At 42.5% G+C, this 144,179-nt stretch overlaps 1 protein-coding gene across 1 annotated transcript; it reads left to right on the forward strand.

Moving 5' to 3' along the window:
* Positions 1 to 8,248: 8,248 nt before the first annotated feature.
* On the forward strand, positions 8,249 to 119,096 carry LOC124593698. Its single transcript, XM_047132001.1, has 4 exons — positions 8,249 to 8,402; positions 104,600 to 105,038; positions 111,274 to 111,525; positions 116,720 to 119,096. Exons 2-4 carry the CDS (start codon positions 104,600 to 104,602, stop codon positions 116,743 to 116,745), a joined length of 717 nt encoding a protein of 238 aa, XP_046987957.1. The 5' UTR covers positions 8,249 to 8,402; the 3' UTR covers positions 116,746 to 119,096.
* The last annotated feature ends 25,083 nt before the right edge of the window (positions 119,097 to 144,179 follow it).

Consider the following 144,179-nt stretch of genomic DNA (forward strand, 5'->3'; position numbering starts at 1 on the left):
TCTATTTCTTTCTGCCTCCACATGGAGCTTTCAAAGATCTGGGGAATTACCTTCTTTTAATATTTAACTCTGGAATAAATTTTAGTAATGTATTCTGCTACAGAGCAATGTTTTCTACAGCTCCCTCTAGTACCATGGAAGCTATTGTCTAACGTCTCAACACAAGTCCTGTCGTTATGTCTCTTCTCCTTGTTAGTGTTTTCCATATGTCTCTATCTTCGCCGATCCTGCAGAGAACAGTCCACATCGTTCCGTAGCGCCATGTCTCAAAAATGTCGATTCTGTTCTTTTCTGGTTTTTATCATAGTTCACGATCCGCTACCATATGATGCTGTGCTCCAAACGTACATTCCCAGCATTTTCTTCCTCAAATTAAGGCCTATATCTGACAGTAGTATACCAGGAATGACCTCTTCACTGTGCTAGTCGGCTTTTGCACCCTCCTTGCTTCGGCCGTTGTGCGCTACTTTGCATCCAGGGCAGCAGAATTCCTTAACTTCGTCTATTTCTTCGTCACCACATTTGTTGTTATACTTATCACTAATCTCATTTCTGGTACTCCTCATTTCTTCCGTTCACTCTTAATCCATATTCTCTACTATTCAGACTTCATTCAGCTCAACAGGTCCTGCAGCTCTTCTTCACTATCACTGAGCACAGCAATGTTATCGGCCAATCTTATCATTGACATCATTTCCCCCTGACTTTTAGTCCTGCTCTTGAAACTTTAATTTCTGTCGTTTCTCCTCCAACATACAGATTGAACAGTTGTGCGAAAGATTACATCCTTGTCTTACGTCCTTTTAATCCAAGCTCTTCGTTCCTGATCTTTCAGTCCTATTGTTTCCTCTCGGTTCTTGTGCATATCGTATATTTCCCGTCTTTCCATGTGGCTTACTCCTCTTTTTCTCATAATTTCGAACATCTGGTATCGTTTTACAATGTCGAAAGTTTGTTTCGGGTCGATATAGCCTATAGAAGTGTCCCAATTTTTCTTCAGTTTTGCTTTCATTACACAGCTCTACAAAATAAATTTTTTTTTTCGTTGCCGGGGAAGTTTGAACGAAAATGGGATATTGTTATGATACTCATTCCGAGTATATTTGTACTTTTTCCAAATTGGCTCTGGTTTTTGAGATACAGGTTATTTGTGGAAATGAGAGTTTCATGTGGATAATATCGACTGCAGGGTTCATATATGGTGTAATGCATTTGCTACCTGTTTTTTAATTAGTGATATTGTACTATCTTTATTAAACAATTGTGCTCAGGGAGTGCATCTGTGTGGTTGAGGATTACATCATGCAAACATCACACTGTCAGCAGTGTTCAGTCCTGTTGTGCGGTGCGTGTGTTGAAGATATTGAGGGTTGTGCAGATTTGAATTCGGCGGTACTCGACATTCATTTGTTGGCCGAGGTAATCCCCGCAACAGCCGATAGGTAGCGTGCAGTGTAAACAAGAAAAATGGCGATGGTCGAAAGTCACACACATGTGCAGTGCAGCTTCAAGGAGATAGAACCTTTTCATCGTGACGTAGCAAATAAGAGGTGAGTATTCATTTCACACAAAACAATTAATGATGTTTGTTGGATGTGATTGACATGCAAATACAAGAAAGTTCTGCATAATATGTAGTATTTGTGCAATTTTGTTTTAGGAAAACATGAGTTCTTCACGCCGTCTTTGCGTGAACCATCCAGATGAGTTCTGCTACATTTGTGGTGAATACGTTCTTCAAAAGAACAGGAAGAATATCACTCCTTTTGTGAAGGAAGCGTATCTGGCATATTTCGGAGTTAAACTTGGAGATCAAGACAAGGCGTGGGCACCCCATAAAGTTTGTAAATGCTGTGTGGAGTGCTTACGGCAGTGGGCAAAACGCAAAAGGAAAAGCTTAAACTTCGGAGTGCCTATGGTATGGCGAGAGCAGAAGAACCATAAAGATGATTGCTATTTTTGCATTGTTAATGTGAAAGGTTTTAATAGGTTCAAAAAACGAAAGTGGGAATATCCCGATTTGGAGTCAGCAAGAAGACCGGTGGTGCACAGCAACGATGTTCCTGTACCAACCTTCACAACATTACCCACGCTAACATCATCAGATGACGATGTGCACGGCGAGGAATGTACAAGTAGTGGTTCGGAATACGAAGGACGTGAGACACAACCCCAGCAGTTCGACCAGAAGGAGCTCAGTGACTTGATACGAGAACTCAATCTTTCAAAGCAAGCATCAGAACTCTTAGCATCCAGGCTTAAGGAAAAGAACTGTCTTCATCCAAGTGTTAAAATAACAGCTTACCGGACGAGAGAAGAAAACCTTCTTCCATACTTCAACCAAGAAGAGGTTATAGTGTATTGCAGCAATATACCTGGACTTTTACTTGAATTGGGGCTGCCGGAATATAGACCAGAGGACTGGCGTCTCTTCATAGACAGTTCCACTAGAAGTTTAAAATGTGTTCTCCTACACAATGGCAATCGTTACTCATCTATTCCAATTGCCCACTCAACAAAACTTTGTGAAGCATATGCTAACATCAAGATGGTTCTGCAGAAAATTCAGTATATGCAGCACCAGTGGTTGATTTGTGTTGATTTGAAAATGGTGAACTTCTTGCTTGGACAACAAAGTGGATACACAAAGCACCCATGTTTTATCTGCATGTGGGATAGTAGGGCAAAGCACGAACATTGGAAGCAGAAAACATGGCCTCCAAGGGAACATATGGCTGTTGGTGAAGCAAACATCATTAATGAACCTCTGGTTAGTAGGGACAAGATCGTTCTTCCACCATTACATATTAAGTTAGGACTAATGAAGCAATTCACCAAAGCTTTAGACAGAAATGGTAATTCACATACATCTGCAATACGTTCCCTGGACTCAGTAGTGAAAAACTTAAGGCAGGAATATTTGATGGTCCTCAAATTCGCAGGCTCATCAACGATACCAATTTTACAAGTGTCATGACTGTCACTGAAGCATCGGCCTGGAACAGTTTTGTCGCTGTTGTAAAATGTTTTTTGGGCAATCATAAAGCTCCCAATTACGAGGAACTGGTCAAAAACATGCTCACTAACTTTCAAAACTTAGGAGCTAACATGAGCATAAAATTGCACTTCCTTCACAGCCACTTGGATCGATTTCCTCGTAATCTAGGTGATTTCAGTGAGGAACAAGGAGAGCGGTTCCATCAAGATATGAAAGGAATAGAGGAAAGATATAAAGGAAGATGGGACAGGCATATGATGGCAGATTATTGCTGGAATCTGCAACGTGACTGTTCTGAAGAGACCTATAAAAGGAAAGCGTGCAGGAAGCGGTTCGTCATGGACGGAAAATGATATACTTATAGAGAAACTTTTCAATTATGTTTTATACGTGGACAAATGCCTATCAGGTTTTCATAGAAGCTATTTATAAAGATTATTTTCTTTTTTCATTGTAGTTTGTAGCGCTCGAGTTCAGTATTAGCAATTTTTTCTAATTTTTTGATAAATCATGCATTATCTCAAAAACTAGAGCCAAACTGCATAAATGGTCGCTATATTCGTCCTCAGTACCACTAACCCATCCTAAAGCCACTCAGATATCCTTGGCAAGAAAATGAGTGTTGACCAGTGTTATCAATTGCAACGTCAGAACCACCTTTCTGATACACTTACCTTTCTGAAAGCCAAACCGATTATCACCTGAATGAAAATTTCACTCTGCAGTGGAGTGTGCGCTGATATGAAACTCCCTGGCAGATTAAAACTCTGTGCCGGACCGAGACTTGAACTCGAGACCTTTGACTTTCGCAGGCAAGTCCTCTACCGGCTGAGCTACTCAAGCACGACTCACGACCTCTCCTCACAGCTTTAATTCCACCAGTACCTCGTCTCCTACCTTCCAAACTTCACAGAAGCTCTCCTGCGAACCTTTCAGAACTAGCACTCCTGGAAGAAAGGATATTGCGGAGACATGGCTTTGTCACGACCTAGGGGATATTTCCAGAATGAAATTTTCACCCTGCAGCGGATGGTAGGAGACGAGGTACCGGCGGAATTAAGCTGTGAGAACGGATCCTGACTCGTCCTCAGTCGGTAGAGCACTTGCCCGCGAAAGGCAAAGGTCCCGAGTTCGGGTCTCAGTCTCAAGTCCTCTCCTGCGTAGAAGCCTGCCACGTACTTTTCCCACCTATCTGCTGTCCTTTCTGCGCTTAACAGTGGAATTCTTATTGCTCTCTTAAAATTAACGCCCTTGCTCTTAATTTCACCGAAGGTGGGTCAGGCCTTACTATATGCTGAATCAGTCCCTCCGACCACCACTTCTTGTTTTTTTTTCATATTTTTCCTGGAGCCCTTTCGCGATGGCTTCCCTGGACTTCCTGTTTATTTCATTCCTAAGTGAATTCTTGCATGCGCCTTGCACTTAGTCTGCTACTGTGGAAAGGCGTCTATGCGCTACACTAACACGAATTATGTAACAGTTCTTCACCTGAAGATGATAGTGTGAACGATCGAAACACATAGTGCTAAAATAAGTGACTGATGCAGAAAACTTTTATTATTGCTACTGTTAATTCCATCTTAAGGAGAGCTTTAAAACACAATCAATTTTCATGGCATTTTTTCTGTCTTCTTTTTTCTTCCTAAAAACCTCTCATATATTCACTGCGTTTCTTCTTCCTCTCTTCTGACCAGTTCTTTCCTGTTTTCTTCTCTTTAGGCGTTTACTGAAATTTCTGTTTTCTGATTTTTGCTCTGTATTTTTCCCCGTGTTCTGAGGAGATGTTAGATTTCTTGAGGTGTTCTCCCATAGCTTCCTTTACGCAGTTACTGTATTAGTTGTTACTGTGTTAAAAATCTTGGTCAGTCTGCTTTTATTCATCCTATGCATCTGTCGGAAGAATTTTGTCTTTGTTTTCCTGATGCTGTTTGTAATCGTTTCTGTCCGTACCGTTCTTTTGGCGGTCTCTTTGTCGAGAGCCCTCTTTCTGAACCGGCGCGTAGATCTTTCTCAGTAATTTCCTCTGTTGTTTTTCATTCTCCTTGATTTTTTTCCTTCTTTTGATTACTGTTGTTTCTGAGGCACACAAGGCCTTTTGTAAGACTACTCTGTTACAGTGTCTTAATTTGGCATTGATGGAAATACTTTTTTTTTTGTAATGGTTTAACGTAAGTCTGTATGCTTTCTGTAGTTTTGTGAACCTTTCTTCAATGCATGTCGAGTTCAGTCCCGTTTTCTGTGTAATCTCTCCCAGGTATTCGAAACTTTCTACTTGTGTTATCTCTCCATATTATGTTACCAGTGGCTTTCTCTCTGTGGATTTTTTGTCCATGTAATGTGTTTTTTCATATGAGATTTGTAGTGCTGATTTGGCTGCGATTTCATGTAGCGTCTCTAGAGCTTCTTTGGTTTCTTTTCTGTTATTTGTTATGACGGCTATACCACGAGCGAAGGCCAGACACTTTATGTTGACGGTTCTATCCTTCTGTCTGCCCATCTTTACCCACATTGACTCCTTTGTCCCTTGTCCTAATTATTTTCTCCAAAACCAAGTTAAATAGACTTAGTGACATGCCGTCTCCCTGCCTCATTCTTGTCTTGATTTCGAATGGTTCCGAGATCTTTCCCATGAACTTGACACTGAATGTTGCATTTGTTGATGTTTTCTGGATTAGCTTTCTGTTCTTGATCTCCGCCTTGATTTCTTCCAGTGTGTGAAGGAGTGTTTCTCTGTCTATGGAGTCGTGGGCCTTCTTGGAGTCAACGAATGTTATCGTGGGTTCCCGTACTTCATTATTATCAATAGTGTTCTGAGGCACCAGATCTGTCCACTGCACGATCTTCCCTTTCTGTACCCTTCATGGTGTTCTCCTACCTGTGAATCTGTTTGAGGCTCTAGCCGATTTAACAGCGCATTTTGTACGTCACAGACCGTAGTGAAATATGCTTCCGCACACGTGGCGTATCGTTTGCTCCTCCTCCTCTCCGTCACGCCTCATCAATAGCCGTCTTCTCTTGGGCTCTTTGCAAGGTCTTTAAAAACAAAGCTAAATCTAATGTACTGGCAGAAGTAAAGCTGTGAGGACGGGGCGTGAGCCGTGCTTGGGTAGCTGAGATGGTAGAGCACTTGCCCGCGAAAGGCAAAGGTCCCGAGTTAGAATCTCGGTCCGGCACACATTTAATCTGCCAGGAAGTTTCATGTCAGCGCACACTCCGCTGCAGGGTGAAATCTCATTATGGAGTAGTGAAATTCCTCTGTAGTTATGAGGGTCGGTTTTGTCGCCTTTCTTGTGGTTGGGATGTATTAGGGCTGACATAGATTCTTCTGATACCTGTTCTGTTACCCAGATGTTTTCGATCGTCCTATGTACACTACTGGCCATTAAAATTGCTACACCACGAAGATGACGTGCTACAGACGCGAAATTTAACCGACAGGAAGAAAATGCTGCGATATGCAAATGATTAGCTTTTCAGAGCATTCACACAAGGCTGGCGCCGGTGGCGACACCTACAGCATGCTGACATGAGGAAAGTTTCCAACCAATTTCTCATACACGAACAGCAGTCGACCGGCGTTGCCTCGTGAAACGTTGTGATGCCTCGTGCAAAGGTCGGATCGTAGCCTATCGCGACTGCGGTTTATGGTATCGCGACATTGCTGCTCGCGTTTGTCGAGATCCAATGACTGGTAGCAGAATATGGAATCGGTGGGTTCAGGAGGGTAATACGGAACGCCGTACTTGATCCCAACGGTCTCGTATCACTAGGAGACGAGATGACAGGCATCTTATCTGCATGGCTGTAACGGATGGTGCAGCCACGTCTCAATCCCTGAGTCAACAGATGGGGACGTTTGCAAGACAACAACCATATGCACGAACAGTTCGACGACGTTTGCAGCAGCACGGACTATCAGCTCGGAGACCATGGCTGCGGTTACCCTTGACGCTGCGTCACAGATAGGAGGGCCTGCGATGGTGTACTCAACGACGAACCTGGGTGCACGAATGGCAAAACGTCATTTTTTCGGATGGCTCTGAGCACTATGGGACTCAACTTCTGAGGTCATTAGTCCCCTAGAACTTAGAACTAGTTAAACCTAACTAACCTAAGGACGGCACACACATCCATGCCCGAGGCAGGATTCGAACCTGCGACCGTAACGGTCTCGCGATTCCAGACTGCAGCGCCTAGAACCGCAAGGCCACTTCGGCCGGCATTTTTTCGGATGAATCCAGGTTCTGTTTACAGTATCATGATGATGGTATCCGTGTTTGGCGACATCGCAGGGAACGCACATTGGAAGCGTGAATTCGTTATCGCCATACTGGCGTATCACCCGGCGTGATGGTGTGGGGGTGCGATTGGTTACACATCTCGGTCACCTCTTGTTCGCACTGGCGGCACTTTGAACAGTGGACGTTACATTTCAGATGTGTTACGACCCGTGGGTCTACCCTTCATTCGATACCTGCGAAACCCTACATTTCAGCAGGATAATGCACGACCACATGTTGCAGGTCCTGCACGGCCTTTCTGGATATAGAAAATGTTCGACTGCTGCCCTGCCCAGCACATTCTCCAGATCTCTCACCAACTGAAAACGTCTGGTCAATGGTGGCCGAGCAACTGGCTCGTCACAATACGCCAGTCACTACTCTTGATGAACTGTGGTATCGTGTTGAAGCTGCATGGGCAGCTGTACCTCTACACGCCATCCAAGCTCTGTTTGACTCAATGCCCAGGCGTATCAAGGCCGTTATTACGGCCAGAGGTGGTTGTTCTGGGTACTGATTTCTCAGGATCTATGCACCTAAATTGCGTGAAAATGTAATCACATGTCAGTTCTAGTATAATATATTTGTCCAATGAATACCCGTTTATCATCTGCATTCCTTCTTGGTGTAGCAATTTTAATGGCCAGTAGTGTATTTTGCGTGTAATGTTTTCGTTATCCAGATCACTTTTATTTACGTTAGCCCATATTGCTTCTCTTCCTTTTTACCTTGTGTTTCAACTAAATTGTAGCGTCTGCTGCGCAGAACGCCCGAAGTGCAAGTGGAGCGTGAAGGAGACGTGCTCGCTGACTCGGGGTCCGCATTAGGAGTGAGGCGTGCTTCGCGCGCGACTCACGACGAGCGGGCGGCCGCATGTCCGTGCAGGCCGCGGCGCGCGCCCGCCAGCAGAGCCGAGTGCCAGGAAGCGGCCAGTGCGCCGAGAGCCAGGCTGCAGCGTGCAGCGCGCCGCGTGTCTGCCGTGCGCTCTGCTCCGGACGCCGTACACCTGCTACCAGAGATGTCGACCCGGCGCCACACCGGCTGGCCACGCCCGCCCACTTCCGGGTCCGAGCGCTGCGCTGGCGCCAACGGGATGTTGCCGCAGCCACTCGGTCCGCACTCAGGTACTCGTGCATTCCAACTACTAGGCAGTTGTCTGCACCGCTTCGTGTCCGTACTAGAGGTATACTCCGTTTCCGTGTAGGATGGGTAATAAAAAAGGAATGGTATATGGCGAGAAATCACAGTGGGTGCTCCGCAGGGTTCGATAATGGGTACATGACTGTTCTTCGTCCCGTCAGCGTTTCTTAATCCTTTCGATAAGTGGCTTTTTAAGATCCTATATTATCGTGAAACCCTCAATTTGCTTCTGTACTTTATTCTATACTAGCTTTCTACCCACGGCTTCGCCTGCATGTTCGTGTGTTACACATACACTGAGGTGACAAAAGTCATGGGTTACTTCCTAATATCGTGTCGGACTTCCTTTTGCCCGGCGTAGTGCAGCAGCACGACCTCGCATGGACTCAACAAGCCGTTGGAAGTGTCCTGCAGAAATACTGAGCCGTACTGCCTCTTTTTTCATTTTATTTATTTTGGATCATCAGTTTTACTGGTTTGATGCGGCCTGCCACAAATTCCTCTCCTGAACCGACCTCTCCACCTCAGAGAAGCATTTGCAACCTTGTCATCAGTTATTTGTTGCATGTACTCCAGTCTCTGTCTTCCTCTAAAGTTTTTCCCTCTAGAATCCCCTCTAGTACGTGGAAGTTATTCCTTGGTGTCTTAACAGGTGCCGTATCATCCTGTCCCCGCATCTTTTCGGTGTTTTCCACACATTCCTTTCCTCTCCGCTTCTGCGCAGAACCTCCTCATTCCTTACCTAATAACTCAACCTGATTTTCAACATTTTTCTGCAGCAACACAAAAAAATGGCTCAAATGGCTCTGAGCACTATGCGACTTAACTTCTGAGGTCATCAGACCCCTAGAACTTAGATCTGCTTAAACCTAACTAACCTAAGGACATCACACACACTCATGCCCGAGGCAGGATTCGAACCTGCGACCGTAGCAGTCGCGCGGTTCCGGACTGGAGCGCCTAGAACCGCTCGGCCACCGCGCCCGGCTGTAACAACACATCTCAAATGCTTGAACTCTCTTCTTTTGCGGTTTGCCCATAGTCCATGTTTCACTCCACACAATGCTGAGTTACAAAAGTACATTCTCAAAAATTTCTTCCTCAAATTATGTCTGATACTTGTAGACCTCTCTATAGCCGTCCATAATTGCGGAAGTGTTGCCAGTCCAGGATTTTGAGCACGATCTGACCTCACGATTACGTTCCATAAATGTTCGATGTGATTGATGTGACCGCGTGAGTGGCACCGCGGTTTGAGGCGCCATGTCACGGACTGCGCGGTCCCTCCCGCCAGAGGTTCGAGTACTCCCTCTGGCATGTGTGTGTGTGTGTTTTGTTCTTAGCATAAGTTAGTTTAAGTAGTGTGTAAGTCTAGGGACCGATGACCTCAGCAGTGAGGTCCCTTAGGAATTCACACTCATTTGAACATTTTGATTCATGTCGGGTGGCCAAATAATTAGCTCGAATTATGCAGAATGTTCTTCAGACCAATCGCTACCAATTATGGCCCGGCAACATGGTGCATTGTCATCCATAAAATTCCAGCGTTGTTTGGAGACATGAAGTCCGTGAATGGCTGCAAACGGTCTCCAAGTAGCCGAACATAACGATTTCCAGTCAATGATCAGTTCAATTGGACCAGAAGGCCCAGACCATTTCATGCATACAAAGCCCACACCATTATGGAGCCACCAAGAATTTGCACAGTGCATTGTTGACAACTTGGGTCCATGGCTTCTTGGGGTCTGCGCCATACTCGAAGCACACCATCACCTCTTACCAACTGAAATCGTGGCTCATCTGATCAGACCACTGTTTTGCGGTTGTCTAGGGTCCAACCGATGTGACCACGAGCCCAGGAGAGGCGCTGCAGGTGACGTCGTGGGGTTAGCAAAGGCACTCGCTTTGTCGTCTACTGCCAAACCCCATTAACGCCAAATTTCACCGCACCGTCCTGACAGATACGTCCGTCGTACGTCCCAGATTGATTTCTGCGGCTGTTCCACGCAATGTTGCTTGTCTACTAGTACTGAAAAATCTACACAAACTCCGCTTCTCCCCGTCGTTAGTTGAAGGCCGTCAGCCACTGCATTGTAATGCCTGGAATTTGGTACTCTTCGGCACACTCTTGACACTGTGGATCTCGGAATATTGAACTCCCTAAGATTTCCGAAAGAATGTCCCATGCGTCCAGTTCCAACTACCATTCCGCATTCAACGTCTGTTAAGTCCCGTCATGCGGCCATAGTCACGACGGTAACCTGTTCACGTGAACCACCTGAGTACAAATGACCGCTCCACCAATGGACTGCCCTCTCGTACCTTATGTACTTAATACAGCCGTCATCTGTATATGTGCATAGCGCTATCCCAAGACTTTTGTCGCCTCAGTTTGTACACAGGATGTCCCAGGAAGAATGTTCAGTACTCATGAAAATGACAAGCACGATCATTCCAAACAAAAACGTCTAGCACGCATGCGCTCTAAAATGCATACTTTAAGAGCCATGAGCATTTCTTCATCTTCGCTGTTGTGAAACAAATCTCTTCTGATATAAGCACTTTGTTTTCCGTATTTTGAGAGGTGGTAGTGAGAACCAAAAAGAGAAAAAATGTCCATTAACATCGGCCTTAAAAGTGAATTCCTTAAGAGCAACGAGCACTTATTCATCTTCAGTACTGTGAAACTTGTCTCTTCTACACAAATGCTCATAGCTGTTAAGGCACGCATTTTAGAACCCATGTTTACTGCTCAATCAATCTTTTCTTGTTTTCTGTATAAGAGACTTGTTTCACATAAAGGAAGATGAAGAAGTGCTCATAGTTCTTGCGGTATGCTGTGCATGCGGCTGCTTTGTGAGATGGGCGATGGCGGCATTTGAATGGTCCACTACCGTACAGTCACACCCTGTGCACTCTGACCGAGCGGTTCTTGGCGCTTCAGTCCGGAACTGCGCGACTGCTACGACCGCCGGTTCGAATCCTGCCTCGGGCATGGATGTGTGTGATGTCCTTAGGTTAGTTAGGTTTAAGTAGCTCTAAGTTCTAGGGGACTGATGACCTCAGAAGTTAAGTCCCATAGTGCTCAGAGCCATTTGAACCATTTGAACCTCACTTAGTCAAAAAATATTAGTTCGCAGAAGAAAGTAATTACACTTATATGTAGAGTTCACACATGTACATGTTGCAGGTACCTATTTAAGAATTGGGAATACATTTGCTCACCGGCGAAATTTGTTGTCAGCACTACATTGCAGTTGAGAGGAACAGCGATACTCACCCACACAATACTAGAAGCAGAAAGGATCTGCATTTCCCTATGGTGAATCTTTGGCACAGAAAGGAGAGGGTACACATATACGAGGTGACTTCAAGAAATAATTTACACATGTCATCACACTCTAAAACCGTCGCGCAACAAGAATGGCACATTGTCAAAAGAGAGTACATGTACTACGTTTCCTGCAGACGCAGTCCTGATGCGGTAAGGGTAACAGAAGCACCACAGTGTCCGTATGAAATGAGCGTGGAAACTGGAAACGTACTCCAAAGCAGGAAGTATGTGGGACAGTACGAATCGTGTAGGTAAAACATCTAAATTGTACACAGATTCACTGTCAAATTCTGGCAGTGTACGGACAAAATGCTACATCTCGTCCAGCCTCATTGAAATCGTGCCAACTATTTGATGAAGGCCACACAGAGGAGAGTGATGGTGATCGGGAAGCAAGGCCATCGACGTCGACCACAGACAACAGTGCCAGGAAATCGAGGTACTGATTCGCAGCAATCGCAGAATTCCCAACGGCGAGGACATTCACACAGCGGCTCCCGAACTGCTCCGTGACCAAGCAGCGGATTTATATCGTTGAGGAATTGAACGACTGATAGAACGTTCCGGCCGTTGTTTACGCAGACTTTATGGCAATGCTGAAAGAAAAAGTGTCATGTATCTGGGCCACTTAAAAGTGCTCTGCAGCATTCAATAAAAGTTACTTAGCCTGCCATGATAATGCGTAACTTTCTTTTTGAACTCCTCTAGTATAAAACGAATTGACAATCTACCCTGACAGACGGCAGAAGTGTTTTTATATGTTTATTAAAGTTGTTTCTCTCTTCTTCTTCTTTTTTTCTAGTGTTAAGTATATTATGCTCGGCCCAAAAATACTCGTCTTCTTCCAAGTGGCCCAGGTAAAGTAAAAGACTGAGACCCCTGATCTACACCTACACCCTGTAAACCACAGTGGGGCCCATGCCGGAGGATATCTCTCTTTGAACCACATGTTTGGGTCTCTTCCCCTTCCATTTGTGAGCGAAAAATGTCAGCGATACGCAAGGGATTGTAGTGTATCCCCTAATTCCTCACTAAAAGCTGGTTCACGAAACATTGAAAGTGGGCTTTCGTGGAACAATTGGCGTCTATCTTCATGTATTTGATGTTCAGGTATTCCAGTACTTCAGTGATGCTCCCCCGTGAGTCAAACAAATCAGTGAAAATTCGTGCTCTGTCAGTGCTATTTGCTTTGCTTCTGGTTCGTTTAGAGTAGCCGTTCAAAATAAGTGTTCTGGTTGGATATCGCACCAAAAGTGACGTCCATTCTTCAATACGGTTCTTAGTGGCGAAAAATCTCAAAGCTGCTGACATTCATCGCCATATTTCCATTGTATACAGAACAAATATTGTGAGTAAAGATTCTGCATGTCAATAGTGTTGTTTGTTTACGCGTGGAAGGTCGAACGTTCATGATAAAGACAGAAGTCTGTAGTCAGCTTGAAACTGGCAGAGAAAAAAAAAATGGTTCAAATGGCTCTGAGCACTATGGGACTTAACATCTGAGGTCATCAGTCACCTAGAACTTAGTACTACTTAAACCTAACTAACCTAAGGACATCACACACATCCATACCCGAGGACACACATCCATGCCCGAGGCAGGATTCGAACCTGCGACCGTAGCGGTCGCGCGGTTCCAGACTGAAGCGCCTAGAATCTCTCGGCCACACCTGGCAGAGAAAATTGTCTAAAATGTTCGTGAAAATCGATGTTGTCTCAACTGTCGAAAAACTTTCCACGGACTTCTCTAAGTGTTTGGCATGAGGTCGTGAGCGAACGATTAGAGTACCACAGGCTCCGCGCTCGCCGGGCAGCCTGTAAACTCTGGTTGCGGAATTCTGTGCAGAGCGAAATTCAGAACCCGGTAAAATATACGATAAATTCATAAATCTGAAAGATGATTATCTAAGAAAGTAATAAAAAGACGTGTTCCTAAAAATTTTCTAATAATTTCAATTTAATGACTGCAGAATTTTATTTATAGGAAAACTGAGATTACTTTCAGAATAACTCTCGTATTTCAAAACCAATTACAAATTGTGCCTGGATTCAGCTTTTAGTTAATCGATAGAGTTGCTTCCTTGTTGATTGTTTTATATTACCTTTCGTGTTTGATTTGGTGACTCAGTGACTTAGGTTCTAGATCCAAAAGTCCAGCGTTCAATCGCCAGTCAGTCGTGGGACTTCTTCTGGCACTCTGGCAATGATTTGTTAGTGGCTTGCACCGTGACTTCGAATCCAATTTAAACTGTACGACCTCCGGCTACTGACTCGTTAAGTCAGTTTAAAAGTCGGAACAATGCAATGCCATATCACCTCCAACATGGCCATGCTTATTAAAGCTCTGCGGTTTTCAAACTTACCTTCATGCTCAGGACACCTTAACTTGGTGTTAATTTTGTAATAAACCAGAAGATTATCGAAATAACACGTTTAATGTGTCTCGAAAGATGAATCGTCAATACGTGCTAGCTCGGGACACAGAACATACACATGAGATTATGGAACAAACTAATCGTTCACCTAAAGTTAAGTCTTTTGCACCATTTTCTCTCCAAAATATGGACTATTTTTGTTTGTCGAGAAAACTATGACTGTGTTCGTGTAGTGGGACATGCATAACAATGGCTCAGACCACAATTACAGCAAGACACTGGATACTTTATTTTGCAACAAGACGGCGCTCCACCACACTTTCTTTCAGGTATTCGTGATTACCTCAATGCTAAACTGTCTCAGCTGAACTGATTTGACTTGCTTCTCACAATGACTCTTCGGCAAGACCTTGACTGTTGTATTAACGTTTTCTGTTTCATGAAGGTCGCCGATGTTGTAATGTCTGTTAAAAACTTTGAAAGATGCTCTATCCACTAACACGTGTCTATTTTTCGCATATCTATCAGGTTTCATGCAGTCATCTTGTGAAACTCTGCAAGTACTTATGAATAACCCTGCACAAAACTCTTGTCCGTTGGATTCTTGAGTATTATTATTCGTCTCCATCCTCATCAGCTTGACTGAACGAAAAGATGGAACCATTAACAACAAGAAGGCAGAATAACGAGTAAACTACAGCGGAAGGCGCTACACAAAATACATCGTCATCACTCTTGTATTTCAAATTCTGAAAGCACACTTCCGCTAATAGTGTATACACATATTATTTCACTCCCGCAGCCATCACGTAACGACCACGATGGTAAAATGAGAGAGATTTGACTTCTACAGAATCTCACGATAAGTGGCTCTTAGCCCTTACCTTCCATCAGTAGAATATGGAGGAGGAAAAACGGCGCTGGTAGTCTATGTAGCCATGACCACACGGTATATAGTGGTTTTCGGAATAACGATGAAGATGTAGTACGATGGTACACAGCTATAAATTAAGAAAGCATTTATAACCTTCCGTGTCGAGAAAACTATGACTGTGTTCGTGTAGTGGGACATGCATAACAATGGCTCAGACCACAATTACAGTAAGCCTTCATAAACACGTAAGTTCAAGAACCCATTTAGTCTCATTTTCAAGAATTAACTGCGGAATCCTCCGCGCGTGCTATTTATTTTTACACTCGCTAATTTTGAACTGCGATCTTCCCTCTCTCCACCATTAAAATTAGTCTCTGTCCTAGGAGCTACGAATTTCAGAGATGAAGCGTTGTGTCTTGCTCACAATCGCTTAAAGTCAAATTACGAGGGAACGAACAAGTGAACAAGAGACCAGACTAAAATAATGTGTGTGGCTACTGATGAGTTTGCAGCACTGTACAATAAGCAGATGAGAATCATATGTACTAGATGGTTCGCCGTGAATGTGGGGGCGCAGTGCCTTTCATCGGTTCAAACGCCAGTTGGTACTGCGTTGGAGAATGACGGCAAAGTTGTCATAGACGGAATTCTACATTAAGTAGCACTGCTCCCCATATGTTTCTGGCTCAGTGGTGCCACTAAACGGAGTAGTTGGTAATAATAGAAACGTACTGAGACAAGAACGGTCATCCAGGAACGAATTAAGTGATGGGACACCCGACAGGTTTTAACAACCGACTGGCCAGGCGCCGGCCGGTGTGGCCGAGCGGTTCTAGGCGCTACAGTCTGGAACCGCGCGATCGCTGCGGTGGCAGGTTCGAATCCTGCCTCGGGCATGGATGTGTGTGATGTCCTTAGGTTAGTTAGGTTTAAGTAGTTCTAAGTTCTAGGGGACTGATGACCTCAGAAGTTAAGTCCCATAGTGCTCAGAGCCATTTGAACTGGCCAGACGACTGTTTTTTCAGTTGACTGAAACTATCGAAAAAAATAGTCTCTGCGCCCATGTCAGCTATACACTGAGGCGACAAAAGGTATTGGATACCGATATGCACTACAGATGACGGTAGCATCGCGTATACAGCGTATAAAAAGGCAGTGCATTGGCAGACCTGTCATTTGTGCTCTGGTGATTCACGTGAACAAGTTCCCGACGTGATTATGGCAGCATAACGGGAATTTTTGAATGTTGGGCTCCATAAGGTTCCCTTTCTGTGCAGCGACCGTGGAATATAAAATTATAAAGAATGTAGCACCCAGTAGCGGAAACATAATTTATTTATCTTGTTGCAAATCGATTTCGACCGATGTCAGTCATCATCGGTGCATTTTTCTAACCGATACGATAGAAATCTGCCAAGGACAGTATTTCTACTTATGACATGTATCGGTTACAAAAATGCACCAATGATGACTGATATCAGTAGAAATCGATTTGCGACAAGATAAATAAATTATGTTTCCGCGACTGGTTGCTACATTCTTTATAATTTTATGACGGGAAGTAACAGACTTTGAACGCGGAACGGTAGTTGGAGCTAGACGCATGGGACATTCCATTTCGGAAATCGTTGGGGAAGTCTTTATTCCGAGATCCACAGTAACAATAGTGTGGTAGAATATCATATTTCGGGCATTACCTCTCACCAAGGACAACGCAGTGCCCGACGGGCTTCTCTTAACGAACGAGAGCAGCTGCATTTGCGCAGAATCGTCAGTGCTAACAGACAAGTATCACTGCGTGAAGAAACCGCAGAAATCAATGTGCGACGTACGACAAACGTATCCGTTATGACACTGCGGTGAAATTTGGCGTTAATGGGCTATGGCAGCAGACTACTCACGCCTTTGCTAGCAGCACATCGTCTGCACCGCCTCTGCTGGCTCGTGACCATAACGGTTGGACGCTAGACGACTGGAAAACCATGGCTGGTCAGATGAGCTCCGGTTTCAGATGTTAAGAGTTAATGGTAGGATTCTAGTGTGGCACAGACCCACGAAGCCATGGACCCAAGCTGTCAACAAGGCACTCTGCAGGCTGTTAGTGGTTCGCTAACGGCGTGGGCTGTGTTTAAATGGAACGGACTGGGCTCTCTGGTCCAACTGAACCTATCACTGACTGGAAATGGTTATTTTCGGCTACTTGAAGACCATTTGCAGCCATTCCTTTACTTCACGTTCCCAGACAATGATGGAACTTTTATGGATGACAATGCGCCATGTCGCCGACCCACAGTTGTTCGCGATTGGTTTGAAGAACATTCTGGACAATTCGAGCGAATGATTTGGCCTTCCAGGCCGTCCGATATGAATCTCATCGAACATTCATTGGACATAAGCGAGAGGTCGGTTCATGCACAAAATCATGCACCGGCAACACTTTCGCAGTTACGGACGGCTATGGACGCAGGCAGCTTGGCTCAATATTTCTGCAGGGGCCACGTCGAGATGCTGCTCTAAGCCGGGAAACAGGATGTCTGACATGTTAGGAGAGACCCCATGACTCTTGCAACTCAATGTATGAATGTTATCACTCACTCTTGAGATCTGAGTGGTTTCACTTAGTGTGAAACAACCGACTAACACAAGTCTCCGACGGTTATGTCAGTTACTTGAATGTTTTCTCTCAGCCTGCGAGTTTGAGCATTTCACTTACGCACTTGTTCACCCTTTTCGGTTATGCATGTACCGTATCTAGGCTTGCCAACCTTTTTAGACACAAATAACATATCTTATTTTACAGAAAGGTAAGAAAGCTACATTTCTAAAATGAAATATTTTCAAAATTTATGTAATTATTTACTTAAAAAAGAATTTTTCGTACTTCTGGCATTGAATTAAATTTTTGGTAGGTTTAAAACGTTTAATAACTGATGCTACACTGTAAATTTATGTTTAAATAAATGAGCAATTGCTTTTTTATTTCAACTTATTGAGGCTCTGTCTGTCTCTCTCTTCCCGCTTGTATGCAGTTATCACCGACAATTCTCATTCAGAAAATACTGAAGTGACGTAAACGGAAAGCATATAGGACATAATATTTTTTAGTTGTTTGGTGATTTAATCACTCACTTTTTAAGTATTTGTATTATCGCGAAATAGGGGAGATAGTGTCACAGACATGATACGTGAATTGGAGTGACAATCATTAAAACAAAGGCGTTTTTCGTTGCGACGGGATCTTCTCATGAAATTTCAATCACCAGTTTTCTCCTCCGATTGCGAAAACATTCTGTTGGCTCCCATCTACATAGGGAGAAATGATCATCAATAAGAAAAATCAGGGCTCGATCAGAAAAATTTAAGTGCTCGTTTTTCCCGCGTGCCGTTCTAAAGTGGAACGGTAGAGAGACAGCTTCTAGGTTGTTCATTGAACCCTCTGCCAGGCACTTAATTGTGAATAGCAGAGTATGACGTAGATGTAGATGTAGATACGAATCATCCCTGCAGTTATTGAATACTCCACATCACACTAAATTAATCTTGAGAATCTCTTTTTATGCAGTCTTATAATTTATCCCAATCCCATGCCATTGTGAGAGTTTCGGCGTTTTGATGTAGACATAAAGTTCACTGTTGTGTAAACACGCTATTCACTAAATTAAACGTAATGGCTATTTATTGGCACAAAATACAAAGCAAATATCGGAAAGACAATAACAGTGACGACATTGGCAACAGAATGCAGCCAGCAATAACGATTTAACAACACAAAAACGATCGATTGTTTCGAATCGGAACTGAAGGCGGCAGGGGTCAGGCGAGTCCAATTGTCGCTCCCAGGAGTCCATATGGGTGCGAAATTGCTGACCGACTGTTTTCAGTGTTGGCTAGAGACATATAAGGGTGCTGTAACACATGCTTGAGGTATTCACGAAGTTGCTTTCACTACAGCCTGTTAAGAGCGATGTGTTGAGTCATATAGGCCCGTAACCCCTCGCTTGGCTGCAGCTTCCGCGCGCGACTCCTTTCCGGAGTTGGTCCTTTGTGCTGAGCATCGCGCGCCACGTCATTCCCGTTTCATGGAAAGTCGCAAATGCGTGCAGCAGCGGAAAGGCGTTGTGCTCTCTTGTGACGTTCTCGTCGTAAACTTGGGATACTCGCAATGGCACCTCATTGTTCGTAGGCTAAGGCGCTGTCTGGTGATGAGATTCGTCTTTTCTGACCACGTTGTCGACGTTTTACCAAACCGTCATTCTTCTTCCTTTTTGATATGGACAGTCTTCCGCCCATCATTATTGATAACAGTTGAGTTCGCCCTGGGCACTTCAGTGGCTGTGCTGCTATTCAGGTGGCGTGCCGCTTTGCACATATCGTAGGTAGCGCATCTCGTAACTGGTTCTCACTTCATTCAGGACGTGGACAGTAGCTGTCATTCAGCAAATCTGTCAAGTTGCCAAAATAAACTGCTATGTAATTAACTTACTGACATTTTCATTACACTAGTAGTATTCATTGCCTCGTAACGGTCGGCCTGCTCTAGTCATACGTTTATATCCGACGTGGTGCAATACCCGCCTTCTTGTTAGCAACTACGGAACGAAGTGGCGCAGTGCTCAGCACACTGGACTAGTATTCGAGAGGACACCGGCTCAAATCCCCGGCCTGTAGTCCAGATTCAGGTTTTCTGTGATTTCCATGAACTTCTTAAAGCGGATTTCGGGACGCTTCCTCTGAAATTCCTCCTCCATCTTAACCAGTCCGAGCTTATAATTGATGTATAATGGCCACGCCATCGACGATATTTTAAATCTTAATCTCTTTTCCCTCTTACCAGCAAATAGAAACCGACCGACTTCCCACCCCAACCATTTTTTTTTTAAAGATTGGAGCCTCTTTCGCTCCATTTCTATGGCAGACATCACGGTCACATCTTTGAAGGAATTAGTTACTTTCAATGACTGACAGGATGTCGGACGGCAACGTTATCCACACGTATGGATGCGTACACTCTTAAATACGGTCCAGCTAGGAAATAGTTGACAGAAAGGCCCTGAAAGACAGTGGTTCAGGCGGGGGGGGTGGGGGGGGGGGGGTGGAGGGGGGACGTACACTGTAAGCCATGAGAGAAAAATCTCTGAGAAAGTGTGGATGGCTATTAGGGCCGCTCGCGGATAATGCTTGCTAGTTGTGCTGTTTCATACATGAGAGCAAGGAATTGCTAGTAAATGCTTGGCTACACTTGCTGTTGGGCGTCCACCATCTCCCATGGTATATGGTAAATATTTATTTATCGTCAAACTAGTTTCGCGGCGTAAGAGCCACATCTTCGGCGATACATATTTATTTCATAATTTATTTCAAGCGATAACGAGTAGATGACCCAACATTCTTTGTCCAGTTGTGATAAAAAAAATCTCCTCTAGATTAGCTGCAACGGTCTCACTCCTGTAACGTGTCAGTATCGTCATCAGAGAGATCAGTTTGAATATTAAATCGGCCTCATTGTAGATGGTCACGTGTGGTTTTTGGCTCCCCTGTTGCAGCTGGGCGCTAGGCTGTATGAGGAGTGTAACTGGCACAGCCAACGAGATTTGCTATTGTACAGGATATCACCCACATCGTGCTTTCTGCTTGTTGTCTGGCGTGAGCTTTCCATACCGTGTTACGTTCTATTACGAACAAATATTTCCGGCAAGTACGTACGTGTCTGCCCTGTGGTTGTGATCGTAAATTCCCAGATTCAAAATGAGGGGGTTATTCGAATGTCTTGTGATCTTAGACAGTCGTGTGCGTGAGTTTCTTGAAAATTTTTACGAGGGGCTCAAGCCATAATTCACAGTGCATGCTCGTATGCTTGTGTATTGTGAGCATTGGTTATGATTCGTAGAACATTGTTCAGTATGTCCGTCAGGCGCCACAGATGTGTTGGAGCAGTGATTTTCAGATTAGAGCTCTCTGCACTTTATCGTTTTATGATAGGTTCGTATTGATAATAGTCTTGTGGCCCTTTATGATTTTTTCCAGGAAGGAATTGTGTCCGTCCTATAGTTCAATCAAGTCGCGGCATGATTCCACGCACGAGTCTTTTAGTTCGGGAGTCAAGGGGTGCGGGACAAACGTTGCACATACTTATCTCCTCTTCAAAACATTCTGCAGAAAGTGACGAACACTTAATTTATCGATGTTGCTCCATTGCGATTCGTGATACAACAACGTTGAGAAACTATGGCCGCACGCTCCCTACTTAATACTGCCTCCTCGCAACTGATTGGTCTAATGCACATGTATTGCTTACAGTTGTTAGTTCAAGATGCGACCTTAGTTACTGCGATGACGTCACTTATATTCCATAGAAGTCAATCTCGGCTCGGAATTTTTTGTATGGACACCGTACCCCACTCGTGCTTCGCATGCTCTGTCCTTCAAAACTACGACGTTATTGTGATAATTTGTATCCACAGGTCTCCACTCGTTTCATTCGTGCTCGTAATTTAAATTTATTTAATGTTGAATAATTTCCTGTTTATGTAAAGATTCACTGCCCCACTTTGTATATACAAGAAGACATATGTTAATTAGTAAAGCCATTCTTGCAGTAACATGTTTTCCTCTTTAACATCTCAGCGACATCCAATACATCATTACACCACCATCACTAGGTGAGTACCCGGCGTTGCACCGGTATGCATCTGTTCCAGTCTTCTATTAGTCCATCCCCTGCCTCCCCCTCTCATTGTCATTTCCACCACCCCTTCTCTCTGTCCACCTCCTCCACCAACTCCCCGCCCCCCCCCCCCCCCCGCCCCGCTCTGTGTGCCTATCTCCTCCTTCTCCCTAGCTGTTTGTCCATCTCTTCGCTCTCCCTTCTCGTTCAACATAATCACACTCACCCCAACAGTCTTTCCAGATTGTAAGTAATATGTGCAACAAATTTGACTGTAATTTTTCCAGGGGCTTAAGATGGGCTTTTTACCCATGGTTTTACTCGCTTACGTATACGTCAAGACGTTTCACGCATATTTAACATATTTGTAGCGTATTTGTGCACATGTTTTACTTGTACGTCCAGTGAATTTCACCCTGCAGTTTCATTTTCACGCAAAGCAATGCTTATTACATCGTATCTCCTGAACTATGTGCTGTACAGTGATATAATTTTGCAGGTACATGGAGTGATATATCTGTCCACTATCTGCGAAATGTGTTGTGAATCGAATTAGTAGTAAATAAGTAATAAAAAAATGGCTCTGAGCACTATGGGACTTAACATCTGAGGTCATCAGTCCCCTAGACTTAGAACTACTTAAACCGAACTAACCTAAGGACATCACACACACCCATGCCCGAGGCAGGATTCGAACCTGCGACCGTAGCAGCAGCGCTGTTCCGGACTGAAGCGCCTAGAACCGCACGGCCACAACGGCCGGCTTAAATAAGTAATAAATTAACACGTTATGCATGACGCGGCAGTTTCACACTCATCTCAGTGTTTAGGATATCATATCTCCTGAACTACTGTCTGTATCGCACAATGATATATTTTTGTAGGTATGTCCAGCAGCAACCGTAGATTCCGTCCGCTAAAATTGTGGCGAATAGAATTAGTAGCAACGATGTAATAAATTTAAACGTTTTGCATAATGCGGTTATTTCTCACGCTTTCAGTGTTTATGACGTCATATCTCCTGAACGAAGTGTCGTGCAATGATGTAATTTTTCTGTTACATTCAGTGGAATACACGAATATTGTCTGCAAGAAAAATGTGTCATAAATACAGTTAGTACCAAAGAACTAATAAATTAAAACGTCATAATTCATGTGACATCACTTCATGAATAGCTCAAATGTAGTAAGCGATAAACTTCTTTACTATCGTCATTTTTTGGGGGATCGTCAACGAGAAAAAATTTCGTAAAGGTTAGACATTAAGTGTAAAGTTTGTTTCAGATGTCTAAGTGCTATCGTTGTGAAATATTGTATGACTAAAGTATGGGTATTCTCGCGTCGTAGACTACACTGCTTTTTCAGCCTCACGCCCAACCCCACCTGTTTGGTAGCTGGATGCTTCTTACCCCCCCCCCCCCCCCTCCCAAAGCGTTTCTTTCCAGGCACTAAATAATATGTGTACGACGTACGACGTTTGGTTGAAATCGGCCCATTGGTTTAGGAGATGTGGAGCACACAAACATACATACACACGTTCTTACTTACATCCATTCTTATAATTTGTACAGATTTTTAAAGGTTTTAGCACATTTCATTCTCCTTTCCTCACCATTTAAATCATTCTAAACGGTACTTATCTGTCAGTGTCTTTGATATCTTGAGGCAGCTTACTACTTCAAAGATTAAAATAACGAAGTTACTACACCATTAATGTTTTTACAATGCAGCGCAATGCATTTGGAAAATTGATTCCCGTTTTCAAGTGCTGTGGAAGTTTGCAAAGTTTTCATGGCTCTTTCGTGTTTGTCTTGCGTTTTAAATCTACTGTTTTGCTTTTGCAACCCTATGCTGGTTGGGTACTGGCTATATGTTGCTCAGCACGAGCAGTACGAGCACTACGCTCTGACTTTTAAACCCAACTGCTTCTCGTTACGCGCGCTTTATGTCACATTCCTGCTTTAAACGACCTTCAAGAGCATTTCTTGCTGGCCCGCAACGATTGCTAGCGAAGCAAACGCAGTAGCATCGCGGGAAGCTGGGACAGAATAATTCAGGCGGCAATGGTATCGCTCATTCTGTCGGAGATGTTTAGTAATCTAATAGTGAAAACACTTAACTGATTCCACTATTACTGTCTGCGTTTCTAACTAAGTCTGTGTTTTAAAACGTTCTCCCGTGTTTGAAATGGGCAGATGTTATTTCTTCCACCAGCACTATTGCTCATGAAATGAAAAAGGGTTCAAATCTCCACTGATCGTCCTGACTGAATCTGGCATCTTGAGGTGTCGGATGTTCCGCCAGATGTCATTGCCAGTGTCAAGAATTACATCCTAACTGAAGTTTCCCCGTGGTTTCCAAAAGTGATATGACTACTAGGATGTGTCTTCAATGCAAATAAAACAATGTCCAGTTGAATTTGTGTAGTGTCTCTGAACATCGCAACGTTGGTAGGCCGTTAAATTCTAACCTTCTTTGTCTTCGTTCCATTTCATTGTAAACAGTGTCTTAGAAGCCAACGTTATATCAGCATAAACGTACAAAGTTCTGACATTTTTTGAACAGGCAATTCTGAATATTTCAGTCTTTTAAACTCTAAAGTGTCAGATTTGCTGGCGAGCCAAAGCAGTATTTCTTGTAGAAATTACAGTTATTACTCAAAACAGTGCTCTGGAAAAATCAGCGAATTAGAACTTCATCTTAATGCCCGCTTTAGGCAGACGAACTGCTGCATTTCATCAACCTAATACATTTCCAAACTCGTCTCTTTTTCGATATCTTGCTAGTGGAACCTGGGATAAAGTAACAGGGTCTTGGCGAGAAGATGTGTACTGAGAGTTTCATTTTACGGTGTAAATAGTGAGAAATATCCTGTCACGTCATTCTCTCGAGAATGATTGCGATTCAGTAGAAGTTTCATTCACAAACCCGCTCCAGTACAGCCTGCATTGCTTCAGAACTGTTTTTTCTGTAGCGCTCTGAACTCGCTTGGCGATCCTAACACTATCGTAATAGAAACTAGTCGAACGTGAAACATACTTGCAGGGTGTCGACTGTTAAATATGTAGTAGATTCAGCCACATCATCAAAATTCCAAGCTGGTTGGGGGCCCTGCCCGTAATACGAGGCGTGTTTTTTAAGTAAGTACCGTTTTGAGACTAAAAAAAGATGTGCTAAGATACCACAATAATTTTATTTTTACATGAAAGCCTGTACCTTAATCTACGCACTGACGCCATTACAGTCTGCTTCTTCCTTGTTTACGTTGTGTACTGAGTGTTTAAGATGCCTCCGATAATCGTGAGTCCCGCCGATTGTGAAGTACGGGCTGTTATACGATTTCTTAGTGTAAAAAGCCTAAAAGCGATTGATATTCATCGTGAGATCTGTGCAGTTTACGGAGAAAACATTATGAGTGATGGAACAGTAAGAAAGTTGGTGAGAGCATTTATAGATGGCCGCACAAATGTGCATAATGAACAACGGAGTGGGCGTCCTTCGGTCGTTAATGAAAGTTTGGTGCAGGAAGTGGACAATAAGGTGAGAGAAATCAGAGGCTTTACGATTTGCTCCTTGCGGGATGACTTTCCTAATGTTTCTCGTAGTGTTTTGTATGGCACTGTGACCGAGCACTTGAATTACCGAAAATTGTGCGCACGTTGGGTACCGAAAATGTTGACGGATGTGCACAAAACCAAACGTTTGGACAGTGCATTGACTTTCCTTGAGCGGTACCACAACGACAGTGATGATTTCTTAAGCCAAATTGTTGCGGGCGATGAAACATGGGTGACCTACGCAATTTTTCCATGGAAGTTGAGCAATGGCATCGTTTTGCTGCAAGACAATCCCCGTCCGCATGTGGCAAGTCAGACCAAAGATCTCATCACATCTTTTCGATGGGAAACTCTAGATCATCCTCCGTACAACTCCGATCTTGCGCCCAGTGACTACCATCTGTTCCTGCACTTGAAGAAACACCTGGGCGGTCAGCGTCTTCAAGACGATGACGAAGTCAAAACAGTGGTGATGCAGTGGTTAACAAGTCATGCGGCAGACTTCTATGAGGAGGGTATGAAAAAACTGGTACAACGTTATGACAAGTGCCTCAGTATTGACTGAAATTATGTAGAGAAGTAGATTAAGGTACAGGCTTTCATGTAAAAATAAAATTATTGAGATATCTTAGCACGTCTTTTTTTCAATTTCAAAGCGGTACTTACTTAAAAAAAAACATGACTCGTACTCCAAACGTTGTCAGTTTGGGAGAAATCTGCCGACTTCCTGGCCAAGGTAGGGTTTGGCAAGCGCGAAGACAAGCAGTAGAAACTCTCGCCGTTTGCGGGCGGGCATTATCTTGCTGAAATGTAAGCCCAGGATGGCTTGCCATGAAAGGCAACAAAACGGGTTGTAGAATGTTGTCGACGTACCGTTGTGCTGTAAGGGTGCCGCGGCTGACAACCAAAGGGTTCTGCCCACCGCTGTCGAGGTGTCTCCACATTCATCATCGGCCTGGAATCTCGCTGATGGGAGTAGAATGGTCTCCGTCGATGGGTCCCGCTTCGAATTGAGCCCCGATGACCGGCGAAGGCGTGTCTGGAGACCCTGAACGGCGGTGGGACACCAACCTGTCTGTCGCCCGGCAAACGGCCCAACAGCCAGGGGTGATGGTCTGGCGTGCCATTTTTCTTCATAGCAGAACCCCTTTGGTTGACATCCGCAGCACCCTTACAGCACAGCGGTACGTCGATATTCTACGCCACATTTTTTTGTCCTCCGTGACAAGCCAGCCTGGGTTTACATTTCAGCAAGATAATGCCCGCCCACACACGGCTGGAGTTTCTACTGCTTATCTTCTTGCTGTGTAAACCTACTTTGACCAGCAAGGTCGCCGGACCTCGCCCCAAATGAGAACGTTTGGAGCATTATGGGCAGGATTCTCCAATCCAAATCGAGATTTTTTTACGATCTAACGCCCCAGTTGGACAGAATTTGGAGAAAGTATCCCTCAGAGGACATCCAACAACCCTATCAATCAATACCAATCAAAATAAATGGTTGTATAAGGGCCAGAGGTAGACCAACGCGTTAATGACTTGCTCAGTTTGTAAAGCACTTTCTTTTGAATAAATCATCCAATTTTTCTGAAATTGTAGTAATTTATTTGTCTGTACATGTACATAATATCTATTGTACCAATTTCCATCCCATTCGTATAATTCCTCATGGTGCGTCTTTTTATATATGACGTGAACCACCTAAAACTTGCATCACAATTACTGCTGAGATGGAAAGTGTTATTGATATGCGGTTTTCACAGAACTGATTGGTAGTCAGGGGCTTGTATTGCAGATTGTAATAATAACTACAAATTGTATTTTTGTGCAAACATACATTTTAATGGAACAATGCCTATGGGCATTAACAGTCTAAAAGTAGGGTAAATTAGAATGACAATGGTGTTTGTTGCAGGACGCTAGCGTGGGTCTTGTACGACATATAGTATTTTTGAAAATTTCTGACATCGACACTTGTACAATACCTGTGGCAGCAGACACTGAAGAACAACACAAGTGCATATGTGGATTCTGACCAGTAACGGGACAACTGACCATCAATGATTGTAGTCAAAATGACCACCGGCAGAGGCAATACACGTTTACAGTCTGTTATGGAACGACTTCTGCACACGTGCCAGCATTTCAATGGAGATGTCCGAGCAGGCTGCAGCAATAAGTGGTTGAATATCATCGGGTGTAGATGTTATGCCCTTGCAGACAGCTTCTTTCAGCTTTCCTCACAGAAAAAAGTGTACAGGTGTTAAATCCGGGGAATGAACCGGCCTTGGTATAGGTCCTCTGCGTCCAAACCAACGATTCGGAAAAAAATCGCGAAGATATTCTATAGGACTTCGTGCATTGGGGGCTGGACAGCCATCATATTGATACTATAGGCTGCTCCTATCCTGCAGAGGAACGTCTTTTCATATCTGTGGAAGATGGTCTGTTGCGAGGTTGCGATACTTGTGCGCGTTCGGTGTTCCGTCTACGAAACATGGGCCCGTGAGCTGATGATTCACTATCACACACCATTTGTTTACACTCCATGGACGGTGTCATTCCACCTGACGAAGCCAACGAAGATTGTCAACAGACTAATAGTGCTTGGTTCGGCAGTTTACCTGGCAATGATTCATAAATGTGACTTCATCACTAAACAAGGTATGTAACACATTTGGAGTACCCTGTCTTAATCCCCATGTACAGAAGTTAACGCGATTCTCATAATCATTTCTATGCAGGTCTTGATGGAAAGAGATGTGATAGGGATGGAACCTATGTCGATGGAGAATGCATGGGACACTTGCCCTGACTCATGTCAGTTCCTCGTGCGATTGCGTGGGAGCTAACGTTCGAATCAACTCCAACAGCAGCAAGAACATTTATTTCCCCTCTTCTGTCGTCTCTTGTTGCCTTCTGTAACATCGTCTAGCTATCACTTTCGCGTAACTGGTTAAAGAGCTTGATAAATAATTGCCAAGATGTTGGCGTCTATTTGCATAGCTTACCGCATACACCTTAAAAGAAATAACTGTGTTCTTGCTACACTCTCCGTACACCATAAGCATATCGGCTTTTTCTGCATTGGTAAATTCCGTCGTCCACTCACGACCTACTGCTTGGGCTATCACACACTGACTAGCAAGTCGCAATGCATCCAAGTAACATACAAACACACTGTAAGCAAACATAACAACATATTGTAAAGGGTTTACCACCCTCCTGGGAAAAAATAGAAAAAAAACATTTTTATTTACATTTGCACCAGCAGGGTGGTGAACCCACCCCTTACAATCTATCCTAGCAACTACGCAGATTGAATGGCGCAAGTAAGTGTCGGTGTTGGAACTTTTCAAAATACGCTATCTCATAAACGACCCGCACTAAAATACTGCAACAAACACCACAGACATTCTAATTTGCTTTATTTTTATTTTGTCAATGCCAATAGGCATTCTTCCATTTAAAAAGTGTATGTTTACTCAAAAAATACACTTTCTAAGAACTATTACAATCTGTTTATTGGCTAACAATACGAGCCCCTCACTACCAATACATTCTGTGAAAACCGTACATCAATATCACTTTCCATATCCGCAATATTTGCGTTGCATGTTTTAGGTGATTCACCATTTGGCCTCAGTCATCACAAATAATTAATTAATCAAACATATGCAATATTGTAATGGCCCAGCGCCTAGGAACAAGCATCTCGGGGAAGTTGTCTGGCTGTTCGCATGTTATTATCGTGAGCGGCTATGGAAAACAGTTGAAAGACGCTGAAACCACGAGTAGGCGACAAAGTGCTGGACTTCCACGCTGTATCACAGAACATGGATGGCGGATGATTGCCCTCTCTGTAAATCAGGATAGGCGGCGATCTGCGCCAGATCTGACGACAGAGTACAATGCCGGTGCATGTACAAGTGTTTCGGAGTACACCGTTCACCGTTCAACACTCATTGTTGAACATGGGGCTTCGCAGCAGACTACCCCCACCCATTTCCATACTGATCCTACAAAATCGTCAGTTACAATTGTAACGGACGCGGGATCATCTAGATTGAATCCCGGATCCATGGAATCGCGTCGCCTGGTCGGATGAATCACATTTCTTCTTATCCCAGGTCGATAGTCGTGTATACATAGGCCGACAACCAGGAGATCTGTCGTCAGAAACATGCACCGCGCTGTGGACGCAGGCCGATGGGGGCAGATTAAGCTATAACGGACATTCCGCTGGGTTCCCATATGATCTGTGGTGGTAGTCGAGGGCACCATGTCGGTTGTGGACAAGAACTTTTTTGCGAACCACCTGCATCCCTTCATAGTCGAAATCTCCTCCGAGCAGTGGCATCTTTCAGCAGGGTAAGTGCCCGTGTTAAGAGGCCAGACTCATGCTGCAGGAGTCTGAGGAGTATGACAGTGAACGGAGTCATGCCTTGGACAACAAATTGCAACCCGATGCAGCACATCTGGCACGCTCCCGGGCGCCAGATCCGTGCGCACACAACCACTGGCCCGTGATTTTCGGAAAGTGTCATCTCTGATATCTGGTGTGATACAACTCTAGAAACCCACCAATTTGCTAGTCGAATCCGTGCCTCGCTGAATCGCTGCTGTATTGTTTTTCAAAGGTGAACCAACGCGATATTAGGGGCAGGTAGTCACCATGTTTTGGATCATCATTGTATCGAGACATGGTTTCCACGTCCTTGATGGTTCAGCTCATATACATCCATTAGGGTATCTTCAAGCATCGGTCTTCATCTCCAGCTGCTTCGAGATTGGGAAGCACTGATTTCTACCTGATTTTGGCGATTTTGCGACACAAATTCTCACTGTGTATCCAGTGAGGAGGAAACGAATGTGTTTATCTCGAAATCACATCCGTTTTTAACATATGCTAGCGACTAACGGCGGGTGTTAATAACATGTAATTTTACTTTTCAGCACTTTAAACATGGCCGTAAATAATTATCTACCAATGACTGCGTGCGAGCAATTTTGTGGTATCCCGGAGAAACACCAGCAGCAAATATGTATCACTCTCTTTTCACAGATATTCTCTGGCACGCTGGATCACTTTCCGTTATCGTAATTACTACTGGCCTCGTTCCTCTGGGAAATGACGCCTCCAGTTATGAAACACGATAGCCTTGACACCAACAGCCCTGAAAAAGGTCTTTTTGTCGATAAAGTGTCGAGAATTGTGCTTTAGATGGCTTATCTGCTGGCGATTTCCTCACCAGGAAAGACGTATCTGCTGACACTGATATACCGAATGCAAGAACTACAGATAATGATGATGTCATCTATTAAGTTGAAGATATGGCTTCTGATTGCTATAGTGTCAATGGAAGTTCAACGTAACCATTAACAAGCCCAATGTAAAGATGGCGTGCTAGATTGCTCGTCAGCTATCTAAACCGATGCAAGGCAACTTCTTTCCTATTCACTAGAAATGACTACATACCTGATTTCACTGTTACGAGCCTTCTTAGCAGAAGAATGCTCCCTAAGTGTTTGCATGCAGTTAGCTAGTTGAGCGTTCCAAGTAAGGTATGAGTCTTGACTATTGGACAGTGTAAATGTCTTGATGGCTGTCCGTACTGTTTACTGGATGTTTCTTCACGGTCAGAAGAGAAAAGGACAACCTGATAACGTGTCGTAACGGTCACCTGTGTGCTATACTGCTGGAACACCATACTGACATGACTTGGGTGCTGCAGGAGACGCACTGAAAAACGGTTGACTGGTTCTGGAAAAAGTGGGATTAAATTGAATTGAACAGTCAGACTAACGCTTGACTCTCTGTGCTTTCCACACTGCCGGAGTGGTTACCTCAACACTGCTATTGCTGGTGCTGACCCCACTGTTCCAGTGTTGAGTTGGTATTCCATTTGTGAACACTCTACATAGACGGAATCTCAAATCTGTACGATACAGCAAAGTCGGCAGAGGGGAATACATGTCGACAAGAGTATTATTACAAGTTTCCGGGGAGGTCAGACTTCCACTGTTACATCCATAGACGTTATGAAAGTGGATGTGTGTGTGTGTGTGTGTGTGTGTGTGTTTATTCCATATCTCCTCCTAAACTACTGGACGGTTTTCAACCAAACTTCGTACACGTATCCCTTACTACCAGACAAGAATAGTTGTGCTGGTAAGAACCACCTACTTATCATAGTTCACCAGACATATCATAAACAATGAGATGCGTGAAAAACTGGCGCATCATGCACAACGTTTAAATGTATTACTTCGGTGCTATTAAATGTATCTGCAATAAATTTCGGTGGCAGTATCCACATATGTCACTAAATGCACCTACAAAAGTATATCATGGTACCACACACAGCCCAGGAGATATGATGTCTTAAACACCGAGATGCTCAGCAACTTCCGCATTGTGCGTGACGCTTAAATTCATTACTAATTTTCTACTAACTCTATTTCCAAAACGTTTTGCAGACAGTATCCATATATGCCGCTGAATGTACCTACAAAATTGTATCGTTCTGTAACACATAGATCAGGAGATATCATTAACCCTGAGATACGTGAAAAAATGCCGTTTTATGTATGACGTTTAAATTTCTTACTTCTTTGATACTAATTCTATTCGCAACATATTTCGCTGACAGGATCCAGATATGTTGCCGAATGTACCTACACAAATATATCATTGTAAGACTTATAGTTCAAGACATAAGACAGTGAGATGTATGAAAAATGCCGTATCATGCATGAAGTTTTAATACATTTACTAATGTGACACTCCTACAGCGAACTTCAGGAATTCTCCAATACCAGACAGCGCTTTTGATAGCCTTCAACTACGAAGTGCAAACGCCTGTAGAGGTAAACTGTAGTCATCTACAGAGCTATGAAGAGGCGTTGCAATAGAAACGTTTACAAAATAGCGTTGTAGCAGCTGAGCACAGCGTACGGAAACTTTCCGAGATCATGTTTCTTAATTTGGATATTGTACATACACATTTTTACATTAGCGTATTTCTTTGTACGACTGTTACGAATTTCAAATGTGTTTTCACGAATACATGGAAATGAAATTTTTCGATGATTCACTAAAACACAGTTCATTCTTTTGCTTTCGTTTCTAATAGAAACTTGGCCAATGAAGACACGATCAATGCTGGGTTTGTCAGCTAGTCAAAGATTACTGCACGAGCTTCATTCAGTGTTCCTCCTGCACGCAAAACTTAGTCATCTGTAGCACCACCACGTGCAGGGACCAACTGTGTCTGTCATCCTAGACTGTTTCAGAAAGCGAGAATGGTTGCAGCAGTGAACCTAATTCGATCAATGGGTGCCTGTAGATATAACGTAGAATGAAATATTGAACTTAAAGAGTTCCCAAAACAGTCTCAACTGGAACTGAGAAGTGAAGGCCGTCGGCCACTGTGATGTCCATGGTGAGATGTAACGCCAGAAATTTGTTACTCTCGGCACACACCTGACACTGTGGATCCCGGAATATTGACTTCCCTACCGATTTCCGAAATGAATGTTCCATGTGTCTATCTCCAACTAAAACTCCGCGTTGAAGGTCTATTAATTCACATCGTGCGGCCTTAATTACGTCGAAACCTTTTCATATGAATCACCTGTGTAATACATTGTGTAAATCGTATTGCAAGAAAGAGGAGAGGTTTGACTGGAGTATATGTGACAGAGTTAAACCCCGACCTCATGAATAAAAGACCAGTGCCTTAAGCACTGTTCGTCCGTAGCTTTTCTGTCATGAAGTTTCAAGGACTCAATTTCCCTCGTTTGCAATGTGCTTTAAAATCATGCCTATCATTCGGTTGATCCCTTGGGAATTGTGACGCATCTATACCAGGTCGCCGTTCACACAACTAAACGTATTCCCACACCCTTGTTTTTGTGCTACTTTGAACAGAATCGTACATAACAGTTTGATTCGCATCAGCTGAATCATTAGCGTTCTGTTTTAGTCAATGAGTGACCTCATATTCTGACTTTCTGGACACACTCCCTCTTTTCTTGATTTTACACACAGATATATAAGTAAAAATCTCACAGATTATTCCTAGCACTATGGAGCTTACGCTAGTGATGCGTGCTGTCCATAACCTTACTAAATACGTTTGCAAACGCCAGTGAGTTGTCTGTTCTGTGATACTCTACCTACATACTACGAAGAATATTTTTATCTTTGAACCGATGAAACGTAGCAGAGAATTTTGCAAAAAGAGATTTAACACATTTTTCATGTACCGTTTATTTAAAGCAATTTTATAGTTCGTAAATTTCATGTTTTAGTACAAACTGTATTCTATTGGATGGCTCTAGGAAACAACCTTATCCGTATCCTTCGTTAAATTCTTCTCAGTAGCTCGCTCTGCGGTATCTGACAAGCTTACAAGGGAGCACATAAAACGAAGAAGCTTCTTATCTGCACTTGACCTTCCCCACGTTTTACTGAACCGTTCCCTGACGTAAGTGTCCCTTACGTAACCTTCTTTGTCTCAAAGCCCTAATGAATTTCAAAGTGAAGATAATTAACAAAGCTATTGTTTCTGTTATTACATAACTCGCATGAGAGACCACCTGTAATCTCATGACTTCTAACTTTATCTGGAATATGCCGAGTTTCGCCGCTGGGGGCAAAAAGGCCTAGTCGATAAATTACGCGAAATAACACACAGATCTGAGAAGAAAGTGATTAACCAGTCTCGTTTTAGGGTCACCTCGATATCCTCTCTATCGTGTACCAGACAGACCGGTTGATCGAGTTGACGGACCTGAATTGTTAAACGAATCGGAGACCTGACCTCCGACGACTGCTCTTAGAAAGTATAGCTAGTGGCATCTGTGTGGCAGCGCGCCAACCAACAGCGCGGCAGTCCGACAGAGGGCTCTCGTCGCAGGTCCATTTTTCCAGTATCAGTCAGCGTGTGAGAATTCAGATAACCAATCGCACATTGTGCTTCAAATGTCATATGCTGTGCACCCTCGCAAACAACGATCTACTGTACTGTAGCGGAAGGCTACTTTGAAACGTTTGGCAGCGAACTGAATGTTATTCCTTAAATTTAAATACCTATTACTAACTAACATTACATGCTATTTCGATTAGCAACTCACACCCGCAAACGTATACTACGTGAAGTACTATTGACCTTACGGCTAATAAGATAGGTGGAAGAAAGGGAAACCTACGTTAATAGCATTTGTAGCTTTACAGAGAGAGTTTGTGACAGTTTTTATGTATATAGACTGAGGTAGCGAGTGAAAATTTGTACCAGGGCTGGGAATCGAACTCGGGTCTCCTGGTTAACTTTAGTCACTAAGCAATCTTGGTACAGCGTTACACACAACTGCACGGATGCACGGATTACCCTGGCACGCCTTCCTTCTCGATCCAAATTCTCACTACTGCTCCAGTCTACTTTAAGCACCACCTTACACACGAACAGCTCTCCATGTTCTGGAATAACACCTCAACATCGTACGTAAATGGGGAATCCACTTTGAAACCCAGGTGAACACAATTTCAGAGACTTTACTGGTCTCATATGGATATGATTTTATGTACACACATCAAAAAAAGTTTTGCATCACCTCGGTTCCGAAAGTTCCGGAACTTGTACAGAAAATTGAAAGTGAGATCAACATAAACATCATTTCCGCCCTTTTTATTGCTCACCAAAATCGCACATTGCATGTTGTACTACCATACAGCGAGACCTTCAGAGGCTGTACACACCGGTACCTCTAATACCCAGTAACACGTCCTCTTGCGTTGATGCACGTCTGTATTCGTCGTGGCATACTATCAACAAGTCCATCAAGGCACTGTTGGTCCAGATTGTCCCACTTCTCAACGGCGATTCGGCGTAGATCCCTCAGAATGGTTGGTGGGTCACGTCGTCCATAAACAGCCCTTTTCAATCTATCCCAGGCATCTTCGATAGGGTTCATGTCTGGAGAACATGATGCCCACTCTAGTCGAACAATGTCGTTATCCTGAAGGAAGTCATTCATAAGATGTGCACGATGGGGGCTCAAATTGTCGTCCATGAAGACTAATGCCTCACCAAAGTTGTCGTGGACAAATACAGGTGAAATGGTGCCTCCTGTACCCGCAATAAAGAAGTAGTTCTGGATAGAACGGCTGCTGCAGGTTGCCATTATTTAGAATACAACTGGTAGCCTACTGCTCTGTGGTCCGTCTAAATCGGCGATAGTCGACAGCAGCTTTTCACATTTGGGTCCTCTCGCGTCTGTTTGTTTGGGTCTGTAAACTCTGTCAGTACGCTGAATAGCGGTGGCATAATGTCAATATTGGTAATTGCTTCGCAGTTTCTTCGCCAGTTTTATTTTCACCACCTGGTACTTGTTATATTTCAGTTACAGAGATACACAACGGTTACCGCATTTATAATTCCGCCTACATGTAGTTATGTGATTCTACCGTTCCCGTGTCGCTGGAAATTGCTTGGATGTTACGTCCCGTAACTGAATTGTTCGTCTTACTAGTCCGAAGTGCTCGTGATTGTAAGGTGCGCCTGTGATGGTGATCTGTCATCGCGTGTTAAGTAGAGCCAATTCAATTTTTACATAATTGTAAAATTATTCTTGTCCTGTTAGAGAATATACGACGCTGGAAATACTGTAGCAACATATGCAACTCTGCGAATATTGTAGCAAAAACCGCTGTGAAGAAATGACAGGAGTGTCCAACAACACAAATATGTTTTTCTGGTAAGTAGAAATTTATTGAACAAAAGACAAAGCACAGTAATAAGACGATAGAGTCGAAACTGGGATGGGTCAAATTCATTTTACTAGCGAGATATACCAACTCAAGTTAACCGAGCGAGGTGGCGCAGGGCAAACCTCGCATTCGGGGGAACGACGGTTCAAACCCGCGTCGGGCCAGCCTGATTTAGGTTTTCCGTGATTTCCATAAATCGCCTCAGGCAAATGCCGGGATGCTTCCTCTGAAAGGGCACAGCCGACGTCCTTCCCCATCCTTCCCTAATCCGATAAGACCGATGACCTCGCAGTTTGGCCTCCTTCCCCCCAAATCAACCCAACCCCAACTCAAGTTCCATGATTTCACCCAAGTGCTCCAAGCTAATGCTGTGATTATTCCAGCAACATAACAAAAACCGTATCCTTTGCCTCTTCTCGTCAAAACTGGCTCTGAGCACTATGGGACTTAACATCTGAGGTCAGCAGTCCCCTAGAACTCAGAACTACTTAAACCTAACTAACCTAAGGACATCACACACATCAATGCCCGAAGTAGGATTCGAACCTGCGACCGTAGCGGTCGCGCGGTTCCAGACTGAAGCGCCTAGAACCGCTCGGCCACATCGGCCGGCGAAACGTAGTAACAGCCATATACGATCTGAAGCAACGTTCGTAATAAATCAGAAGAAGAGGCCAACCGTCGGTAACAGATTTGATCTTGTAATTACGGAGTCGAAACTAGGTTGTTAGATATAGTTCTAATGGGGACGTTATGATCTTACGTTCCTCCAACCCATTAAAGGTACTCTCATTTCCAGCCAAGAGGCAAGGCAACCTTCAGCCTTACTGAAAGAAAGAAACGAATTTTTGGAACGTTCACTCTCTTGTGTAATGCACCAGGCCACGAATATGCATGACGCTAAATAAGTGCCCTGATAATAGGAGCATGTGATAAAGCACTTGTGTACTTACTGGAGTCCTTCAGAATGAGTGAGCTGATATTTGAAAATCTATGTGCTTGCACTCTAGTATATAAACATGCGTTATCGAAATACAGAATATCAATAAAGAAATGTTTCCCTTGTGAATAATGCTGGATTTCAGCTTGAAATAATGGATACCCGTTAATATATTCTACTTGTTTCGGTGTTTCCTTACTCCGGTCATTTCTGGCATGTAATTTTGGTTTACTGGGAAAAATAAATAAAGAAAACGGGGATTGATCTCGACATTTCCCACTATTTTCCAGTATTTTATCTTTGAGGCCACTGCTGCCTTACAGACGTTGAAAGCTGGTACTTCCACGAATCTCGAGCGACGGGTTTTCGTCCTGTATCCTCCTTGCGTTATGTTAATAGCTGTAGTGTCTCGAGTCTGATAAGCATGGCTCTAAGAGCGGGAAATAACACCGCGGCAGACTCATGTTCAGTCTTTAACGTCGCAGTGCTACGCAACAGGATTATTACGTCGGGGCCTAACCAACGACATTCCAGAGTGGTTTCGCAAGTATGCGGGGCACTGAACGAAATTTTGGCTCGGTTGTCGCAAATGATTAATAAAATGAAGTTTATACGACACAGCGAATCAGAGTCAGGTGACGCTTGCAGAAATCCTGAGTACGGCAGAGTAGAAAATTGTTTGTTTGGTTTTTCTCTGTGTGACTAAAATTTTAGTGAAATGTTGATAACGCTCATGTGGAGAGTGACTTACTTTCTGTTTGCAATCCGAACCAGAAACGTGAGACAGAATGCTTTTAGTTTTGCAGATGAAACTGGAACAGTTAAGTGCACCACCCTTCATTATTTTAAAAGCAACTGACTCTATAACCACTCCATGACACTTGCATAATTAATTGCTTCATTCCACAAACCAGCATGAGGTATCATTATACATTTCTAAGAGCCTTGCACTTTCTAGCTAACTCATCTTCGAATACTTCGTTCTTACATGTTTTATTTAATAATTCAGTAGAATATTTCGGCGCACCTTAAATCTGATTACTCTGGTGTACACTGACGTTTATTGGAAGATCAAGGTTCCATATTCAGGCAGAAACGATCACAAGAATCAGTAGAATCAGAATACTTCAGCAAATACAATCTACAAACTTATTCAATTTTTTAAAAATGAAAAACTGAAAATTTTTCTACTAAGTTCCTTCGTTTGCTTCCTTTGGCATGGTAGGTCGCCATGTCCATCTTTATTCAATGTGGTATTCATAGTCTTGTCTCGGTTGTATCGGTAGATGGAAACCTGCTTTTCCGGAACGTGTCAATTTAAATGTGGTCAGATTTTAAGGTGATTAACATTATAAGTCTGCCTGAACTGAAACATTATTTTAAATTGTTAAATTACTACCGCTACTTCACTTCCACCTTGCTACGGATGAATTTTTTTTTAACTGACTGCCAAGCAATTTTCTTCCGCGTTGCTAGGTTTAGTTTGGGAGACACCTATTCCAGTTTCCCAAGCTTATACTTGTTCCCCACAGGTTTTCTTTTTGGAGGGTTGTAAAGCATGAATTGCTGAGGAATAGTAGTCTCTAACAATCACAAAGTATGTTCTTTTCTATCAGATTACGCATTTTTTTCTTCTGTTATTGTCATCACAGATCGTAAGTACGCAGTTCTGCCTTTGAGATCATGCAGCCACTGGGGATTTTACGTACTTCCGTGTCAACGGTAAATCGGAGTATCTCAGTTCGGGAAAACTGCAAAACCGAAGACAACTTTGTGAAAAGCTGCTGTCGACTATCGCCGATTTAGAGGGACCACAGAGCAGTAGGCTACCAGTTGTATTCTAAAAAATGGCAACCTGCAGCAGCCGTTCTATCCAGAACTACTTCTTTATTGCGGGTACAGGAGACTGTATTTGTCCACGACAACTTGACGTTTTGCTGTTGCTGCCAGAAGCGGAGAAAATGGGCTCTAGTCGAAAAATATTCATTTGTCTCTGAGCGCTACCAACTGTTCCTATACGCGAAGTATTACTGTGCACATTGCTAGGAGTAACTGTCAATTCATGCCTGAAGTGATTCTGTGCTGCTTTGGAGATATTTTCCGTTTCATGACTTCGGCCCATTCATTCAGGTATTGTGAACATGAACCAGGAGGTTTATTTCACCTTTCTCAGTGACCAGGTGTTGACTTTTCTTGTACATCTGCATGGTGTATATTCTGTGGTCACTTCCATCTTCCAAGATGATGCAGATCATTTCGGTTTGTGGAGCCCTCAACGACGCTGTTATCGACGCCCGTACAAATTCCCAATCATTTCACAGTCCAGTTTCGCCAAAGTCCCCAATGATGATGAAAGGAGGAGGCCAACACAAACATCCAGTCCCCGGGTGGAGAAAATCCCCGATCCGGCGGGGAATCGAACCTGGGACCCCGTGATCCAGAGACAGCAACGCTAACCACTACACCACGAGCTGCGGACAATCTTCCAAGATGTCGACAGCCGTATTCAGAGGGCTGAATGTGTGATTCTTGGTTGACGAACACTCATGTAACCTACCACACCTCGACTGTCCTGGTAAATCATACGATCTATATTCCCACAGAACATGCTGGGACTATTTCGAACAGCGGGTGAAACATGTCAATCATCACCGCAACATGGCAGCTCTGCGACCAATGGTTGTCTGACTAAGACCTACGGCTCGCATGCGGCCTGAATCATGTATTCGTGCGGCCCGTGGTTCTCAGGCATATTTGATGATAAATGTGCATCTAGTAGCTAATAGCCAAATACTGCCACCAACGATAAGAACTTCTTAAGAGTGTAATAAACTGTAACAAACTAAAATATTAAAAAAGACAATAATATTTTAAGATGTGCTTAATTTTAAGTGACGTTTGTGAATTCAGCCGTGAGCTAAGTTGGCCAATTGCCCCTGGCACAGCGCGGTAAGTAGCATGGCCACTGCAGCATTAGTGGATGTGACGAGGCGAAAGTTTGATTTTTTATTTTTCCAGTATTGACAACTTATGGGCGTGCCCAACTAGCACTGATCAGCTGCTACGGTATAAATTTTAACACGGAACTAAATGGATTCTACATCTACATCTATCTACATCTGCATGGACACTCTGCAAATCACATTTAAGTGCCTGGTAGAGGGTTCATAGAACCACCTTCACAATTCTCTATTATTCCAATCTCGTATAGCGCGTGGAAAGAATGAACACCTATATCTTTCCGTACGAGCTCTGATTTCCCTTATTTTATCGTGGTGATCGTTCCTCCCTATGTAGGTCGGTGTCAACAAAATATTTTCGCATTCGGAGGGGAAAGTTGGTGATTGGAATTTCGTGAGTAGATTCCGTCGCAACGAAAAACGCCTTTCTTTTAACGATTTCCAGCTGATTCCTGTATCATTTCTGTGACACTTTCTCCCATATTTAGCGATAATACAAAACGTGCTGCCTTTCTTTGAACTTTTTCGATGTATTCCGTCAGTCCTATCTGGTAAGGATCCCACACCGCGCAGCAGTATTCTAAAAGAGGACAGACAAGCGTAGTGTAGGCACCCTCCTTAGTAGGTCTGTTACATTTTCTAAGTGTCCTGCCAATAAAACGCAGTATTTGATTAGCCTTCCCCACAACATTTTCTGTGTGTTCTTTCCAACTTAAGTTGTTCGTAATTGTAGTTCCTAGGTATTTAGTTGAATAGACTGATTTATCGTGTAACCGAAGTTTAACGAGTTCCTTTTAGCACTCATGTGGATGACCTCACACTTTTCGTTAATCAGATATTTTTTTCTAAATCGTTTTTCAGTTTGTTTTGATCTTCTGATGACTTTATTAGTCGATAAACGACAGCGTCATCTGCAAACAACCGGAGACGGCTGCTCGGATTGTCCCCCAAATCGTTTATATAGATAAGGAACAGCAAAGGGCCTATAACACTACCTTGAGGAACGCCAGAAATCAATTCCGTTTTATTCGTTGACTTTCTGCCAGTTACTACGAACTGTGACCTCTCTGACAGTAAATCACAAATCCAGTCACATAACTGAGACGATATTCCATAAGCACGCAATTTCACTACGAGTCGCTTGTGTGGTACAGTGTCAAAAGTGAATGCACGTTATAGAGACGGCCATATTCAAATGCAGTACATATTTGTAGCAAACAATGTGAAATTAAATTAAGGCTGTTATAATACTACGCAATGAGTAAAAGAAAAATGACATTCAAAATATTTAATAAACATCTGTGGTCTTGTCTCATATTGCATAATGTTTTTGAATGTAAGTACAATTGCTATTATAAATCAGTTAATCACCCGCTCACACAGACAACACGACAACACTTCGACAGGCAGTTACAGTGTCACAATGTTGTGGTCGGTGATGGTGGCTGTAGATTAGCCGACAAAAAGTGTTCCGCCTTTAATGATCAGTACTCGAGGGCTGGCGGCCAACTTATAGCGCCCTTGCGGTACCTAATCCATTGGGGGCTCATAACATATTAATTTATGGAGGTTACCAATTAACAATAAGATCGGTACAAATGCGGCCAGAGGTGCAGCCCTAAAATGTCAGCATTGGCTGTTGAACAAAATGGTTTGACGAACACTACTCTACGGGATCTGATCATCAATGCATGTGGCTTGCCTGAAGAAACTTATGGACACGGTTCGTCTCCGAACGGAGACAGTTACCGAGGCTAGGGCGGAGTTACACCGTATTGATTTGATGCTCCAGGGGGAGAGTTATTTTTTTGCTCGGTGTTCTTACGACTGTAGGCAGGACCTTAGCAGAAAATGATTGGATTATATCCAAGTACGCTGACCTGGAGAGCGAAAGGAAGGTAACATAATAATATCTCTAATGATGTGAATATACATAAACGATGTCCGCCTCCGTAGCGTAGTGGTAGCGTTACCGCCTACCAGGCAGGGGGCCCGGATTCGATTCCCGGCAGGGGACAGGGTGTTGTGTGTCCTTATCATCATTGACTCGCAAGTCACCGATGTGGCGTCACCTAAAAAGGACTTGCAATACGCGGGCCGAACTCCCCCGAATGGGGCCTTTCGGCCAACAATGCCATACCATCATTTCATTTTTTACATACGCGATATATCAGATAGTATCCGCAGCATTTTCAAACGACGATGCTGTTGAAGGTATCGATGTTAGACAATCGTACGAAAATAACGAAGACAAAATTTCCTTTTGGTATACTGAATGGCATTTATTTTTAAATGTGGGTAAATGCAAGACTATGCCCATAACACAGAGACAGAACCCAACAGTATTCTTTAGAAGATTAGTGGTTAAAATCTGGAGCAAGTTACAAGGTACAAATATTTAGGGGTAATACTGAGAATTTATATGAAACAGGTCGAACACGTAAAATCTCTGCTAGAATTGTGTAACGAAGAGGCCGAGTAACTTACACAGAAGATTGGTTTGTCCTCGTTACAGTCCTATTGGGTACATCTAAAGAAACAGTACTGGCGGAGGACTATGGGATCATTCTGCTACCACCATATTTTACTGGGCGTTTATAATTAAAGTGCAGAGGTCCAGTGTGGGCTGTAGTTATCGTATGGCAGCGAAACTTAGTAATATTCTAATGCGTTAAGGCGGAACCGATTCACCCTGGAAAAAAATCTGTTCCAATTTTGGCCACCAGGTGCAAATCTGGTGACAGAAGTGGAAGAAAAACGTATAGAAATGTTATCATATGTAATGGATTACAAACGGGACGTGACCAGAAAAGGCCCAACAAGTCAGAAAGGTGTAGTGTTGATTTCATTATTAACTGCCACTTCCACAATTTGTTGAATATGGGCACCGGAGATATCGACGACAGGCTATACTGCGCCACATTGGCACCTGGTGGCCAAGATTAGAACAAATGTTCTTTCCGCGTAAATCGGTTCCGCGTTAAAGCTTAGTATATCTACCAAGTTTCACAGCCATATGATACTTACAGCCCACAGTGGACCTCCCTTAGTAGCTGCACTTTAATTACAACTACCCGGTAACTCACGCAGGTAATGGGCGTACAGAGGCAGTCATTATTCTCTAGCTCAATACGCAAATGGAATAGAAGGGAAAATTGCTAATGTTACTACAGAATACCCTCCGCCATGCACTGTAATTTGCATTGGCTTGCGGAGTGCATGTGCAGATGTAAACATAGAATTCTGTGCGGACAACAACAAGCGCTATGCGGCCTCCTCACCGTGGAGTGTGGAAGCCACCTGCTGGTACGTGTGTACCTCTCCTCACTGCACCTCACAGGACGCAGGTTAGCACGAGAGCGATAACACCGGTACTGGACGCTCCAGGTGTAGGTAAACCCACCCTGAACTGACCAGTCGTTGCGCACATCGGTACACCACAATGATACGGTATGCCTGTGTAGAAAACCACATGGATGACAATACCCCGGTTGCCAACACGCCACTAGTCGGAGAGGTCGCTGACTTATTCACATGTGCGGGATGTTTAGATGGGTGGAACATGAGCCCCTGATAGTCTGCCATGGTATCTCGCTGGTGGACGGTACAGGAAGCTGTAATGGGTACTACTATCGATAGTGATATGACATAGTAAGTCGTATACGCAAGCTGCGACATTGTCGCGAATAAAACAGTGAAACGTATATATAATAAATTTCCTTTAAGTTACGTCTATGGTCACAAATATTTTGCTCACAGATTACCGGTTTCGACCTATAATGACCATCTTCAGTTCTGTGTTTTATAAAAACAATGTCCTAATGTACTGCAGCCATAGTGCAATCCAATTTTGCGTTTAACCTCTTAACGATGCCACTATGGCTGCAGTACATTAGGAAATTGTTTTTATAAAATACAGATCTGGAGATGGTCATTATACGAGACTGAAACCGGTAATCTGTGAACAAAATGTTTGTGACCATAGACGTAAATTAAAGGAAATTTAAATCGTATACGTTACGCATTGCTGATTCTCTGGAATTTTCGGAGCGAAGCGCATCTTCTTTTTTTGGCAGGTGTCTTGTCACAGCAATGCCCAAGCGCTAAGGTCAGGCGCAAGATTGCGAGGACGGAGTCGTTGTTCGGGTTTCATGCGGAACGGTCGCGTGACTTTGCATTCCACGGCAATGATTTGATCAGTTTCCTAATTTATTCGCGAAAGGTTTACGTCATTACCTATCAAATAAGTGAACGAAATAGTATCATCGTGTTTTTTTTAGTAGCTTCCCTTGGTGGAGCATACTATTTGTTCTAATTTATTCGCGAAAGGTGTGCGTAATTACCTATCAAATAAGTGAACGAAATAGTATCGTCGTTAGTTTTAGTAGCTTCCGTTGGTGGAGCATACTATTGAACAGTTAACAACAAAGTTACCTTGGATAGTTATAGCGTGAAATATTAATTCAGAAAACCAATACAACAACAGCAAACTTCGGTGTGGAAGTACACTATATTTAACTGCTTATACGAGCATTGTTGAGCCCAGGCATTGTTAGGAAGCGTATTGCTTGCAAAAAATAAATAAACGAAGTAAACATCTGTGCTTTTTTCCGCCTGAAACAATGAAGAATTTTAATATTCATAAAGTAAGGAGACATGTTTGCGTATTAAGCAAGACATTCAAATTTATATTGCAATGAAATGTCTTCTCTCCCTATTAACAAACCCCCTCCCATGTCCGATCGCCCAAAATTAATGCAGAACGGGGTAAGGAGGACGTTACAAACCTACTGGCAGAACTCAGCAGGCAATCTCTATCTTCAGCAAGATAAATCATTACCCCATCGATCCCAAGTAGTGTTGGAACATTTGACAGGCATTCCGAGGACTTGAAAGTGCTTGTGTGGTTCCCCAAGTCAACAGATCCCAACTACTTGTTCTTAAAGAAGCGAAATTGACGGATGTAAATGTAATTTTGCAAGGACTCTAAGTGGATGCTATAGAACCGTGAGTGTTTACTATTATCTAGTGGGTAACGCAGGATCCTTTATGGTATGATTATATGATAGCGGAACAAACACTGGTAGCAGCTACTTCTGTAAAATATCTGGGAGTATGCGTACGGAACGATTTGAAGTGGAATGATCATATAAAATTAATTGTTGGTAAGGCGGGTGCCAGGTTGAGATTCATTGGGAGGGTCCTTAGAAAATGTAGTCCATCAACAAAGTAGGTGGCTTACAAAACACTCGTTCGACCTATACTTGAGTATTGCTCATCAGTGTGGGATCGGTACCAGGCCGGGTTGACAGAGGAGATAGAGAAGATCCAAAGAAGAGCGGTGCGTTTCTTCACAGGGTTATTTGGTAAGCGTGATAGTGTTACGGAGATGTTTAGCAAACTCAAGTGGCAGACTTTGCAAGAGAGGCGCTCTGCATCGCGGTGTAGCTTGCTGTCCAGGTTTCGAGAGGATGAGGTATCGAATATATTGCTTCCCCCTAATTATACCTCCCGAGGAGATCACGAATGTAAAATTAGAGAGATTCGAGCGCGCACGGAAGCTTTCCGGCAGCCGCTCTTCCCGCGAACCATATGCGACTGGAACAGGAAAGGGAGGTAATGACAGTGGCACGTAAAGTGCCCTCCGCCACACACCGTTGGGTGGCTTGCGGAGTATAATTGTGGATGTAGATGTAGAATCCTCAAAGAACTGTTCGCAGACGGCCCCGTGTAGGTTTGCCATCCGTCCCTGTGTATGGGGGCCGTCACCGTTAGGGATCTTGTCCCGACATCCCGACAAGACCCAATTTTGTCCCAATTTTGCAAAATACTGTTAAGAGCTTATCTCAAGAACTGAAGTAACACGCCGGCTGGAGTGGCCGTGCGGTTCTAGGCGCTACAGTCTGGAGCCGAGCGACCGCTACGGTCGCAGGTTCGAATCCTACCTCTGGCATGGATGTGTGTGATGTCCTTAAGTTAGTTAGGTTTAATTAGTTGTAAGTTCTAGGCGACTGATCACCTCAGAAGTTAAGTCGCATAGTGCTCAGAGCCATTTTTTTGAAGTAACGCCATCTGTTAGTAAACATGTAAATGAGCCTACGCTAGTTTTGTTTACGTCAAGAAGTTTACGTTGACCAGTCCGTCTCACAGATGGTATTGCACGTTGAGTGTATATACCGTATCGACTATGCAAGCACCTTCCAGGTCTAGCGTCATCACTTGAGAAAATACCAAACTTCTCCAGTTGAACGGAGCTGATCAATATCAAACGCTGCTGCAGCCTTAACTCTCGCCATTGAAATAATCGTCTTGAAAATATTTAATTATTCTTCAATATACACGGTAAGGGCAGAGAAGCTGAAAGAGCGCTGCTTATGCGTTGATGTCAATTATCTCACTCAAAAACAAGATGGCTGTCATTAATGCCCGCAGCTGAGAGAATTCTTAAGCTTTGGATACCATTAAAACAGTTTTTTCACGCAAAGAACATGCCACCTAAAAAATTTGAGATTTTGTCAGCAACCCGATCAGTGAAATTTACTACATGTTTCTGTAATCAAACTTGGCTCTGTTTGTAAAAGATATAAAGAGCATGGAGAAGAATGAAGTCTCGATTACTGAAATAAGAGATATATTAATCGACACTGAAAGATTTCTGAATAAATGGAAGACAGTCAATTTTGTTGGCGTACAAACCAAGATGAATTAGAAGAAATTAAAGAATGAAAACCCTAACCAACAAATTTGATTTTATTTGATTTTTATTGTTGCAGAGACCTTAGAGATCATCTGAGGCACTACGAAAGTCAATATTACACACTATAAATATTACAAAAATAATTACAAAAAAAGAAAAATATTACACAATATAAATATTACACAAATAATTATAGTACAAAACAGAGAAACTTCTGGTACAAATTGATATTGCACGGTAAATTTAGCCAATTACAGACTTACTCAGACACAGAAGCAATTACAAACTGATCACATAAAGTGTAGTCATACCACATTCTTTGCCCCTCTTAAAAATTCATCAATTTCATAAATGCTGAGCTCAAGAAGAAATTCTTTTACTTTTTTTTGAATTGTTGTATGTGAAGATCCCTGATATGTTGGGGTATGGCATTAAAAAATTTTATGGACTTGTATAGGAAGCATTTTTGTGTATTTTTATAGTTACATTGGAAAGAAAGTATGTCCTGTTTGTTTCTTGTGTTATAATTATGTCGCATGTCATACTGCTGATAACTGGAATAGTTTTCCTTAATATGCATGATACACTGTAGTATAAATATTGATGGTAGGGTCATAATCTGTAATTTTTTAAAGCTTGGCCTACAGTGAGCTCTGGGTGCCAAGCTACATATCAGTCTTATTGCCTTCTTTTATAGTTTGAAGACATTAGCTGCCTTGCTTTGATGTCCCCACAGTATTGTGCCGTAGGAAATGTGGCTATGTATTAAAGCAAAATAAACCACTTTAAGTACTGGCACGTTTAGACAAAGACGAAGCTTCCTTAGAGCAAATATTCCTTTGCTAATGTTGCTTCCCACTTTTTCTATATGGCTCCCCCAGGATAATTTTCAATCATTTGAGATTCCAAGCTCAGCTGAAATTCAGTGTTATTATTCTACGATACATACAGGTCTTGTATTTTTTCGGTTGACACAAAGGGAATTAGCTTTACACCAATTTTCAACTTATTGGTGATTGAAAACACTATCATATACCTGTCTAAAAGTGGTGTGAAGATTTCAGGCTACAATTGTTTTCAGGGATATATGTATTTGAAGCTTTTTGAGAAACTAAGGGTGACTCAGAAGAATGGAAATCTAAACACTCTGTGGAAGAAAGGTGGATTCGCTTTCTCATAGAAACCGAAAATCCTGAACGCAAACGCCAACTGCTAAAATTATTCGAGTATTTGTTTTCTAATACCGCGCACAACGCCACTGTGGAAACAGTATTTTCATTGATGTCGGTCCAGTGGACTGATGAAAGAAATCTACTGCTGCCAGAGACTGTGGAATCAATCTTAAAGTGCCTGTTCAACTACAAGTTGACTTGTATGGAGTTTTATAAATACGTAAAAGGGAAAAAAGACTTGATGAAAAAGGTGAAAGCTTCCGAAAAATATGGTGCACCAACTGCTTCTGCCGCAGCACGTTCCAAGTAATTGTGTTCTAAATAAAATGTAATTATATTAAATAAATTCTTTTATTTCATTTCTACATTCCCATCTTAGAGTGCCCGACGAGGTCCCAGCTAGACGTGGCAACCGTAGTGGTCTATAGGAAAGTTGCAACTCCAAAAACTGTAGCAAATGCAGGAACAGCTGCGAAGGATAGACGACTGGTGAAGGGACAAACAATTGACTTTTTTAAACATAAACAGTTGTGCGGCGCATTAGTATGCGAAGAAATCCGATGTTGTTCGATTACATTATTCGACTAGTCGCCGAAAACAGAAGCTATTGTAAAACACCAAGTAATAACCATTCTGAGCGACCTAAAGTGGAATGAACACACAACACAAATCACAGGCTGCAATTCATGTAAGATTATTAAGGAAACGTAATTCATTCAAGAAAGAAGTGGCAAAATACTTGTTCGAGCAATTGTTGAGTATTGCTCACCAATCTGCAACATTTACCGGATTGGATTAATAGATGAGGCAGAGAACATCAAATGAAGAGCAGCACGTTTTGTCACGGGGTCTTTTAGTAAGAATGAGAGCATTACAGAGATACGCAACAAACTCCAGTGGCAGATGCTGCTAGAGAGAAACTGTATATCACGAAGAGGTTTAATGGTGAATTTCTGAGGGTGTACGGTCAACATATTGCTTCCACGTACATATGTCTCACGAAATGACCAAGACGAGAAAATCCGAGAAATAAGAAGTCATGCGGGAGGTTTGTCGATAGTGTTTTCCCTACATAGCATTGACGAATGGAGCAGGAAAGGAAGGAAATTAGTGCTACCAGACGTGCCCTCTGCCACACACCGTAGGTTGCTTGCAATATATTGATGTAGACAAGTATTTGTCCTGCTACAAAATCCGTAGGTGATCTGCGCCTGTAGCAAGATAAATCATCAACCCTATCCATCTCGAATCGTGCTGAAACATATTGAGGAACACTTCACGTAGGCATGGAGCTAGGGCTTAGTTGTGGGTGGTGGAGACGGGGGGGGGGGGGGGGGGAATGTTAAAGTCTTATACTCCCACTCCTTCCAAATATAACTTGCCGTCACCCTCACTTTTAATGGAAATGGAAATGTTGTGTGGCTAGGGCCTCCCGTCAGGTAGACCGTTCGCCTGGTGCAGGTCTTTCGATTTGACGCCACTTCGGCGACCTGCGCGTCGATGAGGATGAAACGATGATGATTAGGACAACACAACACCCAGTCCCTGAGCGGAGAAAATCTCCGACCCAGCCGGGAATCGAACCCGGGCCCTTAGGATTGACAGTCTGTCACGCTGACCACTCAGCTACCGGGGCGGACTCACTTTTAATGACTCACAGATGCTTAATAGTTTAAAAATAATATTTCTATTCTAGTATTGGGTTGATGCATTAGTTCGTAGCGTTTTTCCGGAAGTTTAATAAACACAACAGGCGCACATAACAGAGACTTTAAGCATAAATAATATATTCCCCTTCACTATTTACAATAGTCTGACAACGCTGGAGTAACTTTTCGACTCCGCGACTGTAGAAATGACGTTGTTTTGAGCCGAAGAACTCGTCGAGCCGTGTTCGGAGGGCATTTTGATCCGGAAAGGAAGTTCCTTGAAGGTTGTGTGATAGAGAGCGGAATTGGTGAAAATCTGAGGGCGCAAGATCAGGTGAATAAGTTGAATGAGAATGTGAGTGCGGAATGACTTCAGACGCGAGTGGTAAATAGTGTTCTTTGTCAGCCTAGCAGAGTAGCAGTATGCCTGCGGGCGTTATCATGGAGTAGCATCACTCCACGCAGTCTCCCTGGTCGTTATTCTTAGATTGCGTCTGCAAGACGTCTCAGTTGTTGACAATAAATGTCAGCGGTGTTGGTTACACCACGGGGAAACAATACGCAGTACAACGCACAGTCGCTGTTCCACCAGATGCTTACTAAATCCTTTGTGGATGCGCGCGGGTCTTTGTACTGGAAGTTGCTGCCTGGTTTGGGCTCACCATTCCTCTATTTTCCTTATGTTAGCAAAAAGACACCATTTCCTGTCACCTGCATCGATAAAGGATAGGAATCGCCAGTGTTGTTCACGAGGCAAATGATGATGAGCAAGCAGGGATTCACTTCTGGCCATTATTGTGATTTTTGGCTTAGGGCATGCCGCACCCAGACACACGATTTTTGAACCTTCCCCACTATATGGAAATGTCGCACGACGATGGAATGATCACCGTTCATCATATTTGCCACTTCTCGAGTACAAGGAATACGACGTGGATCGTTGTGGATTAATGCGTTTAAACGATGTTAGTCAAACCCCGAAGGTCTTGCTGAACGTGGAGAGTCACTAACATAAAAACGATCCTCCTTAAAACGAGAAATCCATTTTCTTGCCGTGCTCTGTCCGATAGCATGATGCCCACACAAGGCGCAAATGTTTCTGGCTCTCCCCGCTGCAGTCGTCCCTCTACTGAACCCGAACAGAAGAATATGTCGGAAAACCTCCGATTTATCTACATGGCACTCCATTTTCTAGCGTCCACAGCTCCGCTCACTATCTCCAAATAACAAAATAACAACATGTAAACTCAAATAATAACAGTGAACTACGAATAAAAAATGACAATCGGTAAATAAACCCATAGCAACCAGAATACCAACATGCAAAACAAAAAAACTGCGAATTTATGCATCTGTGTTTACATCAGTGTCTTACATATCATTCTAACATAACTACCAAGAAGTTGCAATTCAGGTAAGTGCATCATCTGAAAGCCATTTGTCCAAAAAATTTGAGAAGTACCTATGTCATACAATTGTTTGAAGAACTATAACAACAATAAACTTTCAAAACGTTGAGAACTTCATAATTTATATAGTATAAAATAGAAGTGTGGACTCACCATTATCAGTGTTTCACTTAGCTCTAAGATTGTGAACACAGGACTGCAGATTACAGCAATGCGAGCATATAAATTGGGGGAATGCTGTGTCGTTTTGCCTACAATCAGTTAAGTCAGTGTTTCTGCTACTTACGCCTAATCGTGCATCTTACCCCTTCTGTCTTTGCTTCCCTCAACTTGCCGTGATTTCCCGGTTCCGCCTGTAGACTCGATGAAATCGTATCAGATTTGTTATTAACAGCAGGTACAGTCAGCCTGTTAATGGCCGCCTTTTTCTGGCTGAATGGCGTCAGGCTGCAAAACAGTCCAACCTTAGGAACGCAGCTAAAAAGTATCCTGAGTTAAATGGAACTTGTAATTTTTTAGAATTTCTTGCCACCTTCGAGACTTTTATTCTCACGATATTGTATTCTCCAAACGTTTGCTGAAAAATATGGAAATTAATACATGTAAAAATGTAAACACGTATGTAATAGGAAGTAAAAGGGTTGACTAATATTTTAGTCCAGTGAGCTTACTACAAACTAGATTGGCATCCAAATGGAGCTGGGACGCTGTGAGGGACTCCAATTTCTATTACTACGCGCTGAAACACGTAGGTATTTGGCCTTCGACTCAATTTAAAATTGTGTAATATACAGGTTGGTCCATTGATCGTGACCATGCCAAATATCTCACGAAATAAGCGTCACACGAAAAAACTACAAAGAACGAAACTTGTGTAGCTTGAAGGGAGAAACCAGATGGCGCTATGGTTGGCCCGCTAGATGGCGCTGCCATAGGTCAAACGGATATCAACTGCGTTTTTTTTTTAATAGTAACCCCTATTTTTTATTACATATTCGTGTAGTACGTAAACAAATATGAATGTTTTAGTTGGACCACTTTTTTCTCTTTATGATAGATGGCGCTGTAATAATCACAAACATACGGCTCACAATATTAGGCGAACAGTTGGTAACAGGTAGGTTTTTTAAATTAAAATACAGAACATAGGTACATTTGAACATTTTATTTCGGTTGTTCCAATGTGAAACATGTACCTTTGTGAACTTATTTCTGAGAACGCATGCTGTTAAGCGTGATTACCTGTAAATACCACATTAATGCAATAAATGCTCAAAATGATATCTGTCAGCCTCAATGCATTTGGCAATACGTGTAACGACCTTCCTCTCAACAGCGAGTAGTTCGCCTTCCGTAATATTCCCACATGCATTGACAATGCGCTGACACATGTTGTCAGGCGTTGTCGGTGGATCACGATAGCAAATATCCTCCAACTTTCCCCACAGAAAGAAATCCGGGGACGTCAGATCCGGTGAACATACGGGCCATGGTATGGTGCTTCGACGAAAAATCGACCTGTCATGAAATATGCTATTCAATACCGCTTCAACCGCACGCGAGCTATGTGCCGGACATCCATCATGATGGAAGTACATCGCCATTCTGTCATGCAGTGAAACACCTTGTAGTAACATCGGTAGAACATTACATACGAAATCAGCATACATTGCACCATTTAGACTGCCATCGATAAAATGGGGACCAATTATCCTTCCTCCCATGATGCCGCACCATACATTAACCCGCCAAGGTCGCTGATGTTCCACTTATCGCAGCCATCGTGGATTTTCCGTTGCTCAGTAGTGCATATTACGCCGGTTTGTATTGTATTTTAGAAACGACGGAGAGGCTCCGCAGCAGCCGCAGCCGCAGTGGTCCACAACCCCACGACGACTACCGCAGTCCACGTCACCCCTCTGCCGCCCCACACCGAACCCAGGGTTATTGTGCGGTTCGGCCCCCGGTGGACCCCCCAGGGAACGTCTCACACCAGACGAGTGTAACCCCTATGACTGCGTGGTAGAGTACGCGTACGTGGAGAACTTGTTTGCGCAGCAATCGCCGACATAGTGTAACTTAGGCGGAATAAGGGGAACCAGCCTGCATTCGCCGAGGCAGATGGAAAACCGCCTAAAAACCATCCACAGACCGGCCGGTTTACCGGGCCTCGACACAAGTCCGCTGGGCGGATTCGTGCCGGGGACCAGGCGCTCCTTCCCGCCCGGAAAGCCGTGCGTTAGACCGCACGGCCAACCGGGCGGGCTTATGCCGGCTTACGTTACCGCTGTTGGTGAATGACGCTTCGTCGCTAAATAGAACGCGTGCAAAAAATCTGTCATCGGCCCGTAATTTCTCTTGTGCCCAGTGGCAGAACTGTACACGACGTTCAAAGTTGTCGCCATGCAATTCCTGTTGCATAGAAATATAGTACGGGTGCAATCGATATTGATGTAGCATTCTCAACACTGACGTTTTTGAGATTCCCGATTCTCGCGCAATTTGTCTGCTGCTGATGTGCGGATTAGCCGCGACAGCAGCTAAAACACCAACTTGGGCATCATCATTTGTTGGAGGTCGTGGTTGACGTTTCACATGTGATTGAACACTTCCTGTTTCCTTAAATAACGTAACTATCCGGCGAACAATCCGGACACTTGGATGATGTCGTCCAGGATACCGAGCTGCATACATAGCACACGCCCTTTGGGCATTTAGATCACAATGGCCATAAATCAACACGATATCGACCTTTTCGCAACTGGTAAACGGTCCATTTTAATACGGGTAATGTATCAAGAAGCAAATACCGTCCGCACTGGCGGAATGTTGCGTGATACCACGTACTTATACGTTTGTGACTATTACAGCGCCATCTATCACAAAGCGAAAAAGTGGTCCAATTAAAACATTCATATTTCTTTACGTACTACACGAATATGTAATAAAAAATGGGCGTTCCTATTTAAAAATCGCAGTTGATATTCGCTTGACCTATGGCAGTGCCATCTAGCGGGCCAATCATAGCGCCATCTGGTTTCCCCCTTCAAGCTAGACGAGTTTCGTTCTTTGTGGATTTTTCGTTTGATGCTTATTTCGTGAGATATTTGGCCCGGTCACTATCAATGGACCACCCTGTACAAATGGAACAAAAATACATGTCATCATTAGACGCACAGGTAGACTGACGCTAGTACAAGGACACCACAAATCAGCGTTTCAAAAGATAGCGCTTCAGTCAGCGTTAAGGGACGATGGCACACAAGATGTTTCACTCGAGCTGGATCAATATTTTAGTTTAAAAGAAATCTTTGATACAACACTGATAACTGCCATCTTGAAATTATCAGCCAGCGTGTTTATGGGTTTATCTGGGCTGCAAGTGAAAAATTTCGACGACATCAAAAAATTATTATTTCTGCGAAAGTTGTGAATTTATTCATTGGTATTCGCATTTGACGACGTGACTGGAATACACTCTTTGAAATCCGGAAGGTAGTGGCGATAAAATACAGTGTTGGAAATGTTATATAAAGCTTGTACAGAAACCAGATTTCAGTAATAAGAGTCCAAGGGCGTGAAAGGGAAGCAGCAGTTGAGACGGGAATGAGACAGTTCTAGCCTATCCCCAATGTTATTCAATTTTTACACTGAGCAAGCAATAAGGAAAATAAAAGAAAATTTTTTAGAGGGTATTAAAGTTCAGAGAGAAGAAATAAAAACTTTGAGGCTTGTCCATGATATTGTAATTTACCCTTTCAAAACTAGAAAAGCACTTGCAAGGGCAGTTGAACGGAGTGGATGGTATGCAATTTATCCCGTCAAAGCTAACAAAGGACTTGCAAGGGCAGTTGAACGGAATGGATAGTATCTTGAAAGGAGTTTATAAGATGAGCATCAACAAAAAAAAAAGAAAAAAGCCAAGGGTAATGCAACGTAGAAGAATTAAATCAGGCGTTTGCTAAGAGAATTGGATTCGGAAAGCAGACATTGAAGATAGTATATGAGATTTGCTATTTGCGCAGTACAATATCTAATAATGGCTGAAGTAGACGCGATATAAATGCCGTCTAGCTGCAAGAGGGAAAGCATTTAAAGAGGAATTTCTTAATATCGAACATAAATTTAAGCATTAGGAAGTCTTTTCGAAGATATTTTTTTGGAGTGTACTTTTGTACGGAAGTGAAACGTGGACGATAAGCAGTTCAGACAGAATGTGAGTAAAAGTTTTTGAAATATTGTGGTATAGAAGAATGCTGAAGATAAAATTATTACATCACGTAGCTAATGAGGGGTTGTGAATCCAATTGGGGAGGAAACACATTCAAGGCACAACTCTACTTAAAGAACGGATCAGCATCAAAAAGTTTTCAATTTTGCGTCGGAGGGACGTGTGGGAGGTAACAATTGTAGAGGGACACCAAGGGATGAATGCCAAGGAATGAAAACCAACCATTACCCACAGGTTAAAATGGATGTTGGTGTCAGTTCAAAATGGTTCAAATGGCTCTGAGCACTATGGGACTTATCTTCCGAGGTCATCAGTCCCCTAGAACTTAGAACTACTTAAACCTAACTAACCTAAGGAAATCACACACATCCATGCCCGAGGCAGCATTCGAACCTGCGACCGTAGCGGTCGCGCGGTTCCAGACTGTAGCGCCTAGAACCGCTCGGCCACCTCGGCCGGCTGTTGGTGGCAGTGGTTAATCAGAGATGAAGAGGCTTGTACAGCATAGATTAGCGTGGTGAGCCTCATCAAAGCAGTCTTGGGACTCATTTATTAGCCAGAAATAAAGCTTGGGTGGATCTCACTGCCAACAACTGACATTACCCTCTAAAGATTACAAGTAGCCACGTGGCGCAACCACCTCAGCAACCTTTATTACGTCCGCCTAGCCTTAAAGCAGCACACCTCATAAACTGATCGCGTTATTATTCGCGCAAATAACGGCAGAGTCTTTGCAGTTGTCACAAGAAGATTTAAGGTACTTGAGATACAATATTTAGCATGTATACAACCGAAAAGCACAGGTTTTCATATACATTTCGTGTTAAAAGCGCATGGCGTACGTAAATTTTAGTACAACACGCGCAACATTTATAGAAACGAATTGTGCGTGACTTACGATGGAGGCTGCTTGACTTGTTGAAACCTAGAAAGTAAACAAAGAGTGGGCTAGAAGTATTTAAAAATAAAGTAGCGATAAGACGGCGACAGCAGGATGCGAACGAATGCGACGCAGCCCCCCTATCTCGTCGGAAGGCAGTACGCAACATGACACCGCTCGTTATCGCGCGGTCTCGCCGGCACATTCGCCCTTGGGCGCAACTGCCTCCTCCCTCCGAAGAAGGCAGCCCAGTGAGTAGCACATTGGACTCGCATTCGGTAGGACGACGGTTCAAATCCGCGTCCGGCCATCCAGATTTAGACTTTCCCAAATTTCCTTAAATCATGTAGGATAAATACCGGGATGGTTCCTTTGAAAGGGAACGGCCGAGTTCTTTCCTGTTATTATTTATTTGCCGTATGGCTTTACCAGTGCAAGTGCGGTATTGACATCGTAAATTTACATAACATATAAATACAAAAATACATATACACAAATGCATAATAATATAAACAGAACAAACACCAGTCATTATTAAATCTGACCAAAGTTGAAATATAATCACAGCTACAATTCGTCAAAAAGTTATGTCCAAATGTGACAGCCATTTAATGGCAGCAGGGCTGGCCTCCACGAAGTCTCTCCAGTCACTACAGAATCTTCGCAGTGGGCAATCTTGCACTAGGTGTTGTAATGTTTGTTCATCAGTTTCACAGTCACACATTGGGTTATCACTGGTGCCCCATTTGTACAGCATGGATTTAGCTCTCGCGTGTCCAGTTCTCACACGGTTAAGCTGGCACCAGATTTTACGAGGAAGCTGCATTCCTGGGAGTTGTTGGCTGGGGTCCTCTATATTGCGTCGGTTCATGTCCCTATTGTTCCACTTCATTTTTCAGGATTTGTGGCAGTCATAGGTATTTCCTTGGGCAAGTGTTCTGTCTTCCCATATTGGCGCTCTTGATTTAAGGCGATATAAAAAAAAATGGTTCAAATAGCTCTGAGCACTATGGGACTTAACTTCTGAGGTCATCAGTCCCCTAGAACTTAGAATTACTTAAACATAACTAACCTAAGGACATCACACATATACATGCCCGAGGCAGGATTCGAACCTGCGACCGTAGCAGTCGCGCGGTTCCTGACTGTAGAGCCTAGAACCGCTCGGCCACATCGGCCGGCTAAGGCGATATCGGCAGCGGTCATCTAGTACTTGATGTATCGGTAGTACTCTTGCCTTATCTGCATGATTTATTTTTTGCCATTCCTGAATTGTTGCCTGCTGTCTATGGATTACAGGCGGAGTGATGTTTGAGGGGACATGAAGCCATTCTAGAGGTGTTGGCTTTAGTGTCCCTGTTATTGTCCTCATGGCTTCATTGATCTGGGAGTCAATCTTCTTTACATGGGCACTCCTACTCCACACAGGGGCACAGTACTCTGCCACGGAATAGACGTGTGATATTGCTGCAACACGTAGTGTATTTGCATACGCTCCCCATGTGGTACCTGCTAATCTCTGGATGATGTTATTTCGGGCTTTCAATTTCTGGCTAGTTAGTTCCCGGTGTTTCTTGAAGGTAAGTAACCTGTCAAGAGTTATGCCTAAATATTTGCGAAATTTGTTATGTTTAATTCGTTTTCCGCAGAAAGTAATATTTAGTTCTCTGTCTGCTAGTCTGTTATTTAAATGGAAGGCGCAGGTCTCTGTTTTATTTGGGTTTGGGCACAGTCTCCATTTTTTGTAGTACTGGTTTAGTACTTCTAGGTCAGCAGTTAGAGTTCTTTCACCATCTTCTAGCCATTTGCTCTGAGTAGCTATAGCCATGTCAACAGCGTAGCAAAACTTACTTGAGTCAGTGTGTATCATGTCACTGATGTAAACATTAAAAAGCAGTGGAGCCAATACAGATCCTTGGGGGAGTCCGTTTTTTATTCTTTTTGACTTGCTGCTTTGTGACCCCAGGTTTACTTTGAAATATCGGACTATCAGAATTTTTTCCAACAGGTTTGTGAATTTCAAGCGTGGGATCATGTTGGAAAATTTCAGAATAAGACCATCTATCCATACCGTATCATAAGCTGCACTGAGGTCGACAAAGACTGCTGATGTTTTCAATCCTTTTTGGAATCCCGATTCTATGTATGATGTGAGGGCTAATACTTGTTCACAGCAACTTCGATTAGCTCTGAATCCGGCTTGTTCGTGAGGCAGGTGTTTGTCTATCGTTGGGTATATCCTATTGTAGATCAGTCTCTCCAGCAACTTATAGCAAATGCTCAGTAATGCTATTGGGCGGTAGTTTGCTGGGTTTTCACCAGATTTCCCTGGTTTAAGGATGACCAGAGTAAGAGACATTCTACATTCCTTCGGGATATTTCCAGTTTTTAGTATGTCACTGAAGTAGTCTTTAAGCCAGGTTCTTGCTATTGGTCCCAGATTTTTTATAAATTCAGGAAATATATTATCAGCTCCAGCTGCTTTCCGTAGTTTGAGGGTTTTTATACCTTTGTTTACCTCCCTGATAGTAAAAGGTTTTGAAAACTGTCTGTTTTCTTGTAGGGTGCTCTTTACTTCTTTGAGTGACCCCTTAACGGATGTTCTATTCTCTTGGCTCAACATTACATTATCAACTCTCTCTTTTATATGTGAGGCAATCTGGTTTGGTGATATTGGTGGTTTCGGGGATGGTGTATGAGTAGCTGCCCCCAGACGTCTTAACAATGACCAACTTTTCCCGCTAGAATGCGTGAAGTTCATATTTGCAGTGGTTTCTTCCCAACTTTTCTTCCTTTGCTCATTGAGCGACTCTAGCAATTGGCTTCCTAGTTGTGGGTTACTTGTTTCCTGGTATTCTCTGTACAGTTCTTCAGTTTCAGAGTCTTTCCTGTCATTCCCTGTTTCTAGCTTGCGCTCCGTCACTAATTACCTGCGGTCAACGGACCATTAAACACTAATATTCCTCATTTAATAAAATGTTCCGAGCTACTATGCCGTGGTCGAATGGATATCGTATTAAAACCCAACGTTTCGTCCGCTATCTGCGGAGGACGGTTTCAAGAGGCATCGTAGGTTCTTTGAATATCCGATTCACACCCTGGCTCGCTACTGACTACAGCAAAATTCCGCTTCCGCGCAGTGGCGTGACGTCACATATTTAAACGCGCGAGCGCAATTGGCAGTTGTCGACCGCCGTCGCCCGCTGTTGCTATCACTCTATGCTGGAAAACTGCTACACATCTTCTTCCGTACCGGAATCCAGATGTTATTCAGTTTCACGCATTCCTCCTCCCTTCTGAAATTCCTGTGGTGTTTTACAATGTTTATGGCCTCTCCGTATAACCTTTCATGGTATCCGCTTGTGGCTGCCAGTACTTGAGTCCTGTCAAAAAGGATTTGGTGGTCTCCTGGCTGCAAAGCATGTTCCGCAACAGCTGATCCGTCAATCTCCCCACTTCTGCAGTTTTCTTTGTGCTATTCTAGTCGTTTGTTTGACCGTTATTTTTGTAGTACCCACCTATACCTCCTCACGCTATCTTCCGGTTGGGTTTGTAGATTACTGCGATGTTCTGATTTTTCAAGGATTTTCCTATGCGGTCACTAAACTCCTTAATGAAAGGCAGTAAAACTTCCAGCGCCGCTCTCTAAAATTCTAACCAGAAGATACAAGATCACCTAAAATCGGCCAAGGATGGTCGCCAACCGCTGGCAAAAGCAATATTTATAGGATTCCGTATAATTGTGGGGACGTGTACGTAGGTTCTACAAAAAGAACAGCCGAAAAACAACTAGAAGAGCTGCAGAGCAATTGGAGAAGAGGGAAGGGAGGATCGACAGATCAGCTGTTGCGGCACGTGCTTTGCCGCCAGGAGACCACCAAATTCATTTTGATAGGACTCAAGTACTGACAGCCACAAGCGGATACCATGAAAGGTTATACGGAGAGACCATAGAGATTGTAAAACACCCCAGGAATTTCAGTAGGGTGGAGGAAGGCGTGAAATTGAATGAAATCTGGATTCCGGTGCTGAAGAAGACGTGTACCAGTCTTCCATATGCTCGCGCATTCAAAATATATGGCGTCACGCTACTGCGCGAAGGCACGCGAAAGCGCAAATTTACTGTAGCCAGTAGCGAGCCAGGGCGTGAATCGGACACTGAAGGAAGCAACGAGCCACCCCTTGAAAATGTCCTCCGCAAATGGGGACGAAAGGCGAAAAAAGGCGAAATCCATTCGACCACGGCATAACAGTACGGCACATTTTATTAACTGTGATATTTCCGACCGTGAAAGCTTACATTTTGCGCTAATATTTCTTCCTTCTTTTGCAACTTTCTTGTCTTACGGTACTTATTGCCAGCACTCAATTGCTGGCAATCTCGTCACAGATTTCGACTTACAGGATGGTCCATTGTATGGAACCAGTCTTCTAAAACGAAAACTGGTGGGTAAACATGGTTTTTTAACTCTATATTGGCTGCAACTCAGAATTTTCAGATTGAAAGGGGGTCATACTATACATAAAACATGTAGAGAATTACACGAGAAAAATGTTTAAAACGTTTCATTTGAGCCCACCTCTATTCATTCTCGAGGTATGACTGATGCTCCTTCCTTACAGGTGACGTGAAAGCTGATGGCATTAAGGCAAGCCGAACGCATTGATGTAGTCTTGATATCAAGAGAAAAGAGCACCCGTGTTATCAGACAGGATTCCGACCAATACCACTCTTGAGAGACTAACCAGTACCCACAGTGCTGTGGTCAAACTCCTCGCGAAATTCCGTGAAATCAACTCTGTCGCAGACAAACCGAAAGCCGGACGATCGAAAACATTTATGAACGAAGCAACATCATCCACTTCTCTCGCGACAGTTCAGAGCCTAGTACTCGCCCCATCTCGGAGGAAACGGAGGTCAACCGAAAAATGGGAACGAGAATTTTGCCCACACATAAATCGCCCCCATAAAAAAAAATGCAAATGTTACAACACCTTCTCAAGAACGATTCCGTATCGTCGGCTTAGGCTTTCAGAATGAGTGACAAGCAAGCTGAACGAAAACCGTCTTTCCCCTACGAGGTATTATTTACAGGTGTGAACGAAGAGGGAAGTCAACAGAATCGCAGGTACGGGTCAGATGACAATTGTCACTAGTTCGCGCCTCGAGAGTGATGGTTTAGTGTGGAATATGAGGTTTTCCTTTTGTTGGTCTCTTCTTCATTCACGGGACACTAACAGCAGCCTGTTATCTGCAGTTCTGAGACGAAGCTGTGATGCCGTCGCGTAGTGTTTGAAGGAGAGACAGTCCCAGCTTCCTTTCAGCATTAGAGTGCCCCACCTCATTATAGGCTTGCTGCCCGGGCATATCCGGTTTTCCCGGAGACCGATAGGTCGTAGAGGTCGCACACTGGACTCCCATTCGGGAGGACGACGGTTCAGTCCCGCGTCCGGCCATCCTGATTTAGGTTTTCCGTGATTTCCCTAAATCGCTCCAGGCAAATGCCCGGATGGTTCCTTTGAAAGAGCACGGCCGACTTCCTTCCCCGTCCTTCCCTAATCCGATGAGACCGATGACCCCGCTGTCTGGTCTCCTTCCCCAAACAACCCAACCTCTCGTAGAGGTCGTATGGTGTCTCAGCCGTACAGATTTTTCCCTTCTCCAACTCATACTACTTGACATTAAATTTCTATTTATCCATACGTTTTTGTTTTAGAAGTCTGGCTGCACACATGTGGGCCACCCTGCAGATTAATACACGTTAGTGGTATGCGAATAAGACAGACCTTTGTGTTAACTCCATTTTAGCTTTTGACAGCGCGAGATGTGTGGCTGTCGGAATTTTCTGTAGGCCATTTTTTACTTCACTAATCCTTTTCTGATTTTCAGACTCATTTCGGATAGTTTTCTAATAACAGCTTTGCTGTTTAAATTACGTTGTCAAGTAATATCAAAAAAAGTTTTTTGGGAGAGTTTTATTTTGGTAGCTGTTCTGTGGCATTCATAAAGACACAAAAACAGAGGAGTCGCATAACTATGTGCAGGTGCAGTAATAAATGTAATAACAGCCATATACACTCCTGGAAATTGAAATAAGAACACCGTGAATTCACTGTCCCAGGAAGGGGAAACTTTATTGACACGTTCCTGGGGTCAGATACATCACATGATCACACTGACAGAACCACAGGCACATAGACACAGGCAACAGAGCATGCACAATGTCGGCACTAGTACAGTGTATATCCACCTTTCGCAGCAATGCAGCCTGCTATTCTCCCATGGAGACGATCGTAGAGATGCTGGATGTAGTGCTGTGGAACGGCTTGCCATGCCATTTCCACCTGGCGCCTCAGTTGGACCAGCGTTCGTGCTGGACGTGCAGACCGCGTGAGACGACGCTTCATCCAGTCCCAAACATAGTCAATGGGGGACAGATCCGGAGAACTTGCTGGCCAGGGTAGTTGACTTACACCTTCTAGAGCACGTTGGGCGGCACGGGATACATGCGGACGTGCATTGTCCTGTTGGAACAGCAAGTTCCCTTGCCGGTCTAGGAATGGTAGAACGATGGGTTCGATGACGGTTTGGATGTACCGTGCACTATTCAGCGTCCCCTCGACGATCACCAGTGGTGTACGGCCAGTGTAGGAGATCGCTCCCCACACCATGATGCCGGGTGTTGGCCCTGTGTGCCTCGGTCGTATGCAGTCCTGATTGTGGCGCTCACCTGCACGGCGCCAAACACGCATACGACCATCATTGGCACCAAGGCAGAAGCGACTCTCATCGCTGAAGACGACACGTCTCCATTCGTCCCTCCATTCACGCCTGTCGCGACACCACTGGAGGCGGGCTGCACGATGTTGGGGCGTGAGCGGAAGACGGCCTAACGGTGTGCGGGACCGTAGCCCAGCTTCATGGAGACGGTTGCGAATGGTCCTCGCCGATACCCCAGGAGCAACAGTGTCCCTAATTTGCTGGGAAGTGGCGGTGCGGTCCCCTACGGCACTGCGTAGGATCTTATGGTCTTGGCGTGCTTCCGTGCGTCGCTGCGGTCTGGTCCCAGGTCGACGGGCACGTGCACCTTCCGCCGACCACTGGCGACAACATCGATGTACTTTGGAAACCTCACGCCCCACGTGTTGAGCAATTCGGCGGTACGTCCACCCGGCCTCCCGCATGCCCACTATACGCCCTCGCTCAAAGTCCGTCAACTGCACATACGGTTCATGTCCACGCTGTCGCGGCATGCTACCAGTGTTAAAGACTGCGATGGAGCTCCGTATGCCACGGCAAACTGGCTGGCACTGACGGCGGCGGTGCACAAATGCTGCGCAGCTAGCGCCATTCGACGGCCAACACCGCGGTTCCTGGTGTGTCCGCTGTGCCGTGCGTGTGATCATTACTTGTACAGCCCTCTCGCAGTGTCCGGAGCAAGTATGGTGGGTCTGACACACCGGTGTCAATGTGTTCTTTTTTCCATTTCCAGGAGTGTAGGTTCTCAAGCAACGTTCATTATAAAACGGAAGAAGAAACCGATCGTCAGTAACAGATCTGATCTTGTAACAACAGAATCGAAACTAGGTTGTGAGGTGTAGCAATTATGGGAACGTTATGGCTGGCTCTGAGCACTATGCGACTTAACTTCTGAGGTCATCAGTCGCCTAGAACTTAGAGCTAATTAAACCTAACTAACCTAAGGATATCACACACATCCATGCCCGAGGCAGGATTCGAACCTGCGACCGTAACGGTCGCTCGGCTCCAGACTGTAGCGCCTAGAACCGCACGGTCACTCCGGCCGGCTGGGAACGTTATCCCTTTATAGGTACTTCCACTTCGAAACTATAGGCAAGGTAACATTCAGCTTCACTTAAAGAAAGAAACAAATTTTTGGAGTGATATTTTTGGAGCCTGGCCAGGAATATGGATGACACAAAATCATAGCGCCACTATTACTTTTTGGTGTTACTGCGGAAACTAGAAGTTCAGCCGCAGCAGTTGAAGGAAGCTAGCGGGCGCTAAGATGGAGCAACGAGGCTGTTTACGCTCTGAAACGACAGAAGTCATGGGATACCTTCTAACATTGTGTCGGACTTTCTTTTACCTGGTCTAATGTAGCAACACGACGTGGCATGGACATTACAAGTCGCTGGAAATCCCCTGCAGAAATATTGAGCCGTGCTGCCTCTGTAGACGTCCATAACTGCAAAAGTGTTATCGGTGCAGGATTTTGTGCACGAACCGACCTCTGGATTATGTCCCGTAAATGTTCGATGCAATTCATTCGGGCGATCTGCGTGGGCAGTTCATTCGCTCGAATTGTCCACAATGTTCTTGAAACCAACCGCGAACACTTGTAGCCCAGTGACATGGTGCATTATCATCCATAAAAATTCCATCGTTGTTTGAAATCGATGAATGGCTCCAAATTGTCTCCAGGTGACCGAACATAACCGTTTCCAGTCGATTATCGGTTCAGTCGGACCATGTAACCACAGCCTACACAATTATGGACCCACCAACAGCTTGCACAGTGCCTTTTTGACAACTTGGGTCCTTGGCACCTTGGAGTCTGCACCGCTCTCGGAACCCACTATGACATCTTACCAACTGAAATCGGGACTCATCTGACCAGTCCACTGTTTTTCAGTGATCCAGGGTCCAATTGATATGGTCACGAGCCCAGGGGAGGCTCTGCAGATGCCGGCCGGAGTGGCCGAGCGGTTCTAGGCGCTACAGTATGGAACCGCGCGACCGCTACAGTCGCAGGTTCGAATCTTGCCTCGGGCATTGATGTGTGTGATGTCCTTAGGTTATTTAAGTTTAAGTAGTTCTAAGTTCTAGGGGACTGATGACCTTAGAAGTTAAGTCCCATAGTGCTCTTAGAGCCATTTTTTTGGCTCTGCAGGCGATGTCGTGCTGTTAGTAAAGGCACTCACTCGTGTCGGTCGTCTGCTGCCATAGCCCATTAAAGCCAAATTTCGCAGCACTGTCCTAACGGATAAATTCGTCGTGCATACCACATTGCTCTCTGCGGTTATTTCACGCAGTCTTGCTTGTCTGCTACTCTATGCAAACGCCGCTGCTCTCGGTCGTTAAGTGAAGACCGTCCGGCACTGCGCTGTTCGTGATGAGCGGCAATGCCTGAAATTTGGAATCCTCGGCACAGTCTTGACACTGTGGATTTCGGAATGCTGCATTCCGTAACGATTTCCGAAATGGAATGTCCCATGCCTCTAGCTCCAGCATCCATTCCGCGTTAACTCCCCTCGTGCAGTCAGAATCACGTCAGACACCTTTTTACATGGATCACCTGAATACAAATGACAGCTCCGCCAGTGCGCTGCCCTTTTATACCTGTGTACGTGATTGCACCGAGATCTGTACACATGCATATCGCTGTTCCATGACTTTTTGTCACCTCAGTGTGCATCACAAGATGGACCAGGCCAACAGTTCCGCACTGTCGCCTGATAAACAAAGAGCCTACGGAATATCAGACCAGCTGTGTGGCTGGATTGAAGAGTTTTTAGCAAACAGAACACAGCATGTTGTTCTCAATGGAGAGACGTCTACAGAAAAGTAACCTCTGGCGTGCCACAGGGGAGTGTTATGGACCATTGCTTTTCACAATATATACAGGGTGAAAAGTATTTAAACCGACAAATTCTGGGAGGTTGTAGGGGACATCAAAACAAATATTTTTCCCTAATGTCATTTTTTCCTAGGAGGATTATTTAAACCAGTGGAGGCCGTATTACGATCTTCATTTGTTAGAGGACGTATTACGCTCTCCAGTTGTAAGCAACTACTGTCCACCAGTGTAGTAGTGCAGTGTCTCTGTTTACTAATGGAGCGATACACCTGGAGTGAGTACACTGATATGGTTGGTGCGTACTACGTAGCGCACCACAATGGACGAGCTGCACAGCGGGTTTATCAACAATAATATCCTAATCGCCGTATCCCGCATCATACGACCTTTGCTGCTGTGTATCAACGTCTGCGTGAGACCGGGTCATTTAACAGTTACCTGGACAGGGACGCCGACGCACAGTAAGAACGCTGCAATTTGAGGAAGCTGTCTTGCAGCATGTGGAGTGGGATCCTTCAATCAGCACTCGTGCAATTGCATGTAACATGGGGACGAATCAGACGAATGTAAGAACAGTCCTTTGAGAGCAATTGTTACGTCCATTTCACTTACAGCGTGTCCACAACCTGGAACCAGCTGATTATCCACCCAGAGCACAGTTTTCACAGTGGTACTTGGAACAGTGTGAAATGCATCCTACATTTCCATCCTCTGTGTTGTTTACCGGTGAAGCAACGTTCGGGCGTGATGGAGTCTTCGACATGCACAATTCGCATGTTTGAATTGAGGATAACCCACATGCGACAGTTACTAGCGCTCATCAAGTGCTGTTCTTCGTTAATGTGTGGGTCGGTGTTGTTGGGGACTGTTTAATTGGGCCGTATCTGCTACCTAGGCCATTAAATGGCAGGCGCTATTACAATTTTCTCGCCAGAGCATTGCCAGAATTGCTGGAAGACGTCCCGCTCCGTACAAGACAACGCATATGGTTCCAACATGACAGGGCGCCAGCACATTTCAGTCACCGTGTGCGTCGATTCCTGGATCGACGGTTCCCAGAAACATGGATTGGCAGAGGCGGTCCTGAACCATGGCCTGCTCGATCCCCAGATATGTCCCCTCTGGACTTTTTTGTGTGGGGAGAGATGCGCAACCTTGTTTAGCAACTTCTGTTGCATCAGAAGAGGATCTGGTTGTCCTGATAGTAGCAGCAGCAGGAACAATTCAGGATACTCCTGGGGTTTTTGCCCGTGTCAGACAGAACGTGATCCGACAGTGTAACTTTTGTTTTTGTGTCAATGGAGGCATTTTTGAAAATCTACTGTAATTGAAGTTGGGTTGTGTTAATGTGTTGTCTCTTGGTCATAAAAAATGGAAAAGTGTTTGTTGGTTCAATTAATTTGCCGCCAGAGAAATTTTCCTCTGCCGGTTTAAATACGCCTCATAGGAAAAAATGACATTAGGGAAAAATATTTGTTTTGATGTCCCCTACAACCTCCCAGAGTCTGTCGGTTTAATTACTTTTCACCCTGTATAAATGACCTAGTAGATAGTGACGGAAGTTCCATGCGGCTTTTCGCGGATGATGCTGTAGTATACAGATAAGTTGCAGCATTAAAAAATTGCAGCGAAATGCAGGAAGATCTGTAGCGGATAGGCACTTGGTGCAGGGAGTGGCAACTGACCCTTAACATAGACAAATGTAATGTATTGCGAATACATAGAAAGAAGGATCCTTTATTGTATGATTATATGATAGCAGAACAAACACTGGCAGCAGTTACTTCTGTAAAATATCTGGGAGTATGCGTGCGGAACGATTTGAAGTGGAATGATCATATAAAATTAATTGTTGGTAAGGCGGGTGCCAGGTTGAGATTCATTGGGAGAGTCCTTAGAAAATGCAGTCAATCAACAAAGTAGGTGGCTTACAAAACACTCGTTCTACCTATACTTGAGTATTGCTCATCAGTGTCGGATCCGTACCACATCAGGTTGACGGAGGAGATAGAGAAGATCCAAAGAAGAGCGGCGCGTTTCGTCACAGGGTTATTTGGTAAGCGTGATAGCGTTACGGAGATGTTTAGCAAACTCAAGTGGCAGACTCTGCAAGAGAGGCGCTTTGCATCACGGTGTAGCTTGCTGTCCAGGTTTCGAGAGGGTGTGTTTCTGGACGAGGTATCGAATATATTGCTTCCCCCTACTTATACCTGAGGAGATCACGAATTTAAAATCAGAGAGATTCGAGCGCGCACGGAGGCTTTCCGGCAGTCGTTCTTCCCGCGAACCATACGCGACTGGAACAGGAAAGGGAGGTAACGACAGTGGCACGTAAAGTGCCCTCCGCCACACACCGTTGGGTGGCTTGCGGAGTGGAAATGTAGATGTAGAAGGAGCGCGGATTGCGATGCAGCGCTAAAACATCGGTCTACGAGCCAAGCATATCCCACCTGTCTGGGCACGGTGGCACGCATCTTTTGTCCTGCACGTGACTGGAAACAGCGCGATGGCACACTGCAGTGGACACTCCCTCCTGATGTAGTATCTCGCACGCATTTGCAGCTCCATGACATTGAAAACTCCAGATAAGTGACCATTAAAAGCTCTCCGCTCCAGCGAATATTGTGTATCTCAGGGTTACCTTCCCATGTGTAGGTACCTATTAAACCACAATTTAAATGGCCGCAGTTAGAGTGGTGCTGTGTCCGGGAAGCATGGGCTGCTGTTGAGTGGCGTCGCATTCTCTTCAGCGACGATCCCAAGCTAGGGATCCGTGATCCCACGAACATAGATATTAGTATCCGACACCCAGGTCGATAGCAGGCAGAAGTCGATTGTCTAGCACTGCAGAAGGAGTGAGATTAGTGTCGAGTGAAAGCAGTACTGGGAAGACTGGCAAAAGATAAAAAAATGGTGGTTGACCTGAGTACGGTGTCAATGACGGATGTGTCGAGTGAGGAGTAAATTGTAAATTCACCAGAGTGTGACAAATGAGCACGTCCCCTTATCGTCGTGGGGTTGAACCTCATCAATACCGATTCGCTAGTGATATAAAACCAAAGGTAACAAGTACCGAATTACGTGTTTCGCGTCAACCGCGTCGGCCAGCAACTACCATAGATTGCAGTGAGGATCGCTGTGAATGTTAACCACCATCATTGCGTGTGACGAAGTACTTAAAATCAGCAACCGATAAAAGATATAACCGTAAATACACTACTGGCCATTAAAATTGCTACACCTCGAAGATGACGTGCTACAGACGCGAAATTTAACCGACAGAAAGAAGATGCCGTGATATGCAAATTATTAGCTTTTCAGAGCATTTACACTTGGTTGGCGCCGGTGGTGACAACTAAAGCGTGCTGACATGAGGAAAGTTTCCAACCGATTTCTCATACACAAACAGCAGATGACCGGCGTTGCCTGGTGAAACGTTGATATGATGCCTCGTATAAGGAGAAGAAATGTGTACCATCACGTTTCCGACTTTGATAAAGGTCGGCTTGTAGCCTATCGCGATTGCGGTTTATCGTATCGCGACATTGCTGCTCGCGTTGGTCGAGATCCAATGACTGTTAGCAGAATATGGAATCGGTGGCTTCAGGATGGTAATACGGAACGCCTTGTTGGATCCCAACGACCTCGTATCACTAGCAGTCGAGAGGACAGGCATCTTATCCGCATGGCTGTAACGGATCGTGCAGCCACGTCTCGATCCCTCAGTCAACAGATGTGGACGGTTGCAAGACAACAACCATCTGCACGAACAGTTCGACGACGTTTGCAGCAGCATGGACTATCAGCTCGGAGACCATGGCTGCAGTTACCCTTGACGCTGCATCAGAGACAGGAGTGCCTGCGATGGTGTACTCAACGACGAACCTGGGTGCACGAATGGCAAAATGTCATTTTTTCGGATGAATCCAGGTTCTGTTTACAGCATCATGATGGTCGCATCCGTGTTTGGCGACATCACGGTGAACGCACATTTGAAGCGTGTATTCGTCATCGCCATATTGGCGTATCACCCGGCGTGATGATATAGGGTGCCATTGGTTACACGTCTCGGTCACCTCTTGTTCGCATTGACGGCACTTTGAACAGTGGACGTTACATTTCATATGTGTTACGACCCGTGGCTCTACCCTTCATTTGATCCCTGCGAAATCCTACATTTCAGCAGGATAATGCACGACCGCATGTTGCAGGTCCTGTACAGGCCTTTCTGGATACAGAAAATGTTCGACTGCTGCCCTGGCCAGCACATTCTCCAGATCTTTCACCAACTGAAAACGTCTGGTCAATGGTGGCCGAGAAACTGGCTCGTCACAATACGTCAGTCACTACTCTTGATGAACTGTGGTATCGTGTTAAAGCTGTATGGGCAGTTGTACCTGTAGACGCCATCCAAGCTCTGACTCAATACCCAGGCGTATCAAGGTCGTTATTACGTCCAGAAGTGATTGTTCTGGGTACTGATTTCTCAGGATCTATGCACCCAAATTGCGTGAAAATGTAATCACATGCCAATTCTAGTATAATATATCTGTCCAATGAATACCCATTTATCATCTGCATTTCTTCTTGGTGTAGCAATTTTAATGGCCAGTAGTGTAAACGTGCAAGGCGAAGGTAGCAGGTGCATCAGAATTTGTGTGTTAATAGAAAATACATATCCGTTTGTGTATCGCAACCTTTGTGATCTTTAATAATAGAAAAACTTTCAATCATCAACTATTCCGTCACAGAACAGCCGCACTCTGTTGAAATACCCCTGAAACCACAACAGAAAAACCGATAACCTTTCATCCATTAAGCACACGGTCATATAATCATAATAATTAACTGTTTGGCGGCTTCGGTAAATCACACAAAACCCAATAAAGTGCGTAACGGGGGTGTTTCAGGTCCCGTAGCTTAACACTGCCGTAACCGGCCACCGCCCGTTCCGCGATCCATGTCATGAGCAGCCGTTTGCCTGTGTGAAATATTCGGACAGGACCGTCAACCTCTTGTAACACGAAACGTGATTCATCTAACCAGGCGACACGTTTCCACTCATCCACAATCCAGCCTCAGTGATCCCGTGCCCACTGCAATCGTAATTGACGATGTCATTGGGTCGAAACAGGAACACGTAGGGGTCGTCTGCTTCGGAGCTCCATGTTCAATAACATGCGCTGAACACTGAGCTCCGAGACAACTGTACCTGCACCAGCACAGAAGTCTTTCGTCAGATCTGCCACAGATCGCCGCCTATCCTACTTTACATTCTGTGATGAGGCGTGGCCGCCCAACAACTTGACCTCTATTCGTGATTGCACCGTCCTTCAGCCAATGTGTTCACGACTGTTCCACGCGAACAACTCACCACCTTCACCTTTTGCGAGTAGCTCCTTACCAGGCAACGGGCCGTAACAATCCGTCATTCGTGAAAGTCGCTTATCTCAGTGGATTTTCCGTTTTCGGTCCGAATCATATTAAAAAAAGGTAGGAAGATTTTTCTGTTTAGCAAAAGTGATTAAAAGCAAATTTCAGGGTACCTGACGACTCAACACAAAAGTTTTGTCTCAAGTACAGATAGTGTTGAGGATCAGTGGACAAAGTTCAAAACCATTGTACAATATGCGTTAGATGAGTATGTGCCAAGCAAGATTGTAAGAGATGGAAAAGAGCCACCGTCGTACAACAACCGAGTTAGAAAACTGCTGCGGAAGAAGAGGGAACTTCACAGCAAACATAATTATAGCCAAAGCCTTGCAGACAAACAAAAATTACGCGAAGCGAAATGTAGTGTGAGGAGGGCTATGCGAGAGGCGTTCAATTAATTCGAAAGTAAATTTCTATGTACTGACTTGGCAGAAAATCCTAAGAAATTTTGGTATTATGTCAAAGTGGTAGGTGGATCAAAACAAAATGTCCAGACACTCTGTGACCAAAATGGTACTGAAACAGAGGATGACAGACTAAAGGCCGAAATACTAAATGTCTTTTTCCAAATCTGTTTCACAGAGGAAGACTGAACTCTAGTTCCTTCTCTAGATTGTCGCACAGATGACAAAATGGTAGATATCGAAATAGATTACAGAGGGGTGGAAAAACAATTAAAAACGCTCAAAAGAGGAAAAGCCGCTGGACCTGATGGGATACCAGTTCGATTTTACACAGAGTAAGCGAAGGAACTTGCCCCCCTTCTTGCAGTGGTGTACCGTAGGTCTCCAGAAGAGCGTAGCGTTCCAAAGGATTGGAAAAGGGCACAGGTCATCCCCGTTTTCAAGAAGGGACGTCGAACAGATGTGCAGAACTATAGACCTATATCTCTAACGTCGATCAGTTGTAGAATTTTGGAACACGTATTGTGTTCGAGTATAATGACTTTTTTGGAGACTAGAAATCTACTCTGTAGGAATCAGCATGGGTTTCGAAAAAGACTATGGTGTGAAACCCAGCTCGCGCTATTCGTCCACGAGACTCAGAGGGCCATAGATACGGGTTCACAGGTAGATGCCGAGTTTCTTGACTTCCGCAAGGCGTTCGATACAGTTCCCCACAGTCGTTTAATGAACAAAGTAAGAGCATATGGACTATCAGACCAATTGCGTGATTGGATTGAAGAGTTCCTAGATAACAGAACGCAGCATGTCATTCTCAATGGAGAGAAGTCTTCCGAACTAAGATTGATTTCAGGTGTGCCGCAGGGAGTGTCGTAGGACCGTTGCTATTCACAATATACATAAATGACCTTGTGGATAACATCAGAAGTTCACTGAGGCTTTTTGCGGATGATGCTGTGGTATATCGAGAGGTTGTAACAATGGAAAATTGTACTGAAATGCAGGAGGATCTGCAACGAATTGACGCATGGTGCAGGGAATGGCAACTGGAAGCAGTTAATTCCATAAATTATCTGGGAGTAAGCATTAGGAGTGATTTAAAATGGAATGATCGTCGGTAAAGCAGATGCCAGACTGAGATTCAGTGGAAGAATCCTAATGAAATGCAATCCGAAAACAAAGGAAGTAGGTTACAGTACACTTGTACGCCCACTGCTTGAATATTGCTCAGCAGTGTGGGATCCGTACCAGATAGGGTTGGTAGAAGCGATAGAGAAGATCCAAAGGAGAGCAGCGCGCTTCGTTACAGGATCATTTAGTAATCGCGAAAGCGTTACGGAGATGATAGATAAACTCCAATGGAAGACTCTGCAGGAGAGACGCTCAGTAGCTCGGTACGGGCTTTTGTTGAAGTTTCGAGAACATACCTTCACCGAGGAGACAAGCAGTATATTGCTCCCTCCTGCGTATAATCTCGCGAAAAGACCATGAGGATAAAATTAGAGAGATTAGAGCCCACACAGAGGCATACCGACAATCTTTCTTTCCACGAACAGTACGAGACTGGAATAGAAGGGAGAACCGATAGAGGTACTCAAAGTACCCTTCGCCACACACCGTCAGTGGCTTGTGGAGTATGGATGGAGATGTAGATGAAGATCTCTGCTCCGTTGATATGCGTTCCATACCGTGTGCCCGCAGCTCGTGGTCGTGCGGTAGCGTTCTCGCTTCCCACGCCCGGGTTCCCGGGTTCGATTCCCGGCGGGGTCAGGGATTTTCTCTGCCTCGTGATGGCTGGGTGTTGTGTGATGTCCTTAGGTTAGTTAGGTTTAAGTAGTTCTAAGTTCTAGGGGACTGATGACCATAGATGTTAAGTCCCATAGTGCTCACAGCCATTTGAACCATACCGTGTCACGTGCCCACAACAATCTCACAGTGGGCCTAATTTTTTTCTCATTTATATGGTATGCCATGAAAACTGTACAGAAATGTGTTGAAATGTGCTAAAGAAGCAATCCTTAGGCACATTGTGACTGAATAAAATTAGTGAAGAGAAATTAAAACAGGATCGCATAAATACTAAGTTAGTTAGATGCTGACTAATCCTAATTCAGTCAAATAGCTGTGAGACTTTGCAAGTCATTCGGTGCGAGAGTATACCAACAAACTGTTTTAATGGGCCTTTGTTAACGACGTAAGAAAATAATCTCTGCACACAATATTGTGGTTGGGTTCGGCATCATGCACAACAGATCAAGAGTGGTACAGAATACGCGAATAGAAACTCATGCGCCAATTTGTAACACACGAAATTTTCCGTAATAAAGTAGAATTACGAAGAATTTGTTCTTCAAATGTTCGAGAATATAATTTCATGCCAATGATCTGCTAGGTCGTGCTGTTCAAAAACCTGGCACAATCATACGAGCTTAATCCTAAAAAGTATCATAAGTATTACTATTTGCAATCACGAACTGGTAATGGCTAATTTTCCCTTGAAAATTGGACATGAGGCTGCAGGCCCCTGACAGCGCGTGTGCTCCACGCGGTGTATGGATAAACTGCCTGCTCTGGACGACCTTTGCGTCCACCGTGTAATGGCTGCAGCTAAGAAATGTGGTTTAGCAATCACCGTCTCCGACAAGTGACGCAGAGCTCCGAAGTTAGATTCTCGCTAAGCTGATTCACCGTCCGTGACCATACAATACGTTCACACGCGGCCCAGCGTCAACTCACCACAACACGGCTGTGCCGATTCTGAATCTTTTTAGCAGATGCCAGGACGTCCTAAAAAGTAATGCCTGCAATTTTTCATATGAGAACTCTTAAGGCCTTTTAAATAGATCGTGCGTTATTAACATTCTACATCTTTACGTATTTATTTCTCAACATTATCCACCCTGGCCACGAACACATTTCTCCGAACGACAGACTAGTTTGTTGATACTACGAGTATCACGGTAGAATGTTTGACTTTGTTGGCGGAGCTACAACCTCACCTTTGATTTCAAAGCTTCATGACATTGAGTGAAGTCCTTGAAGGTGTCCTTTAAGTTTTGGAGACAGTTGAAAATCGTAAGGGCACAATTTGGGACGGTATGGAGGATGGTCGATAGCAGTGAGTCCAAGGCCCAGATTGTTGCAGATGCCGCAGCGCTCGTGTGTGGTATGGCATTGTCACGCTGAAGAAGAGGGTGCCCCATATGTCAACTCATCGAATTAGAAACTCGATTACAGCATGCTGTTTCTGACATACCGAGATAGTTACGTTACACACCACCATTTTACACGCTACAAATCGGAGCCCCTAGCCGCTGACAGTTGCAAATATGTAGACATCAGGAACATGGATATAGACTATGTACGAATGCATGCTTTCGCGGCGATATCCGTTAGCAAAACATTCTCGGGTTTCAAGCCGCGTCAAGTGGTTTACTGCCCACAAGCTTTCGGCAGAGATCTCATCTGCCATTGTCAAATGAAGGACTGTCGTGTGGTTGCCACTGCCGTCGCTCGTGACGTCGCTCGTGACATCACTGTTGGTTGGTCCCGCACCATATGTTAATGTTTTGGCCGCGCGACCGTCGGGCCCGCGCCAACTCCCTCAACACCGGATCCCAAGCTGTACTCAGCTGCAATCCACCAAGACACCAAGCAAGTTGCATTCTTACCGTTTGGTGTTTCGACAACATGGAAGATTAGTCGGCTCCTGAAGAGGCATAAGGTACACAAAATCTTCAGGCCTCTGGCAAAGATCCGGCAACTAATGAGATCTGTGAAATACGATGTAGGCCTCAGAACGCCAGGAATTTACAAGATACCGTGTGGATGTGGGCAGTTCTATGTCGGCCAGACCAGGTGTTGTCAGATATTCTAATCTCTATGGCCTCGTTTATCACGCTATCCCAGAAGCCATTATTCCGCTTAATAACAGACATCTCATCGAATGCAGTTCGGTGTCCGTTTTCCAGAGCATATTCTGCCACAGCTGACTTTTCGGGATAGCGCAGACGTTAAGACATTTCATGTTCTATGCGGCGCTGTTCAATATTGCGAACGGTCTGGCCGACATAGAACTGCCCACATCCACACGGTATCTTGTAAATTCCTGGCGTTCTGAGGCCTACATCGTCTTTCACAGATCTCATTAGTTGCCGGATCTTTGCCAGAGGCCTGAAGATTGTGTGTACCTTATGCCTCTTCAGGAGCCGACTAATCTTCCCTGTTGTCGAAACACAAAACGGTAAGAATGCAACTTGCTTGGTGTCTTCTTCAGAGGTCTTCTTCCTTTGAGGCTTGGATGACACTGCTTGTGAGATCTGTTTGTTGTTGTAACCGTTTTCCTTAAAAACTTTCGGTAAGTGGCTCTTCTCTCGGCAAGTTTTCAGCGTCTGAGACGGTTTCAGCTCGACGTACTAAGGTCCTCAGAATTGACAGATTCTGTGCTGGGTGATGGAAGCTGGTGGCGTGGAGATACGATCCGTGTGGGTGGGCTTGCGGTAAACGCTATGACCTAGAGACCCATTAGGTTTACGGCGGACAAGCACTTCCAAGAATGGCAGGGAACCCTCCTTCTCTACTTCCATTGTGAAGTTGATGTGGTCGTGGATGCTGTTGAGGATGCTGGAGAGCACGGAGGCCACTGCGTTTTGCTCTCATCATGTTTTAAGCTGGTGGTTTGGATTTTAAAAGAATACAGCTCGATTCTCTACGAATTTCCTCAGCCACATCACTTGGAAACTTACGAACCGCTTGTTTAACACCACTGAATATGCAGCGAAGGGGATGCTTCGTGGCGAAGGAGCAAAGTTAAGTCCCTTCTTAAGTGCTTACCGTTTTGAGGTTCGACAACGGGGAAGATTAGTCGACTCCTGAAGGGGCATAAATAGACACAATCTTCAGGCCTTCGGCAAAGATCCGGCAACTAATGAAATCTGTGAAAGAGATGTAGGCCTCAGAATGCCAGGAATTTACAAGATACCGTGTGGATGTGGGCAGTTCTATGTCGGCCAGACTGTTCGCACTATTGAACAGGGCCGCATAGAACATGAAAGGTGTTAGCGTCTGCGCTACCCCGAAAAGTCAGCTGTAGCAGAACATGCTCTGAAAAACGGACACCGAATTGCATTCGATGAGATGTCTGTTATTAAGCGGAATAATGGCTTCTGGGATAGCGTGATAAACGAGGCCATAAAGATTAGAATTTCCGACAACACCTTCAATAGAGACGGTGGATAGCAACTGAGTACAGCGTGGGATCCGGTGTTGAGGGAGTTGAAGCGGGCCCGGCGGTCGCACGGCCAAAACATTACCATATATGGTGCGGGGCCGAGTAAGTGACGTCACGAGCGACGGCGCGGCTATATAAGCACGGCAGTGACAACCACACGACAGTCATCCACTTGGCAGTGGCAGAGGTGGTCTCTGCTGAAAGCTCGTGGGCAGTAAACCACTTGACGCGGATTGAAACCCGAGAATGTTTTAGTAAAGGATATAGATTGTTAGCAACGTTTGTTTTATTTAAAAGTTTTTCTAGTTTTCGCAAAAAAAATATTGGAGGCAATACGTTGCCGCACAACCTCGTATTCCTCCAGAACCAGGAAATAGTAGCACTAATAAATGGTTGGCCTTTTTAAAACATTTCTGACCATTTCACCTAAAGATTCGCTTACCTGTTACCTTTCATAATCAACCACCAGGCACTGTCACACAGAACAGAGACTCCCTTTCTCGTCTGTTATCTGTCCATTGCAGTGGCTTTGGAATCAGTGCGAGAGGCTAGGAAGTGAACACTTGTTGCGCCGGGTGCGGGCTGCTAACACTGAAGAGGATCACACTACATCGTACCGACGTGTATTTAAATTCCGGCATTCTTGAAAGTACAATTCTGGTAAAGTGTTATAGTGCCGAAAAGCGCTTTTTTTAACTTCAAGATGAACACGAACTCTACCGAAATCATTATGGAGGTTGGTCGATGATACTTCCTCAGTATTTTCCTATAATGAACCCATGGTCTCCAGTGGCTCGTTACATAGTAATTGCCCTGTCTTTCGTATCTTACCCCACTTGTAAGTGTAACTGTACTAGCGAAACCGGAAATGCTTCGTAATTGCTAAATACGTATGGGAATGAGAGATTAAGATGGTACGGGCATGTCAAGAGGCTGTGTGGGCAGAGACTCCCCAAAATTATGGAAGAGGTGAAGATGCATGGAAAAAGACCTAAAGGGCGCCCAAGAACACGGCGGAAAACGGGAGTGAGAATATCAGTGGAAACGAGAGGTGTGACATTCCAGCAAGTGGTGGAAGAAAAGTGGTAGGAGGACAAAGCAAAATTGGGAGGACTTGTCAGCACCCAGACCCAGCATTAGCTGGGGTGGGATCTGGATATAGATAGTATAGGAATGAGATATGTGTCCCGATTCCTTCCCCTCCCTCTCCCTGTTCATCTCCTCTTCCACCATCTCTTTCTTCATTTCATCCTCCTCCCCCTCTCTCTGCCCATCTATCCCCTCTCTCCATCCATCTCCTCCACCCCGCCTCCCCTCCAATCTCTCACCACTTCCTTTTCTCCCTCCCTCTTTATCCATCTCCTCCTTCACCTTCCCTGTATCCATTTCCTCCCCCTTTCCCGTCCATATCCTCTTCTCCTCTTTCTCTGATCTTGAACTTCGTTGACTGTTATTCCCAACGAATCCTTTGTTACGAATTGAGGTTGCTTAAAGTAAATGGATAAATCGTGTACGGTGTATGACTGACATCCCTTGCAGCTGCATCTATGAGGTTAGCATCTACAATGGCATTACGTATTTCGCATTGTTTTAACCACGCGAACCGTTAGGATTACGAAGTTTCGGACGGTTCAGAGGTTTGTAGTATTCTAATCGTAGGCCGATAATCCGTAAGAACAACTTTTCTGTTTTGTATTAAAACGAACTGCAAAGAAGAAAACAAGACACTACATAGTTGTGAAATATTATTTTTGTTTAAAATTATTTATAAGGAAAAAGAGTATGTGTGGGAGAAACAATTTCTCTAATGTTTAAATGCCCTGCTACTGTAGGGAAAACTGACTGAGGGAAAGAAAACGAAACCGCATATTCTCATAGCGCAGCAAAGTACAACATTTTCTCTCTCTAGGTCGATTTTAATAGAAAACCTGAACATTGTTGTTTAAAAAGTATATATCCTCTCTCTTCTGAGTGTTAAAGTATCATGTAAGAACTTAAAGTAAAGCGCTCAAAAACTTTTCGACATTTTCGCAAACAACGTTTCCCCAAAAAATGGTTCAAATGGCTCTGAGCACTATGGGACTCAACATCTTAGGTCATAAGTCCCCTAGAACTTAGAACTACTTAAACCTAACTAACCTAAGGACATCACACACACCCATGCCCGAGGCAGGATTCGAACCTGCGACCGTAGCAGTCCCGCGGTTCCGGACTGCAGCGCCAGAACCGCTAGACCACCGCGGCCGGCGTTTCCCCATTATGTGTATATGCTAACATAACAAGTGTATTTTAAAAAATCTTTCTGTCCAGCTGTTTATTAGAGAGATTTTTGTTAACATATTTATGTGGAGCCTATGTTCGTCCGCACTTTTATTAGAGTATCGTGTAAAAATTTGAAATAAATCGACCATGTGGTACAGAGTGCAGATAACACTGAAAATTGCTCAACAGCTCACTATGCGCTGGGCGTCTTGTTTGGAAACAGATTTTACTCACGGTAGTTGCTACTGGCGACAGCAATGCACACTGCTCTTTCGCCCTCAAGCTTGCATTCAGTTCTGCTCGGTTCTGTCTCACTTTTGTTTTTCCATCAGTATTATTTGTACGTTGGCGGTGATACACAATAGTTTGGATAGGTTTTCTGATGCGGAGTTGGCCGACGTGTACTTCGTGCATAGTATGAGGGTCGCGGAGATCCTGTTCCATGGCCGTCTCGTTCACCAAACACGACACAAACAGACGTCTTCTTCTCGGGGTGTGTGAAGAGCTTAGTTTGCGAGACTGTAGTCAACGCTCACATGGACGTGGTTGTTATGTAGGATTTTCGCAGCCGCAGAAGCAGTACGCGTAACTTCCGGTATGCTTGAGCGCGTTAAGACAATCGATGGTGCGTCGCCGTCTGCATTTCCTATGTTCTGCATTGCACGCTGACAGAAGAGAAAGAACAATCTGCGATAGACTTGAACGTGTTTCGTTTGATAGTTGTTGCACTGATCTGTGTTTTAAGTTTCCGCTGACTCCATACTACAGGATTTTTGACTGTTGTGACGGAATTTTCAGAGAAACAAGGGTAACTAGGCTATCAAACTGAACATATCACCATTACGTCATTATTACTCTGTAACGAGCCACTTGAGACTCCTGATTCCTTGTATCAGAGTACTCATTCAATATCCCTGAATAGTGTTGTAGTTTTTGTCAGTGGAATTCAAGTTTATCCTGTACATGAAAACTTTCCATCCAATTTCTCGTAGATACGTCCGGTGTCGAAACTGAATGCAGAAGACAAGTGGCCGAAATGTTATTTCTGAACTTAGAAATATAATCACGCTAGTGGGTACTACCATACCAACGTCACAACGCCGCACACACGAGTGAGAGGTATTAAAATAAGCACCTCTCTCAGTGAAAAATAATTACACTATTCAGGGCGAACAAGACATCAGACAATGAAAGAATTACCGTCGGACTTAACACTGAATAAACTGCGTGAAAAGTACTTATCCTACCCTGGCTCATATTTTTCGAGAATCCCTGGTGCTGTGAATAGACACGTGTGACTGGAAAAGAACACACGGCGTTCCTATATACGGAAAAGGGGGGTGACCGAACGGATGCGGAGAATTACAGATCAATGACGTCAACATGGGTGTGTTACAGGATGCTAGGATTATTTTAGGACCGGGCATTGTGATATTCCAGAAGAAAAGGAATCGTCTCTCAAAGACACAAAGCGGTGTTAGCGCCAACCATGTGTGTGGAACATATTTTTACACACACGCGAAGTTAATTTATCAGATACACGGTCCAGCCACATTAATGTGACCACTGCCTATGTCCGACGTCAAGGTGCAGTAACGACTCATAGATGCCAGGTGGCAGCACTAGCAGTGGAGGATATATAAAGCGTGTCGGGGGAACGCGGAAAACAGTGCAGTGGGGAAACAGAGCGCTTTATCTGACGTCCAAAAGGACATTATCATTGACTTTCGAGCCAAGGGCGGAACCATTTCCGGAATGGCTACACTTGTAAAATTTTCGTGTGCCGCCGTGGTTAAAGTACACCGTAAATGGCAAAATGGCGCTATCCAAAACCGGCGCCGAAGCAACTGTAGTGTACCGCATGCCATAGATGACAGGGGTGAACGACAGTTGCGGTACTTGGTACGAACAGCTTACCGCCCAAATGAACCAAGGGGTTTCCAACAGTGTCTGTTGAGCCACCATTCAGGGAACGTTGCCGCGTCTGGGCCTCTGCAGCAGGTACCTGGTTCATGCACTCATGCTGAGTGCTGTCCATCGGGATGAAGGCCGGAATCTGCATGCCAATACCGGAACTGGACGTCCACTGAAAAGTGACAGATGGCCTTTTCAGGCGAATCACGTTCTATGCCCCATCGGACAGATGGACGTTGGCGTGTGCGGCGTGAAGCGTCTAAAAGCAAACGCCCAGCAACCATCGCCAGAAGGATCCAGGCTGCAGGAGGGAGCGTTATGGCCTAGGAAAATGTTTTTGTGGCGTTTCCTGGATGACCTCGTCATTCTAAAAGGCACAGTGGATCAACACAAGAACATCTATCCTTGAGGACCATGTCCACCTCTACATGCAGTTTGTTTTGCTAGGCACGATGGGATCTACCAGCAGGACAATACAACGTGTTACACAGCGCGCACGAAGAGTTTACCGTACACTCCTGGCCGTCAAACTCTCCGAATGTAAGCCCAATCGAGAATCTGTGGGACCATCGCTATCGGGCTGTTCGCACTATGGATCTTCAACCGAGAAACAGAGCGCAGCTGACCAGGGCACAGGAGTCGGCATGGCTGACGTCCTAGTCGATACGTTCCAGAACCTCACAGACTCTCTTCCTGCACGTCATGCAGCGGTCCGCGTTGCAAAAATGGTTATTCAGGCTTTTGGCAGGTGTTCACTTGAATGTGACTGGACAGTGTAGTATATGGAGGTGAAGCAGGTGGATTTCCCGTTCCTAGATTTTCGAAACGCGTTCGACAGTGTTCTACACTGAATGAGATTTTCACTCTGCAGCGGAGTGTGCGCTGATATGAAACTTCCTGACAGATTAAAACTGTGTGCCGGACCGAGTCTCGAACTCGGGACCTTTGCTTTTCGCGGGCAAGTGCTCTACCTCTGAGCTACCCAAGCACGATTCCTCTGCGAAGAGCTTCTGTGAAGTTTGGAAGGTAGGAGACGAGATACTGGCAGAATTGAAGCTGTGAAGATGGGTCTTGAGTCGTGCTTGGGTAGCTCAGAGGTAGAGCACTTGCCCGCGAAAGGCAAAGGTCCCGAGTTCGAGTCTCGGTCCGGCATACAGTTTTAATCTGTCAGGTAGTTTCAGTATTCTACACTACCCACTAATAAGCAAGACACAAGCACACGGCTTAAAGTAAACAGCGTGGATGAATGGTTGGGTGAATTTCTGAATAATGAAGGATGCACAATATCTGAAAACCATAAATAGACGACTGCAGTGCAAGAGAAGCAGGACAACATATTCCCAAACATCACACGTACTACTCCGACAGCGTTTGAAAATTGAAATAAATTGTTGCATATGACAAGTAACTGATGCAGAAGTTAATTATTTAAATCGTCATTGATGTCGCATACAATCAGATTTCAAGGGTGGCATTGAAACTCAGGGGAAAATTGTTCTTCTGCGGGATGTAATTTCAAAAGGTGCCAGAATCAATCGAGTTCGAACGAGACAACAGAGTTTCATAAGAGGCAAACTGAATTAGATTTCTGTGAAAGGATGAATCATCGAAATTAAAGCGGTCATTGGTTTGTTTAGAGCAGTGGTTCCCAGCCTTTCTCAGACATAACAGCTGAGGGCAATTCGATATTAGCTTGTACCCTTCCTCCCCACCATCATGAACATTAACGCCAGACTAGGCTCCAGAACGAAAATTTCAGGAAAGGAAGCTAACTGTCCGCTTTGAGGGCGGACACTTGCTACAAAACAGGCGTCCTCTGCAGCACTCCTCTGACTAGCGACAGTTACTTCGCAAACACCCTGTGCCCCCGTTTAAAATCAAACAAATTAAAATGAGTGCGCTATACTTACACCTATTGCTTATAAATCACTTGATTGCTGGACGCTTTACTTATGAACTGATAGGCTACCTAGCTTTGTGTCTAGATGGCTGCGGTGGCCGAGCGGTTCTAGGCGCTTCAGTCCGGAACCGCGCGACTGCTACGGTCGCAGGTTCGAATCCTGCCTCGGGAATGGATGTGTGTGATGTCCTTAGGTTAGGTAGGTTTAAGTAGTTCTAAGTTCTAGGGGACTGATGACCTAAGATGTTAAGTTCCATAGTTCTCAGAGCCATTTGAACCATCTTTGTGTCTAACCACTGTCACTAATAATAATAACAATAATAATAATAATAACACGTTCTAGGCTCTACAGCAGTGTAGTAGCCATACCTAGTTTGTTGTGTTGTGCTGTGAATTAGTTCGTTAACTGTTGCGAAGTGAATAATGAAGCAGCTTCTATTCTATGTGATGCAGATGTCTCAGTTTTATTGCCATAGAGGAGTGGTACAAAGTCCTTGTGTAGTGAGTGGACTATGTGAGAGAGATAGTGGTCACACATTCGTTACAAAAGTTTTAATCTCCACCACATTCCGTCACGCGTTACGCTATTATTAGGAAAAAAAATGCTCGCAACTTGCGTGATCAGTATTAGAGTCTTACGAAACAGTGGTAATAATAATGATCTTTTAAAAATAATTTAGTTTAGTGGCGTAAAGACAATTGAATCCATTTGTTTTTAGCCCTCAGAAAATTACGCTTCCCCTCTCATGGGGGTAATTATTCACAGTTTGGGAACCAATGGTTTAGACGAAATCTCAATTCATACGAGGGCCTGCTGGAAAGTAATGCCTCCGATATTTTTATGTGAAAATTCTTAAAGCTTTTTAAATGAAACAAACGTTAGTAACATTCTACATATTTATTTTTCGTACTTACATACGCGTATCTGCAGCCCTCTGTCGCTAGAGGGCTCCAAAGTGTAGCACGTAACATAGGGGTGCATAATGTAAGTATGTCGGTGATCGATAAACAGCGTGCTGTTATGGAGTTTCGAATCCTAAGAGTCCGTCGCACATGTAGCACCCTCTCCTTCAGCGTGACAATGCAAGACCACTCACGAACGCTAAGACAAATGCAACAATCCGACGCCTCGGTTCACTGTCACCGATCATCCTCCACACTGTTCCGACTTGCTCGCAACCGAATTTCATCTGTCTCCAGAATTTAAAGGAGGCCTTTGAGGACTTTGTTTGACAGTGATGCAGCTGTGCAAGCAGTGGTAGAATTGTGGCGCTGCCAACCAAGTTAAGCATTCTACAGTGATGGTATCAACAGAGTGGGCTCGCGTTGGGAAAAATGTGTTCGTCGCCATGGTGACTATGTTGAGAAATACATACATAAAAAAAAATTGCATCACCCCGGTCCCCAGATCTCCTGAAGATAGACGTTGACTGTGGATATTGTATCACCGACACAGTCCCTTTGACTGTTCAGAGATGTCACTAAACCAGCCCAAAGATGTAAACAACCATGCATGAGCAGCGCCTATTTGACGGAAGGGGTCCGACACCCGATCAGTTCCAGTCATTCCACCACGAAGGAGGTACACGGCCCGTGTTGTCTGTAGTTCAGCCATGCCTAGACGGTCAATACCGCGGTTCGATCGCGTCCGCATTGCTGCTTTGTGCCAGGAAGGGCTCTCAACAAGGGAAGTGTCCAGGCGTCTCGAAGTGAAGCAAAGAGATGTTGTTCGGACATGGAGGATATACAGAGAGACAGGAATTGTCGATTACATGCCTCGTTCAAGCCGCCCAAGGGCTACTAATGCAGTGGATTATCTCTACCTACGGATTATGGCTGGGAGGAACCATGACAGCAACGCCACCATGTTGAATAATGCTTTTCGAGCAGCCACAGGACGTCGTGTTACAACTCATACTGTGAGCAATAGGCTCCATGATGCGCAACTTCACTCCCGACGTCCTTGCGAGGTCCATCTTTCCAACCACGACACCAAGCGACGCAGTACAGATGGGGCTAACAACATGCCGAATCCACTGATCATGATTGGCATCACGTTCTCTTCACCGATGAGTGTCGCATATGCCGTCAATCAGACAATCGTAGGAGACGTGTTTGGAGGCAACCCGGTCATGCTGAACGCCTTAGACACACCGTCCAGCGAGTCCAGAAAGGTGGAGGTTCCCTGCTATTTAGGGGCGGCATTATGTGGGCCTACGTATGCCGCTGGTGGTCATGGAAGGCGCCGTAACGTCTGTGCGATACGTGAATACCATCCTCCGACCGATAGTGCAACCGTATCGGCAGCATATTGGCGAGGTATTCGTCTTCATGGACGACAATTCGGGCCTCCATCGTTCACATCTTGTAAATGACTTCCTTCAGGATAACGACATCGATCGACAAGAGTGGTCAGCATGTACTCCAGACATAAACCCTATCGGACATGACTGGGATAGATTGAAAAGGGCTGTTTATGGACGACGTGCCCCACCAACCACTCTGAGGGGTCTACGCCGAATCGCCGTTAAGGAGTGGGACAATCTTGACCGACAGTGCCTTGATGAACTTTGTTGATAGCATGCCACGACAAATACAGACGTGCATCAACGCAAGAGGACGTACTGCTGGGTTTTAGAGGTACCGGTGTGTACAGCAGTCCGAACCACAACCTCTGAAGGTCTCGCTGTATGGTGGTACAACATGCAATGTGTGGTTTTCGTGAGCAATAAAAAGGGTGGAAACGATGTTAATGTTGATCTCTATTCCAATTTTCTGTACAGTTTCCGAAACTCTCGGAACCGCGGTGATGCATAACTTTTTTTGATGTGTGTATGTAGACATGAAGAATAAAGATGTAGAATGTTAATAACGTTTGCTTCACTTAAAACGATTTATGCTGCAATGTGATAGTCAGAGAACAGTTGTCAAACAGAAGTGTCAATCAACGTTCAATTGTTTCTTTATTTTATTTATTTATTTACGTATTTATTTCACTTGTCTTACAACCAGCCAGAGCTACTCAATGAGTAAACATCACAATTTGAGCAATATAATAATAATAATAATGAATATTAATAAATATGAGAAATTTAAGAAATACCGGTCTTGTTAATACTGTATTAAGCAATTTAAAACCAACCAGAGCTACTCAATGAGTAAACATCACAATTTGAGCAATATAATAATAATAATAATAATAATAATAATGTACATTAATAAATGTGAGAAATTTAAGAAATGTCGGTCTTATTAATATTATGCAATTTTTTCATAACGTTCTTGTGGGATGCCGGTAGTCACATCTAACAGAATAGTATGACAAAATGGCAGCGTTAGAGAAGGAATCAATGTGGAGAAGAAGTTGAGTGGTTAGAGGAAGATCGAGAGTGAGATAAGCAGATGACAAAAACATAGAAAGTTTATAATGTGAAGGAGATAGTGGTTTCCTGTTGGACGGAAAGAAAACAGCTGGGATATCCCGAGAGGGAAGCTAAGCCGATGATAAAAGATAAATTTTAAATCTCCTTTTGAATGCAGAGAAGTTTTGATAAAACTCATATAATGGGGCAATTTGCTCCACAGTCGTGTAGCTGAAATGGAGGAGGAGAGAGATTTAGTGTTACGCCAAAGTACAGCCAAGAAGCTGAACGTATCCGATCTGGTATTTCACTTTCGGAATAGAGAAAAGTGTTTGATACGTGAAGAGAAGTGCTGAGGGCAGTAGTGACTAACTAATCGATGAGGAAAACAGACCGTGTAGAGGTTACGCCGCCTATCCGGTCGCATCCAGTCTGACTGAGTATACAATCAAGCAACGGAATGTTGCACACATACAATTGCTGGCTCGAGTCGTCTAGAGTTTTCACTCCAAGTGCCGTGTTGAGCTACATCACAGCAGTAAAGATTTACCATAACTAGGGACAGGAGTCGGCCGGAGTGGCCGAGTGGTTCTAGGCGCTACAGTTTGAAACCGCGCGACTGCTACGGTCGCAGGTTCGAATCCTGCCTCGGGCATGGATGTGTGTGATGTCCTTAGGTTAGTTAGGTTTAAGTAGTTCTAAGTTCTAGGGGACTGATGACCTCAGAAGTTAAGTCCCATAGTACTCAGAGTCATTTGGACCATTTTTAGGGACAGGACTAATTTTTCTGTGATCTGCATGGCGTTAGTGTATAGACGTATAACGTACAAACTTGCCACCCATTTCTCTGACGTAAACACGACGCCAGCCGGATAAAGTTTCAGTTCGGTTTGTCGGGTAATACGTAGATGACTACGCAGCCTGAGACCGAGGGGCAGTTTTTAAAAATCTGAGAATCGTGACTGTGTGGAATGCAACGATTTGGCCAACACTGGTTCTGCAGCATTTTGCACGTGCGTCCGTGGGCCTTACCGAACGACTACCTGGATAACAAAAGGCAGCGCACGCAGCCACCAAACAACACAGACGGACAGGTAGTCCGAGTCGCACACAAAGGCAGACTGCCGCCCCGGGTGCAACAGTGGACACGCGGCGAAATGTCTCGGCGCACGCGGATGACCGCGACTCCACAGCTTGACGGTATCGCAATCTCTAGCTCGGCAAGCAAGGTAAGACTAGTACTAAAGGTAACACTTGGTACAAGGAACGATTTAAAGGCAGTAGGCTGTATTTTTGACTCCGGTTTCTCTTCGCTCCGCAAGTTACTATACAATGCATGGCGTAGCATACTTCCAACCAATGATTTTCTGCCTTATTCCTTGGCGTATTGAGAGAGGAAAAATTAGTTTATATACCTCACCACGCGGCCCAATCTTTCTTATTATCAGGATTTTTGCGCGGGATATACGATTCAGGTAACAGAACTGTCAGGCAATCCTCCTGAGACATTGGTTCTTCAAATTTAACAAACGCTCTTTGTGAGAATAACGTCGTCTTTGTCGCAGACATTCGCATTTAAGTTCCCTCAGCCTCTCTGTTATACTTTGGTGTAGTTGTCTGTATGTTCCATGGATCATAACTGCAACCTCTTTCTACGCTGTGCAGTGAAGGAAAGAAGCATGATTACGGTTTAGCATCCCGTCGACATCGAGTTCATTAGACACGGCGCAGAAGCTCGGATTGTTTCAATGATGGGGAAAGAAATTTGCCGTGCCCTTTTCAAAGGTATCATCCTGGCATTTGTCTGGAGCAGTTTACGGAAATCGTGGCGAACCTAAATCTGGATGATCGGATGTGTATTTGAACCGTCGTCCTTCCGAATGCGAACCCAGTGTGCGAACTACCGCGCCGCCACGCTCGGTATGTGCAGTGGATCAGTTTTACAGCTGAATCGGTCTTTTCTAACATTGTTGTCGCCCCACACAAGCCTACATCTCTTCGAAAAGAGTTCCTAACACTTAAATTTTTTTATTTCATGTTATTTTGAGAAACTTTTTATCTGCCTTTTTCTATCCTTTCCACTTCGACTATCGTCGGTTATTTTGCTGCTCAAATAGTACATAATTCTACTGTTTAAAGATTTTTTTCATTAAAGAAAGGTTGATGGACTGAGGAACGGAATAGTTTTGCTGCATCAACAGTTGAGAGCATCTTAATGTACTTACAAATTTCAGACGAGATTTGCAGTATTTTATAGTTATGCAAGCAAACAAATTGATCTACTAAAAGCTGACAAATCATCTGAGAAGTCCATAAAATAATCTGTATAAAATTGTGTACCTAAACAACTTATGTTATACTATGTTCTTTTCAAATACACTGACAGGAAAAAATCGCAACACCGAAAAATAATTAAAGTAGAGTAATGAAATTTCGGGAATACAATTGTCTAGGTAACATATTTAAGCGATTCACAATGCGAGATCACAGGTTAATGCAAGCGTGAAATAAGCCATTACAAATGTGAAATGCTGTTCATTAATAACCAGTGTAACCGCCAGAAAGTTGAATGTTAACATGCAATCGTGCATACATTACCGTGTACAGGTGCCAGATGTCAGTTTCTGGGGTGGAATTCCATGCCTGTCGCTCTTGGTCGGTCAATACAGGGACGGTTAGTGCTGTTTGTGAATGACGCTGGAGTTGTCGTCTGATGATGCCCCATATGTGCTCGATTGGAGATGGATTTGCTGATCGAAAAGGCCAGGACAACATATCGGCACTCTATAGAGCATGTTGGCTAACAGCGGTATGTGGTCGCACGTTATCCTGTTGGAAAACACTCCTGGAATGCTGTACATGAATGTCAGCACAACACATCGAATCAGCAGATTGACGAACAAATTTAGTCAGGGAGTGGAGGAAAACGGATTCTTCGTCGCCTTAAAGGCATTCTTGACTGACATCAATTCACCAAGTCTAATTTCGAAGGTGACTAACACTAACGACAGTTACATCGTGTGTTTGAAGCCTGATTTGCATCGTCATAATGGCGCCACTTTTATGCAATGGGCACGAAATTTAGATAGACATCATCTCTGAGATAAACATGCCAATCAACTTTCGTTTATGTCACACAACTTCTTCTTGGTGTTGCGATTTTCTTTCCGTCAATGTTCATTTACGCAAGCGTAATGCTCAGCAGTGACGCGTAGGTTAATTTTTCCAAAGGTCTAAAATCCCTCCTCACTCTCGTCTTATGATTGGATTTATGTGGATTTTGTCCTGCTTTTAGTACCAACATTTGTGGCAACCATGGCTTAGGCCCTTATATCGTCTGGCATTAAATGACGCAAATTTCTAATAAAATTGAAAACTAGTATCTTCTCATTTTACCAGGTGAAACTTCCATATCTTATTCCGGATTTGTCTTGCAGATTGTGCCTCTCGACTGTTAACTTCCGTAGTCCTGTAACAGTGTCATAGAATTATGCAAAGACTATAAAGCAAAAAGGATTATTCGCACATATATCTGAAACCAAACATAATAACATTTTTTCGTAATATAATTTAACGATGTTAATCTTCTTGTTTTAGAGGGGGGAAAACTCACTAAGACACCTGTATTTAGCCGTAACTAGTTCGGGAATTAAATAAAGAAATGTGTTTGCATCAAGGCGGACCCATAATCAAATGGTTCAAATGGCTCTGAGCACTATGGGACTTAACATCTGTGGTCATCAGTACCCTAGAACTACTTAAACCTAACTAACCTAAGGACATCACACACCTCCATGCCCGAGGCAGGATTCGAATCTGCGACCGTAGCAGTCGCCGGTTCCGGACTGAGCGCCTAGAACCGCTAGACCACCGCGGCCGGCGGACCCATAATGCCATATTGTTCTGCTCAGACAGGGACCATTAAAATAGAGGAGTTAGAACTACAGTGATCTCCGTTCCATGTGACGGTACATCCTCACTAGAGTCGATTTCACACATACGCGCCGTTCCCAGAAATTTGTGTAATTAATAAAGCCTCTCTCTGTTTCTTGGCCAAAGAAGGTCGTAATAGATCGTTTGCATTATGGAGAATGCAACGTTAGCCGGAGCCAACACCGATCAATAATTACCGCACGTAGAATGGAAAGGTCATGTAAAGTTACGAAGAACAGAGAATGATAAAATATGCCAGTTTCGGTGTCTATAAGCTGAAGTCGGTTTCATAGCTTCCGGTCTTCCACCAGGATTTGCAGTTTTATTCTATTTGTAACCAATAGACACACGATGCACGAAATCCGCATCTCACTCTCTACCAATCAGGCGTGGGGAAACGTTCATGTAGCTCGCCCCTCCGCGGCTACTGAAAGCAACCAATCGCTTTTCTGCCCGCGTGCAGCGAAGATGGAGAATCTCTCGCTTACGTTGGCAACACTGGGACATGAATGGCGCGAAAGCTGTATGACTAATACAATGAAGGTCGTTCGTTCTTCGAGGCCGCGACCTTCCTTAGCGGGCGTTCCAGCTTCGTTTTGAATGATCTACAGCGCAACAAGCATCACAAAGAACTGTATACAGACCCAGTACGGACATTTAAAAGATCGGGAGGTATTATCTGGGCTGTAAGATTGTTCTGCAATCAAACGCAATGGCAATGAGAGGCCCATGAGCATATATATTTCGACGGTTCATACAATAAAGAAGTTACGATTATTATTTATCTTAATTTACTTATTGCCTTTCGAGAAGCATGGTACAAAACACGAAAGATACTGATTGTGGTCCGTAGGATTAATCTGCAGTATTCTCAAGCTCAAGCCTTATATGAAAAGTTTCGTGACCTGTAGCCAGCTTCTCAGTCAGGTACCTGCTCGATTGGCCTCACGAGGCTAAGCGCACACTGGTCCATTGCTCCCACCAAGCAAAAATCCTAGAATTAGCGGGTCCTTCGCAGCTGTCGTTACTGATATCTCTTCTAGCGTTTCTAAAAATAGTGCCATCAAGTCTAAGAACTCCTACAACCTAATTTTATGACCGTAGGTACACGAGAAGAGTGTTTTCTTCTCCAGTTTGTGATGGCGAACGAACCAGTGTTGCTATATACTTAAATATTGTTATTAGAATGTCGTCCCATTGATTCGTAGTCGATATGTTATTCACAGTTATACATACAAATGCCTAATGCGTAACTGTTATTGACTGTACCACCACGTTGACAGTATAATAAAAAGTGTCTAAACGAAGGGGTATCACCATCAGTTCAAATGTTTCGATGTTTCTTAAGGTGTGTTAATATTGCTGTCACGACAATTTTAGACATAGTATCAACTGAAGAGACGGAGATGGCACAGAACTATTGTTTATACAGGAACGTTAGCGAAAATGTGTTGGCGCTATACACCAGTATGTAAATATTATTTTTTAAATTCCCTCTGGTACTATCCATTGGAAGATATATCTTCAAAGACTCCAGAATTTACAAAGCACCAAATCAGTCATCAGTTCTACGTTAGCAGCTATAACCGTTGTGCAGAACTGCTTCTTCACTGTTAGACACAGAAGCCCTTTCTCAGAAATACCTGACACCCCAAACTGGACGCTGGATGCGTGTGAAACGCCCGTCTGGACTGATGATTCTTGGCACACGACTATGACATGGTGTGTGTATGCAAAGAACCACCTGAAGCAAAGCATCCTGCTGCCTACAGGGCATCAATCTGCCTTATGGTGGACGTGTTTCTAAACATTTTTCCTAAAGGAAAATTTAACTATTACTTCTATACTCATAAATTAAGAAGCTTTTCCTTTTTTGCTAATAGTGAAGAAATATTGTTTTGTAATTTTTAAATATAAGGGGCAGGCAACTGGAAAAGAGGCAGGTGGAAAAAAGAAAGTAAACTGTTAATTATTTCAGAAGTAACCGTTATAACTGTTAATACATTTATGCCACAGTGAGACGAGACAATTAATACCTACATGGAAAACGTTTGCGGTTGGCTACGGAACCGTGATTGTAACCAGGCGCACATCTCTTCGTCCAAAGGAAATCGACGCCCATGAATGTCTTACTTCAGGGCTCCAAAAATATGAAAATCGCCTGGGGAGAGACTGACTCTGTTTGGACGATGTGAAAGGGCTTCCCACCGAAACGTCTGCAGCGTACTCGAAACAAAATGGTTCAAATAGCTCTGAGCACTATGGGACCTAACATCTGAGGTCATCAGTCCCCTAGAACTTAGAACTACTTAAACCTAACTAACCTAAGGACATCACACACATCCATGCCCGAGGTAGGATTCGAACCTGCGACCGTACCGATCGCGTGGTTCCAGACTGAAGCGCCTAGAACCGCTCGGCCACCCCGGCCGGCTACACGAAACAAATTTGGCATCGTGTGGGACCAATTAACGACTGCGTTGTTTTACAAATACCACTCAAACTACGGCCACATTCTCTCGTAAGACGATGAACTGATTACAGTACACCGCGCAGACGCTAAATGGCAGTTGTGAACTCTGTATATAGTGAAAGGATAGTGCTTGCTTGTTGTTAAGTAGAGAGAACTATGGAAAAGATGAAAGGCGACTATCATGGGCAAATATGGACCGTATCATTTTTGTGGAACGGAAGAGGCAAAACAACGGATATTCATCAAGTTTTACTGTGGTGTGCGGTCAAGGAGTTCCTACACAAAACGTTATAACTGGATAGCTGGATTCGTTACTGGAAAGGGCACACTAGAATGTGAGTACTGTTTGTCCGTCAACATCGCAGTCTCCAGGGAATATTGAGATTGTCTCTGTATGTACATCTTTTTAGCGGTGGTTGCGGGACTCGGTTGTTCGATAGAAGATGTCAAATTAAACACCTTTCAGCCGTAAAACTTCCAACTTTATTTTATTTGGCAACCAGTTTCAGCGTTTTACTACGCCATCTTCGGGTCCTAACCGACGTGTAGGAAGCATCTGCCTCGGTTGTGATCAAAACAGGGGCCAGCAAGGAAGAATCTGCTTCGGTTGTGATCAAAACAGGGGCCAGCAATACTGGCCAGAATAACAGTTCGTATTCCGAGATTGACACCTGTCGCATAACGTGTTCGACAATTATTCTCGAAGGAAGAAAGATTAGGGTTTATCCTCTCATCGGCAGCGCGCTCCTTAGATACGAAACACAAGCTCATGTTGAAGACTGATGAAGAGAGAAGTCGTCCTAGATCTTTCGAATACCGGGATCCTCCTCGATCAACTTCAGAATACCACAGAAAAGCTAAATCTGCGTGCTCGGGTGGAATTTGAACACCGCTCTTCCCGAATACGAGTCCAGTGTTCGGCTGCTGCGCCATCTCGTTCAGCAGCCGTTCTGGAATGCAGGAGCTTTCGGGATCCGCTGATGAGAAGAATGAACTAGTACTCTGTTCCCGACTTTTATTATTCAGTCGGCGGAAGAATGCCCACACTAGCAATGAATAATTTAAATGGCGAGACTCGGGAGAAAGCATACATGCTACTGGCGCAGTTTCAAGGGCAGATTCTCGTCGGGCCAGAGGTGTTTTCGTACTACTTGGCTAGATTTGGTGAGTGTAAATTTGTGGTTGGAAAGACGGTGATGCCGCAAACTATTATTTCGAGAGACTTCTCACTCTTTATCGTAGAATAGGTTTCTACTCTGAAGCAAACAACCTGTAATTCTCGTGTAATACTTAGGTAGGATTTATTCCTGATGTAAATCGAATTTTCGTAAGTCGATAAAGGCCCACCTAGTTAGAGCCTCTAGACACTCTGAACTAGTGTTCCTCTTTGCTCGGGGTAGGGTGCCGAGTGTGTATCTGTGTCTGGCTACTAAGAATTCTTATGTTTAGTTTGTATGTAGACGACGGTGGTACAGAGAGGATGAAACCTGTTGGCAGCACATGCAGGGCCAGTTCGATAAAAAAAAAATCTAAGTCTAGTGATCGTGGAAGCGGGCTGTTTTTCTTTTAAAATAAGTACTACAAGGACACTAACACATTTCTGAATCCTCTTCGAGTGATAAATATTACAAGAAAAAACAGTTCATTTCCCTTAAGTTAATTCCTGAGATCTTCAAAGGTTTTACAGAAAGTAGAAAGAACTAGACCCACTGCCGGCCGGTGTGGCCGTGCGGTTCGAGGCGCTACAGTCTGGAACCGCGCGACCGCTGCGGTCGCAGGTTCGCATCCTACCACGGGCATGGATGTGTGTGATGTCCTTATATTAGTTAGGTTTAAGTAGTTCTAAGTCCTAGGGAACTGATGACCTCCGAAGTTAAGTCCCATAGTGCTCAGAGCCATTTGAACCATTTGAACAGTGTTAACTCCAAAACAAATGTGCTATCTGTTACAGTGAGGGGAAAGAATAAAAAAGTTTTCTATGACAACATTGATTTCAATAATTTTACGTTTAATTTCTAAAATTTACAAATTATTTTACGTTCCACCACATAAAGTGGGACAGAAATACATCCAAAAATCTCGTTATTACTGACGTGTTAAACGGAAGACATTGCTTGTCTGCGTAAGGTGCATGGTACATATGAAGAAAACTCACCACTTAGGAGTTAAATTTTAGAAAATTCATCGTAAAAGTAATTGAAGATTGATAAACAAGCTCGGAATTTTTATTTATTCAACTGAAAAGTAAAACAAAAATTTGTATGGGATACGAAAGAGACGTATTCTATTAACACAGTCATGTATATTTCCTACAGTTGCACAGTACGTGTACCTATAATTTTTCCCTTGGATAAAAACACTATATTGACTTTTTTCTAGCAGTTAACTTAGCAAAATCGTTCAGGATAGAATCTGAATCTATTGACTTCTAGATTTTGGTTACAACAACTAAAGTTGACAGTCTACACAGTCGTTCTTTGAAACTATTGACCTATGGTATGATTGTGAACTCAGTGGCGGTTCGTTACCACAAATTCGCATTTATCTCGTGAATGGCTGTTTGCGGACGCATTTTTAGGGGAACGTTTTTGCTTCTGTTGTCATATACTTTCACCTGGGTCCCTTTTCACGACTAATTATCACACCCTCTGCATACACATTTTGCGGTAGCGCTCCCCTCTCAGCTTGCCTACACCTCTGCCTCACAGTCCGCTAAATGCAGGTACCGCTATCGAACTTCCACAAACGGGATCGGGCCAAGTAGTAAAAAACGCGTGATATTGACATACTATATTGTAAGACCTTCTTTCGTCCACAAAATCACAACAGATAAATTACCAATCAACAGAACAGCCCAGAATATACAGTGTATTCAACTCATCCCTTTCAATTTAGTTTTATGCAACCTGTAGTTGATGTACTACTAACAACAATATATCTTCACAGACCAAGGTGATACAATGTGACAGGTAGGTTTAAGTGCAAGATGAGAAGAGAAACTATTAAAATCCATCTTAATTCAACACTGAAAACAGGAGGAACTCATAAAACTGTCACAAATGCAAACAATACACACATTAAAACAGGAACTGCACACAATGACTAGGAAAATGTGCCATTATTAACCATGATCTGTTCGCTTCAACCCAGATATCGCAATACGGGTAAATCAGCTTAATTTCGCTCATCATATTAGATGTTTTGGGAGAGCCTGCAACTGTGTCATTAATGATTTAAATAATGAAACTGCACCAGTTACTTATTTTTTGGTCTTAGCACAACGCGTTTCAAGAATTTATTCTCATTTTCAAGTGCATTTTTGCATTTGTTTACATGAATTTGTTTGGTGATATTTGGACTGTGACTTTTTGCCTCTCTTGCGTCTTTTCGAAGTTAGAAGGTATTGCACCTCGTGAATTTTACAGCATATCACACACACGCAAATCATCACTTACACTGTTTCTTTGCAAAACACGTACTGATGTTTTGTAAAGGAACAGTGTAAGTGATGATCTGCGTGTGTGTGATATTCTGTACATGGAGGACACACAATATCTTCTATCTTCGAAAGGACGCGAGAGAGTCACACGTGCAAACATCGCCAAACATATTCATGTAAATAAATGCACAAATGCACATGAAAATGAGAATAAACTTTCGAAACGTGTTGTGCTAAGCAGCAAAAAATAACTGGTGCAGTTTTCGTTATTTAAATCACACAGGTAACTCATTTGGCAAGAGCACGATCGAAGATACTTAAGTAGGTAGAATTTGAAAGTAAGAAGGTACTGTCTTTCTTGTTTTGTTTTCATATTATCTCACATCATAGTGGATAGCGCAACGTTGCATGCTCGTTTCCGAAGACAGCTTTGCTCATCGGACATTTAAAACCGTAGTTTTTATGGTGTCGTTGATTATGAAGCTGAACTGGATTAGGCCAAGAGTATTACGACCAGTGGATGATAAACGTAAAACAGTACATGAAGTTCCATTCGCTTCATCATTAAGTGGAGGATCTGCTGTTAATGATGACCTCCGTGTTCTACATGAGGCTGCGTACGGAACTGTAAGGGCAATCTCTGGCACGATGCCACGCGTAACAGATAGTCAGGCCTCGGCGATGAGTCGTCGAAAGAGATCTGTTACCGTTGACGAATGTGCATACAACGTTTTGTTTTAAACGATCCCACAGGATAAAGCTCACTTTTTAAGACCGAGAGCTCTAGTGGAGCAGAGGACAGTTCTTCTCTTTCTTGTTTACCAGGATACACGGCCTAGACATGATTCCGATTGACCTCCGCCCATTGTGTCAGAGCAGGGACATCTTATAACCCACATCCTGTAGCGGTCCAGCACAGGCTCAAGTGTCCACGAGGGTATGATGCAGCGTTGTCTTAGCACAGACGATTGTACTCAGATGACGGTGGTCACGGACAATGAGTCCGCGCTGAGAGAGCATGCCTTACAGTAATTACTCTGTTCAGTCTCGTCACTGAGGATGGTTTTGTGTTACAAATACAGGAGTTGGAGATAACGTCGGTTTGGACGCTACAGACTCCTGCGCCGTGGTTAGCGGTCATATACACTACTGGCCATTAAAATCGCTACACCAAGAAGAAATGCAGATGATAAACGGGTATTCATTGGACAAATATATTATACTAGAACTGACATGCGATTACATTTTCAAGCAATTTGGGTGCATAGATCCTGAGAAATCAGTACCTAGAACAACCACCTCTCGTCGTAATAACGGCCTTGATACGCCTGGGCGCTGAGTCGAACAGAGCTTGGATGGCGTGTACAGGTACAGCTGCCCATGCAGCTTCAACACGATACCACAGTTCATCAAGAGTAGTGACTGGCGTATTGTGACGAGCCAGATGCTCGGCCACCATTGACCAGACGTTTTCAATTGGTGAGAGATCTGGAGAATGTGCTAGCCAGGGCAGCAGTCGAACATTTTCTGTATCCAGAAAGGCCCGTACAGGACCTGCAACATGCGGTCGTGCATTATCCTGCTGAAATGTAGGATTTCGCAGGGATCAAATGAATGTTAGAGCCATGAGTCGTAACACATCTGAAATGTAACGTCCACTGTTCAACGTGCCGTCAATGTGAAAAAGAGGTGACCGCGACGTGTTACCAATGGCACCCCATACCATCACGCCGGGTGATACGCCAGTATGGCGATGACGAATACATGCTTCCAGTGTGCGTTCACCGCGATGTCGCCAAACACGGATGCGACCATCATGATGCTGTAAACAGAACCTGGATTCATCCGAAAAAATGACGTTTTGCCATTCCTGCACCCAGGTTCGTCGTTGAGTACACCATCAAAAATGGTTCAAATGGCTCTGAGCACTATGGGACTTAACAGCTGCGGTCATCAGTCCCCTAGAATTTAGAACTACTTAAACGTAACTAACCTAAGGACATCACACACATCCATGCCCGAGGCAGGATTCGAACCTGCGACCGTAGCAGCCGCGCGGTTCCGGACTGAGCGCCTAGAACCGCTAGACCACCGCGGCCGGCCAGTACACCATCGCAGGAGCTCTTGTCTGTGATGCAGCGTCAAGGGTAACCGCAGCCATGGTCTCCGAGCTGATAGTCCATGCTGCTGCAAACGTCGTCGAACTGTTCGTGCAGATGGTTGTTGTCTTGCAAACGTCCCCTTCTGTTGACTCAGGGATCGAGACGTAGTTACAGACATGCGGATAAGATGCCTGTCATCTCGACAGCTAGTGATACGAGGCTGTTGGGGTCCAGCAAGGCGTTCCGTATTACCCTCCTGAACCAACCGATTCCATATCCTGCTAACGGTCATTGGATCTCGACCAACGCGAGCAGCAATGTCGCGATACGATAAACCGCAATCGCGATTGGCTGCAATCCGACCTTTATCAAAGTATGAAACGTGATAGTACGCATTTCTTGTCCTTACACGAGGCATCACAACAACGTTTCACCAGGCAACGCCGGTCAACTACTGTTTGTGTATGAGAAATCGGTTGGAAACTTTCCTCATGTCAGCACGTTGTAGGTGTCGCCAACGGCGTCAACCTTGTGTGAATGCACTGACAAGCTAATCATTTGCATATCACGGCATCTTCTTCCTGTCGGTTAAATTTCGTGTCTGTAGCAAGTCATCTTCGTGGTGTAGCCATTTTAATGGCCAGTAGTGTAATATACCCCTAAAGAAACAAGTGCTCTCTCTCTCTCTCTCTCTCTCTCTCTCTCTCTCTCTGTGTGTGTGTGTGTGTGTGTGTGTGTGTGTGTTGTTCTGCTTCTCTTGTCCTGCAGCCATCTTTTTTTTATTATTTTAAAGTATTGTGTCTCCTCTCCTCTCCAGAGGTTGTGCAGAGTTTCAGGGAGAGCATAAGGGAACAATTGACAGGAATGGGGGAAGGAAATACAGTAGAAGAAGAGTGGGTAGCTCTGAGGGATGAAGTAGTGAAGGCAGCAGACGGTCAAGTAGGTAAAAAGACGAGGGCTAGTAGAAATCCTTGGGTAACAGAAGAAATATTGAATTTAATTGATGAAAGGAGAAAATACAAAAATGCAGTAAATGAAACAGGCAAAAAGGAATACAAACGTCTCAAAAATGAGATCGACCGGAAGTGCAAAATGGCTAAGCAGGGATGGCTAGAGAACAAATGTAAGGATGTAGAGGTTTATCTCACTGGGGGTAAGATAGATACTGCGTAAAGGAAAATTGAAGAGACCTTTGGAGAAAAGAGAACGACTTGTATGAATATCAAGAGCTCAGATGGAAACCCAGTTCTAAGCAAAGAAGGGGAAGCAGAAAGGTGGAGGGAGTATACAGGGGCCTATACAAGGGCAATGTACTTGAGGACAATATTATGGAAATGGAAGAGGATGTAGATGAAGATGACATGGGAGATATGATACTGCGTGAAGAGTTTGACAGAGCACTGAAAGACCTAAGTCGAAACTAGGCCCCGGGAGTAGACAACATTCCATTAGAACTACTGACTGACTTGGGAGAGCCAGTCCTGACAAAACTCTACCATCTGGTGAGCAAGATGTATGAAACAGGCGAAATACCCTCAGACTTCAAGAAGAATATAATAATTCCGATCCCAAAGAGAGCAGGTGCTGACAGATGTGAAAATTACCGAACAATCAGTTTAATAAGTCACGGATGCAAAATACTAACGCGTATTCTCTACAGACGAATGGAAAAACTGGTAGAAGCTGACCTCGGGGAAGATAAGTTTGGATTCCGTAGAAATGTGGGAACACGTGAGGCAATACTGACCCTACGACTTATCTTAGAAGCTAGATTAAGGAAAGGCAAACCTGCGTTTCTAGCATTTGTAGACTTAGAGAAAGCTTTTGACATTGTTGACTGGAATACTCTCTTTCAAATTCTGAAGGTGGCAGGGCTAAAATACAGGGAGCGAAAGGCTATTTACAATTTGTACAGAAACCAGATGGCGGTTATAAGAGTCGAGGGACATGAAAGGGAAGCAGTGGTTGGGAAGGGAGTGAGACAGGGTTGTAGCCTATCCCCAACGTTATTCAATCTGTATATTGAGCAAGCAGTACAAGAAACAAAAGAAAAATTCGGAGTAGGTATTAAAATCCATGGGGAATAAATTAAAACTTTGAGGTTCGCCGATGACATTGTCATTCTGTCAGAGACAGCAAAGGACTTGGAAGAGCAGTTGAACGGAATGGACAGTGTCATGAAAGGAGGGTATAAGATGAACGAGGATAATGGAATGTAGTCAAATTAAGTCGGGTGATGCTGAGGGAATTAGATTAGGAAATGAGACACTTTAAGTAGTAAAGGAGTTTTGCTATTTGGGGAGCAAAATAACTGATGATGGTCGAAATAGATAGGATATAAAATGTAGACTGACAATGGCAAGGAAAACGTTTCTGAAGAAGAGAAATTAGTAAACATCGAGTATTGATTTAAGTGTCAGGAAGTCGTTTCTGAAAGTATTTGTATGGAGCGTAGCCATGTATGGAAGTGAAACATTGACGATAACTAGTTTGGACAGGAAGAGAATAGAAGCTTTCGAAATGTGGTGCTACAGAAGAATGCTGAAGATTAGATGGGTAGATCATATAACTAATGAGGAGGTATTGAACAGGATTGGGGAGAAGAGAAGTTTGTGGCACAACTTAACTAGAAGAAGGGATCGGTTGGTAGGACATGTTCTGAGGGATCAAGGGATCACCAGTTTAGTATTGGAGGGCAGCGTGGAGGGTAAAAATCGTAGAGGGAGACCAAGAGATGAATACACTAAACAGATTCAGAAGGACGTAGGTTGCAGTAGGTACTGGGAGATGAAGAAGCTTGCACAGGATAGAGTAGCATGGAGAGCTTCATCAAACCAGTCTCAGGACTGAAGACCACAACAACAACAACAGTTTTTAACGGTTTCAAGTTGCAACTACAAATTCCAGAACCATTTCAGAGTTATTTTTCTGTCATTGTTGCTGATCCACCTTTCTTGTCAGATGAACACTTATCCAGAATTTGTGAGACAGTTAAATTTTCGACAAGGAAGGGAATAATTATTTGTAGTGGCGCAGTGATGGAAAATTTGGCTTCAAGACTGCTGGATGTGAGAACAAGCTCCTTTCAACCAAAACATAAAAACAATTTGGCAAATTAATTTGCTGTTGTACAAGCTATAGGGACAGAGAAGTTCCAAAATCCTTTTCTTTGATATTGTACAATAAAAATATTTTTTTGTAAAAAATGGAAAATGATCTTAACCTCACAATCATAACTGAGGAGCTACTTGAATCAAAAGTAGCGGCTCCAAGTTCGGGAAAACCGACTACGGTTATCGACCTGTATCACTGTACCTGTTTTTTTTTTCAGAATTAGTTGAAAGGATACTGTATGAACGACTCTCTCATTTCCTTAACAAAAATCAAAAGTTGGTTAATGGACAGTACTGTTTCAGGAAAAATAGCTCACCTGCCAAAACCATCTATAACTTTTTAAAACTGATTAGTAATTCCACAGGTAATAATGAATTAAACTGGCCAGTTTTTGGAACTATCTAAGGCATCTGATATTAAAGATCACAATTTATTGCTCAGGAAGCAAATTTCTGTGGGATTTGTGGGGTAGCATATGATTGGTTCAAATCCCATCTTTCTAACGAGTATCGCAGGATAGAGGTACAACATATAGGTAGAGCTTACCAACAAACGAGAGAGTCATGTAAGGGCTACAACAGGGTTCCGTATAGGGACCATTGCTGATATTAATATTTATAACTGACATACCAAGCCATCTATCAGCAGCAAATACAATATTGCTTGCTGACGATACAGTCTGTTTGTTAAAGCTATGAATGAAACTTGACCTACACGAGAGAGTCACAGCAGCTACAGAAGAAGCAAGTATTTGGTTTAGGGACAACAAATTAATTGCGAATGACATAAAAAGAAAGAAACAGTTTGGATGAACTTGAGCAATATAACAAACAAACTGGAAACCAACCTAACAACAGAACTTTTTACAGTGTAAGATAGAACAAGCCCCTCATACTAAATTTTAGTTTTACGCCTAGATGCACATTTAAGGTAGCGGAAACCTACAGAATTGTTAAACAAAAAAGTAAGTCACTACTGTTATGTTCTTTCAATGCTTAAAAATTTCTGTAGTGTTGGTGTAGTGTTAAGTTCCTAATTGCAATCATGCAGGTTTTGGGGAGAATACCTGCCTGGCTACACACTAATTTATGTTCCAAAAGAGAGCTATTAATGTAATCAAAGGAATGACAAATAATTTTCAAGCGACTAATAATGACCCTACCGTGTATTTATATTCATGATACTCACTGTGTTTTGAAGGAACACCAGGAACTTGCAGCGTTAAGAATGCTGGAATCATCAGCATGCCTAGTAGAGAAGCTTATTTCCTTCGTTATAGTAAAATGAAGTGCTCGTGTGCTAAAATAAACTGTATTCACACAGATGTAATAAAACCTCTTTTATTACTCTCATTTAGAATATTCTGGCCTTTGTGAGTATTCTGCATAAGAATATTTTATTAGCCAATGTGTAGTTGGAAAACTTTTATATCTACTATTATCTACGTAATACCACGTGTGAGAAATCCTATGTCATTGTACACGACGAGATACAAGAATGCTAAATAAGTTGATGGAATGTCGGCAGTACCGTACTAATTATGTTTCATACTTGATGAGTAATCGTTATTCACTGTTAAATCAACTTTTTTAAGTTTTGAAAATATCTGTAACCAGTGTTCTAGTTTAGCTACTGCCGAAAAGAAGTAAACAACCCTTCGCGGCACCACTCTTTTTCTTCTTTTGCCGCCCGCAAGCGGTGCCTGTCACACCGAGAAGGTGGTGGGGGAACCGTGTGTGAGCCTCAGCCATCGTTAATTTATCTTCTTTTCGACAAGCTTTGAGTGAATGTTTCCGATCTTATTCTGAAAATCAACCAACTTTCACCGCACCACTGTCGCCCGGAAAAAGGGATACGAAGAAGTGGCGGATGACAGGTGCCCGTGTACTGTTGCCATTTTCATTTATTGTGTTGGCTGCACCCACGCGTATTTGATACAGAAGCGTCGCGTAGGATCTGTTTGCATGCGGGAGGCAACAGGGGCGCTGATTTGCTGTGAACGAAGGTAATGGCTGTATAATTATGCGGTAACTGTTGGGTAACACTAATACAGGCGAACATAAACAGTGCTTGTCTGTTTACAAACAGAAAGTGCACGGAATGTGTAGAGCAGCATGGCTTCCAATGGTAACAGGTTGGCGTACAACCTTCCATTATGTCAATTGCTACGCATCCACTGAGTCTTTTCTGTCAGTATACAGACAAGATACGAATGTAAACAACTATCAACAATGACAAAAGTGCTTGAAACCTACAGGAAATATTAAGTAATCTGACCTTTCAAATAGTTTATGATGTTTTCCGAAATAAGGCCTGTTGGCTGTCACCAAAATAACCAACATTAAAGTAACGCAGTTTAAAAGGCAGTAAAAAGCAGACGGCGATACCCAGAACTGTTATTAATGACACTATATTTATTATTTAATGTCATGCTACAGTAAAGGCGGTTATCAATGAAGAAGAGGTAGAGCATATATCGCTAACCGTGGGTTAAACATGCGACCTGTGAATCTTCTTTGGAAAGCAAATCACAGAATACACATTGTCACTGTCACACTCGTAAGAAAATCGAGCCACTTACACAAATTATTATAAAACATTTAACGATCTGAATTAAAAACAAATGTCCAAGAGCAATGTTTTTGTTTGCATATTTTACTCAGTAGAAATCCTTTCCCATACTCAAGAAATTAATAGGTGTGTACCTCCGGAAACAACATATTTGCAAATAAAGTAACTACCCTAATAGTTTTCCGGCTCAGTTCCGGTGCTTTATTTGACTGTTACAGTTGTCTACAGTGGCAACTATCCACAGCATAGGGATAGCTATTATATGGAGCAACCACTGTATTCTAGATTCGAGATAATTAAATGTTAACTCACTTGAAACATCAGCAAATGGAAAGATATAAATTGCTGCATCCCATAACCTCTAATATTTTCATCAATATCTTTACTGTCTCAGGGGCAATTAAAGATGTAGAGTGTGTGACTTTCGAAGCATTTTAAATATAGCTCAGAATTATGCTAATAGAGGTAAAATAGTCTCGTCCATTTCTGTTGAATTAATGTTTTAGTCATAATTTTTACAATCATTTACTACACTTTTTTTAGTAATAATAATGTTTGCATCAGTTTTATTTAGGAACCAACACAGGGGGTAGAGGAAGGGGGAATGGAGATAGTTATCCATATGGCATGCTCACTTGCAGGTTGGAAAAAACTGTAGTGTTTTAAGACAATACATTTACAGTTGTTTGCTTTATGTATGGAACAGACCATATGCTATAAAATTCCTTGTGATGGAGGAAGATGTGCTATATGATCTAATGAAGATATTTGTAGAAATATTGTAAGTCATCTGTGTTGATGTTATATGAGTCAGTTACTTAGAAATCAGTATAATTACTTCACACTTTACTTAGTGCCAGAAATAGGTAGTGATAAATTATTTCATTTGAGACTGACTGATAGATTTGTTTTATCTTTTACAACAGATGATGGATGCAATAGATTTGGCACGGCTTAGAGCAGCTCGACATGATTTGAGGGACAACTTGGTATTTGACCACATTGCTGCAGAGCTGCTGCAGGAAGGTGTCTTGGATCGAGATGAGTACCAAAGGGTTAATTCTGCACCTTGTGATGCTGAAAGGGTAGACCGGTTGCTGGATTTGTTGCCTGAAAAGGGTAGCGAAGCATTCAGAAGTTTCATTAATGCTCTCGAACACGATTATCCATGGCTGGTTGATGCTCTGCTGAAAGATCCACAGGCAACTGATGGAGTTAGACAAGAAACAGATCTTTGCCTGCAGGACCAAAACAACACAGTTAATGAGGATGACAAAAGAAATGTTTCTGAAAGAAAATTTGACTCAGATAATACTAAAAAGTCTGAGAAGAAAAACACTGAAAATACAAAAGATGATGACCGTGGTAAGCAAACGTAATTAGGCTTTGTAATTCTAAAGACCAGTAACCCTTATTTACCTGTTCTCTAAAGTAATGATCATGATAATGTACTTATTCTTGATGCCCATACATTGTAAAGATGTGTTATTTTCGTATTTTTAGTCTAACACACTAGATCATAATGATAGTAAAAATGAAATTATTTTCCACATTTCTCACTTTAATTGCATGTTAATATTGAGTGCCTGTTATGGTGCAGAAATAATTGTTAAACTGCCAGAAGATTTAAGTGTGATTGGATATCCACGTATGTATTTAAAAGTCGTAATGAAATTCTGCAAACTTCATCTTATGTATATTTGCAATATATTTCAGAATTATAAGCCCTTAATAGCCCTAAGCACTACATTTTATTGTGGGTAATGTGTTTTCAAGTTTAGATACATGATTATTTTTCACTTCTGAGTTCTTGTGTGGATGTGCCTGCATACTCTGTGCCAGTGACCTTGGTTGTAGAAGTTTGCACTTTGGCTATTCATGAAACATTCCAAATTGAAAATCGCCTCCTTGTCAGTCTTTAAATATCTGCTGACCAGTGAATTATCTGAGTGAAGAGTATGAAAGTTCTGGTAGCCATGTCAGGAGAGTTCGAGGGAGGGTTGGGGAGGGTGAGAAACCTGATAGCCCAAGGAAGTAGCATCCATGGCTATGTCCTGTGCTGAATGAGCTGGGGCATTGTCGTGGAACAAAAATACCTCCTTGGACACCTTCCTACCATGCTCTGTGTACACAGTCTTGTTAATATGCACCCATAAAATTTTTCCCCTCAAGTTGCCACACCGTGTTAGTCCCAAAAATACACTCAGCATTGCCTAACCAAATAATGGCATGTCTTTGCCTTTTCTGCAGTGGTGAATCCATATGTTTCCACTGTTTGCTATGCTCCTTTGCCTTTGGGTCGTAGTGATACTCCCAGCACTCGCTCATGGTTATTAGGCGGCTAAAGAAGTTGTCTGGATTCACTCGCACAGCCACAACATTTCCACTGCTACATAAGTTTGGCAGGCTTCTTGAATGGGTGTGAGCAGTTGTGGAATGTAGAGGGCGATGAGCTTCAAAGTGTCATGTAAGATGTTGAAAACTAATGAGCAGCTGATTTTAATTTTTTTTTCTATTATGACCTCAGTTGTGATACTCCGGTCATCTAGCTTCAGGGCCTCCACATCGCTCACAATTTCATCTACATCTATACTCTGCAAACCATTGTGAGTTGCAAGGCAGACAGCACATCCCATTGTACCAGTTATTAGGGTTTCTACCTGTCCATTCACATATGGAGTGTGGAAAAAATGATTGTTTGACTGCCTCTGTGCATGCAGTAATTATTCTAAGCTTACCCTCACAATCCATACGTAGGGGGTTGTAGTATATCCCTAGAGTAATCATTTAATGTTGATTCTTGAAACATCATTAATAGAGTTTCCCAGGATAGTTTACGTCTGTCTTCAAGAGTCTGCCTGGTCAGTTGCTTCAGTATTTCTGTGACATGCTCCCGCAGATTAAACAAACCTGTGACCATTCGTGCTGCCCTTCTCTGTATATGTTCAATATCCCCCGTTAGTCCTATCTGGTATGGGTCCCACACACTTGAGCAATATTCTAGGCTGGCTTGCACAAGTTATTTGTAAGCAATCTGTTTTGTAGACTGCTTGCACTTCCCCAGTAGTCTACCAGTAAACCAAAGTCTATCACTTGCTTTACCCATGGCTGATCCTATGTGATCATTCAATTTCCTATCCCTACAAAGTGTTACGCCCAGATATTTCTATGAGTTGGCCAATTCCAACAGTGACTCATTGATATTGCAGTCAGGTTACTATGTTTTAATTTTGTTTTGTGAGGTGCAAAATTTTACATTTCTGAACATTTAGAGCAAGTTGCCAATCTCTGCACCACATTGAAATCTTATCAAGGCCTGACTTAATATTTGTACAGCTTCCCTCAGCTAGTACTTTATTATAGGTACACCATGTGATCAAAAGTATCCAGACACCTGGCTGAAAATGACTTACAAGTTTGTGGTGCCCTTCATCTGTAATGCTGGAATGCAATATGGTGTTGGCTCACCCTTAGCCTTGATGACAGATTTCACTCTCACAAGCATACATTCAATCAGGTGCTGGAAGGTTTCTTGGGGAATGACAGCCCATTCTTCACGGAGTGCTGCACTGAGGAGAGGTATCTATGTCGATCAGTGAGGCCTGGCACGAAGACGGCATTCCAAAACATCCCAAAGGTGTTCTATAGGATTCAGGTCAGGACTCTGTGCAGGCCAGTCCATTACAGGGATGTTATTGTCGTGTAATCCCTCCGCAACAGGCCATGCATTATGAGCAGGTGCTCGATCGTGTTGACAGGTGCAGTTACCATCGCTGACTTGCTCTTCAACAGTGGGAAGCAAGAAGGTGCTTAAAACATCACTGTAGGCCTGTGCTGTGATAATGTCACACAAAACAGCAAGATGTCCAAGCCCCCTCCATGAAAAACACAACCACACCATAACACCACTGCCTCCGAAATTTACTATTGACACTACACAAGCTGGCAGATGATGTTCACCATGCATTCGCCATACCCACATCCTGCCATCAGATCACCACGTTGTGTACCATGATTCGTCATTCCACACAACATTTTTCCACTGTTCAGTCATCCAATGTTTACTCTGCTTACTCCAAGTGAGGTGGTGTTTGGCATTTAACAGCATGATTTGTGCTGATGAACAGCTGTTCAACCGTGAAATCCAAGTTTTCTCACCTCCCGCCTAACTGTCATAGTACTTGCAGTGGATCCTGATGCAGTTTTGAAATTCCTGTGTGATGGTCTGTATAGATGTTGCCTTTTACACATTACAACCCTCTTCAACTGTCGGCTGTCTCTGTCAGTCAGCAGACGAGGTCGGCCTGTACGCTTTTGTGCTGTACATATCCCTTCATGTTTCCACTTCACTATCACATCGGAAACAGTGGACCTACGGATGTGTGGAAATCTCACGTACAGACATATGACACAAGTGACACCCAATCACCTGTCCATGTTTAAAGTCCATGAGTTCCGCAGAGCACCCCGTTTTGTTCTCTCACAATGTCTAAAGACTAATGAGGTCGCTGGTGTGGAGTACCTGGCAGTAGGTGGCAGTACAATGCACCTAACATGAAAAAGTATGTTTTTGGGGTGCCCGGATACTTCTGATCCCATGTGTAGCTGCATCATCTGCAAGAAACCTGATTTTGCTATTAGTATTGTCTGCAAGGCCGTTAATATACGACATGAGCAGCTAGGGTCCCAACACACTTCCCTGGAGCACACCCGAAGTTACTTATACATGTGGCAATGACTCTCCATTTGAGATAATATGTTGTGCCCTCCCTACCAAAAAGTCCTCAATCCAGTCACCAATATCACTTGATACCCCATATGATCGTACCTTTGACAATAAGCATAGATGCAGTACTGAGTCAGAGGCTTTTTGGCAATCAAGAGACGCTGCATCTACCTGGTTGCCTGGATAGCTTTCAGTATATCATGTGAGAAAAGTGCAAGTGGCATTTCACATGATCGATGTTTTTGAAATCCATGCTGATTGGTGTTGAGGAGGTTATTCTGTTGAAGATGCCTCATTACATTTGTGCTCAAAATATGTTCTAAGATTTCACAACAAATCTGTGTCAAGGATATTGGACAGTAGTTTTGTGGATCACTTCTACTACCCTTCTTGTAGACAGGTGTGACCCATGCCATTTTCCAAGAACAGGGCATAGTTTTTTTGTTTGAGGGATTTCTGATAGATTATTGTTAGAAGAGGGGCTAACTCAGCCATAAATTCAGTATAGAATCTGACAGGGTTTCCATCGGACCCTGGATCTGTGTTCAGTTTTAACGATTTCAGCTTTTTTCATGTATCTTTTTAGTAGTAGAAGGATTAAATAGGGGCAGTTCTCCTGGGTTTTCTTTTGTAAAGGAACATTGGAAGATGGAGTTAACCATTTCAGCTTTTGCTTTGCTACCATCAATTTCAGTTCCTGTCTCACTGGCTAGTGACTGGACACTAACTTTGATGCCACTTACAGCCTTTACGTATGACCAGAATTTCTTTGCATTTTGTGAAATGTCATTTGACAGTATTCTGCTACAGTAGTCATTGAAGGCGTTACACATTCCTATCTTGAGAGCAAAATGTGTTTCATTCAGCATCTCTCTATCTATAGCCCTACACTGTATTTTACACCTATTATGCAGTAATCTTTCTTGGTTCTTTATGAAGATGTAGTCTGCCACTTTGTTCCATGTCATTCAGACTTGTTTGACCATGTTGGAATTGTCTGTGCCATCTAACCACTGTGCCGTATTATGGTGCATTATTGTTGTACACTTCGACGAACACAGCTTGGGTTGTTGTAGCGTCGTTCCACTCCAAATGCAGAAAAGATTTACCGCACGATACTCGACTTTATTGATCGTTTGTACTATTTTGTTTTGGCCCCTGTAGCGGTGTTTTTTGATATGGTGGCATGGGGATTTTGCTGTGTACCAGGTCTGCAAACACACTTGCAAACAAACAAAAAATTAATTATGTAACTTCATATTTCCAACATGACAATTAAAACTTTTTCTCGTATATGATAAACGAAGTCAACTAATATACAGTTAGCTCATTACAGGCAGAGTAAGAGTGAATTTTAAATCACCTTTTCTTTTAATGATTGATTGCATTACTATCATTGTGAGGTGATACTGCATAAAATGTTAAATTTGTAACACATATATTTGGTTCCAGCTATGTACAGATGGAGATTTAAGTGTGTTAGTTCTCCATTTTGCCCGAAGTGCTACCCAGAAAATTTCCTCAGCCATATAATGGCCAATTATTTTCACACACACACACACACACACACATACACACACACACACACCTCGTAGCTAAAATGTCGAATAAACCTGGGCTCAAAAATGCATACCTTAAGAGCTATAAGCACTTGTTCGTCTTTACTACTGTGAAACACATCTCTTCTACAGAAAAAGTGCTCATAGCTCTTAAGATGTGTGTAAAGCCCATGTTTACTAGACAATTTTTTCTTGTTTTCACCCATAATACCTCCTCTCAAAACATGGAAAGCAAAGAGCTTGCATTAGAAGAGATCTGCTTTGCAGTATCAAAGATGAAGAAGTACTCATAGATCTTAATGTATTCATTTTAGAGTCTGTGTTTAATAGACTTCTTTGCTTCAAATCATCATTCCTGTCACATCGCTGAATATTGACCGTTCCTCCTGGATCACCCTGTATAGAAAAATTCTGTGCCGCAAATTCCGATGGCAGTGGAACAGGGTACACTCACTGTAGTGTGTGTTTTCATTTCTCAATGTAAAATCTATTTCTTTCAGTCTGTCTCCTGTCTTGCTTTTATAGATTCAGTTGCACTTATCAGGAATTTGTAACTTTTTGTTTTGTGAAGAGGACTAACTCTTTATTCTTAAATTTTAATCTTATCAGTGTCTCTAATTATCTTGTGCTAGAATAGATTAGTGGCAATAGTGGGAAATGTGGAAACTGAGTCCATGAATATTATGGGAAGTAATGATGTTGTAGATGTCTTCTTTCTCCTGCATTAATTTTTAACGCATTACAAGATATGTCTGGCTACAAATAGCACTTCATTCCTGTTCAAAAACGGACATTCAGATATTACACTGGATCATCCTTGAACATATCTTTAGTTGCTAATTAAATTGTGCAATTTTAATATAGAAGATCCTAATTTGGAAGGAGTAGGTCACAGATTCTTGTCCTCAGCCTGAATAAAGTCTCCCCAAATAACCATAAATCACTTCTGGTGAATGCCAGAATGGTTATGTCAACAATGTTGGAATTAAAATCTTGCTCCAGCTTTGGTAGACAGTCATTAGATAATGCAAGAGGGTAGAATGCTGATCAGTTTGTGTCTGTCATGTACCTGGAGTGGGTATTGGGTGTTCATATGTGACACAATAAAAAAAAAGAGCTATTGATAAATCAGTGTAATACTTCTAATGATAGAGGAGATCCTAAAACTGTGATAAATTTTTCATCGTCATGTATCACTTGTAAGAAAGGATAGTTCTAACAAACAAAGTGTTTGCAAGAGCAATTTCTCTTAGCGGTGTTTTATTGAGAATTTTATTTTTATGATGATTTAACAAGATTTGTTTTCCTTTGGCAGAGTTGACAACAGAAATGATGAATGTTGTCAGAAGAAACTATAGAGCAGCTCAAGGATGGACGAGTTTAGCACATACATTAGGTCTTACAAAATGCATTAATAATATTCGTATGCGTGTTCTTGTTTATGGAGAAAACAGTGATGTATGTGTCCAGTACCTTTTGGAAGAATGGGTAGGATTGAAGCCTAAGGAAGCAAAACTGAATAAATTGATATCTGCACTCAGGGAGGAAGGATTCAATGATGTTGCAGGTAGAGAAGTACTTCTTAGTATTTGCTCAAACTAAACTTAAGAATTCTTTTATCTTTCATCATGCTTATTTCATTTGTACCTGTATGACAATGTTCATCTTTCGATATTAATTCCATTGCTATATATATGTATATGGTAAAATACACTCGTGAAAAAAAATCTCAGCACCAAGAAATAATTCTTCTAAGTTTCTAAAATTTTGGGAATTCATTTGTCTAGGTAACCCATTTAAGTGATTAGTGTTCCAAGATCACAGATTAATGTAAGTGTAAGAAAAGCCATTGCAAACGTAAAATACTAGTACAATAATAAATGTTGAATGCAAGCATTGGGTCATACACGTGCCGGATGTTGCAGGATGGACACATGCCAGTTGCACTTGGTTTGTCAATACGAGGATGGACAGTGCTGGTCATGGATAACGCTGGAGTTGTCTTCCAATGATGTCCCCTATGGGCTCGATTGGAGAGAGTTTTTGTGATCGAGCAGGCCAACGCAACATGTCAACTCTCTATAGAGCATGTTAGGTTCAATAATACATGTGGGCGAATGTTATCCTGTTGGCAAACACCCACTGGAATGCTGCTTACAAATGGCAGCACAACGGGTCAAATTACCAGACCGACATAGGAATTTGCAGTCAGTGTGTGTGGGATAACCACGAGAGTACTCTTGCTGTCGTGTGAAATCGTGCCCCAGACAGTAACTCCAGCTGCAGGTCGAGTGTGCCTAGGCCACTGACACGTTCGTTGCAGGCACTCTCCTAGCCTCCTCCTAATTAAGGCGTGGCCATGTCTGTCACTGAGGCAGAACCAGCTTTTATCAGAAAACACAACAGATCTCCACTCCATCCTCTAATGAGCCATCACTTGACACCACTGAAGTTGCAAATGACAGTGGTTTGTGCTCAGTGGAATGCAGATTACAGGGTGTCTGTCTCATAGCTGTCTTCAAAGTAACTGATTTGTAACAGTTCATTGTGTCACTGTGGTGCCAACTGCTTCTCGAATTGCCCCTGCAAACTCAGTAGGATGCACAACAGCCAAACACTGAACGTGACGGTGTTCCCTCTCGGTACGGACACATGGTCTTCTGGAGCCCAGTCTTCTTGTGACTACCTTCCCGTGACCACCACTGCCAGCAGTCGTGTACAGTGACTGCATTCCTGCCAAGTCTATCTGCAATATTGCGGAAGAAACATCCAGCTTGCCATAGCCCTTTTACGTGACCCTGTTCAACCTCAGTGCCCTGTTGATAATGGCATCTTCGTCGTTCTAAAGGCATTCTTGATGATTTCTGATATAGTTCAAAACCTGCCACCAAGAACAGAGGCTGCAGTGTGCAGACATGTGCAAATTGTGCCACCAATTAGACTTGTCATAACGGAAGTGATTAGCTTGCAAGTTTCGTTCATAGCGCTTGTTAAAACAGTTGATTTTATGAAATGCTACACTGGCAGGTAAACACCAAGGGGTAAGCTGAACTTAACATCCCAAATCAAAAGATAGAGCACATTTAGCAATGCCACAGGCCTTCACTCTATCAGTCACTATTGGGAGATTAAGTTTTTACCCAGAGTTCCATACACTTAATTTAATTCCTCATGATCTGTGTTTTTCAAAAGCCTCCTGCCTAGTCATTAATTATTTAAATAATGAAACAGCACACTAGAGTTACATTTCTGCATGCATATTTTGATGCATTTCAGCAATTTTTTTCCACTTTCAAATGCAGTTATTTATGTATGTGTGTGTTTGTGTGTGTGTGTGTTTGTTTGTTTGTAATGTTGTACATATGTATTAATTTCTATGCTATGGAGGAGACACAATACTTTAAAATAATAAAAAAAAAGATGGCTGCAGGACAAGAGAAGCAGAACAACACACACACACACACACACACACACACACACACACACACACAGAGAGAGAGAGAGAGAGAGAGAGAGAGAGAGAGAGAGAGAGAGAGAGAGAGGCCCCATATACAAATCCAATGTAAATCATTGCACTTAAAAATGTGAGTGTATGAGTAAATGTAGTTGGTAAAGTGTTTTATTGTGTAAATTACTTATATATTGTTTGGTCATGAACTATATGCCAAAATCTTGCTTCTTGTAAACAAAAATCTCTTCACCAAATGTTTGACACAGCTACTTTTAGACTGAAGGCCTTTACTCTAATAATGCATTAGCCACCTTCTGCTACGGAGATGGATTTATTTTGCAAAAAAAGGGCACTCTTGACATCTTTAGATTCATACACTCACTATTACACTGAGATTGAGTTTTTAACTATCTTATTTGCTAATAGTGACTGTAAGTTTTGCAGTAACAGTGGTATGCACAAGCAAAATACAAGATAAAAACCTAAATTTCTAAGCAGACTTTATATCCTTGCCTAATAATTTGAATGCTGTATGCTCTATTCTGGTGCAAGATATAAGTCAAGAAACTGAGAAATCATGGAAGTTCTAGAGAAATTAAAAAGAATACCTCATTGACACCTCTTTCTGTAAATTGTTTAGATTCGGAAAGTGCTGCTTCCTGTGAGGACTGTATGCGATACTTTGCATCAGGGCCAGTTGCGGTGTGCCAAACTCCATGCATGCAGGATGTGTGGTCCGCAAGTGGGCCAAGGCACAGCCTGTCTTTGATTTGTTTAGTCATTCCTTCCCGGAAGTATCTGGTAGAGTGCATTTCATTTGGTATTGCGGTGTAGCAGTTTTCGGTCGAGACAATTCCCTTCGGATCAGCAGAATCTTGATGTAAGCGCTGTTTACCCTTTGCTATTTGTTCATGATATGAAGGACATGAACAGATCCAGTGGCTGCTTGCGCCAAAAGCAGTGTAGTGATCTATTGTAACAAGCCTTTAAAAATGGATGGGAATGAGAGAAGTTAGGGAAGAGAATGCTTGATATATATTATGCACTCACATAAGCAAATTGTACTCCAAATTTGCTGTGAAATGACACTACAGTATGATGCAAAAAGAGTTTAAAGATTTACTTGGCAATGAAAGAGCAAAAACTTATGTGATCGACAGATGGGATTCATTGTCCTGTACATCAAAAGTACTTTGTGCTAAATTTGTAGGCATGCAGCACGTGAAAAAAATTGATTGTTCAAATAGCAAAATTTCTGAAGTTGCACGCAATGTGTCAGTTGCAACAGTTTTTAGTGGAGTCAATCAAAGAGTATGGAGACTACATATTACTGCCAAGTATGCTGGTTAAGTCAAGGGGCATGCGTACAATGATTTTTCAATTTGAGACCTGCTGTTGTTGAATTTATGAAGAAAAAGGATTGCAGGAACAGAAATTAGAACATCCATAATGGATTGGAGACTTTAAATTTTAATTGGATTTGACTGCACACTACCTACAGTAAGACACTGCAAGGTGTTCTGCATTGCTTTCCTCAGCCTCCGTAATAAGTTTGCAAAAGTGCTACAATATTTCGATCAACTTATGCAAGTGAAAGAGGTTTTTTCAATTACAAAACTAAGTCAGTCATGATTATGTGGCAATTTGAGTGTGAAAATCCATGAAATTGTCTGTGTCTGTCTGTATGCTAACAATTTGTACCAGATACAAATTATATGTCTTCATTGTGCCAAAAGTAATTAAATAACACTGAAAATTTGTTTTTCTTTTGATCAGTGTTGTTGAGAAATGTGAAATATAAAACCAAGTCCTAGGCTGTGCAGCTGCATTGCCATTTCAATACAGCACAGTCACAATTTCTCCCTATTCATGCTGAGAAAACATGGGCGATAGGGGAAATGTGCTAGCTAGGCTAAGCACTATGACACTTGTGCCAAGGCAAAGCCTGTGAGCCAAATTCTTGGCGACCCCTGGATATATAGTATAGTGAGACTCCTTTTTCTGTAGTACATTAATTACAGTTTTGCTTGTGAAACATGTACTTTTTAGAAACTTTGTATCTGTTTTAATTGTGTGTCATTTGGGGATTGGAACTGGGAATCGTGCTTGCCAACTAAGCTGTACAGGCATGACACAACCCATCCTCACAGCATCAGTTCAGCTAATATTTCTCTCATATTTTCCAAACTTCACAGTATCTCTTGTGCATAGCTTGCAGGACTAGCAATTCTGGAAGAAAGGATTTCATGAAGAACTGGCTTGTTGCTGGGCTAAGGGTTCATTCTGGAGTCAAGCAATTTTCTCCTGATTGACATAATTTTTTAAAATTTTTTAAAGCATGTGTAAATTATATTTAATTTTGCTTATTAATATTGGAGAGAAGCTAAAATATGACAGAACTGGCATTTGAATGTGAATATTTTGCATTTCATAATTAGCACTACCAGCTAAGCTGTCTTATCACACATCACAATATGATTCACTGATCCAATCTGCCGATAACTCATAAAGGTTGTTAGTTTACAGAAACATGGTGCATTAGCTGCCCTTAGTGTTATTGTAGTTCTTGGTCTCATTTCACATGTATTGTGGTTCTTCATTAAAAGATTTAAGCAGGTCCGGCTCTCGCATAGGTAAACTAGTTAAGTCACGATTCAGAGAACGCCAAATATAGGACATAAATCCAGAAAACTGAAGTAAATTAGATTCACTTCCTGTTCACATTATTAGCAGACTTGCCTTATGACCAATGTAATAACATAACAGTATTACCAATGGGCCACACACCACCAGTCTTGTGCAGCTCTGCTTCAGTGAAACACTTCAGTTGTCAATGCCGGAATAGCAGCCACTATGTGTGTATTGCCTTACCATTGGAAGAGTGGATAAATTTCCTTTCCAGCCTGCACCAAGCAAATTACAACAGGAAAAAAAAAAATTCTTGACGATCTTAATGTGGCCGGAGGCAGTATTATTACTGTTGTTCTACCTCATGACTGCATTATTACATTAATTTGTCAGTTTTCTATTTTTCTGTTGGTCCTCTGTTTTTATAATTAACTCTCTCAAAAGTGCTACTAAACAGTCTTCTGGCATATTACAATAACTGGATGATCCATCGAAAATACATTTCTTTACAATGTAGTATTATAATAACCAATAAGTGATAAATTACTCATCTAGCTTGGCTAAATATATAGAGCTGGTCCTGGATCTAAGCATACATTGAAATAAAAACCAGTTATAAGATTTTAAACCTGTCTACTGACTGTTATACATTATCTTCATACAAATATGTAATACTTTACAGATTATTTGGAAGCCAATTACTTATAGAGGAAGAATAAGTGGATGGCACTGATGGTACCTCATTTCACTGGATAAGGAACAAATCATTTAAATGACATCACTTCCTGCAGCTCCTGTATCATCATAAGTCCCCTTTGTGACTGAAACATTTCGCTATATGGTGCCTTAGAAAGTATTATAAAAATGGTTTATTACTTATTATAGCATCACATAGAACTTTATTAAAAGCAATGATTGCATCAATCATTTATGTATAAAAATGTGTACTGTGCTATATTCTGTGTTTTGTGTTCAAAAACAAATGTGGATCACTCAAAAAATACTGTTAGAACTGATTTTTCATTGTAGCACACTAGCATAAACTGTGAATGCCATATATAGTGATATTTTTTAAAAATTGAATTTTAAAGATCTGTTGAAAAGTGATATTTTAATTTTTGTACTGTTGGTTAATAGTATCAAAAGAATTGTTTGTTTGTCATAATGTGAGAAGAGGCTCTCGATTGAGGAAATTGAATAGAAAACAGAACACATTTGAAGAAAATCTTGCTATCTACTATCTTCTCATGGATTTACAGTGCACTGAGTGTGTATGTGGAGGGATTGTGTCTCTCAGAAGTAAGTCTGTAAAGAAATAATGGAATGAGGGAAACATTCACAATGTTTTGGTCTCTGGCTCTTAACTGATGGACTGTTTTTAATTATATTGCTAGACAGAAGCAATGCCACAAAGGGCTGCATCTTGTGATTGCTTTTACGATTCAAGTCAAATGCTGATGAAAATTCTTAACAGATTGTATTGGTTCTGCCTTGCATAGATTCAACTACAAATTTCAGCATAAAATGATGATACTATTTTGGTTAAGAATTTAGGAGTATAGCACTTCAGGGATAATTTCAGAAAGGAAAATATTTTATGAAGTGAACACGTCAGTAGCATGCTTGTACAGCATATTTTCTATTTTTATTATATAATAGGATAGATTTTCAAAAAAAAGTCTACACGTGAAGTTGTGGTAGGAATAAAACACATAAGAAAGATGTGTAAACATGTGAGCTTTTGGAGCCATTGGTTCCTTCTTCTGGCGTAAGGGTTGAAGGGAAAGGACACGGGACAAAAGACGAGGACTAGTGAGGTTTAGGATATGAGAAGAGTAACAGAAAAGTCATCCAGAGCTGCAGATCAAAGTTTCCTTCTCATCCCATCCAATGTGTGTCCCCTCTAACCCAGAGTTCTGGTCGACTTTTCTGTAACTCTTCCCATTTCCTAAATCACACCAGTCTTTTTCCTTCATCCCTCTTCCTTTCCCTTCAACCCAAAGAAGAAGCCACTAGCACTGAATGGTCACACGTTTACACTTATTTGTTATGTATTTTTGCCTGCTGCCACTTGGTGAGTAGGTTTTTTTATCTATCCTAGTACTTCGTATTTTCAAACATTGATTATTTTCATTGATATATCTTCATTTTTGCTATATGTGCAAAATGATTCTTAATTTTATCTGAATCTAGTTGATGATTTCGTGGCCTAAATTTGTGTGATTGATATCTAAATGTTATATTGTTTTGAAAAATTAAAGTTAGAGAAGTGACAGCTCTTGACAGACAGATTGAATAATGTAAGAGTCAAAGTATGAGCAAAATTTGCAAGTATTGCAGTATAAACTCAGATCTCACTTTGTGCCAGGAAGACAAGTGTGTAAGATTAATGTGTTCAGATGTTTACTGTATTATAATTTTCAATGATGCATTTTTCAGTACGTATAACAGTGGAGTAAATACAGTTAATCACTGTATGCTGGAAAAGAGTAGCTGAGAGACTCACAGAAGTTGAACATTGAAACTGCTGTGTGTGCTTGCTCTCATTCTTCGTTGGACACACAGTGCTACACTCCACTCCCCAAGCTCTGTGGTGTAACTAGTGTGTGTGTGTGTGTGTGTGTGTGTGTGTGTGTGTGTGTGTTCAACTATTTTTAATGTGTCTCTTAGTTCCTCAACACAGCATAAGAGGATGCTTGTTTTCGCACCTTGCACTGTGTGTATTCCATCCACGATTTTCCATTACCACATAAATTTCTGTAAATAAAAGTTCTTCTATCTTTGATATACATCATACACTATGTTGTGTGTGCCTTTATGTTATAGTAAATTAAATTATATATATTCTGTGTAAAACATTTTTGGCAGCCATATCAAAAGGTATCATATATTTATGTATATGTGCAATTTAAGAATATTTTACTGATACCATTATATGATATGCTGCTGAGTGTTATGTATTTCATTGTAAAAATACCATATCTTCCATTCCTTTTCTACATTGTGATATTGTTTGTACTTCCAGTGTTCAAAAAAATGTACAATATTTTGAAGTGATACACATAAAAATATGTATGTGAATTTGTTGTACAAGTACCTAAATGGTATAAAGTAAAATTAAAAAGTATTTACAATTATTAGTAAAAAAAACTGACTCTTGTTACTAAAAGAACCTATGTGTTAAAGTGGTTACTTCTCTGATTTGAAAATACTAATTGCTTAGACATTGTTGTTGTTGTGGTCTTCAGTCCTGAGACTGGTTTGATGCAGCTCTCCATGCTACTCTATCCTGTGCAAGCTTTTTCATCTCCCAGTACCTACTGCAACCTACATCCTTCTGAATCTGCTTAGTGTATTCATCTCTTGGTCTCCCTCTACGATTTTTACCCTCCACACTGCCCTCCAATACTAAATTGGTGATCCCTTAATGCCTCAGAACATGTCCTACCAACCGATCCCTTCTTCCGGTCAAGTTATGCCACAAACTTCTCTTCTCCCCAATCCTATTCAATACTTCCTCATTAGTTATGTGATCTACCCATCTAATCTTCAGCATTCTTCTGTAGCACCACATTTCGAAAGCTTCTATTCTCTTCTTGTCCAAACTATTTATCGTCCAAGTTTCACTTCCATACATGGCTACACTCCATACAAATACTTTCAGAAATGACTTCCTGACACTTAAATCTATACTCGATGTTAACAAATTTCTCTTCTTCAGAAACGCTTTCCTTGCCATTGCCAGTCTACATTTTATATCCTCTCTACTTCGACCATCATCAGTTATTTTGCTCCCCAAATAGCAAAACTCCTTTACTACTTAAAGTGTCTCATTTCCTAATCTAATTCCCTCAGCATCACCCGACTTAATTAGACTACATTCCATTATCCTTGTTTTGCTTTTGTTGATGTTCATCTTATATCCTCCTTTCAAGAAACTGTCCATTCCATTCAACTGCTCTTCCAAGTCCTTTGCTGTCTCTAACAGAATTACAATGTCATCGGCGAACCTCAAAGTTTTTATTTCTTCTCCATGAATTTTAATACCTACTCCAAATTTTTCTTTTGTTTCCTTTACTGCTTGCTCAATATACAGATTGAACAACATCGGGGAGAGGCTACAACCCTGTCTTACTCCCTTCCCAACCACTGCTTCCCTTTCATGTCCCTCGACTCTTATAACTGCCATCTGGTTTCTGTACAAATTGTAAATAGCCTTTCGCTCCCTGTATTTTACCCCTGCCACCTTTAGAATTTGAAAGAGAGTATTCCAGTCAACATTGTCAAAAGCTTTCTCTAAGTCTACAAATGCTAGAAACGTAGGTTTGCCTTTCCTTAATCTTTCTTCTAAGATAAGTCGTAAGGTCAGTATTGCCTCACATGTTCCAGTGTTTCTACGGAATCCAAACTGATCTTCCCCGAGGTTGGCTTCTACTAGTTTTTCCATTCGTCTGTAAAGAATTCGTGTTAGTATTTTGCAGCTGTGACTTATTAAACTGATAGTTCGGTAATTTTCACATCTGTCAACACCTGCTTTCTTTGGGATTGGAATTATTATATTCTTCTTGAAGTCTGAGGGTATTTCGCCTGTTTCGCACATCTTGCTCACCAGATGGTAGAGTTTTGTCAGGACTGGCTCTCCCAAGGCCGTCAGTAGTTCCAATGGAATGTTGTCTACTCCGGGGGCCTTGTTTCGACTCAGGTCTTTCAGTGCTCTGTCAAACTCTTCACGCAGTATCATATCTCCCATTTCATCTTCATCTACATCCTCTTCCATTTCCATAATATTGTCCTCAAGTACATCGCCCTTGTATAGACCCTCTATATTCTCCTTCCACCTTTCTGCTTTCCCTTCTTTGCTTAGAACTGGGTTTCCATCTGAGCTCTTGATATTCATACAAGTCGTTCTCTTATCTCCAAAGGTCTCTATCTTACCCCTAGTGAGATAGGCCTCTACATCCTTACATTTGTCCTCTAGCCATCCCTGCTTAGCCATTTTGCACTTCCTGTCGATCTCATTTTTGAGACGTTTGTATTCCTTTTTGCCTGCTTTATTTACTGCATTTTTATATTTTCTCCTTTCATCAATTAAATTCAATATTTCTTCTGTTACCCAAGGATTTCTACTAGCCTCGTCTTTTTACCTACTTGATCCTCTGCTGCCTTCGCTGCTTCATCCCTCAAAGCTACCCATTCTTCTTCTACTGTATTTCTTTCCCCCATTCCTGTCAATTGTTCCCTTATGCTCTCCCTGAAACTCTGTACAACCTCTGGTTCTTTCAGTTTCTCCAGGTCCCATCTCCTTAAATTCCCACCTTTTTGCAGTTTCTTCAGTTTTAATCTACAGGTCATAACCAATAGATTGTGGTCAGAGTCCACATCTGCCCCTGGAAATGTCTTACAATTTAAAACCTGGTTCCTAAATCTCTGTCTTACCATTATATAATCTATCTGATACCTTTTAGTATCTCCAGGGTTCTTCCATGTATACAACCTTCTTTCATGATTCTTAAACCAAGTGTTAGCTATGATTATGTTGTGCTCTGTGCAAAATTCTTCCAGGCGGCTTCCTCTTTCATTTCTTAGCTCCAATCCATATTCACCTACTATATTTCCTTCTCTCCCTTTTCCTACTGACGAATTCCAGTCACCCATGACTATTAAATTTTCGTCTCCCTTCACAATCTGAATAATTTCTTTTATTTCATCATACATTTCTTCGTCATCTGCAGAGCTAGTTGGCATATAAACTTGTACTACTGTAGTAGGTGTGGGCTTCGTATCTATCTTGGCCGCAATAATGCGTTCACTATGCTGTTTGTAGTAGCTTACCCGCATTCCTATTTTCCTATTCATTATTAAACCTACTCCTGCATTACCCCTATTTGATTTTGTGTTTATAACCCTGTAGTCACCTGACCAGAAGTCTTGTTCCTCCTGCCACCGAACTTCACTAATTCCCACTATATCTAACTTCAACCTATCCATTTCCCTTTTTAAATTTTCTAACCTACCTGCCCGATTAAGGGATCTGAAATTCCATGCTCCGATCCGTAGAACGCCAGTTTTCTTTCTCCTGATAACGACATCCTCTTGAGTAGTCCCCACCCGGAGATCCGAATGGGGGGCTATTTTACCTCCGGAATATTTTACCCAAGAGGACGCCATCATCATTTAATCGTACAGTAAAGCTGCATGCCCCCGGGAAAAATTACGGCTGTAGTTTCCCCTTGCTTTCAGCCGTTCGCAGTACCAGCACAGCACAGCAAGGCCGTTTTGGTTATCGTTACAAGGCCAGATCAGTCAATCATCCAGACTGTTGCACTTGCAACTACTGAAAAGGCTGCTGTCCCTCTTCAGGAACCACATGTTTGTCTGGCCTCTCAACAGATACTCCTCCGTTGTGGTTGCACCTATGGTACGGCTATCTGTATCGCTGAGGCACGCAAGCCTCCCCACCAACGGCAAGGTCCATGGTTCATGGGGGGTGGGGGGGGGGGGGGCTTAGACATTATCTATCTCAAACCATTTATTTATATATAAAAACAAAGATGAGGTGACTTACCGAACAAAAGCGCTGGCAGGTCGATAGACAGCGCTTTTGTTCGGTAAGTCACCTCATCTTTGTTTTTATATATAATTTTTCCCACGTGGAATGTTTCCTTCCATTACATTGAAACCATTTATTTATTTATTCTAATAACTGTTTGTCTAGGAAAGAAACAGACATGATAATAGAACCAGCTACAGTAACATGTTTGTTGTTGTTAAGTGGCATAGTTAAGCAAACACATTTTAAGGATGTTATATCTTAAAAGAAAAGCAACAAATAATTTACATTACAGTTATCTATTACTGCATTGTGGGTAGAGTTTTTCAATGCTACTGATAAAGACACAAGGGAAGGTATTAATTGTATATAGCACATGACAATTTCTACCATACACAGTAAAAATACAATTAAGATAAAGTTAAAATTGTGACTTAATAAAAGTGAGACACACAGTAAAGAGCACATATGGCTTTGGAAATAGAAGGAAATGCAATAATTTAAAATGCTTTCATAATTACATGCACACAAACTATTTCCATCCACATAACTTGCTGTGTCTTCCCTACCAAATCCAGTTACAAACTTTGTTTGATACCCCTTATGATCATACTTTTGACAATAAATGGATGTGGTACTGAGTCAAATTGAGAAATACCCCCATTTGTGATATAATCACAAAGACAGGAAGGCCTCTGTTGAGAGCAATTTCTCATGGTATCATATTTAGTCCATTGTTGATTAACATACATAAAAAATATCTCTTTTCTGCAGACCAGTGTGAAGTGCATGGCGGAGGGAATGTCTCGTACCAGTTATTACGGTTTTTTTCCTATTCCATTCTCATACAGAGCCCAGGAAGAATGACTGTTTAAGTGTCTCTGTGCATGCTATAATTGATCTTGTCCTGACTGTCCGTATGGGAGCAAAATGTAGGGGTTGTATATTCCTAGGGTCACCATTTAAAGTCATTCCTTGAAACTTTGTTAGTAGGCTTCCTCAGGATAGTTTCTGTCTTGTCTTAAGAAAAGCTGCCAGTTCAGTTTCTGCAGCATCTCTGTGACACACTACCATAGCTCAAAAAAGCTGTTTCCATTTACATTGCTCCTCTCTGTATACTTTCAATATTCACTATTAGTCCTGTTTGGCACAGGTTCCACACAGCTGAGAAATATTCCAGAATGAGCCACACGAGAGATTTTTAAGCAATCTCTTTTATAGACTGATTGCATTTCCCCAGTATTCTACCAGTAAACAGAAAAGTGCTACCTGCTTTAAGCAAGGCTGAGCCTATGTGATAATTCCATTTCATATCACTACAAAGTGTTACAATCAGGCATTTGTATGAGTTGACCGATTCCAACGGTGACTCGTTGATGTTATAGTCATAGGATACTATATTTGTTTTGTTTTGTGAAGTGCAGTATTTTACATTTCTGAAAGTTTAAAGCAAGTTGCCAATCTTTATACCACTTCGAAATCTTGTCAAGATGTGACTGAACATTTATGCAGCTTGTTTCAGATGGTAATTCATTGTATGTAATCACATTTTCTACAAAAAGTATGAGGTTACTATTAACATCATCTACTAGGTCATTAATATACAACATGAAGTGCAAGGGTCCCAACACACTTTATTGGTGCACACCTGAATGTATTTCTACATGTGTCAATGACCCTTCATCCATGATAACTTGCTGTTTCTTCCCTACCAAATCCAGTTACAAACTTTGCTTGATACCCCTTATGATCATACTTTTGACAATAAATGGATGTGGTACTGAGTCAAATTGAAAAATACCCCATCTACCAGACTGCCTTGAGCCAAAGCTTTCAGTATGCCCTGTGAGAAAAATGCTCGTTGGATTTGACAAGATTGATGTTTTTGGAATACATACTGGTTGGCAAAATCCCTGCTGATTGGCATATGTTTTAGATCAGAATGTATTCTAGGATTCTGCAGCAAATCGACGTCAATAGTAGTTTTGTGTACAACTTCTATTACCCTTCTTGTGAGTGAGTCTGACCTGCACTGTCTTCCAACTACTGGGCGTGTTTTTTTTGTTTGAGGGATCTACAGTAGAATATTGCTAAAAGAGGAGCTAACTCAACTGCAAATTCAGTATAGAATCTAATAGGAATTCCACTGGTCCCTGGATTTAAGATCAATTTTAATGATTTCAACTGTTTCTCAATGCCACTGTCACTAATACTTACTTCATTCGCCCTTTTCAGTCATTTGAGGGTTAAAATGGGTCAATTCTCCTGTGTTTTCCTTTGTAAAGGAACATTTGAAAATTGAGTTTAGCATTTCTGCTTTTTCTGTGCTACCCTCAGTTTGAGTTCCTGTTTCATTTGTGCATGACTGGACACTAACTTTGCACCATGAACAGCATTTACATATAACCTGAATTTCTTTAGGTTTTGTGAAAGATCATTAGACAGCACTCTGCTGCAGTAGTCATTGACGGCTTTGTACATTGCTCTCTTGTCAGCAAAACACATTTCTTTCATCACCTTCCTATCTATAGCCATGTGCTTTGTTTTACACTTATTATGCAGTAGTCTCTGTTCCTTTAGAAGTTTCTTTACAGTGACTATATTCCATGGATGGTCCCTCCCATCATGAACTGTTCTATTGTGTACATAACTATCCAGTGCATGGTCAACTATTCTTTTAAATTTGAGCCATAGTTGCTCTATAGTCTCCACCAATGATTACAATATGATTGGGCACTTACGTACAAGCAAACTGATGTTTTCTCTGAAGTTTTTTGCTGCACTGGTAGATGAGGCTAGTGGTTAGTAAAAGAATCCAATTACAATTTTATCTTGACCCATCATACTGAGTCTTCTCAAAACAATCTCACATGCATCATCAGTTTATGTCTCGGTGCATTTGTGTTTCTTGTGTATTGCAAAAAATACACACCTCCCTTTCCCATTAGCCATCCTTTAAATTTTCCCCAAAACTCTCACTGCTCTCAGCTTAAGGTTTTAACCAACTTCCTTACCTAATAATATGTGAGCTTCAAAGCTTTTCAAGAGCACTTTAAACTTTGGCACCTTATTGCAAATGCTTCAGCTGTTTACTACTAGGATTTTAGTACTCTTGCCTGTGCACCACATTCCCTTGGATCTTATACTAATTTTTCTCTCTCTCCTACAGTTGTTATCTGGACTGAATGCTTAAAAAAAATATAAAAAAATGTGCGCACCCCACACACAGTCAGTTGCCTGGGTAGCAGCCTCTGATGTGTAGTGCACACCTGACCCATTCATGGGGATCTTGCAGTTCTCAGCCCTATGGCACAAGTCCAAGAAGTCACAGTCTAGCTTGTCACAGAACTCTCAAAGTCTCTGGTTCAGTCTTTACATTCAACTCAGAACCAGAGGGCCACAATCAGTTCTGGAGAAAATGCTGCGTCATTGAAACTTCTTGTACAAGGCTGGTCTTCTCAACCTTCTGTGCCAGTTTCTGGAACAATCCAAGTGTGACCTCAGAACCCAGACAACAGGCATCATTTGTTCCAAAGTGTGCCACAATCTGCAGTTTGCTGCAACCTGTCCCTCAATGGTTGGCACAATAGCCTCTTCAGCTGCTGAATGAGGGCCCCAGGCATGCACACTGAGTGCATACAGTATTCCTTCCTGTTACTAGATGCCATATCCCTAGGGGTACTATTATTTGCCATACGTTTAAACTGCCATTGACTAATAGAACACTACGTTTTTCAGTTTGTCTCCTCTTGACACAGGGCACATCAGATTTCTCAACAGCTCAAGTGATTTCCGGTGGCTCAGTTTTACCTTAAGTGGAAAACAACACATTGAATTTATTGGTTGGGGGGATCATAACACTCTGAGTTTTCCCTGGTCCATGTCTCCCCTATTCAGGATGCCTAAACCTACCACTGGGATGGCACTCACTCATGTGGACTAGCAGTTACAGCTCGCATACATCCTGCAGAGGAAACAGAATCCACAGGAGAGTATAGTATGTGAGATGCCTGTAGTACACAACTCTCGGCAGCTCTACTGACACAGCAGCTGCCAATCATTTGACAGTAGTCATGGTGATTTCCAGCTGCTTACAAATATCAAGAGTCTCATCCTGTGTTTGAGAAAAGCATTCCCAGTGGGGCTGCATTGTGGATGGTGCAGTGTTTTATAGGACAGAAACGAGTAACTTTAAACTAAGCCTGCTGATTTACTTTCAATCTGTTGGGCCAAAAATTTTATTGATTCTCTTTATGAACTGAAGCAATTAGTACACAAAGTGAGATTTCTATTAGGGCAACAGAAAAATGTGTGGAATAAATTGCCAGTTTCCTAAAACTATTTGAGATTATAGCCAATAACAAATTCGAAAATATCATTAATTTACAATTTTCCCTTTTGAAAGGGAAAATTTAGATGTAACATAATATGTGCTACAGTAACTAAGTCACAAACATCAGTTTACTAAAATAGTTTATGCACACAACACTGGTAACTTCCAAAAATTGACCTGCTTCTTCCAGATTTTGAGTTATGTTTTTCATTTATAGATCGTAAGTTTTCATATTATCACCAATAGAATAGTACATAGATAAGTAAATTTCACACTTGGAAAGCATCATACTACAATTCAGTAGTTGATGTTTACTATTCTCACCAGCAGATTTCATGATGAAGACAAATGAGCTAGGATGGGTATTGCAGTGGGGTAGTGCAGACAACTGCCATTGACTAGACCCACTGATGCCATACATTGACTCCCATGGAGAGTTTTCATTTCCTCTTGTGGGGTCCTGCTTCCAGCAAGTCATGCCTGTGCAGATACTAAAGTGGCGACAAAGGACATTCTTGTGCATGTGATGTCTCTGTTTTTTTCTTCCTTTTTCATAATGTACATTTTGGGCCACCGTTGACCTGGCATTTCTTCAGCGCCAGCAGGAACACTGTGAGCAGCAACAGCAGTATGAGCAGATGCAGGCACTGCCAAAGCAGAATACAGCATTGCTTTGCACCCATTCTGAGCCAGGTGCCTGCCATGCACCTTTCTTCCCCATCCCTGATGCCATTTGTTGGTTTCATTGAGCCAATGGAAAGGTGCAAAAATGACCTGCCCTGGTTCTTGCTGTATTGCCAGATGAGACATACTGTCGATCCAAGCAACAAAGCTGCCATTTTATTGTCCAGCAGTGTTGGGTTGTAGAAGTTGTGTAAAATTTGAAGTCCTCCACTGAGACTGAGAAACTGCCCTTTGACAAACTTTGTTGGTTGCTTATGCAGTACTTCAGACTTCAAACGCATGCGGTGGTGCACTGTTGCTGTTTAAAAGCCACAGAGAGCACTCATATGCAGCATGGGTCATTGATTTGCAGGGCCTCCTGTGCAGGTGCCATTTCGAGTGTCGCAAATGTGCCCCATATGTGGACTCGCTACTTTAGGTTGTGATTTTCCGATTAGCACCTAATACTGTGGTCTGAACTAGGATGTTGACTTTGTCTGACCCTCCTTGAGCTTACACTGCCTAGACTGTAGAATCACATGAGCTTACAGCGGTCATAAGGAATGTTCTTTCTGACAACTGGCAGGTGGCACAATAATGTGTGCATGGTAAACAGCCCCGAGAGCCTTACAGAGTTTCCCAGGTGGTCTTTCCTCCCATAGAGTCACCATATGTTGATGGCATTGATGATTCTGGCTCAGTGGCATCACAGTGCTGACAATCTTCACCTGTGTGGATCTCGCTGGATCCACGATTGCAGTGTCATAATTACCATTCGTGGTGTTTTGTGGGTTGTCAGCATTGCCTGCCTTCTGCTCATTGAGTGAGCCAGCTGTGTTGCTCCAATTTTCTTTTGGTGCATGTTTCATGAGACTACTGGCAAGTGAAGGCCATGTGTGGGTTATGCTGTTGGGTGAGCCATTAAACAACTATGATGTGTTTATGCAGACTGAAGCGACGAATGAAAATTTGTATGAAGGCCAGTATTCGAACCCATTTCTCCTTATCATTAGGTAGATGTGCTAACCACAGCACCACACTTGCACAGTGGCTTTGCACAACTGCATGGACTACCCTAGCCCATCACCTTCCTCAATCCCACTCACGTCTCAGCCCAATTGGTATTCCCCCTAAACTCGAACAGCATTGCAGAAGCTCTCCAACCATGTTGGAGTAGCACCTCAACATTTTTGGTATAGCTTAAATGCTTAAAATTCACGTGTTTGCACTTTGGACTTAACACCATATGGCACTACATTCCCTTGTCATGGCTATGACTGATTATTTGCCATTTCAAGTGCTAGGCAGGCAGAACTGTACACACCGTTATTTCAAGTGGTTCTTTGTGTGGAAAAAAAGGGTAACTTTAACATTTTTTAAAAAAATATACTTGGATTGTGCCTGAGCAGCTACAATTTTGACAGTGCATTCCATTCAGTACATTCTTCTTGTGTGAAAAATTTCAGGGTACATTTCAACATTGTGGGTTGCACCATTTCCATGTAAGTGAAAATTATTTTGAACCACCTGCACCCCTTCATGTATGATGTGTACACTGATAGCAGTGACATCTCACCCCAGGATAACTATCCATGTAACAATAACAGAATTGTGTTACAGTGTTTTGAGGAGCATGATAGTGAACTCACATTGGTGTCTTGACCACCAAATTCGCCTAGTCTAAACCCAGAGAAACACATCTGGTATGTAGGGGGCACCAGTTCCATGCCCATGAGCCAAATGGTCCATAATTTATGGGAATTACATGACCTTCAGAGATCTGTCAAGGGCTTGGTGAATCCATGTCAAGCTGATGGTCAAAATGTTTTGACTCTTCAGTGTTTGTACAGTGTTTTTGAGACTATAGTCTCCTTCCAGAGATTTTCCAATATTAGTGAGGTCCACATTAAAGTAATCTTTCTTGATGTTTCACCACATTCAAAGAAATGAGAAAATGTTGATACATCCTGCAGTTTGAAAGTGAGAAATCCCTTTCTCAGCACATTTTGGAAATTTATGAACTTATGGCAGACAGAGCTTTTAGTTGACAGAAAAGTAGTTTATAGTCCATCCAGATGATATAAATATTATTTGTCATTCTGGCAAATGTGTCATTTTTCTTATTGCATTGGCAGCCCAGATGTAGCAACATTTTGACTGTTGATGCAAACACAGGTCACCACACACAGATCATGATCAAATAAAGTGGGAATGTTCCTGCCTCCACCCAAAGACTGACACTGTGATCAACTCAGCATGCAACTAAACTGATGTGGAAAACTTATGGATGAAAGTAACTTCCACATGATGTGTCACTGCTAAGTAACATAGTTCAATGAAACTTGGACCATACATAGGAATAACAACTGCAATACTATACAGTACAGAAGGTAATTGAAAGAAATAGGAAATGAGACAAATAGAAATGTGATTTATTTAAAGACAATAATGATCTTGAAGTCATATGTGTTCGCACATCTGGCATATTAGGGTGCCTAATGCATTCAGGAACACTGTTGAACGTGATTGTTTTGGTGGTCTAGGTGTTACGGTGTGAGGAGGCATAATTTTGCATGAGCATACTGACTTCCAAATCTTTGAACACAATACACTCACTGGTCAGCATTATGAAGACACTGTCAGAGGAAAAGGAGATTAGTGTTTAACATCCTGATGACAACAAGGTGATTTGAAATGGAATACAAGCTCGGATTAGAGAAGGATGAAGAAGAAAACAGTCATGCCCTTTCAAAGGAATCATTTCGGCATTTGCCTTAAGTGGTTTAGGGAAACCGTGGAAAACCTAAATCAGGATGGCTGGACACAAACTTGAAACATTGTCCAGTGTGATAACCACTGTGCTACCTCGCTCGGTATATGACACGTTATTCCTTCCCCATGTGTCTTTTCAGAGGTGCACTTAGCCCTGACTTCATTTTTATGGATGACAATGCATGGCTACATCGAACAATGCAGGTGGAAGAGCTCTTGGGACAAGAGGATATTCGGCCAATGGACTGGGCTGCCTGTGTCCCTACAAATTAATACCATAGAGCACATGTAAGATGTGTTGGGGAGATGTAATGCAGTACGTCCATGTGCACCAATGGCCATCGAGCAGTTGGTAAGCATGCTGGTGGAGGAATGGAATACCCTATACCACTTATCAACCATGTGGCCAGGGATTACATTGCAGAGCATGCACTCCATGACACACCCTATTAAGAACCATGTCCCACCTTTTGTAATGTCCAGGGGACTATTATAAATCTCAGTGACTTCAATGTAATTATTGTTGGTGAATAAAGAGTCATTTTTGTTCATCTCATTGTGTACTTCTTTTAGTTACCTTCTGTACTATATTGTCGCATTTTGTTCTATGTCTGCTCCAAGTTTCATTGAGTTGTGTTACTTGGCAGTGATACATCAGGTAAAAGTTGCTTTTATTCTGAAGTTTTGCACACCAGTGTACACAGACTGAAAATTTAGAAAAAAGTATTCCATAGATATCATTATCATCTGACAGAATGGCTTCAGAATCATTTTACATTCAAAACTACGATTTTGATTCAGAGGAGACAAGCAAATATTGTGGTGAACAGGTGCTACAGAACTTATCAATTTCATTGTGTCTCTCCATCATACTGAAACTAGCCATTTCCCTGCAGCTTTGTGCATGTATGCATTTCCTCCACCCCCTCTCTCTATCTCCTTCTCCTCTCACTTTCCATCTCCACCTTCCCTTCTTCTTATTCCACCTTCCCACTACCCCTCCATCTGCCTCACACATCTCCCTCTCCCTCCCTCTCTCTATCCTTTTCCTTCTCCCCGTTCCATCTCCTCCTCTGTCCATCTCAACCTGTCCCCCAACCATGTTCATTGGCACATGTAGCCTATGCAATACAGTTCAATAAAGCAGCACTAAACTATTGTCACAACACACCTGTCATGCAGAGCAGGCTACACATCAGGGGCTTGAAAAGCATTTGCCCCTGACATAAAGGCCAACATGCAAAGCAGATCAATAAAGCAAGCTGATACTACTCCAACACCACATGCTTGTCAAGCAGAGCAGCTAGTAAGCCATGGGCTGGGAAAATAAATTTTGGCCATATATCTACTCCTATTGGAGTATGAGGTTATAAACCCCACAGTGCTGATTCTCACGAGGCCTGCTGATTCTATGCCAAAGTTGGTTGAAATTGATGTAGGAATTTGGGAGGAAATCCCAGACACACACACACATACACTGTGCTATACGTTACCATCACACAGTGCGTCACATCTTGACTATCAAACAATCGAAAATCCAGGATGGAAAGTAACAATGTTAGAGAAAGAAAGTTGCTACTCACCATATAGCGGAGATACTGAGTCGTGATAGGCACAACAAAAATATTCACACAATTATAGCTTATGGCCATTAGGGCCTTTGTCAGCAATACACACACACACACACACACACACACACACACACACACACATACACATGCACTCTCATCCTTCAGCAAACACAATGATTCTGAAATAACACTGAGTGACATGGTTACAAGACTAGACTTACATTCAGCAACAGAATCGTTACTTCTTATGGTCATTCCAGTTTTAGTTTACCTAAATTACATGAGGCTTATGCTGAGATGATACCTTAACCCCATCAGTACCTTTTTTTGAGTGAAAGTCTTCAATATACGGATATTTTAATTAATGATACATTAGAAGCAACATAATGAAAAAAAATATTTCCCATCATTTTGGTTTACAATGCAAGGAGGGGTGGCGCAGGAGGGTTATTCATAAGTACTTCTGGAGTTTCAGAAGTCAACTGTGTAAAAACTACAAGACATGCAGAAAGCAGATGCACATCAGCAGTAAGAGCATCTCTCCAAGCTTTTAACTCACATTACAAGATGCTCAATGTGGACACAATTGTGATGTGTCAACTATCAATATTGGCATGCAGTTCTGACATAAATGGTCTGGGACTGCTTGGCATCAGCCCACTTTGCAGATCTGTTCATATTGTTGTCAACACAGCAATATGGAGCAGCGAGGAGCAGAGGGTTAACAATAAGACAGTGCAGCCCACAGGTGCAATCTGTAATTATAAGAATTCAGAAAACCATTAGAAAGCTTCCCTTTACCAACAGGACACTGATACAGAGCAATAACATGCTCCAAATTCCCACTGGTTCTCTGATAACCTATCATGGGACACGTATAACCCAATGGTAGTGAAAGGGCTAAGCTAGGCTATGTCCTTCCCCCACACATTTTCAATCACAAATAATGTCCGTAATGGGATCCTAACACTCAGTTAGGTGCACCCCTAATAGGTGCTTGGATAGTTGCTATGGATCTGAGAGATACAAATGAGGAAAACGCATAATTTTGGAACCAAAACCAAAAGAAGAGAAGAGAAAACTTCTCAATCAACAGTTGAACATCAGAAACAAGTCATTTTTCAGATATTTATTGAAAAAATGGAACAAATATAAAAAAATATATGTATCATTTTGAGTGGATGTGCTTCATCAGTTGTTTCATTTCACAGGAATCTGTGAGTTAGGAACTATAAATTTACTTAGTCTACCAATTTTTTGATAAAATGTATGCGAAAATAAATTCTCTGATAAAACCCTAGGAACCCAAATGTCACAATGTATAAACCATAATACTAGGAGTAATCACTTTCAAAAAGATGAAAAGGAAAAGTAAATTCAAACATTATCAAAGTAAGATGCTGATTAGAACTAAGGAGAACACTGCTCAGTCTTCATCCTCATCTTAATCAACAGTTTTTTTTTTCTTTTTCACAGCCATCAGTACACACATAGGCACAGTGCTGAAGGCACAAGTACATGCAACATTGTTTGCAAATGTGCTTTCTCAGTCTTCTTTAGTTACATTTCAGACAGGGGCAGCAACAGTTCTGAGAACTCACTTCGGAAGAGTCGAGTTCAGCAGAATTGCAGGTCGAAGAGGAATCAGCAGTTATGGGTAGAACGTCTGCAATCCTCATATGAATGGATTGTGGTAAATTGGGGACTAACATTTACCTCACCAAATGTGCTTCAGCTAGTTCCAACCCAAACTGCTTGAGAAAAAGGGTGACATTGTATTTTTTCATTCTTGTATGATAAATGAATTACTTGCAAATTGATTGCACTAATGTTGAGAATTGAATAAAATACAACCATACTCCATCTCCTTGTTCCTCTTTGAACATTGTACGATGAGCACATCTTATCAACAATGTCCACTCCAATTTTGAGATGGTGTAGTATGTGACCATTTCTGGCTTCCTTTGTGATCTGCTGATTCCATCATCTGTGCGCATACTGGATATCACAGTCACATTTATCTTTTTGATTTTACCCTGTGGTACGTAGAAAACAATTTGTTTCTTCCCTCCAGAATACAAAAATGGTGGAAAAGTCATCTCAATTTTTTATTTCTTTTGGCTCCCTAGGGATTTGCCAGTGTTTTTTTAGTGTACCTACAAATAACAGGTGATGTTGTGATGATAATTCTTGGAGGGGGGCGCACAATTGAAAACCAATTGTCCACAGTTACGTTGCACCCAGAATTATGAACATGGGTTATCAACCATTTCATTGACTCTACACCACTGTTAACGATCTGAAATGTCCCTTCTGGATGCCTGCCTGTGTAAATTTCGAAACTGCAAGTACAACATGTCTCTGAGTCAACAATGGCAAAGATTTTCATTCCGTACTGGGTAGATTTGGGTGGAATATATTGTATTGTTGAACATTGGCCTCTAAATGACTCTAGTTTCTCATCAACAGTGACATCTGCCCTAACTGTGTAAGAGTTCTTGCAATTTACCACGAATTTCTGTTTGTTGTTGGCAAATTTTTCAATCATTAAATCTCAGACAACCAAGTAGAAATTGGAATCTTTTTAGACTCACAGTACGATGAAATATTTTCACTCCAAATCCACTCAAGTCCCATAAGGTTTATCTTCCCTCCCTTATACATTCCAGCAAAATATAAAAGCCCAGTCACTGCTTGCATTTCTGTCTTGTCTGTTGCTTTTGCATCCCATTCATGAGTAAATTTGTCATTAATCAAACTGATGTATTGATTTGTGAATATGCCACTACAAGAAACTGCAGGATGAGATGACACAAGTTCTGGAGGTTATGCCACGTACAAAGAGGAAAAGAGGTCAGATCGATGCAGGATGTCACCTTCTGAAAACTGTGTTTGGAAAAGGTAACAAAGAACATATCATGAGGCTGAAGGGTTAAGTGGAGTTATGAGACAATGAGTTAAAGGGAACAAAGCAACGAGTGAGTGGCACTCAACAAAGAGCATGAATTTAGAGAAAGATGTATTGAATAATATGGGATGTTATGGGGAAATAACGAATTATGCGAGACCCATGGAAGATCTGGCAAATCAGAATTTAAAAGTGTTGCACGCCAGAGTGGAGATGTTGGGTAAGAAAATAAGTAATGAGAATGTGGTTGCAGTCATTGGAAAACAGATAAATGCATTCCATAGATAAACGACCAGGGGGGATGGGGGGGTGGGAAAATCTCTGTGGAGACACTAGTGTAGCACGTAGAGCAGTCCAAGGAGGACCAGTACCAAAATGGAACTGCATTGGCTATTGTTGTACAAAGTGCCACCTACTCTGTTATGTGGAATCTTTGTTTTCATTTACAAGAAGCAGAACACAGGATGATGAACAGAACCAGCTACTGTTCAAATCCCAGTGAACTAGATTTCCAGAGTCTAAGAGGCAACAGCGGAAACCATAAATGCACATTAAGCAAAGAGCAAATGAGCCAGTCAAGGCTGGTAAGAAACTGCTGGAGCTTAGGATAAGCAGTACATAAGAAAATAATAGTGATAAGACTAATACTGAACTGATGGTAGAATAGAGCCAACTGGGAAAGCTGCCAGAAGACTTGTTACTTTAGACTGTGCAAATACAAGCAAATTTAAGGTGACCCATGGGACCAGGTCTCCCTATGAGGCATCACAGGCAGAGAACAGACATGCGAGTGGACGATGAATGTTGCAACCACGTATGTGAGCTCTGGTCGCAGTGATAATACATCATAGTTTACTACACAGGTACAGTGGTGTGTCAAGCAGTCCCCTGTTATGTTGGAGGAATACAACATTACGAATGGGTTTTCCAATTAGAAGTTACGAAATACTGACCTGTCCTACCATTGCAGTAATGAGTTGTGGTCCTATGTGTATTGGATATTCAAGGGCCATTGAGTAGCATATCATAAATTATGATTGTGTACCTGTTTCTATTCCTTGATTACAGCACTATCTGTGGCAAAATGAAGAAAATGCCTCAGACAAAATGTGTAGATTTTGCCATGGAATCATAAACTGCAATAAAAAAAATGGATGTTGCCATTGAAGATTTCAAAGTTGCCTCCTGCCACTCACATGTTGAGTGGAGAGGGGGGTCGAGTGTGGTGGGACATTGAGTGTGGTATCATTGGATGCCGCCTTTGAGACAAACAAATTGGAATTATAACTTTTTTTTGCTCTGATGTGTAGTTTTCGAGGTATTTCAATATCTTCAGTTAAAATGCACACGCTGTATATCCAAGCCATTTGTATTAAAATCAGTTATGTCAGCACCACAATTCTACCACAGCACTACAACTCTACCACCATGGGGGCTGTGTTGCCTGGACACCGTATGGGATACTGATTGAGAGCTGCAGTTTGCATCTGTATCATGGCAGCCCACTCTGGCGCTGTTCAATCCTGGAGTTGCCGCTACAGCAAGACAGTGCCGGCCCAGAGTAGCAGCTGCGACCACCAGCACAGTGGCAGTGTGTCACTGCCTGCTATGTCACCGGTCAGCCACCTTCTAACACTGTGGGGAGGCAGCCCCAGGAGCGTGCCGCCACCAGCTTGAGGGGCCTTGCAAAGGAGGTTACATCATGAAGGCCACGTCTAGCCGATGCTGCCCTCTGTCAGCAATCCTAGGCATCAACAAAACCCAATGTAGTGGAATTCCTCAGTCAAGTCATAACTCTTCTGTACTGAGCTGTGACAAGATGCAATAATAAATAACTCTGAGTACTTGCAGACTATTTGTCCGGAACTCCTGGTGTCTGTTCAATCACTGCCAGCTACCAGCACTCCCACAAGTGCCGCCAGTAGCCAGTGTCCTTAACAGTACGGGGTGGGAGAAATAAAGGTGGCCCAGACGATTGGGCACGAATGTAAGCGTATAATTACACCCTGTGACATGCACCCCATGTGTACAACCACCACGTGATCCACACCAGTTCAGAGCATAGTGTGGGCTATGCCAGTGTGAGTGAAGCGGTGCTAAGGGGAATATGGTACTCGCAGTGCAGCAGAGGGTGTTTGTTGTGGAAAGTTGTGTGACAACAAAATCATGGAAACAGTGTTGTCAGTTGTTTGCTGAGAAGTTTATTAGTTTCAAAGTTCCAGCAAAGACTGCCATGTAGCATCTGAAAATGCCGTCAGACAGGATCTGTTTTGAACAAGACAAAAAGCATTCCAAATGTGCCTGCGCACCAGAAAATGCTTCAGAGTCCTACCAAATCTACCCAAAGCCTATTGCAAGAGACTGGCATATTACGTTGATCATGCGGACGAATACTCCACTCTGGTCGCAGCCCAAGCTGGACAGCCAGGTCACCTGATCTGTCAGTGTATTATCACTTTGTGTGGGGCGCACTAAAGTCTAAGGTGTATCAGAACAACCCTCACAGTCTTCAAGAACTGTGGCAGAACATTTCAGATGAGATTGCAGTAATTCCAGTAGTCCAGCTTCGATCTGCCTTTAGCAGCTCACTGACCAGGGTCCAAAAGTGCCAAAAGATGAATTGTGGTCACTTTCAGCATCTGCTATAGTCAGGTTAGTGCTGTATTTACTTTCCTCCGCTGTTTCTTTGTACCCTGGAACTCTGTTATCCAGGCCACTTTTATTTGCCACACCCTGTAGAAACCATATAACTTCCTACATAAAGAGTTGCTCCAGTGTCACAAGTAACTGGTATGCAAGCACTGCAAGTTGGTAGGTCATCCTGCAACAAAACGGAGCCATGTGCCTGGGCGCATTGCCCTGTTCCTGATTTTATTATGGTGAATTCTTCCTACAGAAGTGGCTGCCAAGATGTTCCCCAGGGCCAGTTTATTTATACTTCACCCTTAAACATTGGTGATGGCTTCACTTGATACAAAATTGTCTGCATGAGCAAGCTCTGCCGTTCATGGAAATAATGTGTCAATGAACAGACACATGACCCGAGACTAGACATATTGAACAGAAGCAAGTATTTTCCACCCCACTTTTGGACCCAGACTTTGGAACAGCACTAGCTAAGTTAAAATCATGTATTTCCACTGATTGTTATGTTTTAACCTATAAATTACTACATACTGTTACTTTTCAGATGATGCATGTAATTAATTGTAGGTGAATATGTTTTACTACTACTCCATTCTAGAAAGGAACATCCTGGACTATGCTGAAAGAGAAAAATGTTTTTCCATATAAATGCTTTTATAAGGAATTAACACAGTAATTATTTTTAGTGATTTAGGGTAACCACAGGAAACTTAAATCTGGGTGCCATCGAAGGAACTGAACCCTTATCCTTCTAAATATGAACCCAGTCTTAACTATAGTGGCACCTGTCCCAGTTCATGAAATGGTACCCTCTTGATTCAGCTCACAAGTGCAAATTACAGTAACCTCATAGAACTCCTTTACAATGGAGTAAAACATCTGTTTAAGTATTTAACTGATTAAGTATTTTGGAGCTGAGTTTTCCTCAATGAGCTGGGTTGAGAATGCAAAGCCTCCATAATTTGGCAGTACACATGTTCTTGTTCTCTGCCACATTTAGAATCACCCTAGGCTTTATAAACCCTATGTGGAAACAAACTTCCATTGGGGCTGAAACAGTCAAATTGGTCACATGTGAATTTCTGAATTCCTCTTATGCTCATACCACAAAGAACTTGCTTTTCTCCAAAACATGAAAATGCAACAGACATTTCATATAACTTTGTGTTATTAAGCCTTGATATTTAAGCAATGTGACAGGTTCCAAAAACTACAGCTAATCTTGTAATGGTAAACTGCTGCATTATTTCCTTATGTTATGGGAATTATGTAGCATTTGTCCATGATTAAAGAGGGGTACACAATAACGAAACACTTTCTATGTGATCCTGCATTTCCTTGCAGTCATCCAGCAAAGGAAATTTTCTGCAGACTACAGCACCATTAGTGCGGTGCTGTCACTAGCTGATAAACTGTTTAGATAGAGGGAACATTAGTCGTTACATTATGCTTCCTGGGAGCACACCCAATGTCATTTTCACTTATAGACATTCGCCTTCCTTATAACAATGAACTGGATTTTATCAGCAAGCATTCTTCAAGCCCATCACATATTAGTGATGACACTCAGTACAGTGAATGCTCTGAAATTTGTAACAGATGAATGTTAAGAAATATATGCCTCTAATTCAGTGAAATTGTTCTTTGACCTTTGTTTCGCTAACAGAAGTACCCTGTGCTTTTGTCTAGTCATATAGAACTGTACACTGAACGGTATTGTATAAAAGTACGAAAGGAACAAACCGAAAACAAAATACAATAGGAACTCTGCTAAAACATGACCCCTTGTTCATTTACACAGGTTTTTCAATGTGAGGAGGGTTTATTTCAGTACGACTCATTTGTGTGTGCTTGTGTTTTAATCAGACATTGATACAGTAGTAAAATCATGTGTGAATGCATTTTTAAATGCAGAATTTAATCATTCAGTTTCCTGTCTTTTTTTCTAGCTTAATTACAGGCCAATTGATACAAACTGAATGGAATATTTGGATAGTTTACTGAACAATTGAAAGTTCAGGTGGGAATGTCAACAATATTATGAAAAAGGACAGATTGTTACTCACTGTAAAGATGACCCATTGAGTTACAGACAGGCACAATGAAAAGGCTATCACACATTTAGCTTTCACCCAGAGATAGCAGGCATGTGTGTGAGAGGTGTGGTTGCTTGGGTGAATGAGTGTGTGTTTTATTTTCTGAAGAAGGCTCTGGCCAAAAGCTAAATGTGAAACCACCTTTTCATTGTGCCTGTTTGCAACTCAATGGGTCTTCTTAATGGTTAGTGTCAATCTATCCTTTTCATAATGTTGTTGGGTAGTTTATTGACTTCATATAAAATCAGAAGTGTGTTTCCGATAGAGTCGACAGAGTAAATGACTGTACATTAATGTACAGCACGTAGATACAAGTGTTAAGTTTTCTACAACAGTATTCCTACACATTCTTTTGCAGTGACTAATAGTCCTGTTTTCCCAATTCATATCAAACCATAGTGGGCTTTCATCACCTGCTTCATATTTACTTGAAGCAAGATTTGCAGTGTGTATTAGCTTTCATCACAACTCTTCACGCTGGGAAGATAGGAAACAAATGTTCTCAATTTGACTTAAATGGATGTTCATTAAATGTATTTGAAACTGTGAATACGGACAACCGTCAGCTATAGAATGGAATGATGACAGTGACAATTTGTGCCAGTCCGGGACTTGAACCCAGATTTCCCGCTTATTGCAAGTGGTTGTCTTGCTGCCCGTGCATGACTCATGGCCAGACCCATGCTTCCATATGTTGTCCATCATACGTCTACAACTGGTTCTCATACATCCATTATGTATATTTCCGTAGAGGTGAGATATTTTACTCGAAAGTCGTTTGCCGGGTGTTTGTGGATAAATAAGATATTATATACATGTCCGAAGGAACCTGCATCGTACTTCTGAACAACACAGGCACTGCAATATCATATTTCTCCACAGACACTGGGCAAGCTGTACATAATGGATGTACGAGTACACGTTATTGACGCGTGGTTGACAACATATACAAGTTTGGGTCTGGCCATGAGTCGTGGATGGATAGCCAAATGATAAGGTGACGCCTCACAATAAGTGGGAAATCTGGGTTCAAGTCCTGGTCTGTCACAATTTTCATTGTTGTCATTCAACTCTACAGCTGATGGTTGTCCATATTCGCAATTATGAAAACATTTAATGTATTTCGTAATGTCTGTAGTTGCCACAGTGCCTGTTACATTGGAGATGCATGCATGCATGTCCAAAGGAACTTTGCATTGTAGTTCAGAATAACAGGCACTGCAATATTGTATGCAATTGGATGTGAGAGTACCTCTTCTGAGAAAATTAAATACTTACCTAATTGTTAATGATTTTTCTTTCTTTGGTGAGCATCATTATAACTGTTAAAATCTCTTTCCTATAATACTGTTAAAAAGATTGGGAGTATCTGTAGCCACGTCAAACATATTTCTCTCGTGTTTTTGCTTTATAACTATTACTTCAAAGCAATTTTCTGAAAGATTTGCAGTTGTGCAGTACTAACAGCAATTATGCATAATTTTACCACCCAGCGCTACACAAATCAGTTACTCCTACCATTGTTTGATTGTCATATTGAATTTACATGGTTAGAATTAATCTTTGGTACATCAGATTATTTATCTTGGTATAATACCACCAGTTGCTCTTGCCATGCATGTTCAGTTGTTATCTTGATCCTAGCTAGACCTAATGTTTATGCTTTTTGCAATAACCATTTCACCTCATGGCGAACCTGTCTCTAATAATTTCAAATGTTTTTCAGTTGAAAATTTGGGTACGCAATTCATTGAAATTATGTTACAAGTTGACACCATCACTTGTATGATCACCCAAGATGATTTTCATATTTTCCTATTTCTACTTTAGGTTTCAAGGAACACTCAGTTTCTAATATTAAATGAAGGTAACTATTTCCATGGAGAAAGGAGAGTTTGAGAACTTTTCCGTGAGCACAATGGTAGTTATGAACAATTAATTCCACCATTTCAAATTGGATTCCCGAAGTTATCAGAATTTATGTCTCTGGGGTCATTTGGTGCCAGATATAAAGAACATATTTATCTTCTGTAGAACACACATTCTGATGGTAACTGCTTGTAATTGATTAGTAAGTGTGTCTGGTGAGTTACTGTGTGTGTCATTACTACACACACCAAACCCCATCTTTTGCCTTGTTGCCACCAGTGTCGCCCCCTTTTAAGCTGATTGTATAACTCATTACCACCAATTTGTTGGTATCTCTCATTTACAACAAACTTCAATTCTCCCACAAAAGCCTGTTGAATTACATGAGGCAAAAGACTGGACGAGCCACAATCACATGCACAGTACTTGAGAAGGATAATAGAAAGAGTAACTGTTGACTGTGAAGATTGAAAGTCTCGGTCAGCACATATCAAAAAGTAAATGTGTTTGTAAAGCAATAGCTGGTGTGTACACTGAACTCATCATCATACATACATACATTACATTACATACATACTGGGAGTGGTAAAACTTTTGTATTTTGTTACTGCATGAACCGATTATTTTAATCTCTAAAAATTTCTGCTTGCATGAGCTGCTTGGTTCTACCAAGCAACATTCATATTGAAATTTAGTTACCAGATTATTACGTCACACAAAAAAATGAAAAAAAAAATTTGTTGCAAACATCCAATTATAATGAACAGGAGAACCAACAACATGAACATATAAAGACACAGGTGAGTTGCTAATGATTGCTACCTTCTGGAAGAATACTTCTTTGCGCTAGATTCCGTATGCATGCGCACGTACGTGCACATACAAATCACACACCTGATGGCTATATTGTGCCTGCTGAATACATCTAGCTCAAAAAAGGATTTATCTGATGCTAACAAAGTGTGTTCTATGTGCCTTTGAAAACTCAATGCCTCTATTACTGTTGCCTTTACTTCTAAATTGTCTAAAAAAAATAAAAAAATAAAAAAACTAAGTAAGATATATAATGGGGAATTGTGCACTGATGTACGTGTGTTAATTATATAGTTCATGAAAGATTTTAACAAAATTACTACGGATAAACAGCCAAGAACAATGTAACAAGTGAGACAGTATGTTACAGACAAACTTCAAGAACTGCTGTGATGGTGTGTCACAAATCTTTGAGGTTTCGAAGCTAGCAGTGGAACATAAACATGACCCTTGCTGTAATCCAGCAATAAAGAATCCCAAGGTGTTACATCTGTTGGGCACTCAGGTAGCAATGGGTTGACAGCCACAACACGGCCTATTCAGTGACGTGCAACATCTGAGTCAGATTGATCTTATATACAACTGGAAATGTGAAGGGGTGCAATCTTATTGAAGAATGAAATCCCTACAATCTGTTTAAAGCTGTGATATGAGGATTTCTGGTCAGATGAGTATAGGGCAATATCAACAGCAGACAGACAATGGAAATAGGATTCATTATGAATAGGAAAGTCAGTCAGAGAGTACACTACTCTGAATAGTTGAGTGCTAGGGGTGTTATCAGTTACAACAGCAAACCAACACCGGCAATGATAATTTATACCAACATTGCAAACGAAAGATGAGGAGACAAAGTATTTGAAGATACTGAATGGGTAATTCAGTATGTAAAGGGAGATGAAAATCTAATAATAATGGGGAATTGGAACACAGCTGTAAGGGAAGAAATAGAAGAAATGATTACAGGAGAATATGGGCTTGGCAGTAGGAATGAGAGAAGAGAAAGACTACCTGATATCTGTAATACATTTCAGATGGTAAAAGCAAATACTCTCTTCAAGAAACACAACAGAAGGAGATACACCTGGAGAGATAGCCAGATTACAGCTGGACTACATAAGGGTCAGACACAGATAGCGAAATCATTTATTAGATTGCAAGGCGAGAATCATGCAGAAGAATCAATGTGGAAGGAAGTTGGATACTGAAGTAATGAGGAATGATGAGATGTATTTGAAGTTTACAAAGGATGTGGATACTGCAAAAGGAATACCAGAAAGGGCAGTTCAGATGAAGAGGTGTGTACATCTCTAAAATGCAATATACATCCCTTAGAAATGAAATGAACAGGAACTGCAGGACAATCAAGGCAAAATGGCTAGAGGAAAAATGTGAAGAAATCGAAAAAGGAATGATCATTGGGAGGACTGTCATTATATAGAAAAGTGAAAATAACCTTTTGTAAAATTAAAAGCTAATGTGGTAACAGTAAGAGTGCAATGTGAATTCCAAAGTTAAATGCAGAAGAGAAAGCACATTTGTGGAAAGAGTACACTAATGGCCTCTATGAGGAGGAGGAGGATTTGGCTGATGGCATGATGGAAGAAGGAACAGGAGTAGAGAGGGAAGAGATAGGGGATATAGTATTAGAATTTAAGAGATATATGGAAGAACTGAGATCAAATAAGACAGAATGGATAGGTAGCATACCAACTGGGGAAGTGGCAACCAAGCGATTATTCAAGCTGAAGTACAGAATCTATGAGACTGATAATGTACCAACAGACTTCCAGAAAAATATAATCCGCACGTTTCCAATTATAGCAAGGGCAGGTAAGTGTGAGTGCTACTACACAAGCAGCTTAACAGCTGATGCATCCAAGCTGCTGACAAGAATAACTGACGATATCTTAAATGAGAA

Source organism: Schistocerca americana, chromosome 2 (assembly GCF_021461395.2).
Source record: "Schistocerca americana isolate TAMUIC-IGC-003095 chromosome 2, iqSchAmer2.1, whole genome shotgun sequence".
In the NCBI taxonomy this organism is placed as follows: Eukaryota; Metazoa; Arthropoda; class Insecta; order Orthoptera; family Acrididae; genus Schistocerca; species Schistocerca americana.

What these genes read in the sequence shown, in the direction of transcription:
- LOC124593698 (XM_047132001.1), top strand. Translation starts at nt 104,600, where the DNA reads ATGATGGATGCAATAGATTTGGCACGGCTTAGAGCAGCTCGACATGAT. An exon ending in TACAAAAGATGATGACCGTG is followed by an intron (nt 105,039 to 111,273) that starts GTAAGCAAACGT and finishes TTCCTTTGGCAG; the next exon opens with AGTTGACAACAGAAATGATG. An exon ending in AGGATTCAATGATGTTGCAG is followed by an intron (nt 111,526 to 116,719) that starts GTAGAGAAGTAC and finishes AATACTTTACAG; the next exon opens with ATTATTTGGAAGCCAATTAC.